This window comes from Lontra canadensis, unplaced genomic scaffold, assembly GCF_010015895.1.
Source record: "Lontra canadensis isolate GAN:19392208 unplaced genomic scaffold, GSC_riverotter_1.0 scaffold95, whole genome shotgun sequence".
NCBI lineage: Eukaryota > Metazoa > Chordata > Mammalia > Carnivora > Mustelidae > Lontra > Lontra canadensis.
This window is the reverse complement of record NW_022631089.1, coordinates 2,670,083-2,814,261: the sequence shown is the minus strand read 5'-3', so window position 1 is coordinate 2,814,261 and position 144,179 is coordinate 2,670,083. Positions and strand designations below refer to the sequence as shown.

The 144,179-nt window shown below is 34.4% G+C and overlaps 1 non-coding gene and 1 pseudogene across 1 annotated transcript; one reads left to right on the top strand and one right to left on the bottom strand.

Moving 5' to 3' along the window:
- Nucleotides 1-27,208: 27,208 nt before the first annotated feature.
- Nucleotides 27,209-78,479, bottom strand: LOC116854826 (annotated as a pseudogene).
- LOC116854839 lies at nt 72,700-72,806 on the top strand. The gene has a single exon (XR_004380228.1). It is a non-coding gene; the product is annotated as a U6 spliceosomal RNA (small nuclear RNA).
- Nucleotides 78,480-144,179: the final 65,700 nt, after the last annotated feature.

Below are 144,179 nucleotides of genomic sequence, written 5' to 3'. Positions count from 1 at the left end.
AAGGCGACAAGTGTGACTAGAGCAGGAGAGAGGTAGTGGAGAGTCAAGTTATGAAGGGTCCTATAAAATACTTAAGTGGTTGTAGCATTTAACATAACTGAGTTAATGGAAAGTAGGGAATCTAAGTTTTTAGTGAACTTTGGAAATCAGCGAAGTTTTTCTGTAAAAAACACAGTAGTAAATAATTTTTGACACAAGCTATACAGTCTCTATCATAACCTTCATTTCTGCAAATGTAGCATAAAGAGCCATAACCCAACAACTGCACTACAGGGTATTTATTCAAAGGATACAAAAAATAGTGATTTAGAGGTATACATGCACCCCAATGTTTATAGCAACAGTGTTCACAATAGCCAAAATATGGAAAGATCCCAGATGTCCATTGGCAGATGAATTGATAAAGAAGATGTGGGATATATATGCAATGGAATATTAGTTCTCTATCAAGAAGAATGAATTTGGGAACACTGAAAAGAAATAAAATAAAATAAAATGGGGAAAAAAAGAAGAAAGGCCCTTTTTCACTTCACAAAATTTAAAAAAAAATGAAATTTTGCCATTTGCAATGATGTGGCTGGAACTAGAGGGAACTAGGTGAAATGAGGTGGAGAAAGACAAATGCCATATGATTTCACTCATATGTGGAATTTAAGAAACAAAATAAATGAACATAGGGGCATGGAAGGAAAAAATAAAATAATAATATAAAAACAGAAGGGGAAGCAAATCATAAGAGACTCTTAACTATAAGAAACAAACTGACAGTTGCTGGAGGAGAGGTGGATGGGGGAGATGGGGTAACTGGGTGATGGGCATTAAACAGGGTGCTTGATGTAGTGAGCACTGGGTGTTACATGCAACTCATGAATCACTAAATCCTTCCCCTGAAACTAATAACACGCTACATGTTAACTAAATTGAATTAAAATTAAAAAATAAATAGAGGGTAGGTTTTCATCTGGGAAAAAAAAATGTCATGGACAATGCACTAAGTGAATTGTCATGTCTGTGCTCCAATAAATTTTATTTATAAAGCAAACTTTAAGGATGGTGAGACAGTTTGACCAACTCCTCACGAAATGAAGGAACACCATGGTCACACTTTTATGTTTAATAGTATGATGCTGAGAAGAGGTATGAGTGGAAACAGGGAGTCCAGTGTGAGCAGTCTGTGTCATCGAGGTAAAATGGTGTAGTAGCATACTGGTGGTAGGAAGCTCCTGGATATGCATATATTTTAAAGATAAAGTGCACAGAAATTCTTGATGTAGATTCTGGTGCACATGCATGCATGCCTGTTTGTATGTGTAATTGAGAGAGAGGGAGGGAGCAAGAGGTGTCAGTGAAGTTAAGATTAGTCCATGTCACTGGGAATTCAGAAATGCCATCAAATGAGGTGGGAATCAAACTATAGATAGAGAAATTGAGGAGTAAAATTTAAAAGTTAACGTTTGGATGTTTTAAGTTTCAGATAATTATTAGATATCCAAGTATGATGTTAAGTAAGCATTTGGATATAAGAATCTGGGGTACAGAACAAAATCTGTCCTGAAAGCAGGGAAATGAGAATCTTCCATTTACAGGTTATTTTTACAGCCACGGGTTGGAATATGATCACCTGAACAATGAAAGAACATAGAGGGGAAAAAAATGGAGCAATGAGTAATGATGGTGACATGCCAACCTAAATAAAGGGAAAAGAGGGGAACATAGAGACTTAGTAGGAGAAGTTGGTTATGTAAGAAGACCACAAAGAAGACAAGGTTTTAACAGTGCTAGGTGAAGAAAGTGATTAAATGAGTTGAATGTTGATGGTGTGTTAAATAACTGATACATCACCACTAGATTAACAAATGTGGAGATCATTGCTGACCTTGGATAAAAACAATTCTCTTCGAGTGATGGTTAGAAAGATTTGTTTGGAGTAGATTTAAGAAAGAAATGAATGAGTGGAATTGGGGACAAAATACAAAAAACTTTTTCAGAACTCTTGTGGCAAAGGAGAAATGTGGATTAGAGCTTTAACTAGCAGGGAAAGTTTGGTGAAACAAGATTGTTGGCTGTTCTTATTTAGGTGGGAGAAATAAAAACATGTTTTTGTGTCAGCGAAAATTGTCAGGAGAGAAAATGATGTTCTGAGAGAAGGAAGATTTACTGGAACTACATCTTCCAGAATACATGAGAATAGGTAAGATTTAGTGCAGATGAGGAGGGATCAACTTTAGGTAAGAAGGTAGATTGCTCATTTATAGAAATAGTGAGGAAGAATAAACAATGAGAAATAGGAAAAGGAAAAGTTACATAAGAAATAAGGCTTGAAAGCAGGAAGAACAAATAAGTTTTTCATAACTTAGTGTTTCTGAAAAGCATATGCACTCAAGGTGATAGTTTGCTATTTCCATCATCAACAAAACAATGTGCCACAAATGGGTTTAGAAAGCATGTAAAACAGATGTCGAGAAACCTTTCATCATACAGAGACCAATAAACATCAGGAATGACCCACCAAGCAAACTGTGGGTGTGGAATCATTGGAGCCCTCTAGGAAGTAATTTAAACACATTTTTAGTGATCAAAAGTTTTATGGAGAAAGAAGTTTGATGAGTTACATGGTATTTAGTTTTTTTAACCTACATTTTCTCTGTTTTATGTTTTTTTCCCCATGGTTTTGTAGGAAGATGCATTTCTTCCATCTGTTATTTACCATCTTAGGTACTGCATAGTAAACTACATAATTCAATCTGAAAATTCAAAAAAAAAATCTTCACTGACTAGCAGTGGAGAAATTTTAAATAAAACTGTTTGCAATTATGTGAATCCATAATCTGCAAATACTTCATTTAAAAATAATAATAATAAATTAAGGCATAATGATTTTTTCTAGGTTTAACTGGAAAATAATTATTCAGTTACTCTAAAGAAACTTTGATAGTGTCAGTAGATATATATAGAAATATTTTTAATTAAGTCTGATTCAGAAACCTGTGAATCTCAAAGCCTCACGTTTTTATTTCTGTTAATTTAGGAGAAAACATAACAGGGCAAAAATGTGGCGACTAAGAAATTGTTGATGCTGACAGCTTTTTCAGTTTGTGTTACTTCTTTTTTGTCATTTTTCCACAGATGCCATTTTTATTGTACTAAGTACTATTTATGTAGGTCACCACGAATAAATGGAAATGAGATTTATAAAATTGTAAAAGTTGTCAGGTGACTTTAAATATATTCAACAAAAGAGTAATGTTGTACATCATAATAACTAATGAAAGATATGTTCATGTATTTTGTTTATGTGCACTATTTGTCAGTTTTTCCTATGAAAATAAAAGAAAGTGTATTTGAGATGATTGTTGTTTAAATATAGGAAAAGTATGTTAGAAGGTAGCATAATTATTTTTATAAATATTTATATTAAGTATTAAATGAAAAGCAAAACTTTATATTGATTTGGCAGTTATCAGATACATGTAGTCAGTTCAAGAGCAATTTTATTTTTCCCATTATGAAGCCACAATCTGGCAGTCTCAGCAAAGCTTCACCTACAGGACTACCTGATTAAAAAATTGAATTGATCAACAAAATATATTAATTATGTGCTGCAGCAAATTATGGTGCCTTCATCAGTGCCCATATTTGATCCAATTGAATAAAAATGCATATTTTTTGATATACAAATTTAAAATCTTCTTTTAATACTTCCCAATTCCTGTGTCAAATATTGTGTGTATCGCTTATTACATTTGCATAATAAGATGACATTTGCCCTTCCTCTTTCTTCTTGCCATGAGTATTTAAGAGTGGTTATTATTTTGAACATTCATATTTTTAATTTAACATCACAAGCTGTAATGTACATATCTTTATTGTTTTTATTTATGTTTGTGGAGAAGTAGACTTGAAGATTTTATGTAATTTGTCCAGGGGCACACAACAACCAGTTTTAAAGGAAATATTTTAGTATAGCAGATTCAGGAAAATATTTCTTAAAATACACATACAAATATTGCCTATAATTCTATATTTTAGGAAATGTTTCTGCAGTTCACTTAGAATTATTTCCTGTAATTCCAACACCAGAGATTACTTAGTGTTCCATGAAGAAGGTTGGTCATTTTATTCAGTCTTTTATAACTAATCCTCTGCTCTTCTTCCTCTCTCCAGTGACAATGAGAATTCATTCTTTCTTGTATCCAAGGCAAGTCCTTTCATCACGAAAATAGTATCGTTTCTCCATCTTTTCAATGACTTGAAGAGAATTTACTTTCTTTTAAATCTTACCTGGGTTTTCTAAATCCGCCTTTCTACTGCAACATTTTACAATACATTCAGGATTCTTATCTCAGAATAAACCAATAACATGTCAACAACATTCCCTAGTTTCACTTCTGCTGGTATCTGATCTCTGTTCATTTATCTAAATGTAAGCTTCTAATGGGAATTTTCTACAAATGTTGTATCTATTTACATATTTCCCACTGACATTTTCTCCTTTGCTCATCTAGCTTCCCATCTGACCTACCCCTTCAAAATCACTCATGCTATGTTTATGATTAACCAGTTTTCTAATCAAATGAATACTCCTCATTTTTCAAGAGTTTTACCTCAGCCCATTAAACCACTGCTTCACTGTCATCTTTTGAAAACAACTTTATTGGAGTATAACTAACGTACAACAAAATATGTATTTTTAAATTACAAAATTTGGAAAGTTTTGGCATATGTAATGTATATGCATACAAAACATCACAGAAATCATAATGCATATATCCATCATGTCCTTATGTTTCCCTTTCTCCTTTTATACTCTTCCTCCCATTTTTCACTGTAGCAACACTCACACCTGCCTTCCATCCCCAAATAACAGTGATGTGCTATCACAGTAGATTAGTTATTATTTTCTAGAGTATGATACAAATAAAATTATGCAATGTTTCTTTTTTGTATGGCTTCTTTCATTCAGCATTGAGATTTTTTTCCATGTTGAAATATTTATCAGTATTTCAATTGATTTCATTCTGAGTATTGTTCCATTATATAGATAATACCACAGTTTGTTTATCAATTTGCATGTTAAGGTATATCTGAGTTACTTTCAGATTGGAGATGTTACAAATAGGAATGCTATAAGCAATCTTTTAAAGTCTTTCTATAGACATATACTTTTATTTCTCTTGCATAAATACCAAAAGTGAAATGGCTGCCTCATGTAGTAGTTGAATGTTTAATCCCTGCCAAACTGTTTTTCAAGGAAGCTGTAGTATTTTGCATTCCTACCAGCAGTGAAAGAGTTCCAGTTTCTTTACATCCTCACCACCACTAAGTGTGGATAGTCCTCTTAATTTTAGTCTTTTTTTATTGAATGTGTTACAGTATCTCATTGTAGCATTAATTTACATTTCCTGAATGAATAATGATGTGTGTTTTTACATCCATAAGCTTATTTTCCATCTATATGCATTCTTTGATGGAGTTTTGGTCAAATATTTGGACCACTTTAAAATTTTCTTCTTTCTTACTACTGAATTTTGAATATTTGTTACACATTCTTTATTAAATATATTAACTGCAAATACTTAACTCCCAGCCAGTAGCTTATCTTTTTATTACCTTTACACTGTCTTATGAAGAGAAGTTTTTTTCAAAATTTTATGAAGTACTGTTTTTCAATTTGATCTCTATGGATCATGCTTTTAATATTTTATCTATGGAATCTTGGTCTAATCAAGAGTCACAAAAATTTTCTCCAAACTGCAGAAAATATCATTGAAATTAAAACTACAGTAACAGAAACATCCAATTTCAATCACATAAAGAAAAATGAGTAAACAAAATAAACAGAAAATTAGTAATATTGGGATAGTATAACATATGTGTGACTGGAGGAGGAAGGAGACAGAAAGAAGGAAGAACAGAAAATAGTTTTTGAAGAAACAGTTGCCAGAAATTTTCACATTTTTTTGAAAGCATAACCCACAAATCCACAATCCACAAATCCACAAAGTCCAATGAATCACAACAACAGATGAATAAAAAAATTAATCCAAGCTACATCATACAGGGGAAAAAATGAAAAAAATCAGCCTGTGTGGGAGAAAAGAACCAGTTTAAGTACAGACAAACATGATAGGAATCATTATGGATTTCTTATAGGACTCTAACCAGTTAAAATAAAATGGAAGAAACTCCTGAAGTGTTTATTTATTTATTTAAGATTTTATTTATTTATTTGACAGGCAGAGATCACAAGTAGGCAGAGAGGCAGGCGGGGTGCGAGGATGAGGGGAAGCAGGCTCGATGGGGCTCGATCCCAGGAACCTGAGATCATGACCCGAGCTGAAGGCAGAGTCTTAACCCACTGAGCCACCCAGGCGCCCCTCCTGAAGTGTTTCAAGAGCAAAACTCTCAACCTAGTATTTCATAACTAGTAAAAATAACTTCTGAAACAAAGACAATACAATTTTTAAAAAAGATTTTATTTATTTGAGAAAGAGAGAGCACAGGAGCGGGGTGAGGGGTAGAGGGAGAAGCAGACTCTCCACTGAGCAGGGAACCTGATACAGGACTCGATCCTGGTTCTCCAGGCCTGAGCCAAAGTCTGGCGCTTAATTGACTGAGACACCCAGGGACCCCAAGACAATACATTTTAAACAACCAAAAGCTGAGAGCATGAATTGTCAGATGTGCTGTATTAGAAATATTAAACAATTCACACAGAAATAAATGTTACTAGATAAAAAACTTACCAGCTCCCAAAGAGGACTTTTTTAAAATGCTGGAGATGACAAATATGTGGGCCAAAATAAAGCATATTTTTTCCACGTCACTGTCCTTAAACAATAACTGATTATTTATAGAAAAAGCAATAAATGTATTAGGGGTTTGTAACATGAAGATACAATGTACAACAGTGTACAAAGAATTGGAGGAGAAAAATAAAACATATTACTTTATCACATTTGCATTATATATGAAGTGGTTTTATGTTATTTGAAAGTGGAATGCCATGTGTAATGTGTGTGTGTTTATAGCCACTTCAAAAAATAAAAAAAGATATAGCCAGTAAGACAATAGTGAGGATGAAAAAGAGATGCAGAAATGAGTATTTTTAATTTATTTAAATTCTGGAAGGAAAAGAAGAAAATGTTTTAAAAAGTAATGGAACAAAGTACAAATAAGTAAAATGATAGCTATCAACCCAACTACATCACAATGAATATGAATGATCTAAACACTCTAGATATATAAAGGTAAATATTTCCATAGTGTGTATACTCAAAAAAAAACTATTTTTTCTTTTGAAAACAGGAAAGTAATGTATGGAAAGAGATATGCCCTTTAATATCTAAGTCTAAGAATAAGGAATGTTACCAGATATATAAAGTGACATTTCTTACTGATACAGAGTTCATTTAGGAGTAAAATTTTAGCAATTTTAAATATGTATATACTTAATAACAGAGTATCAAAATGTATGGAATGTTAACTCACAGAACATTAAAAAGAGAAAAAGAAAATTAAAGTTTTCTTCACAAATCTCTCGGAACAAATAAAGCAGTAGTCATTAATAACTGTCCATCAACATGAGTAGATTAAGATTTACAGAAAATTAACTCAAACTATGAAGAATGCTCACTGTATTTTCAAATGTATATCATACTTTCACAAATCTAGACTGCATAAAAGAATTTCTAATTAATTAAAAATGATTGAAATCATTTTTGAGTGTTTCCTGACCACAAGGGACTCAAATTGAAAATATTAATGACCATAAAGTATATATTTGTCATTTAGATCATTGGGATTGATTTTATTTCTTGGATGATTCTAGATAAGTTGAAATTAAAATATTTAAAAAATACATGATTAAATTCTATTTCATTGAAAAGTCACTGATAGTGATAAAGTCTAAGACTTGAGAAGCTGTATTGAGTATTATTAGAATTCACAACAAATATATTCCATAATATTAGTTAATTAAATATAAAACTGTAAATTGTATGTAATATTATACATTTTTTAAATTTTCATGTTACCAGTGTAGTATACCAGGTAAGAACATAGAGACTTGAAGTCAGCTTTTCTGGTTCTTATTGTTATTATGAGCTAAATAAATTGCTCAATCTACCTGATCATCTGTTTTGTTTTCAGTTTGAAAAATGATATTTACAACTACTTTTATCCTGAGGTTCTTTCTAGAATTGAAATGAAATAATCTCTATGTTGTGCCTGCACATTGTTTGGAATATAGTTAATACCCAGTACAATTACATTCTATTAGTAGTCATAAAGTAGCAACAGTGTTAGCAGAAGTATTGTGGTACGGTAGCCATATTATTACCATTTATTTACAATGTGCTTATAGACTAGTAAATTTCTCTAATAATAGTACCTTCAAGTATGTGCTTTAGGTTCATATTTTTTATGACTGGAATTTTCTCTTGGCTTTAGCTTTCTATCAAATATCTTCTTTCATTCATTTTTCTCAAATCCCCATGATGTACAGACCATATATTTGATCCCAGAAATAGAAAACATTGGAGGGAGTAGAAAATAAATAATAAACAAATAGATGCATACTTATATACATTTAGATTGCCATATGTGCTTTGAAGGAAACAAAGAAAGTGCATTGTTTGAAAATGACTGGGAAAAGGGCATGACCTAATTTGGAATAGAATCATCAATGTAGACTTCTCATTGAAGATGTTCTTTATTTTTTAAATTTTTTTAAAGATTTTATTTATTTATTTGACATACAGAGATCACAAGTAGGTGGAGAGGTAGGCAGAGGTGGGGGGGGAAGCAGGCTCCCCACTGAGCAAATAGCCTGATGTGGGGCTTGATCCCAGGGCTCTGGGATCATGACCTGAGCCAAAGGCAGAGGCTTTAACCCACTGAGCCACCCAGGCACCCCTGAAGATGTTTTTTAATCTGAGACCCAAAAGTAGAAAATGGTCATGGGTGATTTTTCAGGTACATGGAAGTTGTAGCACTCCAGAACAGAGGTAAGTAGTCTAAGAGGTAAGTAATCTAACAGAGGTAAGTAGTCTAAGAGGATATTAATCCCACTGGAGAGAGAAAATTCAGGTCAGATAGCTTGGAAGTAGAAGGTGAGATTGGCATCTAATACATTGGGAGTCATAGTGTCACTAGATGGTATTTAAATACTTTGGAATGGGTTTTGGGAAAAGACATTTGAGTGGCAGAGGACAAGTTATGAACTCTCCCTTTATGAGGTCTGAAAGGAAACTAAAGAATTGAAAAAACAAACAAACAAACAAACAAGCCTGATTAAGGCAGAAAAAGCAAAAGAAAGGATAAATAGCTACTATTATGCAAAACAAAACAAAACAAAACAAACAAAAAATAAAAGGAAATTTTTCTGAGAAATACAAATTAGAATCTTTAATTTCCTGAAGTATTTATATATAGTACATTACAAAATGCTTTATGTATACATAAATCTAAGGTATTGGTATGAATAATTTACCTTTTGATATTTATTGATTCACTAATTAAAATAATTTTTCTTAAGTTCCTTGTTTTTTCTGCCTTGTCACTATAATCCTTATTTCTGTCTTTAGCAGTTGTCTCTATTGAAATAATGCTTTCTCTTTTCCTTTTTCCTGACTGCCAAATTGGAATTTCTAGCAGCCTACTTGGTGTCTCTGACAAATAAATATATTATTTAGATATATAGATATTTATATGGTTAGCCTAGAGTGATCAATTCTCTTTTGTATCTTCACATTGGATAATATATATGAATATTTTAGCATAAATTATTTCTAAAAATCCCCTTTCTCCAGGTTTCTTAGTATATGGCTTCTGTTGCCATTATGATGAGGATGTATCTATCTGCTCACTTTGTTCCCTCTGAATTATCACTGCTAGCTGGTTTGCTTTATACCTTGGCAGTTTTCCATAAAATACTGTTTCCATGACCAACATCACATCCAGTTGTTTCGTAACTTTTTCATTTCCATAATCACTTCTCAGCAGCTACTTTTCTTAAATTATCTTATAAATAAAATTTTATTGTCAAATTTGTTAAAAACTTGCATTCTGTAACTCAGTTGCAATCAAGTTTCTAAATAACACTCATTAGTACTCTGAAATTACCTTTAACACAATTGTTATTTGCCTATAAAAATCTGTATCCATTGATTTTTCAGATGATAATCTGAATATCTTTTTTGAATTTCAGATGAAATATATATAAAACAATACCACCCTTTGTTCACGTCCACTCCCACACAAAAACACTTAATTCTGTAAATCTTTATTTTTATTATTTTTGAACGGGATCTTTCTTATCCAAGAAAAATTATCTTTGTTTCTCCTCTTGCATTCGGTTTCTGATTCTAGAATGTTCTTTCCACAAAGCTGTCAAATAAATCATTCTAAAAACCAATTCCAATCATTCTCCTGCACAGAAAATTAAGAATGAGAATAAAAACTGAATAAGGAATTCATTTGACCTTTCTATTTTGTGCTTGTCGTACAGTTTTTGCAGTTCTCATACAGATTAACCTGCCTAATCCACAGTCCCTTTTCATTACTATAATGGTTGATAGATCCCTTCTTTGTAAAGGGAAGAGACCATATTACCATTTTCTTGCATGAACAGCAAATGGACATTCATAGCCTTGTTAGGGACTAGGAAGGTAATTCTATCATGAAAGGTAATCTAGCTAATTTTTCTACATGTAATTAGGGAAATTAAAAATGTTATGTGAGTACCAGTAAATTCTTTTTTCTTTTTCTAACAAAGTTAATTTATGTTACAAATATATGAGAGAGATATTTATTGTTTCATCTTGTAGCTACCTCATGAGGTTAGTGGTTGAGTTACAAATATTGGTTGATTCTCTGTGTTTTAGGGATGGGGCACAGAAGGAGTAAACCTTGAAGCGGGAGGAGCTCAGATTCAACAGGCACATAAAGACAACACTGGTGTATATAATCAAAAGGCAAAATAGAAGGCACCTGGGTGGCTCAGTGGGTTGAGCAACTGCCTTCAGCTCAGGTCATGATCCTGGAGTCCGAGGATCAAGTCCCGCATCGGGCTCCCTGCTGAGCAGGGAGTCTGCTTCTCCTGCTGACCTCTCTCCTGTCATGCTCTCTCTCATTTCTCTCTCTCTCTCTCTCTCTCTCTCTCAAATAAATAAATAAAATATTTTAAAAAAGAAAGGCAAAATAGAGTCTTGGCAAGAAAGAATTCATTTAGGAGTGAGCTCCCATGAATTCTAGTGGGTTTCTATTTTCAGCTTTCTATATGTATCTTTGGAAATAAGACCCCATGTTCTCAAGAAGACTCATAAGAATCTTCCCATTAGTCTCTGATGTATGGAGTCATCCAGTTGACCTTATTGATCATGTCTGCTCCATTGAAACTAATGGAGTTAATTCCCATAACATGTTTAACATTTTTCATTATCCTAGTTCTTTTTTTCTTTTTGGTTTATGATATTTCCTTCATACTACCATTCCTCCATTACTTGGTAAATATCCTTACTCTTCAAAATACATCTCAACTTTCACTTCCTTTATGAGTAGATGACCATATAATTTATCGGTGTATTTGGCAGTGAAAAAGGAACTATTAATAATACTGGGATGATAACCACTCTAGTGATGGTGTATATACCCTGATAAACTTACAGACCATCCCATTTTCATGTAATTGACATTTTTAAACTCTTTATTTTATTTTTTTTAAGATTTTATTTATTTATTTGGCAGACAGAGATCAGAAGTAGGCAGAGAAGCAGGCAGAGAGAGAAGAGGGAGCAGGCTCCCTGCTGAGCAGAGAGCCCGACGCGGGGCTTGATCCTAGGACCCTGGGATCATGAACTGAGCTGAAGGCAGAGGCTTTAACCCACTAAGCCACCCAGGCACCCCCATTTTTAAACTCTTTAAGCCCTCAAAATAGTCTGTTTGACTCAGATTTACAGTTGAAAGATAAAGTGATAATTGTATGACTAAAAATAAGCACTTGCATTTTTTTCCATATAGGTGCCAAAACAAATGCATTTTGATATAAATAGCATTGAATCCTGTAATATCTGATATCTTAGTTACTTGTTTCTGAACAGCACAACAGTAGAGACTCATTTTTTCAGATCAGTACCAAAAATAAAAAGGTGGCTATGTTCCACCTCTCACAAATTTTGCCTGGACATAATGACCTTTGGAAATGTTCTTGAAAATATCATGCCTTTCTCTTTTTCACTTAGAACTTTAGCAGAAGTGAGGTCTAATGGTGTGATTTTGTGTGTACCTTTTTGGGTTCTAAAATTTTCAAAAAGGTCTACATTCTTATGACTTTTTATTAATATATCAATAATAATTAACTGTTTTTAAATAATCTAAATATTCAGTATTTGGGGAGGATCTGTTTAATGGTTTTGACATAGGTATATATTTCGTTCAGGGTTAATATTTTAAAATCAACAGAGAAGAAACAGTTTGTAAAACACTTCATTATGGAAAGCATTTTTGCAAATCCATAAGTTATATTAATGCCTAAAAAAACAATAAATATAACCTTATGTTGTCTTTTAAGTACCTAAAATAGATTTGCTGGTGCCCTTAATGTAGAAGAGAAATGATTTTAAAATACAAAATGAAAGCAACATTTAAAAATATACAGAAACTTTTTTTTTAAATTTTTTATTTCTTTTCAGCGTAACAGTATTCATTGTTTTTGCACCACACCCAGTGCTCCATGCAATCCGTGCCCTCCCTAATACCCACCACCTGGTTCCCCCAACCTCCCACCCCCCCGCCCCTTCAAAACCCTCAGATTGTTTTTCAGAGTCCATAGTCTCTCATGGTTCACTTCCCCTTCCAATTTCCCTCAACTCCCTTCTCCTCTCCATCTCCCCTTGTCCTCCATGCTATTTGTTATGCTCCACAAATAAGTGAAACCATATGATAATTGACTTTCTCTGCTTGACTTATTTCACTCTTTTTAAAGTTTAGTAAGGAAGATAAGATGATCAAAATATTTCCAAAACTAGATATCCATTCACATATTATTGAATATTTTGGTTGTTTTTTTTTAATTAATGTAGACATATAAAAAGTACTACAGATTTTAAATTTTGCATGCAGCAAAAGTTGAAAAAGATTTTCATAGCACAGTTTAAGAATGAAGATGTGACTTTAGCCATAGGTGTAAGTATACATTAAGTGATGGATTGATTTAAATGATAAGATTTTGAAGATAGGACACAGTAATCATTGTTGCTGAGGTTCAGGGCTATGTTCTTTGTTAATCAATTTTATCCCCAACTAACATTTTCACATTTATAGCCAAAGAATATTTCCATCAAAATATGAAGCATTTTACAAAAAGTATTTTGTCCTAAAGAACACATGTTAAAAATTGTGTGACTATTATGTAAATAAGTATCCCATGCTCAAAAACCTATGTAAAATTCTAGGTTAACAAAGGTCCCTAAAAATTTCTCTTCTTGGGACACCTGGTGGCTTAGTCAGTTAAGTGTCCAACTCTTCATTTTGGCTCAGGTCATGATCCGGAAGTTCTGGGATTGAGTACCACTTAACAGGGACTCTCCTTGAAGATTCTCTCCTTCTTCCTCTATCCTTCCCCATGCTTACTCTCTCTATCTTTAAAAATAAATAAATATCTTTTAAAAAGTTTCTCTTCTATACATACTCCAAGCTTCTTTAATTTCTGTGAAGGTATATATTTTGCTGTTTTATCTTTTTTGACTCTCTTCCCCTGAAACATTTGCTGATAGCACACGGAACCCAATTTGAGAAATGTGGACATAAAATATTTCCAAAGAGTCATGACATTGGTTCATGGCCAATATAAAATAATGGAGTATTAAATAGTATTCTTGTAGTGTAAAATTATATCTCATGGTGAAATCCCATGCTAAAACCTTTCATATACTTATAAAAGAAACAAAACCATTCTGCTTGCTTATAAAGCATCCACTGGTTGATACAAAGTCATATACATAGAGTTTGGTTCTTCTCTGTTGGTAATAAAATTTTATAAACAGAATGCTTAAGTGAAATACAAAGTCTTTTTTTAAAGATATGTTTGATATTTTCTTATTTGTGGAATGATTTAAGACTGCATCAGGATGGCATCTCATCAAAAATACTGAAATATTTAAGCTGTTTGTTGCAACACTATGTTCAGCTCCTCACCTACGCTCTCTGTGACTGCTGTGGGTGTGACTAGGGAAAATCTCCATGATCTCTTGAAACTGGGCTCACTATAAGTCATCAACACAATATAAATGTATATAATAAGTCAATCTTGTTTTAACAGGTGAGTAGGTGACTTTTATTAGTTCTTATTTGTAATTGTATTAGTTTTAAATATCTGAGAAATACAATTCAATATTTGCCCATATTCTCACCTTAAAAATCCTTATTCACTATTATTTTTTCTCTAATCCTCAGATGGTGATGCTAGTGATAATAATGATGATGTTAATAATTATCAACACTTTTTTTGCCCTATATGCTGACACTTCTCTAGTTAGTATTTCTCTCTAGATCTACACTTTCAGAATATATGTATGACTTCAACTATTATCTGTATTCTGACAATGAAACAAAGTGCATTGTTACTCTTTATCTCTAACATGAACTCTAAAAGCACTTCCCAAACTGTCTTTAGTGTCTTCCATTCAGATTTCTACATGTGGTGTTTACATGATATGAGCACAGGAATTTCATTCAGAAGACATTTGAATGATCTTTTCATGTATATGCTGTCAATTGGCCATGGTAATCTTTCTGAGCCTCATTTTCTGTCTCATCTGTGAAATGTAACTACTTACATTACAGTGAGCTAGATCAAGTGAGATATCAGATAGATGTGCCTGACTGTTTTCTATACCTATTGTGCAATTTATAGAATGTCTAAATAAAGTTCATATTTTTTTCTCATATTTCTTTTCTCTATTCACAGCATCATTGAATTCATTCTGTCAGCAAAATTTTCTCTATCATTCATTAGTCTTTCCCCCCCTGCTTCCCATCTTTTCAATTTTACACTTGAAATTTAATTTTTCATCTGTTCCCTATTCAACTGGTATAATGTAGGTATCCATTATTTCTTTCTAACAAGTTTTTTCTTCCCTTAAATTTCCTATTTATGCTACTGGCAAATATATTTCTTCATCACCCAAATCAGAAGTTTCCTTTTGACTTATTTTTAAATCATATTTAAAAAAAATTAATTTAGTGGCTCTCATCCCATTCTGTACTTAAGAAGCTTAAAACAGAGAAACAAAAAGCACAAAGTGATACTAAATACTGTATGCTTCCACTTACATGAGGTACCTGAACTAGTCAAATTCATACTGACAGAAAGTAGAATTGTGGTTACTGGGGAGTAGGGAAGGGAGGAATTGGGAGTTACTGTGTAACAGGTACAGAGTTGTGATGTTGCAAAATAGAAAAGGTTCTAGAGATGGAAGGTGGTGATGATTGCACAACAATGTGAGTGTTACAGTGTGTGTTGCTCAACAATGTGAATCAACATTGCTGATCTGTACACTTCAAAATGATTTGCAAATATCTTCTCCCATTCCATGGGTTGCCTCTTTGTTTTCTTGATTGTTTCCTTTGCTGTGCAGAAGCTTTTGATTTTGATGAAGTCCCAAAAGTTTATTTTCACTTTTGTTTCCTTTACCTTTGGAGACATATCTTGAAAGAAGTTGTTGTCGCTGATATCTAAGAGATTACTGCCTATGTTCTCCTCTAGGATTCTGATGGATTCCTGTCTCACGTTGAGGTCTTTTATCCATTTTGAGTTTATCTTTGTGTATGGTGTAAGAGAATGGTCGAGTTTCATTCTTCTACATATAGTTCTCCAGTTTTCCCAGCACCATTAATTGAAGAGACTGTCCTTTTTCCACTGTATATTGTTTCCTGTTTTGTCGAAGATTATTTGACCATAGAGTTGAGGGTCCATATCTGGGCTCTCTACTCTGTTCCACTGGTCTATGTGTCTGTTTTTATGCCAGTACCATGCTATAAAGAACTCCTCAAACTCAACACACACAAAACAGATAACCATATCAAAAAATGGGCAGATGATATGAACAGACACTTCTCCAATGAAGACATACAAATGGCTATCAGACACATGAAAAAATGTTCATCATCACTAGCCATCAGGGAGGTTCAAATTAAAACCACATTGAGATACCACCTTACACCAGTTAGAATGGCCAAAATTGGCAAGACAGGAAACAACATGTGTTGGAGGGGATGTGGAGAAAGGGGAACCCTCTTACACTGTTGGTGGGAATGCAAGTTGGTGCAGCCACTTTGGAGAACAGTGTGGAGATTCCTCAAGAAATTAAAAATAGAGCTTCCCTATGACCCTGCAATTGCATTACTGGGTATTTACCCCAAAGATACAGATGTAGGGAAAAGAAGGGCCATCTGTACCCCAATGTTTATAGCAGCAATGGCCACGGTTGCCAAACTGTGGAAAGAACCAAGATGCCCTTCAATGGACGAATGGATAAGGAAGATGTGGTCCATGTACACTATGGAGTATTGTGCCTCCATCAGAAAGGATGAATGCCCAACTTTAGTAGCAACATGGACGGGACTGGAAGAGATTATGCTGAGTGAAATAAGTCAAGCAGAGAAAGTCAATTATCATATGGTTTCACTTATTTGTGGAACATAACAAATAGCATGGAGGACAAGGGGAGTTAGAGAGGAGAAGGCAGTTGGGGGAAATTGAAAGGGGAGGTGAACCATGAGAGACTATGGACTCTGAAAAACAATCCGAGGGGTTTGTAGCAGTGGGGGATGGGAGGTTGGGGGAACCAAGTGGTGGGTATTAGAGAGGGCATGGATTGCATGGAGCACTGGGTGTGGTACAAAAACAAGGAATACTGTTATGCTGAAAATAAAAAAAAAATTCATTCAAAATGATAAGATAGTATGCTATGTATTTTAACACAATTAAAAATGAAAATAATAATATATAAGATTAAATTATGGACTTTTTCCTGTACCCAAAAGGAAGCTCAATCAAATGGATTACTGATTTTGAAGGAATTATAGTAAAAATTACTTACAGGAGAAAAAACGCACACACATACAAAGCAAACCAAAAGAAATGAACAAAAATGTCAAAAATGAAAAAAAAGTCCTAGAACCCCACTCAAAACAATTAAGTCATATTCTGGGTGGTGTAAGTGAGTGTTAAACATCCCCAGGTATTTATTCTGCAATCAGGATTGGGAGATGGTGTTTCGCCTTTTTCGCTTCTCTATTTCCCCAGGTACACATCCAGATATAAGGTTCTATAAAACCAGTGTATTTGCCATTGGATTAAGAAATTCTAAAGTAACAATTTCTGAAATACAGATGTTGCTCTATTAATACTAAGTCATATTTATTTAATATGCAAGGTAACATCTTAAAGGTCAAAATGATGAGTTCTGTTGTGGGCGAATGAACTATGCGTGTGAAAATATTTGGGTTTCTGTTGGGGATTTTGATTTTATGCACAGAAAAAAAGATTAGTAACTAGAGGCATGAATTTGGGCCAAAATTATATGGGGAGGACATTTTAAGTGTTGAAACCTTGTGTGATATTATAAAGAGAAGAAAAGGAAGGAAAACTAAAACATCCAAATAAATTAAGGACTGCCATAATTTAAACTAGTAGTTGGACCTGGAGTCAAAAACCCTGCTGTCAAGTATTGTAATAATCCATTGAATATTGAGCAAAATACTCATTGTCTCTAAAGCAAAGTTAGTTTCACTTGTTAAATGCGATTATTAATATTTGTCAGAGCTTATATGAAAAATGTGCATATGATAAGTAAATGTTGATAATAAAAACTTTGAATATAGAATATTATTATTTTTTAGTTATTCTTGAGGTGAGGAGAAGACAGGATTATACACAGGGAAGTACAAATTTTATATATTTCCTATGATGCTCTCTCCATTATTACTCTTCAGGGTGGACTGAAGACATAGATTAGAAACAAAATATTTTTATAGAAAAAAACTTAGTAATTTCCCTGGGTTGAATCCATTTCCCAAAGAAAAAGTGAACTAGAAAATCAAAACCTATCTTTGTAAAATATGGATAGAAAGTCAGCAAGGCATACAAGCTGATACAGTACATTAAGTTTTTTGTTTTGTTTGTTTTGAGTATTGGAAGTTCAGAATCATTGTCAGTTAGGTAGGTAAAATGCAATAAACCATTAAAGATGGGAGAATGATAAACTTTTTCAATTATCAGATTGGGCAAGATTTCCAGTGATAGTAATGAAGGCAGTGGTATGATGAAATGAAGCCACTGGCTACATGTGGTTATTGAGCACTTGAAATGTGGCTACAGATTGAGATATACTGTGAGGATAAAATACCTACTGGTTGGAAGACTTAGTATGTAAAAAGAAGGTAAAAATTTCTCATTAGTTTTTATATTCATTACGTTTTGATATGATAGTATTTTAGACATAAAAGATATATTAAAATTGACTCCAGAGATGCCTGGGTGGCTTAGTGGGTTAAGCCTCAGCCTTTAGCTCAGGTCATGATCTTAGGGTCCTGGGATCGAGTCCCGCATCGGGCTCTCTGCTCATCGGGGAGCCTGCTTCTCTCTCTCTCTACCCGCCTGCCTCTCTGCCTACTTGTGATCTCTGTCTGTCAAATAAATAAATAAAATCTTTTAAAAAAACTAACTTCATTTTTTAAAACTGTAGCCGTTAGAAACTTTAAAATCTATGTGGCTCACATTGTATTTGTTTTAGGGAATGAAATATCTTCTACTTACTTTTTTTTTTGTAGATAAATATTGAATGTAATGATGTGTGCATCAAAACAGCTGATTCATCTTTCAAATTTTAAATATCTTCTACCTTCTTATCACCTGATAAGATTTAGTTGTAGGTCAAAGAGTAACAACTACCATGGTTTGCAACCACCATGGTGCATTGTTTCTTTCTTTTGAATACTAAGACATGGTTCTGCTTCTATCAGAGTTAAGTTTACTTTCAGAAGACTCTTCATTTAGTCAGGCAAAGAATATGGCAGTTGGAAGCCACTGCACCGCTTCTCCATATCAGCTCAAGGTAGAATTTTGTATTCCTGACTTTCCTGAATTTTCCATATGCATTTATGCATGTATGAGTTTTATAATAAGAACTTATGAATACTAAATTAAGACCAATTAATAATGAAAACTAAAGTACCCTTTTAATTCTTTTAGTGTATATTCAAGTACTCATATATATATATATATATACACACATATATATATACACATATATATGTAAATGTGAGTACATAATAAGTGTATATGTGTATATATATCTTTTAATTCCCTGTGATAAGATACAGGGCATATTACCAAATTATTTTATATGTTCTATTAGAGTAGCAAGAATATTAAACTATTTTAGTAGTCAATTTTTTAACTCAACTATATAAAAAGGGTTCAGTAGTTTACAAAAAAAAAAATAACAAATTGTTGAAGTTTAAGTATGAAAACTGGATCCTTGCCTGGTTTTACACCCCCAACCACTGTAGCACATTTGAAGAAACGTCTGCAGAATGAGAAATCACAGGGCTTCTGTTCTTACTTTATAGGAAAATATAATTACAAAGAAATTTAGCCAATACAAGTATAAAAAATAAATATTTTTATACTTAAAAATTTAAGTATATTTCTCAAATATAAGTTTAACTGTATCAAATTTTAATTTAAATGTGATTATATTTTATTTTTTAAAGTAATTACCTACTTATTTTCTCTAACTTCACTAAAGCAAAATTTATTATTTTGTATCAGTGCTGCTATGAATATTTCAGTATTTTTACTCTGATAATTAATACTATTACCTATGTTACTGGGACTACTACTACAACCACTTCTACTAATACTAATATTAATTTGATCAGAGCCAGTTTTGTTTTTGCTTTTTGGTCTGATCTGAAAGTTTATACTCTGTATTCAACTGTTGATATTATTCCTGAGATTTTTTTAAAAAAATCTTTTTCTCTCTCTCTCCACACGAAAAACATACAAAAATACAACCATTATCACATTGATAAAAGCATTCTGGACTTAAAAAAATAGCAGAATCATTTTACAGTCAGTAAGGAAAAAGATAACGTAGAAACATAAGAGTTGAAAGTTCACCAGAGACATTAACACCTCCATCTTTCAGTCTACAAGTATAATCATAACCAGAACTTTTAACTACCTCATTTAGTTAAGGGGGATATTAAAAGTTTTGTTTGGGAATATCAGTGCAGTAAACAAATGGTAATGTTATAATTATTCCAGAGAGTCAATTAACATCATTATTTAGGGACATTAGGATCCCGTGAAGTTGCATTCATTTAAGAGCTACTTTTTTTTCTCCCTTTGCCAGGAGATAGATAGATAGATATAGATATCTACCTATATCTATCTATCTATCTATCTATATCTATATTTGGTCTTCTTACATTAACTCTTGGTAATAAATATCTGTATTATTTTTTCATTTTCCATTTTATTTTCAGAATCTGTTTTCATATTTTCTTCTTTATTGCCAAGTGTAAGTGAATGTTTAATTTTAGTATTAAATTTATTCTGAGACACATGCCATTATATGAAATAGTTTTACACTGTATATGATTATGCCAGAGATCAATGTATAATCTTCAATTCTATCTTTATTTCTCTGGAAGTTAAAATTACAATGAGAGAATTCTGTTTTATGATATGAAGGAAGACACATGAATTCCTTGTCACTAAAGTCTGTCACCAAGACATCTTAAGAGAAGCCTTTGTATTGAATGTGCTGTCTAAATCAGCTTTCCCATCAGTTCTGAAGCTATTTGTAGTCAAATGTAATGAATGTCTCAGCAGCTACTTCTTAGGGTTCAAAGTAATATATTAAAAAATCAAAGTAAAAGTGCAATGAATAAAAACTCCACTGAGCTTCAGATAGCAATATTGCCAAGGCAATTACATCAAATAACAATTATGTTTTTGATGTTATTAGCAATTGTCAATTTAATTTCTTTAAAGGTTGTCCCATGTTGTTCAATAATGGATATTAATATATAGGTCAAAGACAAACATTTGTCATAGAATACGGATTTATTTGTTGGAAGATGTGAAATAGAGAAGATTTTAAAACTTGCTCTCCTATAGATGAATGCAATATTCATGCCACAGTTCTGTTAAAAGAAGTAGGTCACAATTTATTTCAACTTTATAAAAAAATAGAGTTACTGTCATTCAGAAATAAGGAACGGATTATTAGCCTTCAATATGAATAGTAGGTTCCCAGTTAAAGGCTTTTTTTAAAAGATTTTTATTTACTTATTTGATAGAGAGAGACACAGTGAGAGAGGGAACACAAGTAGGGGGAGTGGGAGAGGGAGAAGCAGACTTCTTACTGAGCAGAGAGCCTGATGCAGGGCTTGATTCCAGGACCCTGGGATCATATCCAGAGCCTAAGGCAGATGCTTAACGACTAAGCCACCCAGGCGCCCTTAAAGGCACACTTCTTATGAAAGATAAGGAGACAGATGTAAGGATATCACATAGATGCAAAACTTAGCTCCATTAAGAAATGATATGGAGGATAGAATTTCAGAAAGTTTCTCTATAAATTTAATCGTATTTATGAAGTGTTCTGAGATTACTTTACCACTTACCTAACCCCAAAATGTAGTTGAGACAAAAATTTATTTAAATTCATTTTTACTTATTGGTCAAAGACATCGAGGGTCATAAAGAAAACCTGATATTGATAGAATTTTGTTATATTACCTATTTAGTCCCAATGGAAAAATCAAGATTTTTGTCATGATTATCTAAATTGTTTTCAGCTAATTTTCAGGCCAGAATTTTGTTGAAGTTAACATGAAATTGTTCAAACCGCACAGATTAATAAATCAAATTGAAGATCTTCCTATGATTCTTAATTACTCTGGAATGAGGATGAATATGTTCCCTTTACTTATTATTAAGTAGCACATACTTTATTTTTGTTAGCTTACAGTTGCAGTAGAGACTACTTCAGAAATTCTGCTAAGAGGATGACTATTAAATATATACAAATTTTGGAGATGATTATTCATGTTATATCCCTTTGAAATATGTTAAAAATATCTGAAAATTCAAAAGGAATATGACTTGCAACTCTACCAAAAACAAGTCATATATTTTAAAGCAGTCCAAATAAAGTTTCCAAAATCTTCTTTAAATTATATATAAATCAAAAAAGTTGCTTCAACTGCCATTTTAATTATTCTAGAACTCCTTATATAAATAATACTAAAATAATACATAATTTTTCATATGATACTGGTTTTCTTATTTGCTGAACTAAAAATCTTATAAAAATAGCTGTTAAATTCAATTAAAATATGAGTTGTGGTTATAATTAGTGACACAACAAAATTTATATTATAAAATAGAATTTGAGGCTGATATGATTAAGTAAACATAACTTGAATTGTCAGTATTAATCTAAATATTAAAGTTTTCCTTATAAATAATATTCATTTCCAGAAATTCATATTTTAGGATATCTTTATGTTTTAATAGAAGTTATAAACATCAATGAATATGAACTAACTGATTGAGTCAATCCAGTTAACTATTTAAGGCATGTAAATAGATAGCAAAGGCACAAGAGTTGGCCCATGCACCACGTTTGATAAAATGAGAGAAAATATGAAAAGAAAATATGAACTAAAAATGTTAACATTCTGTGGGTTTCATTACTCTAAAGACATCAACTAGGTCAAATTTATAATAATACCAGTCTCCATTTGCTATATTCATGCAAAATCTATTAGGCTTTAACAGAGGATGATGCAGAGAATTCCCAAGACCCAAATACATTCCCTAGTATCTTTTCTGGTCACCATTACTACTTGAGTATATTCTAACTACCTTTTAAGAAAGACACAAAAGGGACACCTGGGTGGCTCAGTTGGTTAAGCAACTGCCTTCAGCTCAGGTCATGATCCTGGAGTCCTGGGATCGAGTCCCACATTGGGCTCTCTGCTCAGCGGGGAGTCTGCTTCTCCCTCTCCTACTCCCCTTCTCATGCTCTCTCTGTCTCTCTCATTCTCTGTCTCTCAAATAAATAAATCTTTAAAAAAAAAAAAAAAAGAAACAAAAATCATTCCCTCAGTTCCTTGCTGCTTAAGAAGTTTGTAATTAAGGATTAGTCTATCTAGACTTCCTTTTTATATTCCAACATTTGAAAAGTTTGCAAATCATAAGTTCTGCCTTCACAACAACAAAAGAAAGCTGAACAGTTGAAAGCCAATGATTTTTCTTAGATTCATTAGCATATTGAGGTTATAGGTGTCAAAACAAAAAATCTACTGTACAGAATTGAAAAAGCAAAGAAGACTCTCATCAAAATTATTGAAATATTGGAGAGAGACTAAATTCAACCCCACTGAAATAGAATTTTTAAATACTAGGGTGAACAAGTGAAAAACCTGGAGAATATTATTCATAAAGTAAAAATATGGAAGAGGCTAATCAGTGAGATACGGTGGTCACATTAAGTTATTCTGAGTTTGCCGATATTTTTCTGTTTAATTAGGCCTTCTGAGTTTGCTGTTTGGCACTCATCAAAGTTATACTCTATACCATCCTTCAGAAACTGAGAGATAGGGGTCCACCTCTTTTGATATTTATATTTTAAAGAGATGATTCCCTTCTTTAAGAAGGACATTACTGGGTTGTAAAATAAGCAAGAGTTTGGAAGAATATTTACATTAACTACGAAGGGGCAAAACAAGAAGTGGTAGTTGTAAGTATTCTAAAGTAAATCGTTCAAGGAAAGGGAGTTCAGGAATCTATAATCAGAAAGAAAACCTGTCTGAAATTTAGTCAAGCTTAGGGGGACATTAAGGCTGTTTTGGTCACCGAAGAAACTATCACTCTGAAAATGTAGGAAATAGGAGAATACAAAACGAGAAAGAGAGAGAGAGATCAGCTTTCCTGAAGAAGAAACTGCTGAATCCAATAACCTTGATAGACCGCTTACATAGTAACTGGTGAATTCTTAGAGGCAGACTCTGTGTGCTGGATGTCCTAACTAATGCTGAAAGATATGAAAATAAAATGAAAGGTACAAAGAGGCATAGGAGGGGAGAAAGAAAACTTTTGTTTATGGATAACATGATTAAGTAGAAAATCTCAATGAATGAACAATAACAACAACAACAAAAAACCTGTGGAATTAAGGATTAACTCTATTTAGTTCGCATAATACAATGTAATAACCTAAAGTCAGTAGTTTTTTTATAATGATCAATGAACAATTAAACAATTAGAATTTGAATTTAAAAACATAATACAATTTATATAAGCACCAAAATAAAGGAAATACGTAGGTATAAAACCAATAAAATATGTCTAAAATCTAAATGAGGGAAATAACAACTATGATGAGGGGGAGCAAAGAATATAAATAAATCAAGAGATGTTCATGGATGGGAAGACTCAATATTGTTAAGATATCAATTCTTCTCAACTTTATCTATAGATTCAATGAAATCCCAATCAAAATTCCAGAAAGTTATTTTGTGGATATTGCCTAATTCTCAAGTTTATTTTTATTTATTTATTCTTATTTCTCAAGTTTATATGGAGATGTAAGATACTCAGAAGCACTGAAACAATATTGATATGACTGAGAGGAGAATGTCCTTCCTGTATGAAATCAAACAGCAAAGAATATGAAAGTTCACTGATTATTCATAGCTGAAATGAAAGACATCACGTGTTTGTAGATTGAAATACTTAAAGTCTTAAAATGTCCACAGTGATCCAAGATTCTATGTAATCCCTAACAATCCCAATGGCAACTTTTGTTTTGTGGTAAAGGAATAAAACATCCTACAATTCATGTAGAATGTCAAGGGACTCTGAAACCATAACCTGAAAGAGAACAAAGCGGGAGGACTTACATTACCTGATTTCAAAACACATAATGAAGCAAAAGCAATTAAGACTGTATTTTATTGGCATAAAGGCAGAAATTTAGAACAAGTAAAACAGAAAAGAAAGTCCAGAAATGAACCTTTGCATATAAGAACTAATGATTTTTGAAAAGGGTTTCAAGACCATTCAATGGGGAAAGAAACAACTCTTCAACAAATGGTGCTGGAAAAACCAGTATTCCTATGCAAAAGGATGAATTAAGACCCTTAGCTAATACCACACAGAAAAATTAACTCAAAATGGATCAAAGATGTAATAACTAAACCTACAAAACTCCTATAAGAAACTCTAGGGAACAATTTCAGAACATTTGATTTGCCACTGATTTCTTGGATATGAAACCAAAAGCATAAGCAACAATTTTTTTTTTAAGTGGGTCTACAACAAACTGTAAAAATCCTATGTATTAAAGGAAACAACAGAATGAAAAAATAACCTATGGAATGGGAGAAAATAAATCCTAATCTTATATCTGATAGGGGATTAATATCCAGAATATATAAGGAACTTATATAACTCAACAACAACAAATTAACTCACTTAAAAAATAGGCATACAACTTGAGTACGTATTTCTACAAAAAAGATACACATGATCTTTAAGCACATGAAAAGAAGTTTAATATTACTAATATCACCAACATTACTGATAGTTACCTCACACCCACTGGGATGCTGTTATCAAAAGAACAGAAACTAGCAAGTGTCGGTGAGGATACAAAGACAAAGGAACCCTGCACACTGTTGGTGGGAAGGGAAAATGTTAAAGCCATTATGGAAAACAGCATGAAGTTTCCTCAACAATTTTTAAAAAATAATAGAATAACTATAATCCAGAAGTCCTACTTCTGGATATATACCCAAAAGAATTCAAAACAAGATCTTGAAGAATATCTGTATATTTATGTTCATTATAGTATTATCCATATATCCAAGAGGTAGAAGCGACCCAAATGTTCATGGACAGATGAATGGATAAAGAAACTATGAGGGGCACCTGAGTGGCTCAGTTAAGTGTCCGACTCTTGATTTTTGCTAGGTCAAGATCTCAGAGTCGTGAGATTGCGCCCTGTATCAGGCTCCGTGCTGGGCAGAGTCAGCTTGTCCTCCCTCTGCTTCTCTCTCTCTCTCTCTCTCTCTCCAATAACTAAATAAAATCTTTAAAAAAAGAAAGAAAATGTGTACACACACACACACACACACACACACACACACAATGGAATATTATGCAGCCTTTAAAAAGAAGGAAATCCTGTAACATAATACAACATTGATAGTTAAGCAAAATAAGTTAATCACAAAAGGACAGATAACCATATAATTTCTCTCATAGGAAATGTCTAAAATGGAAAAAAAAATCATAGAAAAATAAAATAGGGGATGCCTGGGTGGCTCAGTTGGTTAAATGTCTGTCTTGGGCTCAGATCGTGATCCTGGGGTCCTGGGATTGAGTCCCGTATCAGGCTCCCTGCTCTGTGGGGAATCTGCTTCTCCCTCTGCCTGCCACTTCCCCTGCTTGTGCTCTCTCTCTCTGACAGATAAATAAATAACATCATTTTAAAAAGAAAGAAACAAACAAACAAACAAACAGGTGTGCTTATGTGGCTCAGTGGGTTAAGCCTCTGCCTTCCACTCAGGTCATGATTTCAGAGTCCTGGAATTGAGTTCCACATCGGGCTCTGTGCTCAGCAGGGAACCTGCTTCCGCCTCCCCCTCTACCTGCCTCTCTGCCCACTTGTGATATCTCTCTCTCTCTCTGTGTCAAATAAATAAATAAGTAAATAAATAAAATTTTTTTTAAAAATGGTTAAAAAAAGAAACATAAAGTAGAAAACTGGTTGCCAAGGTATAGGGACACAGAAAAAGATAATTAGTATTTTGTGGTTATAAAGTTTTTGTGTTGTAAATGAAAAGGTTCTGGAAATCTGTTGTACAATAATGTGAATATACATTTTTTTAACTTTATTAAAATATTGAGTTTATTTCAAATACATATTTTTATCTCTACACTTCCATTTGTCTGGCCACCACTACTACATCTTATCATGACATTCCATACATACTTAAAACCAAGCAAAGGGTGGAGTTCCATCTTTAAAAACTAAACAGGCATTTTGGAAAACACATTCTTGGTAATGGAACCTAGACAACATTTATCAGACATGGGAGGGAAAGTTCTCACTCTGCATTATAAAAGGGATAGCCAGATATCAACTGTATCAATTATTACAGAATGAAAGAAGACTGAAATTTTAACAAACTGTTTAAACTGTTTTCTTTGAGAGACTTCCTCCACTGCCAGAGATCTTCAGTAGCCTCTCAATTAGTCACCTGGAAGTGATTATTCATATAATTGATCAACTTGCCTTCCACTATGGGAAGAAAACCACTTTTTTCTATACTTGCTTACCTTTTTGCCTTAATGTCTTCTACAGAACTAGGTCCATGGTGTTTTGGGAGCTTTTCCTGTTTTTTGAAATATTCTTGACCTGTCAGTCTTGGTGTTGATGATTTTGAGTTTTTCCATTCTGGTTTGGTTTTTGTATTTTTATCTGGATTTCCAACCCCCCCTGTATTTTTCTGGATTTTTTCTTTCTGGATATTGTATTTTTATCTGGATTATATTTTTATCTGGATTAACATGTATAGATTTCTTTGCTGGAGGCTTTTCTTTAGCTTCCTTCTCATCATCATCTTCAGGAGCAGCAAGTTTTACTTTTTTCTGTGGAAACTTGCTACCACTTCCAGGGACAGAGCACTTTCCAGATCTACTAATGAGTTTTACATCCTTTGTCTTCTGACTCCACATCTTCTTCCAGAGCTACTAAGCTCTGTCCACTAATATGAACAGGCCCTGAAACACATCTCAGCTATAAGACCACACATGGTGTTATTTCAAAGCCCCCAAGGGAAACTGCTGGCTGTACAGACATTTTTAGAGTTGTCAGTGTGACTTTAATTGGATTGACTTCATAATTCATTGCCTCTGCTTCAACAATGTGTAATTCATCCTTTGCACCAGCTCCTAATTTTCAACATTATCCACCTTAAAATGGTAATTTTTTGTCAGCCTTTCCTTCACAACCAAAAAGATAGTTCTAACACATGCTACACTATGGATAAACCTTGAAGACTTAAAATAAGTGAAATAACTCAGCCACAAAAAGAAACATTGTATGCTTTTCCTAAAAGGGGGTTCTGAGAGTGGTCAAATTCATAGATACAAAAAGTAGAATAGAAGTTACTATGGGGGCACCTCAGTGGCTCATTCGTTAAGCATCTGCCTTCAGCTCGGGTCATGGTCCCAGGGTCCTGGGATCAAACTCCACATCCGGCTGCCTGCTTGGTGGGAAGCCTGCTTCTCCCTCTCCCACTTCCCCTGCTTGCGGTCCCTCTCTCACTGTCCCTCTCTGTCAAATAAATAAATAAATAAAAGAAGTTACTATGGGCTAAATGGAAAGGGGAATAACAAGTTAATGTTTAAAGGATACAGAGTTTCTATTTGGGATGATAAAAGTTATTGAAAAAGATAATGGTAAAGGGCACACAACATTGTTCATGTGCTTAGTATACTAAATTTTATATTTATAGATGGTTAAAATGGTGTATATTATGTTATTTTACTGCAATTAAAAAATGGAAACTAGGGGTGCCTGGACTGCTCAGTTGGTTAAGCATCTGCATTTGGCTCAGGTCATGATCTCAAGGTCCTGGGATGGAGCCCCCCCCCCCATCGGGCTTTATGCTCAGTGGGGAGTCTGCTTCTCCCTCTCCCTTTGCCCCTCCCCCATGCTCTTGCTTTCTTTCTTGCTCTATTTTTCAAATAAAAAATAAAATCTTTTAGAAAATGGAAATGAATATGAGTTTATTATGGGAGCTCTTTATAACAGGAGGACTATAGAAGGTATTTATACTTAAGCTAAATGGGAAACATTTTAAAAGAGAGGAAAAGAATTAATAAGGAAATTTATGTGGGGAAGGAAATTGTGTAACAAAACAGTGATAAGTATGACTTGAAATATCTGAGGAGTGTCAGAATAAAGTATGGAATCAATTCTAGAGATAATGAGAGGAACCACATAGTTTTAATCATTGCATAGAATGTTTGCTCACAATAGTACATTTATTTGTTTGCTTGATATTGTCCTTTAGATTTTGCATAAATGTTTTCTACACTATATGCTTTAGTATATTTGATAATAAGGTATACCTTCAGTAAGTATTTAGAAACCATTTCCTTCCTTTGTTCCTTCCTTCCTTCCTTCCTTCCTTCCTTCCTTCCTTCCTTCTTAGTTTTGATAATATTTCTCCACTTCTCTGGCATCAGAATCAGTAATCAGCAATCATAGCAGAGATACTTGATATTCAGAGACAGGGTCTTTTTTTCCCACCCTAAATCCCCCAAGCTATGTAGCCAAGCTGCTTCTGGAACACTTGCTGAGCTGCTACTATGGCCACAGGGCTTCAGGATAGTAGGTGCTACTATGCTAAGAGCGGAAATTGACTGAAATTAACTTGTTTACCTTACAAGCTTTCTTCTTGAAATTGTAAGACTTCAGTAGACTTGGGTTCTAATATAGTTACCTTAGGCAGATTCAGCCATTGCAATTTTATCTCAGTAGGGAGACACATTCCTGGTGCTTCCTACTATGCCATTGTCACAGATAATGATATATACACACACAAACACACATATACACATATACATATATGTGTGTGCATGTATACATATATGTATCCATATATGGCATAATGTATACATTTTATGTATGTATATATAAGATGATATCTTTAAACTGTTAAATGTAATTTAGAGAGTGAGGGGAAATTTAGAGGAATATAATATAGATCCTAAAATTTCTTGAAATGTAAGTCAATCAAGTACATTCTATATGTGGGGTACATATTTTCTAACAACTAGAAGAAATGAGAAAATTTGGCAATATGTTGATGAATTTAGGTCATGAAAATCCAGGATTATTATTTATTAAATATTTGAATTTGTGTTTGTATGTGTGTATAACCCTCTGATTATGTATTGTTCTAATCAAGTTGATAAAAGAAGAGGCACCTAACTACAAGTGGAGATCGTTTTATGATGCATTTTTGTTTTTGTCTCTGGGGAGTGTGATGGTGTAATTCCACATACTGAATTTCCAACTTCCATATAAATTTCCTTATTATTGCTGGATAACTTTGTTGTTGCTTTCCCTCTTTTTTGAGTATTTATTTTATGCTAACATTTTTACTGCATATTAAATGACTATAAAAACATAGGTCAGTTAAAAGTGTCCATAGAGCACAGAATATGCTGCTAGAAAATATTTTGGAGATGTGCCTAGTCACTATTTACATTGGCACTTGCAGTCTGCAGTATAATCAAAATGAGTTAATGTAATGTTGCACTAAGTAAGCAGGTGGCTTAATTTTGCAGGAATTAAGCAGTCAGTAAAATAGGGAATTTGAATTTGGTCCATAAGCACAGGAGTTGCTTTAGTTAACAATGTTGCCAAACTTGGAAAGGACAGCAAGATGTGTTTGTGTGTGTGTGTGTGTGTGTGTGTGTGTGTGTGCGTGCGCGTAAATGAAAGGTAATAGAATATGAATATGAACTTGTTAGAAAATCAATATTGGAGGGGTGCCTGGGTGGCTCAGTGGGTTAAGCCTCTGCCTTCGGCTCAGGTTATGATCCCAGGGTCCTGGGATCGAGCCCCAATTCAGACTCTCTGCTCAGCAGGGAGCCTGCTTCCCCCTTTCTCTCTGCCTGTCTCTCTGCCTACTTGTGATCTCTCTCTCTGTCAAATAAAGAAAAAAAAAAAAGAAAGAAAATCAATATTGAAAAACAGATCACATCTTGATGATTGAAAGAAATGCTAATACTATGAAATTTATTTCTTCCAACAAATGAAACAAAGTGGAAAATTCAAAAATGTTTTAAGTACATTCATATATTTTATTTATAATTTTATATATAATAGAATATATAGTAAAGGTATATCTCAACAAGTTGACTTTATTATAAGACTAAATAATATACATTAAACTGATGTTTAAATGCATAATAGAATGTGTACTTTATATGCCTTATTTATATTTTTTCAACATCTTTATAAAATACTAACTTAAAAAAAATATTAACTTTTAATTTACTATGGGGAGAGTACAATGTATTTGGTCAAAGCAATGTAGCCAAAATTAAGCATCTAATAAGCTTCCAGCTAGGATTTCAAGACAGTCTTTCTTTCTGATATCAAGGTTCTGTGCTCAAAAAGTTGTTAATGTTCCTATTTACTTAAGGAATGAGCATCAAGGGGATGGATGAAGATTGAAGAGGGCAGTGCTTACTCCTGTCTTGATCTGAAAGAAATTGCTGAAGTAACTTTTATATTTAGAAGAAAAGGAACATTATATTTCTAAGCCAGATGGGAGGGAACAATAGAAAATATTGTGAACAGAGAAATTATTATGGGCAAAGATACACAGGTTGATAGTTTTTTAGGAGACATGCCACACAGTCCAAATACATTTTGTGATGTAATTTATAATCAGAATGTTAAGGGCTTTCATTGAGTTTGTAAGAAGAAAGTTGAATTATAAGATGAAATTACAAGGGATTTATCAAATGAAAATAGACTCCCTATCATAATTATATATGTGTGTATATGTCCATAGTATATATTTTATTTGTTTACCCCCACAAGATTTCAATTACATTAGATTCAAGCAATTGCATTAATTTGGATGTTGAGTTATTAAGGGCCGTGTTGAGACTTTTTTCAATCAAGTCCATTCACATATATGTTTTTTCTCCTCCACATCTTTAACAATGATGAGACCCATCTATCCTGTGGTTTATGGCAGTATGAGCCAAATTGTTCTTTTAATTCTACATCTTGGGGCACCTGGGTGGCTCAGTGGGTTAAAGCCTCTGCCTTCTACTCGGGTCCTGGTCCCAGGGTCCTGGGATCGAGCCCCACATTGGGCTCTCTGCTCGGCAGGGAGCCTGCTTCCATTCCTCTCTCTCTGCCTGCCTCTCTGCCTGTGATCTCTGTCTGTCAAATGAATAAATAAAATCTTTTTTAAAAATTCTACATCAATCATTTTTATGATTTATTATTTTCTAGAAGGAACTAAAATGAAAATCCAGCAAGTTAAAAAGATGAAAGTCTTTTGAGTCAGAATTTTTTAGATTCCTGCCTAAGCCCATACTTTGAACAAGATAGTTAACTCTCCAAATTACCAATTTTTAAAATCTGCCAAATAGTGAGGAACTTAGTTCTAATGATATTGCTTAGTTCTAATGATATTGCTATAAGAAAAATTTAAGGAGAACACACAGCAGTATGTGATCAAGGACTATTAGTTTGTGTGTTGTTTTTTTTTTAGGATTATTAGTTTCTGTCTTTTCACCATGTCTACTCCTGCTCATTACTTTGAACTAGGATCAATAGTCATTGATTTTTGTCTAGAACATACTGTACTACATGTAGCAGCTTAATTTGGGTTTGATATAGATAGTCGAGACCAAATATGAGGTTTTGTTAGATCAAGATCATGAACAGAGCTTGAATTATTATTTTAAGCCTCCCCCATCATTGGTAATATAGTGAATGCGGTTTCAGAAGGCATAGTGATCATCAACGTACAGTTTGATAGTAATATCAAAATGTTTTGGTCGTATTCTCAATTTTCAATTCCTTTCAGATTCTCCAAAACCAGTCTTTGAAAAGGAATAGGGCTTTAGCTTCTCAACCTATACTGAATACTGAAATCATGTAGAGAACTTCTAAAACAATAGATGACAAGGTAATCGCCCATATCAATAAAGTCTGTGTGTCTGTAGATAAAAGCAAAGAATAAATATCAATATATTTTTAAAGATTTTATTTATTTATTTGAGAGAGAGAGAGCACACAAGTGAGGGCAGGGCCAGAAGGAGAAGCAGACTGCTTATCAGGGGGCCTGACACAGGGCTAGATCCCAAGACCCTGAGATCATGAATTGAGCTGAAGGCAGATGCTTAACTCACTAAACCACCCAGGAGCCCCTCAGTATTTTAGAGACCACTCTATTCCTCTTCCCCCTGGTGAATCTACTGTACACCAAAGTTTAAGAATCACTGGCCTTGGGTTATGGTTTCTTTCAATCTGAGGTTCAAACTAAGATTTTTATATGTAGCCTGAAAACCAAATTAAATTAAATTTAGTCAAGCAATAAAATAAACAAAAATAATCTAGTTATTTACTTTTAATTATCAGCTGCTGATAAAGATTATAAATCATCTTTGGATATTTGCAAGTGTGATTATTCATTGTCTACTGTATGAAATGATATAAAACTGCATTTCTGTAATTATAAACACAAGTTTTTAGCTTTCAGGGTTTGGATTCAAAATGGGATGGGTCACAAATGGCAGAAATATAATGTTGGGCAGTCTATCTAAATGCAGATATCTAAGGATTCTCTCCCTGTCAGTTTTCTCATTGAAAATGCAGTGTTTCCTGTTTTTTTTTTTCCATAAAATTCAGCAGAAGGCATGATGACATAATCATCACTGTTCAGCTTAAATGGCTTTTAATTCTATTCAGGAGGACTTTCTATTAGAACTTTTGTAATAAACTCCATTATCAAGTAGATATTACCAGAAATTGTCACTAACTTAAGTTGTATTATTTTGTGAATTCTAGTATATTTCATTTTATGATACTTGATTCCACTTAGTTATTTTCTTTTCTCTTGAAACATTTCTCTAACACTACCATCACTTTGTTCATTACACATTTTATTGCAATTTGTCATTATTTAGGTGGCATTTATTGCTGAAGAATTACAAGTTTTGCCCATATCACTAAGTTTTATAAGCTATATGTATATAAGTCATATGTGCATATATATATGGGCTTCTTTGGTATGTCATGCAGTTTGTTTCAACTCAATGAGCTGTTGGCCATATGTAGACATTGTGTCAGGAAATAGATCTATCACACAAAATAACCCAATTGCCTGCTTAATGGTAAACAAGCTGAAAAGAAAATAGTGAAAGCATAGCTCAAGAAATCATGCCCAATCATGATCATTATGTAGGATGCCTTTTTGTAAGAGTGCTAAGTGGCTTTTTTTTCCTTCCTTTTTTTTCTTTTTACAGTATGATATCAGTATACATATGCTATTAGAAAAAAATTACCATACACATTACTCTAGCAATATGCTTTTATTAATTATTTGAGATAAGAACCATAACATGATGACATAATAATCTAAATATATTCTATATTTTATGTTATATAACTTATATTGTGTAAGAGTTTAAGCCTAGTCACAATGTTGCCATCAAACACTACTGGCAAAATATAAGCTCATAATACATTTTGGATAAATAATTAAAATTTACTATCGATTTAATTTTAAAAAGTACTTGCACAGTCAGATCATGCTGGTTTTATGAACTGTTTATGCAGCAGTGGGGGGACTTCATGAAATCTATGTACATTCTGAATAAAAAGCATTAAGTATTCATGAAGTTATTGTGTGGTGTGTCTGGCAATACAGTATGCATAAATTTATGTGAATATATAAATTGAACTCAGTGTTTTAAATATAAAACAAATATCGCTTACTACTTACAAAAGAACAGTTGATGAAAATACTAGAAAATTTAAGTTTTTAAAAGTAACTAGATGTAGAAAAAAATTGATGGCATATACTACACAATAATTTTAGGACGTTACTAATATCCCAATATTTTTATAAGACGAAATCCTTCAATTTAATTTATTCATGTGACTTTTTGGTACTCAGTGTAATCCAGTAACTCTGAAAAATATGCATGTAATTCTTAACTGATTGTGGGTGCAGAGCCAAAAGCGTATATTCACACAAAACAAATTCCTACATTTTAAAATCACGTCTTAACAAAATTATGTCCTACACATTATCCATAAACAACACTTTTGGAAAATTCAGACTTAATCTTTTCTGTTTAAATTAGATCCAAACTTCCTTCTGTATTTTCAGACGTAATTTATATTATATTTACTGTTTATACAAACATTGAAATTTTTGATGATTCTCTAAATACTTTGTCTTCATTACTCACACTTCCTAACGGAGCAACAATTTCAGAGATTCACATAATGTCTAAAACTTCTCTTTGTTCCTATATCACTTTGCATAGTGTGTGGTAGGATGAGGTATGCATTCTATATTGTTTTCTTTTTTTTAATTAGTTTTTTATCTTTTTATTAACATATAATGTATTATTAGCCCTAGGGGTACAGGTCTGTGAATCACCAGGTTTACACACTTCATCGACTTACCTTCCCCAATGTCCATTACCCCACAACCCTCTCCCTAGCCCCACTCCGCCTGGCAACTCTCAGTTTGTTTTGTGAGATTAAGAGTCTCTTATGGTTTGTCTCCCTCCCCGGTCCTATCTTGTTTCATTTTTTTTCCCTCCCTACCCCCCCACAACCCCCAGCCCTGCCTCTCAATTCCTCATATCAGAGATCATATGATAATTCTCTTTCTCTGATTGACATATTTCACTTAGCATGATACCCTCTAGTTTCATCCACATCATTGCAAATGGCAAGATTTTGTTTCTTTTAATGGCTACATAGTATTCCATTGTATGTATGTATATGTATATATACCACATCTTCGTTATCCATTCATCTGATGATGCACATCTAGGTTCTTTTCATAGTTTGGCTATTGTGGACATTGCTGTTATAAACATTCAGGTGCACGTGCCATTTCTGATCACTACATTTGTATCTTTGGGGTAAATACCCAGCAGTGCAATTGCTGGGTCATAGGGTAGTTCTATTTTCAACATTTTGAGGAACCTCCATGCTGTATTCCAGAGTGGTTGCACCAGCTTGCATTCCCACCAACAGTGTAGGAGGGTTCCCCTTTCTCCGCATCCTCGCCAGCATCTGTCATTTCCGGACTTGTTAATTTTAGCCATTCTGACTGGTGTGACGTGGTATCTCATTGTGGTTTTGATTTGTATTTCCCTGATGCCGAGTGATATGGAGCACTTTTTCATGTGTCTGTTGGCCATCTGGATGTCTTCTTTGCAGAAATGTCTGTTCATGTCTTCTGCCCATTTCTTGATTGGATTATTTGTTCTTTGGGTGTTGAGTTTGCTAAGTTCTTTATAGATTCTGGACACTAGCCCCTTATCTGATATGTCGTTTGCAAACATCTTCTCCCATTCTGTCAGTTGTCTTCTGGTTTTGTTAACTGTTTCCTTTGCTGTGCAAAAGCTTTTGATCTTGATAAAATCCCAATAGTTCATTTTTGCCCTTGCTTCCCTTGCCTTTGGCGATGTTCCTAGGAAGATGTTGCTGCGGCTGAGGTCGAAGAGGTTGCTGCCTGTGTTCTCCTCAAGGATTTTGATGGATTCCTTTCTCACATTGAGGTCCTTCATTCATTTTGAGTCTATTTTCATGTGTAGTGTAAGGAAATGATCCAATTTCATTTTTCTGCATGTGGCTGTCCAATTTTCCCAACACCATTTATTGAAGAGGCTGTCTTTTTTCCATTGGACATTCTTTCCTGCTTTGTCGAAGATTAGTTGACCATAGAGTTGAGGGTCTATTTCTGGGCTCTCTATTCTGTTCCATTGATCTATGTGTCCATTTTTGTGCCAGTACCAAACTGTCTTGATGATGACAGCTTTGTAATAGAGCTTGAAGTCTGGAATTGTGATGCAAACAATGTTGGCTTTCTTTTTCAATATTCTTCTGGCTAGTCGAGGTCTTTTCTGGTTCCCTATAAATTTTAGGATTATTTGTTCCATTTCTTTAAAAAATATGGATGGTATTTTGATAGGGATTACATTAAATGTGTAGATTGCTTTAGGTAGCATAAACATTTTCACAATATTTGTTCTTCCAATCCATGAGCATGAAATATTTTTCCATTTCTTTGTGTCTTCCTCAATTTCTTTCATGAGTACTTTATAGTTTTCTGGGTACAGATTCTTTGCCCCTTTGGTTAGGTTTATTCCTAGGTATCTTGTGGTTTTGGGTGCAATTGTAAATGGGATTGACTCCTTAATTTCTCTTTCTTCTGTCTTGTTGTTGGTGTAGAGAAATCCAACTGATTTCAGTGCATTGATTTTATAACCTGATACTTTGCTGAATTCCTGTACAAGTTCTAGCAGATTTGGAGTGGAGTCTTTTGGGTTTTCCACATATAGTATCATATCATCTGGAAAAGAGTGATAATTGACTTCTTTGCCAATTTGGATGCCTTTAATTTCTTTTTGTTGTTTGATTGCTGAGGCTAGGACTTCTAGTACTATGTTGAATATCAGTGGTGATAATGAACATCCCTGCAGTGTTCCTGACCTTAGCAGAAAAATTTCAGCTTTTTTCCATTGAGAATGATATTTGAGGTGGATTTTTCATAGGTGGCTTTGATAATATTGAGATATGTGCCCTCTATCACACACTTTGAAGAGTTTTGATCAGGAATGGATGCTGTACTTTGTCAAATGCTTTTTCAGCATCTATTGAGAGTATCATATGGTTCTCGTTCTTTCTTTTATTAATGTATTGTATCACATTGATTGATTTGCAGATATTGAACCAACCTTGCAGCCGTGGAATAAATCCCATTTGGTCATGGTGAATCATCCTTTTAATGTACTGTTGGACCCTTTGAGTATGATATAGTGGCCTTCCTCATCTCTTATTATGTCTTTGGCTTAAAATCTAATTGATCTGATATAAGGATTGCCACCCCAGCTTTCTTTTGATATCCATTAACATGGTAAATTCTTTTCCACCCCCTCACTTTAAATCTGGAGGTGTCTTTGGGTCTAAAATGAGTTTATTATAGACATCATATTGATGGGTTTTGGTTTTTTATTCATTCTGATACCCTGTGTCTTTTGATTGGGGCATTTAGCCCATTGACGTTCAGGGTAACTATGGAGAGATATTAATTTAGTGTCATTGTATTGCCTGTAAGTTTATTACTGTATATTCTCTCTGTTCCTTTCTAGTCTACTACTTTTAGGCTCTCTCTTTGCTTAGAGGACCCCTTTCAATATTTCCTGTAGAGCTGGTTTTGTGTTTACAAATTATTTTAGTTTTTGTTTGTCCTGGAAGATTTTTTATCTCTCCTTCTATTTTCAATGATAGCCTAGTTGGATATAGTATTCCTGGCTGCATGTTTTTCTCATTTAGTGCTCTGAATATGTCATGCCAGCTCTTTCTGGCCTGTCAGGTCTCTGTGGATAAGTCTGCTGCCAATCTAATATTTTTACCATTGTATGTTACAGACTTCTTTTCCCGGGCTGCTATTCTTACTGATTTTGAGGGGTGTTCTCTGCACCTCCTGGATTTTGATGCTTGTTCACTTTGCCATATTAGGGAAATTCTCTACAATAATTCTCTCCAATATACCTTCTGCTCCCCTCTTTCTTCTTCTGCTAGAATCCCAATTATTCTAGTTGTGTCATCTTATGGTGTCACTTATCTCTCCAATTCTCCCCTCATGGTCCAGTATTTGTTTGTCTCTCTTTTGTTCAGCTTCTTTATTCTCTGTCATTTGATCTTCCATATCACTAATTCTTTCTTCTGCCCCATTTATCCTAGCAGTAAGAGCCTCCATTTTTTATTGCACCTCATTAATAGCTTTTTTTAATTTCAACTTGTTTAGATTTTAGTTCTTTTATTTCTCCAGAAAGGGCTTTTATCTCTCCAGAGAGGGTTTCTCTAATATCTTCCATGCCTTTTTCAAGCCCGGCTAGAACCTTAAGAATTGTCATTCTGAACCCTATATCTGACATATTACCAATGTCCATATTGATTAGGTCCCTAGCCTTTGGTATTGCCTCTTGTTCTTTTTTTTTTTTTTTTTTTTTTTTTGGTGGTGAGTTTTTCTGTCTTGTCATTTTGTCCAGATAAGAATATATGAAGGAGCAAATAAAATACTAAAAGGGTGGCAAAGACCCCAGGAAAATGCACTTTAGTCAAATCAGAAGAGATCGCAAATCATGGGGGGAGAAGGGGATAAAAAGAAGTTCAGAAAAAAAAAATTTAAAAAAAAGAAAACAAATTTAAAAATATATATATATTAGACTGGTGACTAGAACAGGGTCACCCACCTAATTTTGGGAGTATTTTGGTCTCTTAGAAGAAACTACCTCCCAAAATGTTAAAGAATGAAAAACATATATAAGGGTAAACACAATGAAGGGATGAAATATATCTATAAAGATGAAAAAAACATTTTTTTAAAATTTCTAACAAAGGAGTTGATAAGGTAAGTTGGTTGGGAGAATAAAGAAAAAGAAAGTGGATAGATTTTGCTTGGGCTGGAGACTAGAACAAGCCCAGAGCTAGATTTAGGGCATATTTTGATCTATTAGAAGAAGTTGTACCCCAAATTTTTTAGAAGAAAAAACCCTATGTGTATACAAAAAATAAAGTTAGATACAATGAAGGATAAAACATGACTATAATAACGATGGTTCAAAAAAGATTATTATTGTTTTTTTAATGAAAGGTATTGTTAAGATAAACTAGTTTAAAAATGTTAAAAGAGGAGAGGGTAAAAGTTAAAAAAAATTAGAAGAAGAAAAAAAATTAAATTAAAAAAAATTAAATTAACTGCAAGACTAAGGAATCATGGGGAGAAAGCCATGAATTCCATGCTTTGCTTTCTCCTCCTCTGTAACTCCGCTCTTCTCCTTGGTAAGTGAACTTGGTCTTGGCTGGATTTTTTGCTGATCTTCTGGGGGAGGGGCCTCTTGTAGTGATTCTCAAGTGTCTTTGCTTGAGGTGGAATTGCACTGCCCTTACCAGTGGCCGGGCTAAGTAATCTGCTCGGGTTCGCTTTCGGGAGCTTTTGTTTCCTGAATGCTTTCCATAGAGCTCTGGAGGACAGGAATGAAAATATTGGCCTCCCAATCTCTGTTCTGGAGGAGTGGAGAGCTCGGGGCCCCACTCCTCAGTCCACCCTCAGAAAAAAACGCTCAATCACTCCCATCTCCTTGGCCTCCGGCTGTGCTCTGAGCTCACCCAGCCTGTGACCAAGCATCTCTGTCTCTGGCACACAGCCCTGTCTGGAGTCTCCAAACCCAGCAGATCCCCGTGCTCCCTGGATCTTGTGGGGTCTCTGCTCACACAGCACTGGCCTGACTCTGCCATAGATCACAGTTTAAGGTAACCCCGAGTTGAGAGCTCCCTCCTCAGCTCTGTCTCTGTAGCCCACTTCCCCACTCTAATACCTGCAAGCACTGTGACACTCAGACACCCTCAATCCTTCTGTAACCCCGCAGAACCTAAGACCACACTGTCCCTGCGTGGGTTTCACCCCAGCTTCACTCTGGAGCGATGTCCCTCAGTGCAGCAGGCTTAGAAGTTCTGATTTTGTGCTCCGTTGCTCCTCTGCTTGCCAGGAGCTGGCCCCTCCCCCTGTGGTCTGTCTTCCTGTCACTTTGGATTCACTTCTCCGCAGGTCCTACCTTTCAGAAAGTGGTTGATTTTCTGTTTCTAGAATTGTTGCTCTTCTCTTTGATCTCCTGTTGGAATTGTAGGTGTGTGGAATGGTTTGATAAACTATCTAGCTGATCTCATGTTACCTGATGTTGTCTCAGCCTGCTACTTCTCTGCCATCTTCGAAATTGCATTCTATATTGTTTTCAAACCAATACCAACCCCTAAACCCATCACCCATCTGTCTGAATTAAGTCACTATAATATCTCCTCTGGTCTCAATGGATTTTTAACCTATTACTAACACTACTACTGTAAGGTTTGAAGTCAGAAAAATTTTATGCCAAAATTTCTTTATATTCTACTTCTTTAGTACTCCACTAGAATCACTCTCAGTGGAGAAGTGCTTCTTGTAGCATCTAGAGAAGTTGAGTCCATCACCTTAATTTTATTAGCATGAAGTATGATCCACTCAGATAATAAGGCAATAATATAATGTGTGCTATAACAGAAAATATGCTGTGCAGAAAACATATTACCTCAGTGGCTACTACTGGCCACTTACCAGTTTGTTCCAGCTGCTGTACATAGTATTCACTTCAGTTTTCTATATCATTGAGACACTTAATTTGTTAAAGTTATCTTTCTTTATCCTTATGCTAATAGAGAAGCTCAGGCATTTCTGCTAAATAACTACGAGGTCCATTTTTGTTTTTATTGTTTGTTTTTGAGAGAACAATCTCCTTTCAGACTTGTTAAAAATGATATGAAAAGGTTTATCAGAAGAAAATACAACACTCAATTACTATCAACTTTATTTAGTCAATCCTTCTGGGTACATTTAAATCCTTGTATGAAATTTGTAATGAAAGGTTATGACTGATAAATTTGATAACCCTGTAAATGAGAATTCTAGTAAAACTTTTTATAATTGAAGAAGACATTTAATTGAATAATTTGTAAACTTTTTTGAAAATTCAAAAACAAAACTAGTATAAGGAAATTCAATATGTTGTTAACAAGTTATCATCATCACAAGGACCCTGATAAGAAGGAGACAGGAGAGTCAGAGATGAAGAGGGGGCAGGATGGTAAAAGCAGGGGTGAGAGAGATTTGAAGTTATTGCACGGTTGTCTTGAAAATGGAGGTAGGGATTTATGAGTGAAGGATGCAGGAGGCCTCTAAAGTCTGGAAAAGGCAAGAAAAAGAAACTCTCCTAGGGTTTCCACAACATAGCCTGACAATACATGGATTTTGGATGTTTTGACCTCCGTAATTGGAAGATACTAACTCTGTGTTGTTTTAAGTCATCAAGCTTATAGTTTATTATAGCAACAATAGAAAATAAATACCCTGAAAAAGGACTTTGCCACTGTTTATAAGGTGAGGAATAAATTTAAGAGTCTTATTTATAATTCTAGCTTTTACTTAGGATTTTCTATGAACCATCTCCGAGAGAATCCCATATCTTAGTACTCCAGAAGCAAAAAGATAAAACTTATCCAGGTTTCCTTTTTGTAGCAGTTTTTCTTATACCAATTAATAGAACTGAAATACAGATTGTTATTTAAATATGTTTATTATATTTACATTTTATAATTGAAATAGGAGTTAAAATGTCTCTTTATTAGGCAGATGTTTAGTTGTTTTAATTACTCTTGGATCTTACTTAGAAGACTTAATCCTAACCCTAATCATAAATATTCTTGGTTGTGTGGTGAGCTTTTATCGGTGACTTTTGAACATTCCTCAAATTCTGCCATTCTCAGATTTTTACAAAATAAACAATTATTTTCAGTCTGAATTTAGTGTATTGAAATGTGATCTCAGGAACTATTAAGAGTATTCACTAATGCTCTTTACCTTATAAGCCCTGCTATGTTCCTTCTGGGAATATAATGGGATTGTATTTCCCCAGCTCTTTCAAAGATAAGCATGGCCATTCCATTGGCCAATAAAAAGTGAGAATAAGAAATAGCTGTCAGTATACTATTGAAACTGTAAGTGCCAGTGCACATCTCCTTATATAGACACAGGTGAATAATTGCATGGACATGGGGCCTTCATTAGCCTCCATTCCTTTGACACCTGCCTGTCCCTTTTTAGGCATGTAATGTAAACAAGAAATAAACTTTGGTGTTTTGGGGCCAACAAGATATTGGGTTATATTTTATACAATACAACATTGCAATCTAACCTGATTGATATATTTATTTCGATGATATAAAAAACTACAACATACTTAATCACTACATTTTTTAAATTTTTACCCTCATTGGTTTTGTCCACCATTATTAAGAGATCTATATTCAATATTGGTGATAAATATCTGTATCCTGATTATCTACAAATACATATTCTGTAGAAAGGAATACATTTTAAATATTCAATAAAATCAACTGACTTTCTGTTCATAAATTGAATTTCCTACCTAAAAATTATATCCCCAGGACATAATAAGTTTGGTTTAGCCAGTGTGCCACACAGGTTTGCTCTTGGATTTGACATAAGAAACCTGCAAGAAGAGAATAGCTGCTTGATCCCCAAATGCAAAAGTGTAAATTTTAAAGTTATTTAAAAGGAGAAAATTTGAAGGATTTTATTCGATTGTGAATCTGATCTTTCTCCTTGTTTACAGCCTTACTCTATTCTTAAATTTTTGTCAAGCTATGGAACCCCAACAATATTAAATTCTTTCTGTCATATTCAGTGATTTAATGTTTTTCCCTTGAATACTTCATTTCTATAACAGGTGAGTAATGTGTGAGCCTGAAGCAAAGCTCTAGCTTCCTTCTTCCCAAACTACTTTGCCATTTCCCACTCTCCAAATACACTGAAACACACACTCTCTCTTTCTCACTCACACACACACACACACACACACAAACACACACATATACATGGAGAAATTTATAACTATACACACAGAAATTTATGATTAATGTCCATTTGTCATTAAGAATTTCATATACTACAAAAGAAGCTCCCGTTGAATACTATATAGATAATAATACTTAACTGAAATGATTGGTTTATGCTTTTCTATTTTAATATAGATATAAATAAAATTTATGATATTGTTCTAAGATTACCTAAATTCTAAGATTACCTAAGACAAGCTACATTTTTTAACCATTCTTTGGGTCTTACATTATAACATACACTTATCTACATAGGGAAAAAAAAATCATGTCAGTTTATGACATAACTTGTTTTCCTACTCCATTCTAACTAATTTGCACAGTTCCAAATCTTCATTTCCCCACACTAAATGTTTCTTGCCAGATCATATTTTTCATATTGCACTGGTCTACCTACTCCCCATGTCATGTGTCCATCTACTTCCCATCATCACTGAGTACTGATTTCAGAATCCAATGTGGATTTATTTTATAACAGTTTTATTGTGATATAACTCACATGCCAAACTATACACTTTTTAAAAAGTGTGTAATCCAGGGGGCCCTACGTGGCTCAGTTGGTAAAGTGTCAGGCTCTCTTTTTTTTTATTTTTTAATTTAATTTAATTTAATTTTTTTCAGTGATCCAGAATTCATTGTTTATACATCAGGCTCTTGATTTCAGCTCAGGTCCTGAGATGGAGCCCTGAAGCTGGGCTTCCGGCTGGGTGTGGAGTCTGTGTAAGACTCTATCTCCTCCTCAGACCCTCCCTCTATTCCGGTACACTCTCTTCTGCTCTCTTTCTTCCCCTAAAAAAAAAAAAAAAGCATACAACTTTGTGTGATCATCATTACTATCTAACTTTAGAACATTTTATCATTGTCCCTAAAATCCCGATATACGTTAGTACCCATTTCCCATTACAGTAGTCCCTAACCCTTCACAGCTTGATTTTGTGGTTTTGGTTACCTGAGATCAACAGTGATTCTCAAGTAGATGACTCTGACACATGGTAGCCTAACAGTCTATCACAATGCCTCATTCACCTCACTTCATCCCATCACATAGGCACTTTATCATCTCACATCACCATAAGAAGGCTGAATACAGTAAAATGTGATTATTTTGAGGAAGATTACAGTCACATAACTTTTAATATAGTATATTGCTATAAATGTTATATTTTATAATGATTGTTGTTAATCTCTTGCTGTGCTTCCCTTGTTAACAAAACTTTATAATTGGTATGTATGTACATGAAATAACAGTATATATAGAGCTCAGTACTATCTATGGTTTCAGGCATCCACTGGGGGTCTTGGAAATATCCCCCATGGATAAGGGCACAGTACTGTACTCTCTTGCAAACCAGCCTTGGCAAACACTAATCTACTCTCTCTATGATTTGTCTCTCCTGGACATTTCACATAAAAGGACTCATGGGCAACTGTAAAATTGGAAATACACTTTAAAATACAGTAGGTATTTAAAAGCAACTTCATACTATAGTAAAAAATAAAAGGTTTAAAAATTAAACAAAAAATTGGTGTTCCACTAATAGTAGACTTTACTAACATAAACAGTCGATCCCATTTATATTTTCTGTTCTGCAACCTGAAGTGTTTAAAATAAGAAATAATTCCAGACACTAAAATCAATCAATGAGAAGAATAGATTCTGTTTGAATAGACAAGAACACAGATTTTACTAAACTTTAAAGTCTACAATAATTAACCTATCAGTTATTGTGATAGACTTTAATGGAACAATTAATAGAACTAAATAATTCCATGGGACAACTAATGGGAGATGGATCTTTTGATATCCCTTATAACAAACTTTATACAATAGTCAAATACTGTGATGTGATTTTTCCTATGATAGATAGGAAGCTGTTTAGGCTTAGCAAAATTTCATTGTGTCTTTTCCAGTTTATTCACATATATTAAAAAAAAATAAGTGATAGCTTTCTAGGAATGTTTAAAAGGAAAAATATTGAAATTTTAACCCAAGGATTAATTTATATTTTTAAATGATTAGAGTTAGTTATTTGGAAATCTGGCACATAGAATCATTCTTTACAGTGTTCTGCATAATAATGCAACAAACAATAAAAATCACCTATGAGGGATGCCTGGGTGGCTCAGTGGGTTAAGCCTCTGCCTTCAGCTCAGGTCATGATCTGAAGGTCCTGAGATCGAGTTCCATCTGCCTGCAGTTCTCCCTGCTTGTACTCTCTCCCACCTTACCCCGTCTCTCTCTCTCTGACAAATAAATAAAATCTTCCAAAAAAAATCAAATATGTAGTAAAATATTATATTACTCAGTTTATTCTCAGCTATCCATCTAAGTTTGAATATTTTGTAAGAAGGAAAAACTTTCAGAGAATTCTGTTTCACAAAAATAGTTAAGAAGAAAGTTATGCTTTTCTGATAATTTGAGTAATGTGAATAAGTTATTTGCCCTTAAAGTAGCAGAAAGAATTAATTTTTGAGCACAATGAAATTAAAGGGTTTTAGCTTGCCTGATCTGAACAAAGTAAGATAAATTTTTAATACAGTGAATTAATTAGGCACGTAATGAGAAATAGAACATATAATATTTCTAATTCAGATAAATAGCAAAATAGCCCAGATCCTAAAAGAAATAAATATCATTCATCATAGACATACCTTAAATTATGTTTATTGGAAAATATTAATGGCAACAGATATAACAGAATGTTAGATGAATTCTATTGCTGATTTAGTTTCGCGAAATTACATTTCATTTTGACCCTCATCTGTAACTTTCTGTGGAGTTAATCTTGGGACATTACTCATTTTTGAAGGTGTTAATGTACCATAAAGGATTTGTATTATCGTTAGACGTACTATCTATGCCAGGTGTTGCATGTTCTCTGCATCTGCCCTGAAGTTCATTTAACAGCTTATAAATCTTTATGACCATATGATGTGTTTCTGTGATCACTTGCATCCTTAAAGAGATTCTGAATCATATAAAATTATTTTAAAACTTTTTTATATAACACTGTAATACCTATGGATTAATTTTAATACTTCGGTTTTCATTAATATTTAGTTTCATTGTTTGAGCAACTTTCAGTATATATGTGTGTGTGTGTGTATATATATATATGTATATATATATACACATCCATGTATATAGTTAGATATATACATATATGAAGAATATAATATGTTAACATGCAATATGATACAAGGATTTAATCCTTGGAATTAAAAACAGTACATCTCGCAGACTCAGTGTCCTAATCTACAAACTATTTTATTTGAGCTGGATGATTTATAAGCAGTAGCATTTTGGGGGGGAATTTTTGGTTTTGTTATCATTACTAAATTGCAAGCTATTAAGTTGCATAAAATGATGAATGATGTCTTATTTCATATATTAAATAGATTCTTTAGCCAGTCACAGGTACATTGTACAAAATATATTTATTTTATTTAGATTTATTTTACATTCATATCTTATGACAAATATACTTAAATATACATCTTTTAGTTCCAATTGAATAGAATTTGTATTAACTAGTTAAAGAAATAGAGTCAAAAGAAATTTTCATATAATTTAATCAATTAATGAGCAAGAAGATAAGGAAAATATTTAATTAAAGCTTTTTTCTAAATAAAATTATGTCAAAGATAAGCTAACATCTATATGTAAAGATACAAAACAACAGTTTGACAAATCCTATTTTTTGACAAATCCTACTTTAAAATAAAAGGCAGATACTAAGTTTTAGTCCTTATAATTTATTAATTTATTAATAATCCTTTAAAATCTGTTTCATAATCCATTGTAAGAGTTAAGCCATTTTCTCATAATATAGTAATTTTTGTAGTTGCCTGGCATGTTTGTTGAGAAAACATGTTTCTGGATATCACAGCATACTCACTAAATCAGAATTATTAAGGACATTTGACAATTTTTTTCCCTATCTCCCTTCTTCTTTCCCTTTTTCCTTCCCTCCCCCTCTGTCTCTCTCTTAATCTCTATTTTTTCTTTCTCTCCTTTTTCTTTCATTCTACAAAATAACTTTGTGGTTCTTACCAACATCAATATTTAGGAAAACTGCAGATTTAACATTGGAATGTTTAGAGTTTAGACAATAACATCTGGCTTTATGTAGAACATTTAATTAGTTACAAAAAGTTGTATACATTATTAGGCCAAGGCCCATAACACTTTAAAAAAATTTTTGTCCTTTGTCGGGCCCAAAAGTTATCTATCTTTATCCTGTATTGATGATTACAATAGACTTATTGTAAGACTATAGCTCGACTTTTTTACAAGTATAGCAAGCATTCAGAAACTTGTTTTTCACTGACTGTACTTTTCCATCAGTTTTTTAAAATTACAAATAAGAAGCAGAGCCTCAATATGGTAATATATTGTTTTAACAGACATCTAGATAAAATTAATATGCAGTTTCTGCCCTTACTTTGCTAGTTATTGTTTTTTTTACAGTATCACAAGGTGAAAGTCAGGCATAATATCCCTCAGAAAACATTTAAGGGAAGGTAAGTTTCAGTATAGATTTAAACTAGGATGAGTGACAGCATGAGTTTCTAGTGCTTTATGTATGTTTACTCATTTAATTCCTGCAGTAACTCTATGAGATAGGTAGAAATTTATGTCTGTTTTAAAGATGAGGGAACTGGGGTGCCTGGGTGGCTTAGTTGGTTAAGTGCCTGCCTTCAGCTCAGGTCATGATCCCAGAGTCCCAGGATTGAGCCCTATGTATGGCTCCCTGCTCCGCAGGGGAGTCTGCTTCTCTCTCTGCCCCTCACCCTGCTCCTTAGCCCGTACTCTCTCTCTCCCCACCTTGGGATCATGGATGACTTATTTAAAAATAAATAAATGTTTTAAAATTTAAAAGATAAAATAAAGATGAGGGAACTCAGAGGCACAGAGACATCTAGAAACATATTAAAGGCTGTGAAGTTCCAGGGTCCATGTGTATAATCAATACACTCCACAGGCTTAGAGTGTTTTAGTAATGACCACACACATGTATTATAGGTTAATAGATTTAATTTGCAACCCAGTCTAAATTTATGCTCTTCTCTTTCTCCATTTTTTAAAAATTATTTCAAATCATTTGCTTTTTGTCATTAAGAAAGAAATATATATTACAACCCTAGATTTTTTATAATATAAGGAAAGTAACTGAATTAAAAATACAAATATAAAATAATTATTGTTAAATGTTCATTCTTTTTTATAATTTTTATTTATTTTTTAATTTATTTTCAATGTTCCAGAATTCATTGTTTATACACCACACCCAGTGCTCCATGCAATACGTGCCCTCCATAATACCCACCACCAGGCTCACCCAACCTCCTACCACCCCAACTCCAAAACCCTCAGTTAGTTCCTCAGAGTCCACAGTCTTTCATGGTTTGTCTCCCCCTCCAATTTCCCCCAACTCACTTCTTCTCTCCATCTCCCCATGTCCTCCATCTTATTCCTTATGCTCCACAAATAAGTGAAACCATATGATTATTGACTCTCTCTGCTTGACTTATTTCACTCAGCATAATCTCTTCCAGTCCTGTCCATGTTGATACAAAATTTGGGTATTCATCCTTTCTGATGGAGGCATAATACTCCATAGTGTATATGGACCACATCTTCCTTATCTATTCATCCATTGAAGGGCATCTTGGTTCTTTCCATAGTTTGGTGACTGTGGCCATTGCTGCTGTGAACACTGGGGTACAGATGGACCTTCTTTTCACTACATCTGTATCTTTGGTGTAAATACCCAGTAGTGCAATTGCAGGATCATAGGGAAGCTCTATTTTTAACTTCTTAAGGAATCTTTAAATGTTCATTCTAAATGTTGGAGCAAAACATTTGGCAAGGTATGTCACAGTTATGTGACTGTGATGTGATGTGACCAGTTACGTGATGAGAAAGGAGATTTTCAGTTGCTTCATCTTCCTGAAATCCTTGGTCTCCAAATAAGCTCTCCTAAGTCCCACTGCTTTTTAATTCCTTGGCATTACTCTGCTCTCTCATTTCTCATCTGATGTAATAAGACCCAGATTAAGAACTATGTAGTTAATGTTATCTCGTTATGAAAAATACAAAAATCAAATACATATCCTTAGATACAGTAAGGCTTTTCTTCATACAGTGAGCACTTTTGACATTACAGGTTATATATGTATTGATGTCGTTGGCTGGTAGATTTGCTGTCACACTTTTTAACAAGTACATACACTATATTGCTATTTATATATAACCAGACACAGAGAATCTCTTAAAGACATAGCATGGATTTCTAAACATCAATTATTACTGGTCTGGAGGTATTGTCCCCAAGAAGAGGCTTTTACAAGTTTTCATATGCTAAAAAAAATTTACAATTTTCAAAAATGTTAAATCTTATCAAATTTCATAATAGAATATGTAGACTTAAGTCAGAAAGAAAAGAGTGATAGTTCTATTCATCACATTATAGCTTATTCTAAAATAATAGAATGAAGAACATTTGGTTGATTATATTCAATCTATTCATAATATTTCTTATTTCATTCAACAGTTTGTTTTCAAAGTGAGGCATTTGTGACACAGCGGTAAACAACATTGTCAAGAGATGAATCCCAGGTAGATCGTTATTCAATCTGTGAAGACTAACAATAAATTGGTGGGGTTAGTGTAGAGCATGAACTCAGCCATAATGCCTGGCTTGCTAAAATGTAATACAGAGGCTGCTGGGGGTGAGGGAAGGTTTCAGAGAGGGGCATAAGCCTTTGGAAAGCAGAGGCCTGCATGACCATTCTGCTGTAGGAATGCCACAGGGAGTTGCCTTCCCTGAACATTTCTTAGCCCAAACAGCCACCCTGTGATCTAGAGGTGTATGCATTGTCCCCCAGGCTTTGTTTACCAGACCTCGTAGACCACGCATATATCCTATCTTTCCCATAAACAGATCCTCCCAGTTTCGGTAAGACCCTTTGTCACATATCATATGCTTGAGAAACAGTGATAAAGATTTGTGATTATCCTGAAGGACCAATAAAAGCAGGATCAAAGAAGAGCAAAGGGTCTTCGCCTGTGAGTGCTGAACCCCTTGTCTTCTCCTCTCTTTCCTAACAAAGTTTGGAGTAATCTTTCATCATCCGTACAGAAATTGCTGGCCATTCCTGGCAATAAATAATAAGATAATTCAAATTTTAATAAAAGCTGGTGGAAATTAAGTGATGAAACCTCAAAGAAGTGATGTTGCTATTATATATAAAGCAATCTGGAAGCCTCTTTGAGAAGGTGTGGTATAACCTGAGCCTAATGGATGAGAATGGTTCAGCTATAGAAGCTAGAGTACTAATCTGAGGTGGTGCATTATGATTAAGATAAAGAAGAGGGACCAGCTGATCTGGCTGGAACAAAGGAAGTAAAAGAAAAGGGTTGAATAAATTGGAGATTTAGTTGACACTGAGGTTATAAAACTAAAGAGTTTATTTCCAGCCCCAAGTGGTGACTTGGGCATATATATATAGGGTAATTATATGACTTCTCTGGGTGCTATGGGAATAATAGGACTCTGTGGTTGTTGTCCCAGAAGTATATATATATATATATACACATATACATATATATATGTGTGTATATATATATATATATATACACACACACACACACACACACACTTACTTTTTCTTTTTGGAATGAGAATCTGGTTGATTGTGGTTTTATTTACTGAGATGAGAAAGCTGGGAGCACAAGCCTTGAAAGGGTGGGTTGAGTGTGAAAAAAACAAGAGTTTTTGTTTTGTTTCGGTATGTTTTATTTATTTGTTTATTTGTTTGATTTGCTTTGTTTTGGTACATTTGTTTTCTTTCTTTTAAAGATTTTATTTGTTTATTTGAGAAAGAGAGACGGAGATACCAAGAGAGAGCAAGAGCAGGGGGAAGAGGGATAAACAGGCTCCCCGCTGAGCAAGGATTCTAGATGCAGGACTCTATCCCTGGGATCATGACCTGAGCCAAAGGCAGACACCTAACTGACCAAGCCACACAGGCACCCTTCGTTTTGGTATGTTTTAAATTTGAGAGGCTTATTATATATCTAAGTGGAAAGGTCAAATAAATATTAGAATATCGGTTGTAGAACTTATTAAAGATTTTGTAGATTTCGATAGTTTTTAAAAAATTTGTCATAAGGCTGTTTTTAGTTAAAATGGTTGCATAACCAATATCTTGAAGGGAATGTAGAAAGAATAGGTTGGGCGCTAAATCAGGCTGGAAGATAGGGGAGAATCCAATATGAGAATGGAGAGAGCAGTGAGTGAGGAAAGAGAAACACCAGGACTCTGAACCTATGTTGTCAGTGTAGCTTCAGGGATCATGGATGATTTTAAGTCTCATGTAAAGACTCTTATGCCCCTAGATTTGTAGTTTTTCATACACTCTAAATGTATTTTGGAAATACATTTCCCACAAATGCTTAATTGTCTTCTAATTTTAATGAGTTTTATATTCTATAGTTCTCAATTCTGCTTTATTCTTAGTTTTCTTGCTTCATAACCTCTCTCTTTGTCTAATGTTGTCTGCATTGAAGGTATTAGTAAAAATAGGTGTAAAGTCTTCAGCCTTAATCTATTTATCCCTGAGTCCTTTGATGATTTTGTTCAAAGCTTTTGTTAATCCCTTTTTTACCTATTTGGGATCTAGGAGCAGTAGTTTTGTCCTGTTCTTTAAGACTCCTGTCTGTATTCTTAACTATTGAATCTGCCGATTACTTTTTAAGTCCAACTCTTTCTTGTAATATCTTGGTCAACATACTCAGTAGCAACGGGGGTACATTTTTACCTTCTGTTTTCCAACTTTTTCCCTTAAAGCTCTTGACGGAGTAAGGAAATAATCTTTTTTCCCTCTTAGAACACACAGCAGTATTACTAAATATTTTTATCATTACCTAATACAGATAATCATCTTTTCAACATTCAAGAATAAGTTCGTCACAGATGTCCTCTCAGATATTAGGCCAAGTGTTACTGTTTTTGAGAGCTGCACCCCTTCTTTTGGTACTAATTTCTATATTGCTTTTACTCATATTTTACATGACAGAACAGGCCTTATGACTCTAACCCAAATTCACTAGAAGCTAGGAAATTGAGGAGAATGGATGGGAATATTCTGAGCATTAATAGTATTGTCCACACCTCATTATCATGCTTTGTTTTTTTAACTTCGTTCTTTTTCCTTCCTCAATAACCAGAGAAAAGAAGAAAGAGCAGGACAGAAGAGAGAATCAAGTCTGCATAAGAATAAAAGACTAGACTCCCAAGGAAATGTTTTTAAGTTCGGGTTACTTACAGGAAGTTGTGCAGAAGCGACAGAAGGTAAGCTCTGCCTTGAAAGATGAACATTTTCTCGGGATGGAAAGGCTGGATAAAGTAATGATTTCCAAAACTGGCTCATCAAAATCTCGAGTTTCTTTTTTTATAAGTATAAGCACAAGTTTCCATCCTAGACCCATGAAATGAGACTTGCCAAATATAGTACCCTGCATTTTATGTTTGCTGCAAATATAGTATCTCCATTTTATGTAGCTCTTTATATGGTGAAAAGAATGTTCTACTTCCCCTGGTTCACAAAGAGTTCTTTTTATAATATAGGGAGCTCAAGTGAACTTTTAGTATAAAAACTCACCAGTTTGATCACTACAATAGAATTCCAAATTTCATGAATCTATGTCATGATCTTTAATTGCTCTCTTTCATATTGTGACTTTGTAAGGTTTCAAATAATTTCTCAGTATCAGGGAAGGTCTGTCTACAAGGCTCATTACAGAAATCTGACTCATACTTTGTGATTACTGAGATTAGTAATTCTAAGCTGGCACATAGATAATTTGGGGAAAATCAGTTTAAATAAATGTTTTCGTGATGTTTTAATTTGACTACATTAGCATCATATTACTAACATAACTTACATAAGTTTCTTCAAAATTGAAAGTATCTCTTTGGAAGTTAGATCTCTGTTTCAGGCAGGGTATCAGCATGAAACAGATGGCACAGTCAAATTGGAATACTTCTGGGAGTTTTTAATAAAGAGAATATTTATAAAAGTGTGAGCAGAGTATGGCATATCAGAAAGGGTGGTATGATTCCAAGGAGTTTATTATGGCTGTTACCACTTCTAGGACTAAAAGAAGGAAGGTAGGGAACCATTACCAAAACCTAGAAGAAAAGCAGCAACTACCAGTCATGGAATGCAACCAAACTAGGGTAACATTGTAGGGAAAGAGCCAGAGGAATGAATGCCCTCTCTTTACTGTTCTACTTCTGGTTGACCACCTTTAGGGATCTCACTGGCTGATGTAAAGCAGTAGCTATAAAACAAGAAATCCAGTGATGGAGTACGTATAGGCCAGCATTTTAGGGCAAGGAGTTAGGAGAAGGATGAGGAATAAAGCTGAAGGAGCAAATGGGAGATAGCACAGTTTGAAATTAGATGAAAGGGAAAAATTAAGTTGGCTATTAAAAAAAAAGGAAAATAGAATAACTAGAAATATTGACCACTTATTTTATGAGTATTTTTATGACAACTCTTCTAGTTGATACAATTTGATGATTATCATTAAACGACAAATATGGCAAAGCTTTCTCTATAATGATCTGATTGAAGTTGACTAAAATGACAGTGAATTTGGATTAATATGCTGGAACCACAGTTTCAATAAAATATCTATGCTTCATCAAGCCTATTTGATATCTGGCTCAAATATAATAGAATTTCTTAATTGATAAAAACAGGATGCTTTAGAGAAAAGATTAAATGTCATTAATAAAATTACTGAATTTGCTAAAATAAACTAGATTTTTATGTTTAGTACTAAAAAAAACTGAACTGAAATTCTTATAAAAATTCCGTGCAACAGAGTTGACTTCAATATATATAAACAGATATGTGATTTTTCTGCAAATGTTCTTTTCCTGTATATTGTATCAATAAAATCTGATGTTGGGCTCAACCTATGAATATCAGTGGTGAATTAGTCTGCTTATACTCCCATAATAAAATACCACAGACTTCTTAAATGATGGAAATTTATTTTTTGTTTTACAATGCTGGAGGCTAGAAGTCCAAGATAAGTTGTCACTAGGGTTGGTTTCTGATAGACTCTCACCTTCCAGACTGCTGCCTTTTCACTGTGTCCTCACATGGTCTTTCCTTTGTGTGCAAATGCAGAGAGATTTCTGGTGTCTCTTCCTCTTCTTATAAAGACACCAGACTACTAGACTAGGGTCTAGTAGTATAATCTCATTTAATTTTAATTATCTCCTTAAAGGCCCTGTCTCCAAATATAGTCACACTGGGGGTTAGGGCATCAGCATATCAATTTTGAGTGAATACAATTCAGTCCATAATATACGGCATGTTGTTAAGATGAGTGTATTGATTAGTTCGAAATCATGAGTACTTCAGCTCATGAAGCCAATTAATAATGGTAATTAGTCTATTTTCATACACATAAATTTTGAAATATGTGATAAGAAGTAAGTGTTATAGTTACATATCAATCTAATCTTCCAATATATTTATTGATGTTATATATTTTATATATTGATAAAATACATTTTTTAATGAAGAAGGAGCTATAAATAAAAAGGTTTTTGTTTAAGGATGTCTTTCAGTTTTAGGAACTTCAAAAATTACGTAGCTGAAATCCAAAACAGAATCATAGAATGATTTTTCTCCTCTTTTGAAAGAGTAACTGTGTAAGTACTCGTATATTTTGTTATTGACAAATGATTACTTTTGAGTCAATCAGTGAGAGGTATTTTTTTAATCCTTGTTATTTGACAAAATTTTTTTAATTTCTTATAACATTATAATTTACACATTCCTATTAAAATTTCAGCCAGTAATATGCCCACCTGTGTTGGGTATTCACATAGAATATCAAGAATTAAAAAAACTAATTTTCTTTGGTTTTGCATTATGAGTCCAAACTGTTAAGCTGTCATTTATCACTGATATTTTTTCTAAAGGCGATGACATTCTGTGAATGTACATTGTGTTTCAGTTGTTAAAATTATCACTGAGATTCTAGAGGTATTCAGTAATGAAAAGGTTTTTTTTTTTTCTATCCATATTAAGACATTTTGTTTCTTAGATATGGTCCCAAAAAAGTAAGTGACAAAAGAAAAAATATATAAATTAGACTTCATCAACATTAAAAACTAGTGTGCTTTAAAGGGCACCATCAAGTGAAAAAGAAAATTCATAGAATGAGAGAAAATACTTGTAAATCATATATCTGACAAGCAACTTGTGTCCAGAAAGTATTTTAAAAAACTCTTACAACTTAAAAAAAAAAAAAAAAGATAAATAGTCTTAATTAAAATTGCTTAAGTGGTTTGAATAGACATTTCTTCAAAAATACATATAAAGTACCATGGAAGGATGCTGTAATTCATTAGCCATCTGAGAAACGCAAACTGATATCACTTCACAATCTATAGAATGACTGTGACCAAAAAGACATATAATAACAAATGTTGGCTAAGAATTGGAGAAATTAGAACTCTCATATGTTGCTGATGAAAATGTTAAATGTTGCAGCTCTTTGAAAAACAACCTGGATGTTTATCAAAATGTTAAACAATGTTTCTATATGACTAATTAATTCAATTTTTAGTTATATAGCCAATACAAAATATACGTCCAAACAAAAACTTGTAATGAAAGCTAATAGCATTTGTCATACCAGCCAGAGTGTAAAGAGCCTGCGTGTCCCTCAAATAATAATGCATAACCAAATGTGTGTGGTCTAGCTATGCATTAGAATATTACTAGGCAGTTAAAAATGAAGTACTGGTGCACAAAATACATGGGTGAACCTTTAAAACATGCTAAGTGAAAGCTAGTCACAAAAGACTATATATTGCATGATTCTATTCACATAAAAAGTCCAGAACAGACATATCCAAAGTGACAGCAAATAGAACAGTGGTTGCTAGAAACTAGGGTTACGGGAATGGAAAATGACTGCTAACAAGTATGGGATTCTTCCAGGGTGAAGCAATATTTTCTAAAATTAGATAGTTGTGATGGCTGTGCAGTTCCTGTGAGTATATTAGAAATTGAATTCTACACTTTAAATAGTGAATTCATGGCATGTGAATTTTATCTCAACAAAGCTGTTTTAAAATAATGACATTTTAAGTGTTTAAATATCTCACCTGTTTTTTGATGATGTCCTCATTAAATTATTGAAAACTAAATTCTGTTTTAGAGAGATACCAATAGTATAAACTTTTGATTAGAAGAAGAGCTTTGTGGGGCCCCACTGGTGGCACAGCTGGTTAAACATCTGCTTTCAGTTCAGGTCATGATCCCAGAGTCCTTGGATTGAGTCCCACATCGGGCTCCCTGCTCTGCAGGGAGTCTGCTTTCCCCTCTAGCCCTCCCCCCTGCTTGTGATCTCTCTCTCAAGCTCTCTCTCTCTCTCTCTCAAGTAAATAAATAAAATCTTTTTTTAAATTAAAAAAAAAGAGTTTATTCAAGAACATAATCCAAATCACTGTATCTTAAAAATTTTATTAAATCACATAACTTGAGGGATGCCTGGGTGGCTCAGTGTGTTAATCCACTGCCTTTGGCTCAGGTCATGATCTTAAGGTCCTGGGATCAAGTCCCTCATCGGGCTCCTTGCTCAGCGGGGAGACTGCTTCTCTCTCTGCCTCTGTCTGCCTCTCTGCCTACTAGTGCAATCTCTCTCTCTCTCTCTCTCTCTGACAAATAAATAAAATCTAAAAATAAATAAATAAATAAAAATAAAAAATAAATAAATCACATAACCTGAAAAGTCCAGCCTGTAGAGATGGTATAAATGGAGAAATAAGTTCTCTCTTATTCAATCTTTTTTTGTTATATTAGGTTCTAAACATAATTATTTTGGATTTGTAGGAACTACAATAAGTATTTTAAGTTTCATATTATTTCCTTAAAAAAATTATTGTAGATCAGTGTGTTCAGATGTGTGGTCTCTGGGTCCAATCCAAACACCATCACAACTTTATAACTTTATAAGATAATACCCAATTTATCTCTCAAATGCTTTTATTAAGTCATATTTCTAAAAACAGATAGTGAGAATTCCCATTTTACTACACCACCACAACAGTGTTGAGCATTAACATGCCTGGGCAACTATTTCTCAGCTCCATTACCTTTAAAATGAGAGTTAACAGCTGTAAGACATCTTCTCTCCAGTAATGTCTGGAACATGGGAAGCAGTGTTCTTAGTAAATCAATTAGTTGTTATTAGATTCCAACTTAGCTTTAGTAGTAGTAGTATTTTTAGTAGTCTAGCAGTATTTTTTATTTTTTTAAGATTCTATTTATTGGGGCCCATGGGTGGCTCACTTGGTTAAGCAACTGCCTTCAGCTCAGGTCATGATTCTGGAGTCCCAGGATTGATCCCACATCGGGATCCCTGCTCCACGGGAGTCTGCTTCTTCCTCTGACCTCTCCCCTCTCACTCTCTCATGTTCTCTCTCTCTCTCAAATAAATAAATGAATACAATCTTTAAAAAAAATATTTTATTTATTTGAGAGAGAGCATGACCCAGGGGAGGGACAAAGGAAGAAGGAGAAGCAGACTCTCAGCTGAGCAGGGAGCCAGAGGCAGGGGCTTGGATGGTGAGATCATGACCTAAGCAGAAGGCAGATGCTTAATCGACTGAGCCACCCAGGCACCCCTAGTAGTATTTTTATTATTATTACTATTAGTAGGATTAGTAAATATGATTCTTTTTATGATTCAAGAAATTAATATTGATTTCAGTTTAACAGCATAGTAGGTTTTGAATATAGCCAATTCACCCAACAAGAGTTAATCTCCAAATTAAAGAGTCAACTCACCAAAAGCACATATGTAAAACAACAGTATAGTAAACAAACAGTAAAAGCATACTCTTTAGCAAGATTGTGGGAATTTGTTATAATCTGAACTGGGTGATTTCGTCTACTATACTACTCATCATTCCATAACCATTCCCAGGTTGGCAAACAAACAAACAAAAAATAGAAATCAATGTGTAACTTTCCAAAAGATTAAAAATTTCAAACATCGACTATTAACATGCCAAATTTTAATAAGCTTAGTAGTACACAAGGATTAAAAGATTTATAAATGCTTTCAAACCAACCTTGTAGAAAATACAACATAACCTTCAAATAACCCTGGCTTGCTGCGATGTGGAGTGGAATAACATTTTTTCAGTTTTTTGTTGGATGGAAACTATAATGAGAACACATCATTACTGGATTCGAAGAATTTCCTATTGAACATGTTAATAGTCTATCATGAACCATCTCCACATGCAACTGTCAATCAAAATTGCTATTAATCAAGAATAAAAAAAAGAAAAGTATCAATAAATGGTGCTTTCTTAGGGCATAACTTAGTTTACTTAGGTACTTGGAATTATTGACAACAAACCAAATTTTAATTGCTCAATTACAAAAACTGGGAATGTCTTATGAATTACAAAAATATTTTCCTAAGATTATTTTAGAAAAAAGCATAACTAAAACTCAGTGCAAATTCCCCCCTTAACATCAAGGCCTTTCCTGAAGAATAAAAGGTCATATTCCCACTTCCCAAGGGAGTATTCTTTACTCCCTTCCCCACTGACTTTTTTTTTCCACAGAACTTGTCATATCTGATATGCTATATATTTTGTCTTTTTATTCCAACAGCATATGAAATCCTTGAGGGAAGAGATTTCATTCACTGATAAATCCTTCACACTTGTGATATGCATACATGTATGCATATGCATACAGCTTTTTGGAAGGAAAGAAAGAAGGAAAAAAGGAAGAAAAATAAATATAAACATATTTAGGATGTAATTTTCATGCTGACATACATATATATATTTAATCCAGGCATAATGTATCCTTTGTTCCTTTACTAATTCCCATTCCTCTTCTTTTCTCCAATTAGAAATAAGAATTTTAAAAACAACTTCAATCTACATATGTAAGTACATTTTAAGATATGTATGCAATCATGTATACATTTAAAAATTAAACACCTGATGAATACTTATAAGGCTTACATTTTTTACTCCACCTTTTGTTTCAGAGAAAAACTTGGCTTTTGTGTTGTTTTTGAATCACATAACCTACTTCATTTATTTTATTCCTAAATTTGAGTAATATTACAAGAATACATCATATTGATTTACTCATTTCCCTACTGATAACTATTTAGGTTAGTTCCAAGTTTGCTGTTAGAAAAAAAAAATTAATGCTGCAGTGTACTTCTTTGAACACTTCCCCTAGTGTACCTAAACAAGAATTTCTAGTAAGTACATATATATGCACTGATTCAAGATGTGTATTTTTAACTTTATAAGTTTATAAGATAGTACCAATTAATCTCCCAAAGTTACATTTCCCAAAACAGATTATGATAGTTTCCATTTTACTATACTACCACCAACATTGATCATTAGCATGCTTTAACTTGTTTGTTTTTTTTTTCCCCAATCTGATAATTGTTACATGGTTTAATTTCAATTTCATGATGACCAGTGTTGAATGCTTTACTTGTTCATATCTATTCATGGGTGAATTCCTGTCTATTAACTTTTTCCAATTTTGTTGAAACAATTTTCTTCTTATTACGTCAGAAGACTTTCTTATACATTGTGGAGACATACTTCTTTTCTGTTTATGATCTTGACTATTATGCCTGTTTAATGCGATTTGTTAAATGTAGCAAAATTCACCAGTTTATTATTTTATGATTTCTGCTGCTTGTACTTTTTAAAGACCTTTTCTATACTAATTCTTAAAGATATATCTTAAAGATATTTCTATTATGTTAAAATTTTTAACATATTTAGGGATGCCTGGGTGGCTCAGTTGGTTAAGCAGCTAACTTCAGCTCGGGTCATGATCCCAGGGTTCTGGGTTTGAGTCCTGCATCAGGCTCCTTGCTCAGCAGGGAGCCTGCTTCTCCCTATGCCTCTGCTGCCACTCTGCCTGCTTGTGCTCTCTCTCTCTGAGACAAATAAATAAATAAAATCTTAAAAAAAAAATTAACATATTTAATATGTCTGTAGATCACTGATTTATAATTGTCCGACTTATGACTTTTTAACTTTATGATGATTCAAAAGCGATACACATTCAATAGAAACCGTTCTTCAAATTTTGAATTCCAATGTTTTCCTGGACTAATGATACCGTGTATGATACTCTCTCATGATGCTGGGTAGCCAGCCACAACTATCAATCAGCCACACAATCACAAGGGTCAACAACTGATAATGTTTACAACCATTCTGTACAGCCATTCTGCTTTTTGCTTCCAGTGCAGTATTCTATATATTATGTAAAGTATTCAACACTTTATTTTAAAATAGGCTTTGTGTTATATCATTACGTCCACTGTAGGCCAATGTAAGTGTTCTGAGAATGTTTAAGTTACAATGTTTGATAGGTCAGGTGTGTTACATACATTTTGATTTATAATATTTTCAACTTATGATGGATTTATCAAGACATAACCCTATTGTAAGTTGAGGAAGATCTGTATTTGTTTGGGGACATATTCTGAGGTAGTGCTTTAGTTTCATTTTATTCTTTATGGATAGTGTATTATCTGAAGTCACATATTAAATTCTTATTTTTATACAGGTGTGTAATGCTAAATCTGTCAAGGATCAGCTTATTTGTGGAGTTAGTTCTGTGCTTTCTGTTTTGTTCTGTTGATATCATTTTTAAATCATGTGACCTTAGCCATATTATTTATTTAATAATTTTTATTTTAAACAATATAGTTTAAAATTTTTTCCAGCTTTACTGAGATATAACTTGTAGTACATAATATAGATTTGTTAACTATAATTACCATGAGCTACAGATCCATAATCTATTCATTGAATAACTGGAAATTTATACTGTTTAACCAGTATCTCCCCATTTTCTCCATTCCCCAGCCCCTGGCAACCATCATTCTACTCTGTTTCTGCTTTTTAGATTCTATGTACAAGTAAGATCATACATCTTTTAATAGATCTGTTGATGACCCTTTGGATGTCTTCTCTGGAAAAATAGATGTTCAGTTCCTCTGCCCATTTTTAATCAGATTTTTTTGTATTTGCATTCTCTGAGTTCCTTTCATATTCTGGATATTAACTCTTTATCTGACATAGTGGTTTTCAAATATTTTCTCCCATTCCGTAAGTTATCTTTTCATTTTGTTTATTATTTCTTTTGCTGAATAAATTTTGTTTAATGTAGTCCTGTTTATTTATTTTTGCTTTTGTTGTTTATGCTTTTGGTATCATAGCCAAAAAAGTCATTGCCATGACTAATGTCAAAGGGCTTTTTCCCTATGTTTTGCTCTGTGAATTTTATGGTTCCAGGTCTTTTATTTAAGTATTTAATCCATTTTGAGTTAGTTTTTGTGAGTGATGTTAAGATACTAGGTCCAATTTAATTTCTCTACACATAATTATCCAATTTTCCCAACATCATTTATTGAAGAGACTTATCTTTTCCCCATTGAGTATTCTCGGCTCCTTTGTCAAATATTAGTTGAACATATATGTGAGAGTTTGAAAGTTTAGTAGCAAGGCAGATAAGAGCAAATCATATTACAATACTCTGAGGAATTACTAAGAATTTGTATAATATTACAGGAATGGCACTTGATTCAGTTTATTTACTTCTTATAAAATACTATTCTTCCTCTTTCCTAAGTCTGTTTATTTTAAACAGGGTCATAGACAATGTAAATCTTTGTTGTGAATTATAGCTATTTTTTTTTTTTCACTTGAAAGGTCTTTGCATGCCTCTTTCAGAAAGAATAAGGGTTATTTTAAGTCCCATATGTAAATATTGGACCCATTTTGTGGACAAAGATTATATTTTACATATAAACTATAATTTAGCTATGTAATCAGTAATCAAAGAATATGGCAATTAGATGTTAATATAGCCACACAGATTTTGTGAAAGATTTCTAACCACTTTATTCTTTATCTTTAGCAGCATAAAGCCCTTGCTTTTACTCTAATATATGTAATTGTACCCTTCTGTGTCATGTATCCTCTTGGAATAGAAATAGGTATTTTTATGTGGTCAAAAGTTTTGCCCAAAACTTCTAGATATTTTTCTGATATGAATAGATATAAGTAAGCCTTAATTTTGCATTTATATTAGGCAAAAAAGATTGTTATTGATTAAGAATGAAGCCTATGTTTAGAATATGAGAAGTACATTTGTGGTTTGTATTTGTATCTTCAGAAAGAAAAAAACACAAAGTATTTCTCTTTATTTATTTTCTCTTTCCTTCTTCTCATTTATCCCATAGATTGAATAAGATATCCTTTAAAATAATGTATAAATTAATTACATTATAAAATTTTTCTCTTCGTATAACATGCAAAATCAGACATATAACTCAGGACTTATTTATTTTTACACCAGGAATGGCATTTTGCTGTTAGTATTATACTAATTCTTAATAATGAATTTGATATTCCCAAATTGATGAGGAAATTGCTGATTATATGAAGTTTCCATATTTAGTAAAAATGAATATTAATATTGTAAAATGATGAATTGCTAATATGGGACATTGAGCTTGCAATCAACTATAAAATATCCCTCCTATAAAGGACAAGAATTTATAGTGATAATTTTAGAACTTAATTCCATTTCTAATGCCGTGTATAACAAAGGAATAGGTAATTCTGTAGCCCTTCATAGGAGGAAATAATTATTTTTCTTTAAAAATGCTTATTTTGACTATTTTGGGGAAATAACATAATTGTGTGATCATTATCAGCATTTTATTTTAAAATGTGCTAAAGAAAGGAAAATAAGAAAAAAATATACCTGCATGGTGGTAGAAGAAAAATGCCTAGCAAAAAATGTTAGTTAATTAATTAAACTTACAAAAGTCATTTTTAATTCCTAACTACAAGTAGTCAGGAAGTGTTATGTTAAATTTAGCTCCATTTCAGTTAAGAGGTATTGCTGTATTGGTTTTCTTTAACAGCAACACAGTATCACTGTTGGGATATAATTCTGTTTAAACAGGTTAGAAATAGGGGTGGCTCAGTGGGTGAAGCCTCTGCCTTCGGCTTGGGTCGTGATCTCAGGGTCCTGGGATGGAACCTCACATCAGGCTCTCTGCTCGGCGGGGAGCCTGCTTCTCCCCTCTCTCTCTGCCTGCTTCTCTTCCTACCTGTGATCTCTCTCTCTCTGTCAAATAAATAAAATCTTAAAAAAAAAAAAAGATTCTCTTCTAAATAGGTTAGAAATATAAGCTTAACAGACAGAAAGAATAATCTCTTTTCATTGACATTAAAGTAAAGTGATAAAATTATGCTAATGAACCAAGTACCATATATATAACTAGATACGATATAAATTCAACCCAGTTGAGGGAAATTGGAGGGGAAGGTGAACCATGAGAGACTATGGACTCTGAAAAACAATCTGAGGGTTTTGAAGGGGCAGGGGGTGCGAGGTTGAGGGAACCAGGTGGTGGGTATTGGAGAGGGCATGGATTACATGGAGCACTGGGTGCGGTGCAAAAACAATGAATACTATTATGCTGAAAAGAAAAAAAAAATTCAACCCAGTGAAGACTCTTTTAAACAGAGACATCAGATCATATACGTTTAAATATTTCTATACCCTAAACTGTTAAAAAAAAAAAAAAAAGAAACAGAACAAGTACATCTACAACAAAGGAGTAACATCTGAATATATGTCTGAAGCACCTTGTAACTGCTACCTCAGATCCTGCCTTGTCTCCCCAGTCATGGCAGGTGCCCCAGCTCAGAGATTGCTATAGCAACTGCAACTGATTTCATGTGGATAGACCCTTACCAACACCTAGTGCATATACTTTTTTGCCTCCAAATCTAGGGCTTCCCTATTGACCTTGAGGCATGAAATGTCTCAACCCATTGCATAAGCAACTTAAATTTTGGGGTCAGTTAAGATCTAGGAGGGCAAATCTTTGACTATTGAGATTTAAGAGCCAGTTACATAAGTTCTTACCCTTTCCTCTCTTACATAGCCCTTGCTGAGATGCACTCATTATTGCTACTTAGAGTACTGTCATGAGATCAAGTAGTCTGTACATTTTGTAACAAATGATAAGCATCCCTGCACTGTCTCTCCTTCTTGGCCTTCTTAGTCCCTTGTCTTTCACTTCTACTTCTCTGATTTACACTTCCTCAAAGAAATAACATCATATAAACTTTGTCTTAAGCTCTGCTTCCTGAGAGTTCACACTAAAATAACATGTGAAAAAAAATGTTATAAATAAAAAATACCAGAGATCAATTCTATAACATAGTAATAAGGAAATGTGAAATATAATGAAATATAACTTGAAATAACTTGAAATATAATTTCACAAACCAGTAAATACGGTCAGAAAATGAAAAAAGACCACCCCTGTTGCTTATGAAGTTCAAAGTCAAATGTGATCTCCACAAATTTAACTGTTTTTTAGTTTAGTAAAAACATCAAATATTGCTAATTTTGAGAGAAGAATCATAATTGTTGAATAAAATGCAAATACGAACATTCTATCTTTAAAAAATAATAAGTATTTAGTGAGATATTATGATAGGACAGATATTTTCTTCAGTGTACTGCATATATTGAATAATGTAATCTTTAACCCAACTCTGCTATGGGTATTAATGCTACCATTTCTCAGATGAAGAATAGAGAATGAGAGTGGAAGTTAGAATTCAAACTCAGCACTCTCACTCTAGAAGACTTATTCAGTCTGATGCCTGCTGTGGATTGCAGGTACTATGGAAGCCTGCAGATATTTGTCTTTCCTGCTTCAGCTTCACGTATCCTCCTAGTGCTTACCCCAGGGCCCAGGCTTCACATAACCAAGGCAACCATCTTGAACTCAAAGTTCCAAAACACGTGGCTTATGAATGGGGTGTTTAATCTTTTTTATGCTGTGGACCCCTTTGGCAGTCTGGTAAAACCAGTTGATCCCTTCTGAGAATAGTATTTTGAAGTTAAAATAAATAATACAGAGAATTATTATAGAAGTAATTTTATTTAAATATAATTTATAAAATGCTGAAAAAATAAATTCATAATGTAGTAATATATATGCTTCTTTAACAAGATTTTGTGTTATTTCTAAAAACTAATTTCAAAATAAGAATGTCTCACAATAACTCTAAATTATATTTCAAGCCTTACAAGACTTCATGAAATCCGAATTAGAACCTTTACCAAAGGTTTCATAAAACTCAGCTTTGGAGACAGTATTGGCCAGAGTGGACTAGAGTTGGGTATTTCCTTTCACCAGGTCATTTAGGCTCAGATAATATCCCAGAAGGTTAGGCTTAGGTTAACTAGGTCCTTCTGAGGGTAGGCCTTGTTGAGGGAAAAAAAAAAAAAAAAAAAAGTGTTCTAGCTATTTTAAGATGCATCCTTTCCCCCCAACTCCCTCCTTGAAGCAAGAGGGGAATTTTATTCAATATTTATTGTGAAAATCTACATAAGCTCCTGGAGATAAAACTCAGAAAAGTGTGGGGGGCCTCCCTATGACTTTGTCCCCCTGGAAATTTTTACTTACAGAACTGTGCACACTGAGAGTCTGGCAATCTGTCAATTGCAGTCCAGATTTTTCTATCCCAGCACTGGTTCCACAGCATTTTTTGCTCCAAGTTTCTTTTCTGGTAAGCCATGACCTCTAAATTCACCATCTCTCCACTTTTAGAGGCAGCAGTTTTCCCAATGTCCTCCCTTATAGATTCAAGAAGAGTTGTTGAATTTTCGGTCTGTTCAATTTTTGAGTGTTGGCGGGACAGTGGACAATGGCAACATCCAAGTTCCTTACATGTAGAAATGGAAACTAGAAGTCCTATTTTTTTGTTTTTGGAAGAACAGAAAGACTGAAAGAAGGAAGGGAGGAAGGGAACAGACATTTTTAATAGGCAGGATAATCCAAAGGTTTAGAGATTATCTCCCAGAAACTAGACAAAGGCCAAAACTTTCTTCAGAATGTACAGTATTGGACAGCCAAGACCTGCTGAGTTAATCTTCTACGGCACAATCACCAACTGTTTGTACCTTTGTGTCTTTGCTTAGACAGATGCTTTTTTGCTTGTCCTCTCCTTCAAAAACTTAAGGGTACCACTCGGTGTAAATTTGTTTTAGCATGGGCATTCTCTTAATCATCTTTGTATCCCTAGTGTATACATAGTGCCCAAAATATAGTATAGTAGTAGCTCAACAACTGTTAAAAAATATTTGAACAGAAATAAATCAAAGTCTTTTCTTGTTTTTTTTTTTTTTTTAATTATGGTTATTCAGGAAATGTATAGTGGAATGCATCACTGCATAATGTAGAGATATCTTCTCACTATAGTCAACAATTGTACAATTGTGCATCTTACTAAATTAGTATATCTACATATTTTACATATTAGAAACAGGTGAAACATGGGAAAGAGTAATCTAATAATTAAGTATGAAAAGTAAAGCAGGTAATATGAACTATGACTAAGAAGAGATTAAATTTTATTTTGGGTAATTTTCAAGCATTTTTTCCTATAAGTTTTATAATGGTTCTAACAGATCAGAAATCCATACCAATGGAATTTCAAGCAGCAGTCAGAAGGATAAAGCTCAGGTTGCTTAGCTGTTACTTTCAAAGACATGTAGCGAGAGGATTAGGAAAGATCCCAGTGGACACCTAGAGTACAGCTTCAGAAACAGTCTGGCCACAAATGTGAGGGACAGACAGTTATAGGACACAGATGTTTGACAAATTTAAAAAAAAATAAGGTTGTATTATAATTAATAACAATTTAATTAAGAATTAAGTGTCAATTTTGGGAAATTGGGCTTTGACCCAGGTAAGTTCTTGCAAACAAGTACCAAGGAACCTAGATACAAGAAATGAGGGACAGGTAAGGAGTTAACCACAAGTGATTTACCCACTTCCTGGTACTATGCTACAGGGTCACAGTGGGAGCAATCAAAGTAGATGTAATGAATAATCTAGTTCTTTGTTATAACTTTTTTTTTAAGCAGAAATCTAAATCTTGGAAAGATGAAAGCATAAAGTGGCGTTAAATGCTCCAAAATTCAAGATTAAAATGACACAGGGTCATGGATTCAGGAAAACTGTTACAAGTTATGATTTATCCTCATTTTTAGAAAGATTATTTAAATTCTCTCTCATTGGGAGTCAAGAAACACTTACAAAATGTTCTTTATTTCTGTGCAACATATGTATGTAATGTTGACCAGTTTCTCTCTTGATTACATTCTAATTATTGTTTTCCCTTTTCTATCTAGAATCTAGAAGGAATCTTATTATCTTTCTAACTTTGATTTCTCTTTCTACCCAATATGTACCAAATAAGAGAAGTATAGTATCATGAATTTACCAGAAAATAAAGTTAGAACTATGCAGCCAAAATTAATGAAGTGAAAAATACTGTGACAACAGAAAAGGAGATTAGATGGGGGAAGACCGTGAGAGTAAACACTAGTGTTTTGCTTTCTTTCATCACTTGCATCTGTTCTTATTCAGTGAAACAAATGCAGAAATAAGCTACAGTCAGCATTATTAGAAACATAGACTTTATCAGAGTGAAATACCATCCATCATAATATTAATTTTTCAGGGAATTATTGCACATTTTTTATGGAGTATTCTTGTTTTAAGAGATATACGAGGAATAGATTTTTTAATTCGGATAGGCTGGGTTGAATCTTGGAGCTGCCACTTAATAAACTCACCCAATCACTCTGTTCCTTGGGGTCATCTCCTCTGAAAGTGGTGGGAGAATAGAAGCATCTCCTTATTATTTTGTAAAAATTAAGTAGGTTAGTTTAGTTACTGTTCACACTTGTGCCTGACATAAAACAATTGTTCAAATCAACACCAACTATTACCTTACACCACAAAAACTAGAAAAAATAGATATACATAAAATCTAAAATCTATTTTGGTAAGAAAGTCATGTTGGAAGGTTAGTCTGATTGCTTTGGAAACTAAGTTGTTAACTTAAAACAGGGATGTTGAACGTTTACGTATCGAGAGCCATCATGGCTCTTGCTATCGGCTGCAAGTAATAGGAACTGTAAATCAAACTTTAAAAATGTAAACAATAACCAAAATATAGTGTATTATTTTTTGACATAGCATTAGGTAGGAAAGCAACCCAATTTTTTTTTCTTTCTTTCTCTCCGGCTATTTAATCAACACATGCCTTTCCCCTAAGATAATTCCCTCATTGCCATATGATGTCAAGCAGAGAAACCGAAACATGCTGCGTCCTGGATCCCATCCAGAGAAAGTGAAAACCCTCTCTTCTCAAGTGTTGGATAGGAGTCTTTCCCTTCAAAGTGGTCACTTCTTGGTCACGTGCTCCATGCACCAAATGGCTTAATGAACCACATTTACTCCTTAAGGGCAGGATCAGGGTATTGGAGAAGTTTTGCCAGATATGTGCAGTTCAGTGGCATTGGAAGATGCTGACATAAAATGAGTATTTGGTAGGAACAAAGTAGGGAGGAGCAAATGCCAGAGAGGCCAAAACAATGTGCACTACAATGGTAGACACTGATTTTGGCTCACTGATTTTATTTGGGTAGACTATCAGGTTACCGGAAATTGTGCACTGATAGATTAAGTTGTTGCTAAAGTAAAGAAACTTCTACACAGAAATGTCTCTCTCTCACCTGTGTGACTGGATTTTTATCTTTTTGAGCAGAGTGACAGGCTGTTACATGTAACCTTGACACACTGTATATTTATGCATAAAGGACTGATAAAAATATAATTTCCTCTAAATATATTTTGATTAGCAAAAGAGGAAAAAAGAAGAAAAGGTGAGGCTCGAAACATTTCCCAGGGTAGTGTATTATAGAAAGAGAGAAGGATGAATGTGTGGAATAGGAATATCCCTCATTGCTGGTTCTTTCCAGTGCTGACATTCATATGAAATATATTTATTGTTGAATTAAATACTCTTTAGCCATCAGTCCTTTCTGATTCCTTTTTTTTTAAAGATTTTATTCATTTATTTGACAGAGAGAGATCACAAGTTGGCAAAGAGGCAGGCAGAGAGAGGGGGAAGCAGGATCCCCGCTGAGCAGAGAGCCCGATGCGGGGCTCGATCTCAGGACCCTGAGATCATGACCTGAGCCGAAGGCAGAGGCTTAACCCACTGAGCCACCCAGGTGCCCTCTGATTCTTCTTTTAAAGGAATAAATCCATAGAGAAAAGAGTAAGAAGAAATTAAGTGGGCAAAGAATACAGAAATGTACATACAAACAGAGCCATGTGATTTAAGTATAATTAGATTTTATGAGTTAACTATTATAATTTTCTCTGTTTTGCATTTAAATTTGCAAAAATATGTGATCTCAACTCAAATATATTTTATTGGACAAAATGGTGTTTAATTATATGACGCTGGTCTTCTTGAGAATAGATTTAATATATATCTGGGATTTGATCAAAACATATTAAACTCATTAGAAATTATCTCCCGATTTCTTGACTTTACAATTGAAATCATTTTTGTTCTTTGTTAAGTTCAAATATCTATAGCTATAAAATTAAAAGAGGGAAAATCACAGTGGTGCCATATAGAAAGGATATTTAAGAGTCTTTATTTTAAAGTTTAATTGAGCACAAGGAGTAGAAATTTCAAAGTGCTAAATTACTTGAAGTATTTATTCATAAAATAACATATATTTTAAAATAACAAAGATAACAATAATGAATTCAAATAACATCTTGCACCTGGACACAATTTTTAAATATGATTATATATTTAATTCTATTTTTCCAATCATGTACCTATTAGATTGAGAGTGAATTTATATTCAGTTTCCAGATTAATTCCTTCACTGAATATTAGAGAAATAGATTGTATTTTGTGGGGGGGTGCTGCTATGAACTGTTGTCAGCTTACTAATCATGGGACTTGTGTATCCTCTATTTCATCCTTCTTTGAGTTTATTGATTACTCCATCGACTTTTCTATTTCCAGCCTGTCTGTTCATTCAGACTAGTTTGCACCATTAGCAAAATATACAGTTTGTTTTATTTCTCCTCTCAATACACACTTTGAAATTAGGCTTTGAAATATAGCAAATGCTTGGCATTAAAACAAGTATTTTAAACTTTGCAATGAGGTAAATTCCAATTTTTCCTAAATTGAATGGAATATTAAAATAAGTATTTTAAACTTTGCAATGAGGTAAATTCCAATTTTTCCTAAATTGAATGGAATATTAGCTGTTTTTGAAGTAAATAATGAAAATATTTACTAGAAATACTAGAAAATAGCTTATCGCTTATAGGAAATAAATATATAATAGTATTTAGATAGAAAAACATTTTTTGTAAAAGTGAAAGATATGTTTCAAGTCTGTTTAGATAAGAATATTTTTACTAGTAAGATTTAATCTTTAAATCTTTGAATCTTTATTGGTATTCACTATGATTCAAAAATTTAAGAAGATAAGACATTTATAATTTAATATACAATTTATATTTCTAGATGACATAGAATCATATAATTTATGCTTTCTCCACCATTTTTTCTTAGACATAACCACTTTCATAACAATGAAGGTAACATAATACAATAAGTAGTTATTTTTTTTCTTATGACAGTATTTTATTCATGATTGAAAAACATGAGGATTCTAAATTATCTAAATTCTCCCATAACATTGTTAATAGATATAGTTAATAGATTTTCAAACACTGGACTATATGTAGTCCCTATTATAAATCAAAAGATACATATAAATTACATTCACAGATTGTATTGTGGCGTATCTGTACAATCTTATCAAAGAGTTAAGACTAACCAAGGCCTGGTTTTCCAATTGAAATATGTATTTCTACACGGAGAAAACTAATAAAGCAATGACTAAAACAAATCTGCCTCCTTTAAGTATGCTCAAAAACATGTTTTAAAGACCTTTAGAAGTTAAGAGTGATGACTGCCCAGTGACACAAAGAGGCAACGTTCTTTAATTCAGATTAAGTTGAAAGCTACATATGGACAATGATTCTTATTTATTTTAATTTTTTTAAAGATTTTATTTATTTATTTGACAGACGGAGATCACAAGTAGGCAGAGAAGCAGGCATAGAGAGAGAGAGAGGAGGAAACAGGCTCCCGGCCGAGCATAGAGCCCGATGCAGGGCTCCATTCCAGGACCCTTGGATCATGACCTGAGCCGAAGGCAGAGGCTTTAACCCACTGAGCCACCCAGGCACCCCACTTGTTTTAATTTTTGTTCAGTGTTAATTTTGTTCATTGTTCTAGTTTCCAAAACCAGTACTTAAAGATGGTCTCTTCAATTCAATATGTGTTGTGTTAAATAATTAAATAAATAAATGTATTGTTGCTTATTTTCTGCTCTTCAACCAGAGTTGCTTCTGCAACCACCTTTAAAGATTTTAACAGTTTTCAGGCATTTTCTTCACAACAGTCCTTGATGCTAGTTAAGTCCATGGCATTCATTGTCTCAAAGGTTGGATGAACACCCTTAGAATAAAAAAGTCAATGGATTTTCTTTATACATTATTTTTGAAATCCAATGTGGAGAAAATAGTTTTACAGGCAATGTTTAATATTGTAAAATCTAACCATTTAATTTATGTACTTATTAGATAACATGGGTTCTATATCAAAAAAAAGCTGAGGGGTACCTGGGTGGCTCAGTCGAAGTGTCTGCCTTTAGCTCAGGTCATGATCTCAGTGTTCTGGGATCCAGCCCCATGTAGCACCTCCAGCTCCCTGCTCAGCTAGAGACAGCTTCTCCCTTTTCCTCTGCCCCTCCCCAAATCCCTGCTTCATCTCTCTCTCTCTCTCTCTCTCTCTCTCTCACACACACACACACAAAATGAATGAATAAAATCTTTTTTTAAAAAAGCTGCAATTGGGGTGCCTGGGTGGCTCAGCGGGTTAAAGCTTCTGCCTTCAGCTCAGGTCATGATCCCAGGATCCTGGGATCAAGCCCCACATCGGGCTCTCTGCTCACCAGGGAGCCTGCTTCCTCCTCTCTCACTCTGCCTGCTTCTCTGCCTACTTGTGATCTCTGTCTGTCAAATAAATAAATAAAATCCTTAAAAAAATAATAAAAATTTAAAAAGCTGCAATTGTTAAGTCTAAAAAACTTCAAAGATAAGGCTAGGGTACATCGAAGGCAGTTCCAAAAGCTTAGGTACACCTGTTAAATATTATAAGTTGAAGGATCAGGTGTAGTGCTCCCTTCAGTAGCACATATACTAAAATTGGAAGGGTACAGAGAAGATTAGCATGGCCCTTGTACAAGGTTGGCACACAAATTTGTTAAGGATCAGGTACTCAGAGGTTATGCTGTAGACAAAGGACAGGGGAATTACACAAATTGATTTTGGAGTTAATCCCTTCCCTAGTCTAGGAGCTGGCAGGAGGAAGACCTGAAGAATCTATGTGAGGTATATTCTTGAGAAGGGACCCAATGGTTTAGCCCTTGAGCTAATTCCCTCCTAACCAAAAGGAAGCAATAAAAAAACAGTCAATTTTTAGAGGCTAGGGTTGCCTAGCCTACTAGTACTACCAAGAATAGTGCTTCATTCTGCACATTGTCAGAGAGGAAGAATAACAGAATTGCTCAGACAAATCTCACCCCTTTGGACAACCTGCAGAGTCCAGCACACCACAGTGCAGTAAAGAAGCCTCTCTAAATCTTCCATCTCCTCTGAGGGATAAAAATGTGGGTTAGATTAAAAAGAGCCCCTTAAGTACTCTGGAAGAAAGATAAGGTCGAGGTAGAGTATGTGGAGCTGGCAATCTGAGAACACAGCAAGTCCAAGGTATCAATAATGATTGACGTACACAGCTTTGAAGATCCCCCCACTCAGGGGTCAGTATAGACAGAGAATAGCTATGAGGCTTCTCTGTCCTTTCATCCTTGAATTAAAGAACATATGTAAGCCCACAAACTCTAAGGAGAAATAAAATATAAAGATGAAGGGAGAGAAATTTGAGGGGCTTGATTGAATAAGGAGTTATGACAAAAGTAACTCAGTTCCAAATGGAATAACATGAGGTTTATCTTTCTTTAATGGAGAATAGTAACTGTCCTGCAATCAATTAAAACTTAGTCCTATCATCTGTACCTAAAGAGATGTGAAGATAGGTCTTTCTATGCACACCTGATTCAAAGAAGTATAAATTTCATGCACATTATATTTGTAATATGTTGTGAAAATGTCTGTAGGTGGCTCCATAGTCAAGTCAAAACTTCCCTTCCTACATTTAATCAGTATCACCTGAAGGGCTTTTTAGTAAAACACAAATTGCTGGACCCCCAGGGTGGAGACTAAGAATTGCATTTTTAACGAATTTCCAGGTGATGCTGATGTTGCCAGTCTGAACCCTACACTTGAGCAACCATCACCTTACTACACATAACTGTACTGTATGGCTTTTGCTTTAGTCAAAACCTCCAGTGTTTTTGTCATGTCCACTGTTTTCTCTATCCTGCTTAATAATCAAACACAAGAGAAATAAACCAATGTCACTTTTATTTTTGCAGTTGTACTGTTGAGTGGCAGTTAAATTAAATCATAATGTATGGGATATACCCAGAAAAATCTTGGCCTTCTTTTATGGAACTGTGTTTTCCTAAATTTGACCTGGTCATTGCTACTTACCTTCTTAGGTGGAAGGGTTTATGCAAGATTAGTATTAATGAAAAGTACAACCTGGGTGATTATGCCAAATTTTCTACTAATGCATTTGTTATAGCAAATAAATAATAACTTGTTGAAACAGTGCACAACGTAGTTGCGTATGGGATAGAGAAGAGGGTATGTTTGGGTATAGGATAAATTCACTCTCGTGTTAGGTAACAAGGTATAATTGATACCCCCCAAAAGAGCAGATGTCTCAAAACTACTTGATGGATGGATGGAGGTGACATGCTCTTTGAGCTATGAATGAGCATTAAAAAAAAAAGGCTTACTTATTCCCTTTACCTTCATATCATAGAAAAGTCAACCATTTTTCCAATAGGCTGTATTATACCATTGTGATATACGCATGATTCGTTTTCAGAGATGGGGACAGAGGTTTCCTTGAGATACTATTGAAGTAAGAGCATAGGAACTCCTTGGACTCCTGGGGATTAAAAATCTTGTTTTGTTACATCCAAACTCCTACTCTGACAGGGTGGGTCCAAGAAGTGAATACAACTGCCTGAACTAAAAATCTTCTAAAATATATTAATTTAACAAGCACAAGATTTTCCAGGCATTGTTTGAAGCATGTATGACATATGTTAATGTTCATAACAAGCCAATGAGGGATGAGAGCACATTGCACAGACATTAAAGTATTTTGCCCAATATCATATAGCTGGTAAGAGGAGTAATTGAGAATAGAATCTGGCATTTATAATTCTATAAAATTAAGATTTTCTCTCTTTCAAGAATCTATTACCATACCTACCATGAGGCTATTATCAGATGTCTGATCTCCTTAATTAAATAATCATGATAGTTTTCTCCTCCTAAATACCTCTGCATAATTGTTTACTCTTAGTGGCCTCTCTCATTTTCCATTTCATTAAATTTCCGAATTTTCTTCCTAACTTATTCACTTTTCTTATGTCTGACTCATGAGTTCCCCTTTTCTTGCTATCTGATAAATGAATGCATTTTCAAAATTAAGACATCAGCCTTCTATTTTTCCTAGTTTACTTTGGCAATCTCACATATTTCCAGGTTAACAGATTGTATTTTCAAGAGATACCAACATCTCCCATCCCAGTGTTCTTTTTTCAGTATGAATCTGTCATTTATTTCACCATCGGGAGGTAGAATTTAATTTCCTCCTCTTTCAATCTAGACAAGCTTATAACTGTTTTGACCAACAGAGTATGTGGGAAGAAAGCTATATATCTTCCAAGGCTAGGTCAAAAGAGGCTATCAGTTTTAACTTTGTTCTGTTGAAACATCACTCTGAGCAAATCTAGTTGACATGTAAGAAGTCCAACTATCCTGAAACTACCACTGGGTTTAATATTTCCAGGTATGATATTTTCAACCTTTTAGTCATCTCTGCTTATGCATGAAACAGGTCAGCAAACCCATGTTACACCATTCAAATTAACCCAACCACCAATGGAATACCAATGACCAACCTCAGATAATGAAATGAGAAGCAAAATCTTCTGCGTTTATTTTAAATAAATTGCTTTCATGTCAAACCCTGCCCATACTTCTGATCCATAAAATCTTTAAAAATAATGATTTAAGTGTAACCCATTAAATTTGAAGTGGTTTATTATGCAACAATATTAACTATTAACTTCTAATAATTTTCTATTCTCATCTCATCCTCCTCCTGATGTGTTGTTTTTACTTTCAAACCTTGTATTCTAAATAATTACGTTAGGCAGTGGACACATTAACATCAGTAAGATACAATCTCTTCCTTCATGTCTTATTTGGAAAATAAATGTTTTATTTGGGGAAAAAAAAGCAAATATAACAAAAAAATGGATTAAGTAAATTTTAAAATACCTTTTTTAAAAGGTATTTGGGAGAAAATACAAATCACAATTAATACTCTATAGAGTCATGATAGGGCTATAAGAACAAGTGTCACTGCCCACATATTGAGTTGGAGAAAGTAAACCAATTGAATTAGTGATGGGATAGGCATTTTGGAGAAAGGACATTCAAATAACAGAGCTAGCATAAGTAACATAAATGTAGAGGTTTATAGTGGAAATTCTAAGTGGCCTGGTGTTAGAGTTATGAGTTATGTCACTCTAATTCCTAAAGATGTCATAATATAAAGTATTATAACATCAAAATGTCATAATATAAAAATAGGGAGAGACAGACAAGAGCATGGACATAATGGACTATTGGGCTTCCTTTTAGAAATAACTGAGTCTCAGATAAGAGCACAAGAATCATTGAGTATAAGGTTGGTGCTTCTGAAGCTATTGTAATGAAGAATCAGTGTTTTTCCCCCAATTTGTCATGGACCAATACTTGTATAAAATACAATAGAAGTGAAGTTACTAGAAAAGTGAAATTGAAGTGATAATAAACTATAAGCCCTTAATTTTTATTATTAGAGTCAATGGACATAGGATCATTCTATCAGATTACTATAAAATTTCAAATTTTATATCTTCAATTTAAGTAATTATCTAATGTAGACACATAACAAAATATTTCTGGACTGGAAATTTAACTTTATTCTAAATTAACAATTTAAATTAGTCCGTGGCCCACACTTTTGAGTAACACTGCAATAGGGGATCCAGCCATGTGGCTGGTAAGTGACTACACTGTTTTTGCAATTGTCCAGTTGAGAAAGACTAATGTGTTTTATTATAACTAGAAGTGTAAAGGGTAGAAATAATATTAATTATAATTAATAATAATAAAAGAGTTAAAATGCTTATATTTTGGATATTCTCAAACTAAAATCAGGGATGATCTTTAGCTTTGTGTCTTACGCAGCAAAATAAAATTTATCCATCTAGCTGATCTTTCAGATAGGGAATATTCAAAGACTTTATGGGGAAAACGTTAAGTTTTAGAGTTAGGATAGGTTTAATACATGACTCACTGGTCATGTGACCTTAGGCATAAAATATAGGCTCTTCATACTCAGCATTCTGTTCTAGTAATAATAGTAATAATTACAATACTATACAATATGCAGTACTATACAATATATACAATTTATATTGTGTATATATACACACAATGTTATTGGATATAATATATACACATATATAGTATATAATGTATATAATATATATACACACAATACTGTACAATATATACAATATACAATATATACATACAATACTATACTATACAATAACAATAATAGTAACAATTACAAATACTTAATTTTCTACTTGACTGCTTGATAGGTTCACCTGAGTTCTGTTAGGTCAAAATCAAAATAATAAAATTATTCACACACCTACAAATTAGGTCTACCTTCTGACAATTATTTTTGGTAATAGACCCACAATAAACTAAGGAAAAGACTATTCTCAAAATTTAGTTTAATTTTACTATTTGATACATTTATAAATGACTAATTCTGTTGATTCTACTACTCAAATAAAATTACACTTTCTATTTCTATTCCTCGAGTCATGGCTCTAATACATGTACTCTCACTTGTGTGTGTAAGGTTTCCTGATATATAGGCAATATATTCTGTTTCAATCTATGGACAAAAATAAGCCACCAACCCCACAGCTTTCATAGTGGAGGACCCATAGTGTTTATGATGGATCCCTGCAGCCTGCTCCACAGAGGACACAGGCAGTTTTTGCCACGGAGGTAACCAGCAACCTTTGCTGCTATAGACACGTGAAGAGGGAAAGCTGCTGTGGCCCCCTCGGAAGGAGTGCTATTGCACTATCCGGGATCACTGCAGCCAGTCTTTCTCCAAACCATGCACACACCCCACACCTCAGAACCATGGCTCTATCACTCTGCTATACAGCTGCTCGGACACCTGAGCCACTACATGGGGAGCAAGCCAGTGTCCTGGACCCTGGAGCTGCTTTCCTTTTGTGAGCCCCTGTGCTCCAGCTGCCAGGACGGCGGCTGCCTAACAGGCACCATGTATCAGACACAGTGTTCCTACCGCTGCTCGTGAGCCCGCACGCCAGAACCCGCTGCCATGGGGGCTCCGTCAGCCACAATATCCCTGTGGGATAAAAGAGATCAACAGGCCCCCTCCAGTCTTTGAAAGAGAAGACTCTGTCTTCTCAGCCATCATCGCTGATACCGGCAGTCTTGACCACTGAGAATCCCCGCATTCCTCGCTCCTGCTGACTTTGGTAATGGAGCTGCATGACAGCTACACCCTGGGCCTTCACTGCCACCGGAATTCCCACATCCACACTGCTGGCGCTCCCCGCCCCCCACGAGTGAAGATTCTTTCCCCACCAAAACCAGTATGTAAAGTCCAGAAGAGGTAACTGCTCCATCAAATGTGGCGCCATCTACACAAGACTGTAGGAAACACAAATAATCAGGGAGACAGGGCACCACCAAATGAGTACAATAATTATCTCTAGTGATCCCCATAGGTAAAACCTATGTGGATTATAGGATATCATCAACCAAACAATTTTTGCATTATGAGAATGCCAAAAGGAGGAAAAAGAAAGAGACAGAAAGCCTATTTAAAGAAATAATGGCTGAAAACTATCTAAACCTGGAGATAGATATTGACATACAGGTACATGAAGCTTACAGGTTTCCATGCAAATTCAGTCCCAAAATGACTAACCAAACACATAATAGAACTCAAAAATCAAAGACAAGGGATTTTGATAGCAAAAAGAGAAAAGAAACTCATACAAAGAAGCCCATGAAGGCTGTCAGCCGATTTCTCAGCAGCCGCCTTGCAGGCCAGGAAAAAGTGGGCTGATAGGTTCAAAGCACTGAAAGAAAAAACTATCAAACAAGAACAGTTTAACCACTAAAGCTGTCCTGCAGAAATACCGGACAGATAAAAACTTCACCAAACAAAAGCTGAGGGAGTTCATCACCCCTAGATCTGCCTTAAAAGAAATGCTAAAGGAAGTCATTTATGCTAAAGTAAAGATTCTGATTCATGAAAACAGACTGAGTTTTATCTCACACCAAAACCTATGTTGTTAAAAATAATGACATATTTTTAATATCATATTCTTTGGAATCTAGGACAATTTTTGGTACACTTTTTATGATTCTATTGTGACCATGGGACTCTTAGGAAAAGCAAGATGATATTAAATAGTGTTCAAATAAACACTTAATAAAGTGTTCACTTTATCAACTTTTATAGATTATATATTTATATAAAACCTAGTAACTTAGAAAATAAGGTGCTTAACTCTATGGTATAGCTGTTATTTTATCTTCAGTGATTTTATTTCAAAGTACATGCATACACAATAAGGGGTACTGAGTAGCACAAAATATACTGCTGTATTATTTTTCAAATGCCAGCTATGTTATATGTGAGAAGTCACTTGTTTCTGTGGTGTTTCCTTTCATCCATGACCTTCCTCTTTTTTTTTTTTTTAACCTGCCATACATATAGCATTCAGGTAATAGTTGGGTGAGACAGAACCATTCAAACTGCATTTCATCATAATGGGCATCAGGTAAGAGTTACTAACCCTCAGAGGTTTTAAAACCATTTTCACAAAATTGTGTCAGTCATTGTCAAAACAAATATATTGATATAACAAGTGAGAAGCTTACTATAGTGTATTCAAGAAATTTCAGTAGTGTTTCTCTTTGGTTTCAGAGTATTATAGTCCAAAGTTTATCTTAAATTATTTGAAAAATCTTTTTTCAAAATACATTGACATTGTCTAACCTGCATGCATAAAATTAAATTAGGACAAAACACAAAACAAAGTTATTTCTTTAATTACCAAACAGATTCACTATTTCATAATCTAAGTCAGATACTCCAGGGTACGAATTGCACAGTGTTAATTCACGCTTAGGTGCATTGATGGCTCAGAGCCTTCATTCAGCCTCATGCTTAGCAACACACTAGGTGTGAAATATTACAACACAATTCACAACCTGTCATGTCTTATGGCTTAATTAGGAATGTTTATGATCTTGTTATTCATACTCTATCAGTAATAGACAACTAAAAAAAGAGACAAGGGACCATTATATGCAGAATAGTGTCATCATCATCGCATAAACTGAAAGCTCAAACTGTGGCTTAATTCAGTCTGGAATGGTAGCTAAAGAAATAATGAAAATAAGTATCATAGGAGAGTAGCACAGCCTCAGATACTGTGCCCAGGAAAAGAACTGTGAAGCGACATATGCATGCATTATTTGATCTCATTATTGGACACTTGAATATTTGGGTATATTTATTTAGGCTAGAAAGACATAAAGTCTAATCATCCAAGAAAACTATATATATATATAGTTTATATAAATATGTATATATATATATATAGTCTGAATATATATATATATTCTCCATATTTCCATATCCATATCCATATATATGGAATATATATTCATATATATTCCATATATTTTCCATGTCTATTACTGATAGAGTATATATTCCTCCATATATATATATATATTTGGAGGAAATTGAATTAAACCATCAACACAACAGAGGGTTTTTGACTCTCAATGCCTAAACTTTAAAAAGATGATCTTTTATTCTCTGATGATAAAACTTCCAGTATTTTCAATATTTCTTATACCTAAATGACTACTTAGTGATTCCACAACTGTTGGATTCTATGTTTTTATTTGCATATCTATGTGGTAGTAGATAAATACTAAATAATTCACATCAGTTAAGAAATATATTAGAGGAAAGTTCATTTTAAAACTGTTAGTGTAAAAAGCACTTACAGAATGATCTGAGAATTATAATCAAAAAAGATCTTGGGCGTGAGGGCTAGTAAAATAGGATTAAACAATAAATATAAAGGAATCAGACCCAATTACATATAAATATCTTCATTTTAGCTATAATATCTACTGTAGATTTAACTTTTTTTTTTAATGTACTCAGGGCAAATCGATCTTTATATTTGTGTGTTTGTACTGGTCAAATGTCAGTATCTACTACAGGTTGCAGTGCAGAGTAGTAGAAATGGCTACTCAAAAAAGTTTCTTGTGATTGTGTATAAACACCTGTTTCATCCATTAGCTCAAGAGTTCAATTGTTTTCCCTGGCCAAGAAGGGTCAAATATTATTTATTATTGTAGCTGGACATGATTTAAAACTAGATTGCTCTGAAATCTTTTGTGAAAGTAGGAAAAGCACCATTTGCTTGGCACTTTCTACTCAATCTGCATTGAATTGCCTTAAAATATTAAGAAAATGATTGCATTGATTTTAACAACAACAAGGAAACTGCTAGCAAGAAACTGATTGTTTCATAAATATATTCAAGTAAACTAGTATTCACTGAAACATAGATCTAAAGCTGACTGACTTGATTTAGCTGTTAACCGTTACTCATCCATCCATTCATTCAACAAATATTTAGTGAGCACATTGTAAGAGGCAGCACCATAATACACTCCATACATAGTGGTGAATAAAACCACCATCCACCCTTATATGGAACAAAATTTCACTCTCTTAGGTTTTTATCCCACTTCTTTCCAATATTAAAAATGAGGGTCTTCTCATTTTTTTAATACTGGAACTATTTCGTATCATCTGTGGAATGATATAGGTACACTTGATATAGGTACAATGAATTCAATTTCCAATCTCATTTCATCAGAAGCCATGTGGGTGAACCATTTTCACATAGAAAAATTAGAATGGTGGACATATTTTCTTTAAACTTTGTAATTATTGGTATTTTCTTTTGTTAGGTTAAATAATGTTAAAGCAATTAACCAGGAAATTTGGGCAAGGAAAAAAAAACATAACCATCCTTCCATATGTGAGAAATTGAGAATAGTCAAAACATTAAAACATTTTTGACTGAATCGATGAAAATGTTCCTCTCTATTGATAAAACATACTGGGCAATTTTTCAACCTTTTATATTACTGCACTGATAAATTGATATCATATGTTAATAAATGTGTTGGATAAAACAAAGGACATATGCAATTATTGACAAACATTCAGCACGAGAGGGAATTGCATTTTTGCCTTCAGTAATTCAATTATATTTAAACTTCAAGGAGAACTAATGGTAAAGTACAGATGAATTTGGTTATCTTAAGATAAAGATATATATGTATATTATATGTAATATATATATAATTATAATAATATAACATATATATAATTGTTTTAAGGTAAAGACAAAGATATTAATTACAATTAGTGTCAAAGGGGAAAAAAGAGTACTACCCCCAACTCTTCATTGCATCATCAGTATCTATAGGCATCAATAAGATCATCCAAAAATTGGTCTCTCAAATTAATAATATACAAGACATGCCTCTTAACAACCTCTAGTCACATTAAACTCAATGAGTCAATTACAGCATAATGTGATCTGATTATAGTCAGTTCCTTATTGATTTAAAAATGCATTTAAATGGATTTGAAATAAGATTAAAATGACTTCATAGTTGCAACATCATGTTTTGTTTTTGTTTCTTTTCCATAATCATACTTTCTTCTTTGCATTTATAAATTCTCTCATTTCATTATGAAAATAATATAAATTTTCATGATTTAATGTTTGTGAGAGAAATAAAATAGAGGATCCAAATTATTATTTTATGAATTTATTTAAGACTGTCAATCAATCCTGAAATAATTTATATTACTTGAACATTCTCCCTAATATGGGTTTATTTTAATATTTTTTTAAAAGTTTAATCTCAATCCTTAATTTTACTTTATTTATTTGTAAGTTCCACTATACTATACTCTTATAAGTGCCTTTTAAAACTGCTAGTTTGTATAAGGAGAATTGATGCAATCATCCTTCCAACACATACCCTTAAATATTAATTTGTTAGTCTCATATGAAAGGAAAAATAATTCACATATCAATATAAAAAGATCCATGATTATTTTATAAGAAATATTTTATATTACAAAGTTTATTTCAATAACATTATTACTGTACCACAATTTTTTTACCTTCATATTTAGAGGCCAATTGAAACAACAGACACTGGGATTTTTAGCACAGTATGAAGAGAATTAATTATGCATCTCCAATTAAGGCCAATTAGAGTTGTACTTCCACTCCCTTGCACACCATGCAAAAACTCTACCCAAAGTGTCTAATAAACATAGAAAGTTCATTAACATTAAGTTTGGCTTCCATGTCTATTATCATCTCCTGTGGTGTTGTGTAGATTACTAAAATGTAGTGGAAAATTTCTATTAGAGATGTATAGAAATGTATCTATTAGGGACTTTACATATGAAACTTCATGAACACCTTAGCGTTAGTAATATTTCTAGGATTTTGCAAATTTCAGGAAGTTTTGGACTGAATGGTTTGAGAAAAGACAATTTTAAAAATCCATTACCCATTAAAGGTTTAATTCAGGAAGTAATTACTATGCTGTACTAAAATGAGTCTTAAAAGCTCTCTGTAGTTCTTTGAAGAATTATAAATTGTGTTTCTTTTGGCAAATATATATACAGAAATAGAAAATCTTAATACTTCACATTTTCAATGGTTTCTTATATCACATGTATATAAAAATATGTTTTATATTGAAGAGCCCTGTGAACCTGTGAAAATTTGACTAAAAATAAGAGATATGAGAATTAGTAAGCCAATAAGTATGAGTCTTAATGTTAATTTCTTATATGGGCTAAAAAAATAGTCTATAAATCATAAACACCTTTTTGAAGCTGTCTATATGCAGCTTTTGTAAAATATTCATTATATTTTGAGGCAGTCAAGATACTAATCTGAACATGACATGTTAGACCAAAACTGAAATTTTCATTTGGAAAACTTTTTTCTTTCTTTCTTTTTTTTTTTTTAATTGAGTTATGTTAGTCACCATACAGTACATCATTGGTTTTTGATATAGTGTTCCATGGCTCATTGTTTGTGTATAACCCAGTGCTTCATGCAATCTTTGCCCTCTTTAATACCCATCATCAACTTGCTTATTTCATGCAGAAATAGCTTTTGGATTGATATATATATAGATACTATATTCAGATACAGACAAAATTTTAACTAAATTCTTAATTAAAATCACAAACACCAAATAAATGTCAACAGATCTGGGAAATACTGCTGAGTTCAATTTTGGGATATCACAGACCTGTAATATGTTAAGATACACACATATATAGACAGTTGAATTGCACCAATGCAATTCAATGGAGAATGGCAAGTCTTCAAAAAATGTGTTAGAACAACTGGGTATCTTTTAAGAAAAACAGTATATGTAAAGAAAAACAATGTACTTTAACTCATACATCAAACCCTAAAAAAAAAAAAAATTAGTTTGGAATGGATTAAACACCTATAGTGTCCTTATCAAAAAATTTTAAAAAGATAAATAGAGGGGCGCCTGGGTGGCTCAGAGGGTTAAGTCTCTGCCTTCAGCTCAGGTCATGACCTCAGAACTCTGGGATTGAGCCCCACATGGGGCTCTCTGCTCAGCAGGGAGCCTGCTTCCCCCTCTTTCTCTGCCTGCCTCTCTGCCAACTTGTGATCTCTCTCTCTGTCAAATAAATAAAAAAAATCTTTGAAAAAAAATTTAAAAAGAAGATAAATAGAACTTTATAAAAAATTAAACCCATTTATCAGAACTTACCATTAGATAGAAGTATTTAATACACATATATATACATATAATATATGCATACAAAAGTATTTAACATCTGTAAATTTACATTTATACATTATACATAAAATTTACATCTATATATTTATGTATAACATATATGTATATGTGTATATGCATGTGGATCTGAAGAATGGAATATAAAAGATTTCTACAAATCAATAATAAGATAAATAGCACAGTTTTTTTTTTTTAACAGGCAAAATTCAGTCAGACACTTCATAAAAGAGTATATACCAATAATTAGTAGGCACATGAAAAGTTACTCAACATTGTTTCTTATCAGGGAAATGTAAAATAAAACCACAATGAGGTACCACTTAACACCCACTAAGATGGCTATAATTGAAAAGCCAAAATGTTGGAGACAATGAAGAGTAACTAGAACTTTCATATTTTGCTGGTAGGAGAAAAAATAGCAGAGCCACTTTGGCAATCTAGTTGACGATTTCTTTAAAATCTAAATGTATGCCATATACCTATTTTATAACACTCCATGTGATCTATCATTACACTTTTAGATATTTACCCAACATATGTTCATAAAGAAACTTATGCATGAATATTTGGTGTAGTTTTATTCATAAGAACTAAAAACTGGAAAAAATACAGGTATCTATCAACAGATAAGAATGGGTAAGAAATTGTACAAATAAATGTAATGAAATTCTACTTACCGATTAATAGCAAAATATAATTTACACAACAATATGGATGACTTTGGGGACCATTATTTTGAGAAGTAGCAGTAGACCGCAAAGAACCCACACGAAATGTTTTAACACAAATGAACTTTAAGAACAGGCAAAACAAGGGACTCCTGGGTGCCTCAGTCTGTTAAGCATCTCACTCTTCAGCTCAGGTCATAACCTCAGTGTCCTGAGACCAAGTCTCATGTCAGGCTCCATGCTCTGTGGATCTCAGCTTGAGATTCTCTCTCCCCCCTCCTTCCTGCTTGTGCTCACACTCTTTCTCTCAAATAAGTAAATCTTTAAAAAAAGAGAGAGAGAGTGAGAGAGAATGGGCAAAACTAATTTATGGGGAAAGAAGAACAATTATTGATAATGTCTACAGTAGGGTTGGTTGAAAAAGATAGGAGAGAAATTGCCGAAGTGATAGAACTCATCTGTATTTTGTGGAGGATGTGGTAGGTATACATTAGTGAAGGCTCACAAATTACTACATTCCAGAACTGTGCAGTTTACTCAAGTCGTCATATATCAACAATAGAAAGATATGTAAGATATGTGTCATTTTATATTATATGCTTGTGGAGTTTTATGTAGTAAGGTCTTTTTTTATTTTATTTATTTTTTATTTTATTTTATTATTTTTTTAAAGATTTTATTTATTTATTTGACAGAGAGAGATCACAAGTAGATGGAGAGGCAGGCAGAGAGAGAGAGAGAGAGAGGGAAGCAGGCTCCCTGCCGAGCAGAGAGCCCGATGCGGGACTCGATCCCAGGAACCTGAGATCATGACCTGAGCCGAAGGCAGCGGCCCAACCCACTGAGCCACCCAGGCGCCCTGTAGTAAGGTCTTAAGAACTATAAAAATTTTGAGATTTCAGCCTATTTGTAACTGGACAAGTTTGCTTCCCAGTTTTACTGATGGCGGCAGAAGAATCAAGATTTCTAGGTTTGGGTCAAATTCCCATATTACTTATGGTATAAGAGGCAGGATGACCTGTATGTGTGCATCAGTTCCCTTTGCTCCCCAAGTCCCATAGAAGGGATGTGGAGGGGCCCAGGTAGATGCTGCAAATATGCCATGGGTTTGTATCAGAGCTAAAGAAACAGAAGCCTAGGAAACCCTCAAGTTTCTAAGCAGGCTGCTAGCAAACTTGCCCCCATATTACCTGCAAAGAGGCAGTGTATTATTTTGTTAAGGAAATGCATCTATTCTCTACCCTGAGGAGAGACAGGATATCTATCTTCCAAGGCTGTTCTCTTTACAAACATCCTTGAAATGACACCTGGAAAATGGTGATTTTCGTTATGAAGAAAGTCCATGGAGAATCGTCTCCCAACATTTGGATATTTTTATTAGGATTATTTGAGAAAATACTAAATCTGTTAAAAGGTTTTTGTTTTATTTTAACATGTATGCATGTGTGTGTGTGTAAATATGTTATATTATGCCAATTTATCTATCCATACACATTTCTACAGGAAATAATGTAGAACATCAGTACTGTCTGTTTTTAGGGATTAAAAAAGAACAAGCTTTTAAAAAAGACTTTATTTATTTATTTAAGAGAGAACGAGAGCATGAGCAGGGGGAGGGGCAGAGGGAGAGAGAGAATCAGACTCTCTGCTGAGCTGGAATCCCAAGGTCAGGGGGTGGGTTAGGGCTGTCTCCACACAGGGCTTGATCCCAGAATCCTGAGATCATTAACCTGAGCTGAAGTCAGATGCTTAACCAACTGAACCACCCTGGCACCCTTCCTTTTGATTTCATAGACATTTAAAGATGTTAAGGTCAACTATCATAAATTTTATTCTGGAAAAATCAACTTTGTTAAATATTGGATATTTAACTTTGTTAAATGTTGGATATTAAATATTTTGATCATTGTTTTTATGGTTTAATGTTTTTTCTTTACCTTTCTGCATTCTCAGAAATCAAAGAGGATGTAGTTTTGGGGAGTTTTTTATTTTCTCATTCTAAGAATGATGGATGTATTTTGAACTTCCTGGTACTCTCCTGTTTACCATGGGAATGCTAGCACACAGTCTTTAGAGGTAAAACATATATGATAGAGTAAATTCTTGTTGAAAAAGAAAAGTTTCAGGGGCACCTGGGTGGCTCAGTGGGTTAAGCCTCTGCCTTCAGCTCAGGTCATGATCTCAGGGTCCTGGGATCCAGTCCCGCATTGGGTTCTCTGCTCAGCAGGGAGCCTTGCTTCCTCCTCTCTCTCTCCCTGCCTCTCTGCCTACTTCTGATCTCTCTCTGTCAAAATAAATTTTTAAAAAATTAGAAAAAAAACTATAAAATAATAAAAAAATAATAAAAAAAAGAAAAAGAAAAAGAAAAGTTTCAGTCAAGAAAACATTTATCTCTTTTTTGAGAAATGAAATTAAAGCATCTTGATTATAGCAATGGGTATGAAAGTTCAACACTAAAATAACACTTGATTTTTGGGTTCTTATCCTTTATTATTCTCACAATAGCAACCTACAGAACAAAAGAGGAAGTTTATAAGAAAGAAGGAAAAAAATAACAAAGTATTTCCATTCTAGGTGAGAATTTATGAAACTATTTCTCTATAAAAGAATTATCAAACAGTAAAAAACTCAACATCCTAAGAGTCACTGAAATTGATGTACATTTTATAATTTTTACATTCTTTTGTCAATCATGATGTTTAAAAATTGCCTTCCTAAAAAATACACTTTAATATTTTATACCTTGCTTTTTAAGAGTGCCTCATTCTAAACAACTGAGAAAAATTTACAGATGGAGAAACAAGAACAAAGGCACCTTATTTTGACGAGAGAAATAGATTATAAAATAGGTGCTATTTATCTGTAAATTAAATGACTCCTTATCAATTCACTAGCACCAAAATGAAAACTGAAGCTATTTAATAAAAAAAGAAAAACAGGAAACAACAAATAATGCAATACATGCTGTGATGCACACACCTATATGGCATGGAATATATTTCAGGTTTTTTATAGATAAATATAAAAAGAAATATCTTTTCAGGTAACACATATAAAGCTTCATCAAAATTTTTGAAATTTTAGGTATCTAAAATAGGGTTTTCTGCTTAAGAACACATTTTCTTTGGTGCACTTTTGCCCCAAAAGAAATAAAGCAGCATTTAATGTCTATAATGAACTCAAACATTGTCCCCAAATCTACATTCGGATTCGATTCTGAGGGAGCTTTTCAGCATTCAGGTAACCGTGGATCTAGGTTTCTTGTCTAACCTTAGCTTCTGGGTCCTGCAGTGTCAACTCTATTCTGGTTGGGGATCTTCTCCATCAGCACCTCCATTTTTCTTCAGAAAATGTGGAAGGTCGAAAATTTGAACAGGAAACTGCCTTGCATTTTTCACCTGCCCACAGCCCCTCCAGACATTTATGATGTGAGGAGGAGCATTCCACCAAGCAAAAGGCTTTTGGGGTCTTACTGTTACTGTCAAAAGAAAAGATAGCAAACAATCAAAAAAACTATCTACTTAGAGGTTCAGGGAAGGATACCTTGTTATGGAGAACTTTTCACTGAGAATAAAGGCAGAGCTTCTGGAGGATACAGCCTCTGGGGTGACAGTGACAATGACTTCTGTAAAGGACACAATAGTCTCACCCTGGAATATGCCTCAGGCGTTCGCTGTCTCCTGAGCTATGAAAAGGAGTTGTTGGGCGGAGGGCTCCATGGAGAGAATGCCACTTCACATTTAAAAACTTTTCAATTTCACACTATTGCCCTCAGGAAAAATCTAAACTAGAGCTGACCTCCAGGTATCAGCCACCCTTAGCTCACATTTCTTTGCTTTCCCTCCCTGCTTATGCTCCAAATCCGCTGAATACCTTGTAATTCTTGAAAGAATTATGCTTTCAGAATCTCAAGGTTTCAGTCTGTGTATTCATGTCATTATACACTGTGTAATAATTCCTTGTCTATTTCTTTCCACAGCTTATGAGCTCTTTCAGAAAAAGAGACTATTTCTTTTCTGCTTTCCAATCTTCAGCCAAACAGTAGCAGGCAAGAATATTAAGTGATTTAATGAATTAATTCCCAAATGAATAAAAATTAGAATTTTAAATTAGGAACTTTGTTCAGAGAATTGTACTCTCTACCTAAAGATTGTAACAACTGGCCAGATAATAAGAATGCGGAGGCATCCATTATGATAAAGGTGCCCTCCTACTCATGGCTCTAATTATCCTTAAAGGACTATTACATGTGTTTGGTGTTGAACTATTACTGAGAACTAATTTTCTTTTCAGTTTAGAAAGCTGACATAAATATCAGTTTTACAAACAAAGGTAAATGAACTATTATTGTATTATTTGAATAAAATAAACAATTTTCAGATTATTTGAATAAATACTGATGTTTTCTTCATCCCCTAGTACCACTCTAGCAAGTGGGATAATACACTAAAAGCTTGTCTACAGATAAAAATATTTGATATCAAAAAGGAAAAAAAAAGCCATACAAATTGTCAGTATAAAGCTAGCAGATGACCTCCCATCCCCACCACCTCCATTATTAGGCATTTTGAGAAGCACCTACAGTCAAGTATTTACTCATGTTTTAATTGGGTCAGGTGACAGAGTTCTTCATTAAGCACTTGGCTGCTGAGCTTATCAAGTTTTATATTTCATTGATGCAAAGATGGTAATTCCTATGTAATCATTTTTGCTAAACACATTTTTTTAATATTATCCATTTCTCCAGGAAAATTATTTCTAGCATCCCTATGATCAAATTAAAAAAACAAATATAACAAAACAAGCAAAAAACCTCCCAGTGCAAATTTAGATAATGGTTAATCATAGCTATTTCTGTAGTGTACACTTATTAATAGAGACCTTCAAATGCTAATTATCCACTTCCAAAGTTGCGAACCAATAACCTAGATATGCATATGTGTATATTTTAGAGTAAATTTCAGATTTTTCTTTTTGTAAATATCCAGTGATAGAATTACTGGAACATATGGTAATTGTATTTTTAATTTTTTTGAGGAACCTCCATACTGCTTTCCACAGTGGATACACTGGTTTGCATTCCCTCCAATAGCGTATGAGGGTTCTTTTTCTCCATGTCTTCACCAACACTTGTTATTTCTTCTGTTTTGTTTGTTTTTAAGTTATTTTCGACATTCTGACAAATGTGAGATGTTATCTCATTGTTCCTTTGAATTTCGGTTTCTGGTGATGAATGATGTTGAACATCTTTTCATGTGTTTATTGGGCATTTGTGTGACTTCTCTAAAAAAAATGTCTATCAAGTGCGCTGCCCATTTTTTAAATGGATTATGTTTTTTTCAGCTAATAAGTTGTATGTTTTCTATTAATTTTTTCTACTAACCCTTTATTTGAGATATCATTTACAAATATCTTCTCCCATTCAGTAGGTGGCCTTTTGGTTTTGTGATGGTTTCCTTCACCAAGAATTTTTTTTTTTTTAGTTTAATTATTTTAAATTTAAATTCAATTAATTAACATATAATGTTTTATTTGTCTCAGAGGTACAGATCTGTGATTCATCAGTCTTATATAATACCAAGTGCTCATTACAACACATACCCTCCCCAGTGTCCATTACCCAGGTACCCCATCTTCCCAGCAACCTCACATCCAGCAACCCTGTTTTGTTTTGTTTTTCCCTAGGATTAAGAGTCTCTTATGGTTTGTCTCCCTCTCTGGTTTTGTCTTGTTTTACTTTTTTCCTCTTTTCCCCTATGATCCTCTCCCTTATTTCCTAAATTCTACATATCAGTGAGATCCTATGATAATTGTCTTTCTCTGATTGTGTTGCAGAGAATCTGAAGTAAACGAGGAAACTCAAGCGGCACATGGGAAATCAGGGAAAACTTAGCTTTATTATCACCAGCGGGCCTAGCGGGATCACTCCCAAAGTCTGAGCACCCAGCCTTTGTTGGGACAGGTATTTATAGGCAAACTAGGGATTTTTGCAGTTTCTCACAGCTGGTTGGCTTGGGGGTCACATGGCAGTTATTAAAGCTCTGCGGCAGTGACTTGGTAGAGAAGTTCCAAGTCATCCTTGGTGATTCCTCATGTCAGTGAGGTGGCCATTTTGGGCTTTTCCGCCTCATGTCCCCACTCTTGATGATCTGTAGGGTTAACCTAAAGATCACCATTTATGTCTAGGGGCCGATATCCTCAGAGGGCGAGGATGTGGACAGTCGTGGGTTGGGAGACAGTTTCCCTGATAAAGCGAATGAGGTCGGTGAGGATGCAGGGGCCTAGGGTTATCAAGAGGAACAAGGATGGGGGAGGCCTGTGAGGGGAAGTAACCATGATGTCCACTTCTGGGGATTAAATCCCCAGGTGAAAAGTTCTTCTCAGTGTTGTTGAATGCAGTCTTGAAGCTCTTGAAACTTGGAGGTGACGATCCCAGACTGGTTGATGTAGCAGAAGCATTCCTTCTGCAGAATGAGACAGGTTCCTCCCTTTTCAGCAGTGAGGAGGTCTAGGGCTCGTGGATTCTGGAGGACTATTGCTGCCAGACTGGAGAGTTGTGTCTGGAGAGATGTTAATGAATCTGTGATATGCTCCATATCATCGCTGAGTCCCTGTGAAATCTTGAAGTAAAAGTTAAAGGAAGTCCTGAGGCCCGATGTGCCAGTAGCTACACTGGTAAAGACTCCATCATCCACTGGTGGCCTTTTTTTTTTTTTTTTTTTTTTAAAGATACTTTGGACCTGACGTTAAGTTATTTTAGTCAGGGGCTGTCCCATAATGAGCTTTGAGGCTCCTTTTACCAGGAGTACTGTTGTATGCTTAGAAAGCCTTTGTTTACAGTTGTACCTCAATAGAGGTGGTTTCTAGGATAAATATAACTTAAGAATACCATTAAGCTCTTTGTTTGAGGTATTAACATTCATTCTAATTACAAGGGATCACTGGCTAGTGGGAGAAAACTTGTCTCAGGAGATAAGGCTATCCCCAAGTGCATTACCCAACTAATCATAAAGAAAGTGGGGTCATCTATTATCATCTATTATCTCCACAAGTCCACAGTTAAGTTAAAAAACTTAAGTAAAATTTTTCTTAGTGTGGAAGAGAAAACATTAGAGAACCAGTAATGTTTCAAAGAAGAGTCACAACACTAAGAGACACAACACTATAATCTTTCAGTTCATTTAGTACCATGCTACTAATTCTGGTTTAGTTTGAACACAGCTTTAGTTAGTTCTGGAAATTCTTTCCCATTTCAGTTTTAGGATTTTTGATATATTGAATACCTGTATTTGTCCTGAAAGTCCTTTATATGAATCTCCTTTAAGGTGAAACTCATTTTACAAGATAATTAAAATAATTATAAGTGACAAAAACTTAGACATTTGGAGAAAATTAAAGAAAGCGGAGGAGGACCCTCAAACTCCCATTTCCGATCTGATGAAAATGGCATTTAAAGTCTTTAACTCCCGAGAGAAGGCAGCAGAACTTAAGTGCCAAATCAGACACCAACAGAAGGTTCAACTGCAGACACAAGCAAGTGCTGGTAGCAGCCCTGAGGCCAGCAGGTTCCAGGGGAAAACAGAGGGAACTATATCCCTCTGGGGGCCTGCTTCAAATGTGGAGCCAAAGGATACTGAGCCCGTCAATGCCCCAATCCCAAAACGCCTACTAGACCATGCCCTCAATGCTGCATGATGGGTCACTGGAAATTGGACTGCCCCAGCCTCGGGGGATTCCCGGCACCTCCACACAGGGGAAGACCCTGAGACGGTAAGTTCTGCCTTATAACTTCTCGGATTGGAGAATGATTGATGGGCCCTGGACTCAGACACCCTTCTCACCATGGCGAGCCCAGGGTCACACTCCAGATAGAGGGTAAGTCCATCTCCTTTCTGTTGGACCCGGGGGCTACCTATTCAGTCCTGCCTTCCTACTTGGGTCCTACTCATCCCTCCCAAGTCACAGTCATGGGAATTGACTGTACTTCCTCCACTCCAAAAGCCACCCCACCCCCCTTCATGAAACCTGGATGGGTTCCCCTTCTCATACTCCTTCCTTATCATCCCTTCCTGCCCCGTCCCTCTATTAGGCAGGGACATCCTCCACAAGCTTCAGGCCACCATACATCTCTCTCCCTCTCCCTCAACTTCTCACCTCCTCCTCCCTCTACTCCCCTCTGAATCACTCACTATCCCGGACTGTCTCCCCTCTGTAGACCCGCAGGTATTGGATATTTCCAGACCTGTAGTAGCAACCCACCACACCCCAGTCAAGATACAACTCAAGGACGAGTCTACATTTCCATCCCACCCACAGTTCCCTATCTCAATGACTCAACTGCCAAGGACTTAAGCCTATCATCAACCACCTTTGGCAGCAGGGTCTCCTTATCCCCATTAACTCTCCATGCAACACTCCTATCCTTCCCCTTAAAAAACTCTCAGGAACATATCACCTGGTACAGGACCTAAGACTCATCAACAAGGCAGTAGTCCCATCCATCCGGTGGTTCCCAACCCCTACACCCTCCTTTCCAACGTCCCCCCACACACTACCCACTTCTCAGTCCTGGATCTCAAAGACGCATTCTTTACTATCCCCCTCCATCCAGACTCCTATTTTCTCTTCACCTTCACCTGGGAGAACCCCCCCCAAAATATCTCTGGTTGGTCCTGCTCCAGGGCTTCTGAGATAGCCCCCATATCTTTGGTCAGGCCCTGGCCACAGACCTCCAACAGTGCACCCTCGAGGCCAGCACTCTCCTCCAATATATAGATGATCTCTGCAGCCCTTCCCTCCCTCCCTTCCTCTCAGGAGAATACTGCCACTCTGCTTAATTTCCTGGGCACCAAGGGATACCAAGTGATGCCTTCCAAGGGCCAACTCTATAACCCCTCAGTCACCTACTTGGGAATATTACTAACTCCCATTTCCAAATCCCTCACAGGAGATCATATCCACCTCCTATAATACCTACAACCTCCTCAGAATGCGGAAGACATACTGTCATTCCTAGGACTGGTGGGCTTTTTTAGATATTGGATTCCCAATTTTGCCATTCTGGCCCAGCCCTTATACTGGGCTGCCAAAGACACACCACAGGGACCTCTAACCGACCCAGGCTCCATCAGACATCTGTTCTACCAGCTCAGGAGCCACCTCATTTTGGGACCAAGTCTGGCCTTGCCCGACCCTTCAAAGACTTTTCATCTTTTCACTGACAAACAGTCTGGGCTGGTCACCAGCCTCCTGGCCCAACTGACTGGTTCCACCTACCGGGTGGTGGCCTATCTCTACAAGCAACTAGATGTCACCGCCCAGGGATGGCAGCCCTGCCTCAGGCCCTAGCAGAAGCGACTTCTCTTACAAAGGAGGCCCTCAAACTTACCTTAGGACAGCCGCTCATAGTCTTCTTCCCCCATCGAATGGGAGACTCAGTCAGCCACAAGTCCTTGGCACAACTCACTCCTTCCCATCTTCAGCTCTACCGCCTGCTGTTCATAGAAAACCCCCAGGTCACACTTTCTGTCTCCCCTTGCCTAAATTCCACCACCCTCTTGCCAACACCCTCGTCTACCCCCACTCCTTCCTACTTCTGCTCTCAACTCCTGGAAGAACTTACTCCCTCCCATCCAGGACTTTTGGATCAGCCACTGCCTGACCCCAATCTCACTCTGTTCCTGGATGGGAGCTCCCTTATAGTGCTGGATGGACAGCAACACACTGCCTATGCAGTAGTCACCCTAGACATGGTCATAGAGGTGGCCCCTCTTCCCATCGGGACTACTCAAAAGTCAGGAATCATAGCTCTCACCAGGGCTTTTCACTTATCTAAGGGCCAATGGGTCCAAATATGCTTTCCTCATTCCCCACACCCACTCTGTCCTTTGGCAAGAAAGGGGAGTCCTCACAACCAAGGGAACTGCCATAGTCAATGGGCCCCTCATTGCCAAACATCTTGAGGCCCTCAATCACCCTTCCGCGGTGGCTATTGTCCACTGTCATGGCCATCAGACCTCCAAGTACCCCATCTCTTTAGGGAACAATGAGGCCTACTCTATTGCCCAACAAATGGCCTTAAACTCCTCACGAGCCCCCCTCCTATTCCTCAACACTCCCTATAGTCCCTCGTACACTGATGAGGAGATTCGGGCCCTTGAGACATTAGGTGGCAGGTTAGGCAACAAGGGATAGTATTATGTCCAGGACAAGATTGCCCTCCCGAATGGTCTAATCCACACCCTCATTACTGACATCCACCAGTCTCTCCACATGTTCAAAGGCCCTATACCAATTTCTCCAACCTCTCCTTCACCACCCCCTCCTCCAAAAGACCATTAAGGATGTATACCAGGCATGCAGAACCTGTTCTGTGGTCAATGCCCAGGGCGGCCTCCACAGACCAGGACCCACCCATCAGATCAGCAGGCATCAGCCAGGTGAGGACTGGCAACTTGACTTCACTCACATGCCTCGACACAAAACCTTCTGATACCTACTAACTCTTGTGGACACCTTCACAGGTTGGATCAAGGCATTCCCCACCACTAGGGACACAGCAGATATGGTCACCACAATTCTCATTGAGCACATCATCCCAAGATTTGGACTCCCTCGAACCCTACAATCGGACAACGGACTGACCTTCATCTCCAGCATCACGCAAGTCTCCGAGAGCCTCAACATTACCTGGAAACTTCATATCCCCTACCATCCCCAGTCCTTAGGTAAGGTCGAGAGGGCCAATGGTCCTCAAGGAGCAGCTCGCTAAACTCACTCTCAAAATTCACCTCTCTTGGCCAACCCTTCCCCAACTAGCACTCACCCGACTCAGGGCCTCTCCTCGCAGACCTTCAGGACTCAGCCCCTTTGAACTCTTGTACCGCCCGCCCTTCCTGCTCAATCACAACCTCCCCGCTTCTCCTCCACCCCTCCTATCTTATTTGCCCTATGTGACTCTCCTACAAGCCCTTTTAGGGTCTCATGCAGATGCGACCATCCTCGCCTCCAACAGCCCGAGCAGAGACTTCCCCCAGGTTCTCCTACAAGAATTTCACCCAAAGTCCTTACAGCCCAGGTGGGTCTGCCCCAATACTGTTATTCTTATGACTCCCACCGTGGCAAAACTTCTGGGGCACTACCCGTGGGTACACATCTCCAGCCTGGACTTCCCAGACCCTGGGGCCCACATGGTTAGGGATTTCTGGCACCACTTCTCCTCACCCTCCTCCTTCTACTCCCGACCCCCCCGTAGCTGCCCATCCAGTGACCCTGGGTTCAGGTGGCACTTCTTCCTAGTGGAAACTTGGACCCATGGGGATACCACACAGTCCAGTCAGCTGGTCACGACAGATTGCCAGCCTGGAGGGTGCCAGCCCTAATGGAAATGGTCATCCTCAGTACTCCCCTCCCCCAACAGAAAAGGGCTATATTTCTTCCCCTGGTCATCGGAGTCTCCTTAGCCTCTTCCTTAGTGGCCACTGGACTGGGTACCGGGGCCCTAGCCCACTCCATAGATGCTACCTGAGATTTATCCAAACAGCTCCAGACAGCCATCGAAGCCTCAGCTGAGTCCTTGGCATCCCTACAGCGGCAGATTTCTTCAGTGGCCCAGGCTTGCATATGTGAGGTTTCCAGAGTCACTGTCAACCAGCTCCTTCTGCATCCCTTCTCCTGCCTGTCCACATCTTAGGAACCCTATGAGGACGCCCCCTGCCAGCAGGAAGTAGCCAGATTTGAGTCGCCGCCCCTATTACACCAAAAAGGTCAGAATTTTAGGTCAGCGGCCCTGGGAATGCAGGAAGAAAAATAAAATGGCTGCCAGACCACCATCTTCCCCCTACCCAGGACTTTCCCGCCAGAAGGACATCTGTCAAGGACACGTCACCTTGAGTAAACTGAAACTTATGTGAGAAACAGAAATCAGCCACTTTGGGACTTTCCAACGCCCAACCTCTAACCTTACCAAATATGGTTATGAAACCCCGCCCTGCCTTGACCCAATAAAAACTATCTCAACCCCTTCCCGCGCATGACTTCCCTGATTCTCCTCTCCTGAGTCACAGAAACTCACCTGAGGACGCCTTTAATAAACCCTGCCTTGAGCCTATCTTGCCTGGTGTCATGTGTATTTCGCCTGTAAAACCTTATAGAAATGTGTAAAACCTCTAGTATAGTTATAGCATTTACCCAAATGTAACCCAACATTTATCATTTGTTTAGCAGTACTTCCTGAGTAACTTATCATACCAAGGAAAAGCCTAATGAGTTAAAGAGATTTCATTTACAATTTAAATCTTGTCAACATTTGCTAAAATCTTAGACAGCTTTAAAACACATGCCTAAATATAATTAGGGATGTTAAAGACCTGATATAGGCAAAATGTGGAAAATGGTTTTTCTGAATAGGCAAAGAGGAAACAACTGTTTACATTTTGTTCTTAGCAGCAGATCAGTTAACCTAAGAAAACTTTGTCCTTTTAAACAGAGCGAAAATCAGCTTTCTATATCAGTGTCTGTTTTTTTGTTTTGTTTTGTTTTTTTAATTTCAATCTTAGTCCGTTGTGACCACACTTAAAATTCTTTTTCTGAATATTTCCCTTCACAAACCTTCTACAACTTTCCTTTGCATTTAGGTTTTGTCCCAAGCCATTTCCTTCCAAATAACCATCTCATTTAAGACAAAATTACCTTCTTTTCCTTTGACAAAATGCATTCCCATTCCTTATATCCTTCTTATATATCTCCTACTTTTCTACATACAGAGTTGTTTCCCTTATTTTCATCAGTCATAGTTACAGTTAGCATAATTTTGTACTCTTAGAAACACCTCAGTCTCTAGTGATTGCTAAGTATTAACCAATTGTGAATGGTTACAACAGAATTCTTTAGATGGCAAAGTTATGAATCAGTTAAGCACAAAACATGTTTACCAGCAGATTTATATATTCTTAGTTTCTTTGCAGTAATAAGTCAAAAGCAATGTATGGAGCTATGTTTCTCTGGCCTCTAGGAGGCAATGGGGCACCATATAGTCTTTCTAATATACACTTCCCCTGCCCTTGGCACTTAAAAAACTACCCCGCATACACAAGGAAGAAGATAGCCTTTTACTTCCGAGGGTGTAGGCAAGCTGTTGGGGAGAATCCAGCCTTGGGTCCGCTGAAATCAGCGGGGCGTGCCTAAACCCTAGGGTTGGTACTCTGTTTGCCCTGCATGGTCTGGCTTCTGTCCCACACCGGTGGCACAATGGGCCAGTGGGGTTTTTGGCTTCCCAGTCAGGGAACCAAATGCGGAAAATCTGAAGTGGCTGAGAAAACTAAGGTGGCACACAGGAAATCAGGGAAAACTTGGCTTTATTATCACCAGCGGACACAGTGGAATCACTCCCAAAGTCTGAGCACCCGGCCTTTGTTGGGACAGATATTTATAGGCAAACCAGGGATTTCTCCTCGTTTCTCACAGCTGATTCGCTTAGGGGTCACGTGGCAGTTCTTAAAGCTATGGGGAAGTGACTTGGTGGAGAAGTGCCAAGTCATCCTTGGTGATTCCTCATCTCAGTGAGGTCACCATTTGGGGCTTTTCTGCCTCAATTGACTTATTCCACTTAGCATAATACACCACAGTTCCATCTATGCCTTTGAAAACCCAATAGTTTAATTTTGCTTCTGTTTCCTTTGCCTGAGGAGTCATATCTGAAAAAATGTTTTTACAGCTAATGTCAGAGGAATTAGGGCCTGTGTTATATCCTAGGAATTTTATGGTTTCGGGTCTCAAATATAGATTTTAGTTTATTTTTAGTTTATTTTTGGTGTATGGTATAAAAAGTGGTCCAGTTTCACTCCTTTGCAAGTAGCTGTCCAGTTTTCCCAAGACCATTTGTTAAAGAGACTTTTTCCCATTCTTTACCCCTTTGTCATAGATTAATTGGCCACAAAAGTTTGGATATTTTTCTGAGCTCTCTATTATGTTCTCTTGAGCTGTGTGTCTATTTTTGTTTCAATACCATACTGTTTTGATTACTATATTTTTTTGGTATATCTTAAAATCTGGGATTATAATACCTTCAGTTTTCTTTCTCCTTGTCAAGATTGTTTTGGCTATTTGGGGTCTTTTGTTGTTCTTTGCAAATTTTAAATTATTTTTTTCTAGTTCTGTGAAAAATGCTATTGGTATTTTGATAGGGATTGCATTATATCTTTAGATTGCTTTGGATATTACTGATATTTTACAATATTAGTTCTACCAATCCATGAGCTTGTGATATCTTCCCATTTGTTTGTATAATCTTCAGTTTCTTTCATCAATGTTTTATAGTTTTTGAAGTGCAGTTCTTTCACTTCTTTGGTTAGGTATTTTATTCTTTTAGGTGCAGTGGTAAATGGGATTGTTTTACTACTTTCTTTTTCTGTTGTTTCATTATTAGTGGATAGAAATACAACAGATTTGTGTACATTGATTTTGTATCCTGAAACTTTACTGAATTCATTTATCAGTTCTAGTAGATTATGGTGGAGTCTTTGGGATTTTCTAAATATAGGATCATTCCATCTGTGAATAGTGAATTTGTATGTTATTTATTCCTTTTTATAGTTTGATTGCTGTGACTTAGACGTCCAGTATTGTTGAATAAAAGCCAGCAGAGTGGATATCCTTGTCTTGTTTCTGATCTTAGAAGAAAAGTTCTTGGTTTTTTACCATTGATGTTATGTCTATGATTTACCATATGATGTTAGGGTTTTCATATATGGTCTTTATTATACTGAAGTATATTGAGGTCTATATTATATTGAGGTATGTTCTTTCTAAATGTTTCTAAACATACCTCTAAATGAGGTATGTTGTTTCTAAACCTACTTTGTTGAGATTTTTTAACATGGATGTATGTCATACTTTATCAAATATTTTTTCTTCATTTATTGAGATGGTCACAAGCTTTTTATTATTTTTCTTGTTAATGTAATGTATCATGTTGATTGATTCGTGATAATTGAACCCTCTTGCATTCCTGAGATAAATACCTATTGATCATTGTAAATGATTTTTTTTAACATATTGTTGGTTTCAGTTTGCTAATATTTTATTGAGGATTTTTACATTTGTCCATCAGAGATGTTTGCCTATGGTTTTCATTTTTGTTGGGTTTTATAATATCTCTATCTGGTTTTGCTATCAGGGTAGGCCTGGCCTCATAGATCAGTTTAGAATCTTTCCTTCCTCTTCTGTTTTTTGGAATAGTTTGGGAAGAATAGACAATATCTCTCCTTTAAAGGTTCATTAGATTTCACCCATGAAGCCATCTGGTCCTGGAGTTTTCTGGAAGTTTTTTCTTTACTGATTTCATGTCATCACTAGCAATCAGTCTGTTCAGGGTTTCTATTTCTTCCTGATTCAGTTTTGGAAGGTTATATGTTTCTAGGAATTTAACCATTTTTTCTAGATTTCCAATTTGCTGGTATATCATTTTTCATAATCACTTAGTGTCCTTTTTATTTCTGTGATTTGGGTTGTTATTTCTCCTTTCTCACTTCTGGCTTATTTATTTGAGTCCTTCCTTTTTTTTTTTTTTTTTTTTTCCTTTTGTTTTGAAGTGTCTGGGTAAAGGCTTATCAATTTTGTTGATCTTTTCAAAGAACTAACTCTTTGTTCCATTGATCTATTCTTTGTTTTTGTTTTTGTTTGGTCCCTATTTCATTATTTTCCTCTAATCTGTATTATTTCATTCTTTATACTAGCTCTGAGGTTTTTTTGTTCTTCTTTTTTTTAGCTCCTTCAGCTATAAGATTAAGTTATTTGAGATTTTTTTGTTTCTTGAGGTAAGCCTGTATCGCTATAATCATCCCTCATAGAAGAGCTTTTTGTCACATCCCAAAGATTTTGGACCAATGTGTTTTCATTTTCATTTATCTTCCTGTAGTTTGTATTTCTTCTTTGATTTTTTTTTCATTAATTTCATTAATTTATACTGTTTCATTAATTTATACTGTTGTGGTCACAAAAGATGCATGATATGATTTCAGTCTTTTTGAATTTGTTGAGACTTGTTTTGTGGCATAATATGTAATCTATTCTAGAGAATGTCCATGTGCACTTGAAAAGAATGTGTATTCCTTTGTTTTTGGATAGAATGTTCTGAATATGTCTGTTAGATCTATCGTGTCTAACTAGTCATTCCATGCCACTGTTGCCTTATTGATTATCTCTCTGGTTGATACAGCCATTGATGTAATTAGGCTCTACTATTTTTGTATTACTATGATTTCTTCTTTTATGTCTGTTCATATGTTTCTTTATGTATTTGAGTGCTCCCATGTTGGGGGCATAAATATTTATTTGTAGATTTTCATGTTTGGGATATTCCCTTATTTACGTTGTGCTCTTTGCTTTCAATATGCATGGTGTCTTTAGGTCTGAAGTGTCTCTTATATGTAGCCTATAGGTGGGTCTTGCTTTTTTATCCATTCAGTTACCATTTAGTCCATTTACATTTAAAGCAATTATTGATAGGTATGTACTTACTGCCATTTTGTTACTTATTAACAGTTGTTTTTATAGTTCTTATCTGTTCCTTTCTTTTCTTGCTCTTTTCCTTTGTAGTTTGATGGATTTTTAGTGGTATAGTTGTATACCTTTCCCTTTATCTTTTGCATATCTATTACAGGTTTTTGATTTGTACCATTAGGTTGATATGTAACATTTGCATATAGCAGTCTATATTATGTTGATGATTGCTTAAATTTAAACCATTCTAATAACACTAAATTTTTGACACCCTCTCACATTTTATACATATTATGCCATACTTTACATCCTTTTATTTTGTGAATCCCTTGACTGTTTTTTATAGATACAATTGATTTTACTATTTTACTGCTTTTGTGCTTTAACCTCCACACTGGTTTTTTTTTTTTTCTTTTCACCTCCCTAATGGTTTTATAAGTGATTAATTTACCTTTATTTGTTTGCATTTACTTATGAAATTTTTTCCTTTCCTAATTTTCTTACTCTTGGTTATAGACTTTTATTTCTCCAATCTGGATTTAAATCTTAGATGTACAACTTTTTTAGCACGTAATGCAATGACCCAAAATTTAATCCTCAGAATTCTCATATTCTATAAAGGAAAACAATAGCTGTTTCAGAATAAAGCAGGTGTCTAGAAATGAGTTAATGAAGGCAGTCAACTAAACTGACAAAAATGTGTAGTGCAACATAATTTATACTAGCAAATATTTTTAAACAGCCCATTTTCATAATAACACAATAATGAACTGGGTCTTAAAGTGTATTTCTCAGTCCAGGAGTATCAGAACACTTGGGAATAAAGATTTTAAAAAGCCACTCTAGAACTTACAGAACCAAAAACTGAGCAGGGGGCCTAGCAGTCTGTGTTTTAGCAAACCCTTCAGAAGGGTCTGATACATGCTAAAGTTTGAGAACCCCTGGTTTATTGAAGCATGAGGCACAAATACATTTTTTTGCATTGTTAAAATGAATATTTTATAAACTAGGCAGAAGCCAGTTATGATATCCTACTAAATATAAATGCAAGTAAAGCACTTAATATCAGAATTATATAAAATTTGGATGTGATCAAGGAAATTAGTATACAATTACCAAAATAAGCATGGTTTAAATTGGAGGTCTGGTAGAAGAATTAATCTCTGTATAGTTGTTAGAACAGATTTTTAGAGTTCTCAATTTTTCTCCATTTATAGAACATAGTAAATATTCTCATAATTTAAGAAGTGAACCTAACTGCTCATATACAGGTACAGAAAGCTGATAGCTTAATTTGTATTTTTATATAGAGATACTCTTTTTTTATGATTTGAGTGAACAAATTCCTGTTCCTTTAACAGAATTTTTTAAATTAAATGTTTGAGCCATTATAATTTACATGCCTGCTAGTCAATTACATAACCCAGAAAATATTTCATTTGTTTTATTTTTATTAACTGTAATAAACACATAGAAAGACTTGTAACCAAGACAGCAGGAAGGGAGAAGGTGCACTTAAATATTAAGTAAGAATAGTATGATACTTGTCTTGTCCTCAAAAAGGTGATTTTTGATGCCTTTTTTAATAGTAATATTTTAGCCACTGAAATTTAAATTTTTCCAACATTTTCTTATTTTAAATAACTTTAATATTAATTAAATTCTAAGATATAAATTTAATTATAATATAGATTTCTGTAACTAAGACAAGTGGAAAACACTAAAATCATAGTTTTTGCTCATCTTGTATTACCTTATCTCTGTCTATTCATAAACTAAATTTTTTATTCATAAATCAAAGTTATGAATATTATAAAAGATAAACTGGAACATATAAGGTAAACTTTGCTAAAATCTCATTATTTTCAACACAATAAAAATTCTATTTAAATAACTTCTCTATATCAACTCCCAACAAAATCTTAGGAATAAAATAAGTAATAAAACAATACAAATTAATAATATGTCATCATTCTACTCCCTTTAGCTTGCTTATAATTTAATGGGGAACAGGAAAAATTTATGTGTCAAGTTAGAAAAATATAAGTTTTTTGGAAAAGAGATATAAACATAGTATTAGAGGGTTAAAATCAAGAAAGATAGTTTCCACTGTTTTAGTCAGAGAATTCTTCTCAGAACCTTGATCTCTAAGACTAAAAAGTAATCAAATAACTGAGAGAAGTTCATACAATTCTGCTTCTGATTTTTACTTGAATTTATTTATAAACATTTTAGCAATCAAAGAAATTAGTGGTTAGATGCAGTGAAAGAGAAGAGAAATGGAATCATTACTAGGCTTAAAAATTTGGTATTGTTCCTTTTTCAACACTAATCTCATGACTATCTGTCAATGACTAAAAAGTATACTTAAGACTTAAAAAAATGGATTCTTTTACAATAGGATGATTTCTATTCTGAATTGAAAACTTGGATCATTACCTTAAGATTATAGTTTGTGCCTAGTATAAATAGAACATGATGAGCCTCTGCCATCTTTTGGATTCAGGAGAAACATTGCACGTTTGGTAACTGTGGTAAGCAGCATAAAAACTTGCTATTATAACAGCTCAGTTTTACAAAGAACTTTTTAAAAATCACTAACAGATAAAGCTATTCACTTGTGAATAGGACATTATCATCTACTGAATAACTGAATGCAAGATCATTTATCATTGTCAGGCTCTGACATCTTTTGCACAATGAAAATGGTATGTGATTACAGAATAATTTGGAATAATATAAAAATACAACCTTACAAGTCGCTTAAGAATACCATTATATTTATGTTAATAATGCAAAGCACTATTTAGATTTCTAACTGACTTTTGGCATGTTTTATACTATTTTTCCAATTTTTAACAAGGTGAAAGCAATTGCAAAATTTGAATTATGAGAGAATCATTGTTTCTTGTAGAAACTGAGCTTATATCTACACATTAATGTAATTTCAAATAAGGTTTTCCTAAATTCTGTGAGAACAATTATTCTTTTTACTGAAGTATCAGTTACCATTCACAGTAGAAAACAGTTCTGTTCTCTGGAACTAAATCAGACTTTTACCCTTCATCACAGCAGATAAGCTACCTTTTGAGTTGGCTTTTTTTTTTTTTTTTTTAATCATTGCACTCAATTCTAGCGTTTTAGTCTTCTGAATTATACATGAACTTTTACCAGTTAACTTGGTAAATGACCATGATGGCCTTAGCATTCCCCTCAGCTTAACTAAAAGTTTCTTCCTGACTATTGGTCTATGACCTTCCTTTTCTTAGAGCATTTGCTTTAGAAATCTTGCAGTTATAAATTCTTTCTCTACCCCTTTGAGAGTTAAATCTTCTTCCAGCCTCTTTCTAAGTTTAAAACCCTGGAATGCCTTTTTCAAGGACCTAGGAAACATCTGTTTGAAATGTAAATATAATCAAGAAAGATAGAACCCCTGTCTCCCAGTCTCTATGGGAGAATAGGATCCTAACTTTGATAAGTATAACTAGTAAGCACAAGTGGTCTAATCACACTGACCAACATCCCTCCTAACATCTAGTACTTTTCCACTAACTCACCCCAGTGCTTAAAAACTCTCCTGCCTTTTGTTTCAATAAAGTTGAGATCAGTCTCTCTCCCTGCTGCAGTAGACTTGAGTAAAGTCTTCCTTTCTCCTTTAATTTTTCTGGTGTGATTATCACTTCATGCTATGTAGCATGACATTATATTACTTTCATAGGGCCTTAGAACTTTTGTTTTACATGCTTTGTTTAATGAATTAAGAAATACACTTTAGGATTATGAATTTAAAAGATTGTTACTGAAAATGAAAAACAAGCAAAATCAAAGTTTATATTTTAGAAAAGAACAAACACTATTATTTGAATTTTCACATGTTCTCACCAACCTTCCCCACCTCATACTGAAACCCTACTCTGTTAATGATCCTGCAGTTTTTCTAGCTATCTTGATTGAAACACTGAGCATATTATATTTAGCATTTTATCTCAATCTTTTTTTTTTAATTTAATTTATTTGTTTGACAGAGGGAGAGAGACAGCAAGAGAGGGAACACAAGCAGGGAGAGTGGGAGAAGGAGAAGCAGACTCCCCACTGACAGGGAGCCCAATGTGAGACTCGATCCCAGGACCCTTGATCATGACCTGAGCCAAAGGTGGATGCCTAACAACTGAGCTACCCAGGTGCCCCTATCTCAGTCTGTTTTAAGTAAAGATCTGGGAAAAGATCTTTCCTTCTTAGCCATTTAGAGATGGAGAGTATCTAATTATTCTTATATTCCCAGTAACACCTATTATTGTACCTTGGATAATAGGCATTTAGTGCTTTTATTTTTTTAAAGATGTATTTATTTATTTTGAGAGAGAGAAAGTGTGCATGTGTGGAGAGGTGGAGGGAAGTGAGAGAGATAATCTCAGGCAGACTCCTCTCTTGGGCATGGAGACTGACACAGTAATTGATCTCACCACCTTGAGATCATAACTGGAGCTGAAATCAAGAATTAGATGCACAACTGACTGAACCAACCAAGTGTCCTGTTTAATACTTCTAGATGGAAGCATAGAATTCATTCATTTCAGTTTCAAAGTCAATTTCTTTTAGAAATAGAATGTATTATTTGATAATTTGTTACTTTTAAAATTGTGTAATATGTATTACATAAAATTCTATAAAATGTGTCTATTGATTCTTATACATGACGTTGTAATCTAAGATATAAATAAATATAACCCATGTACCTTCTAACACACAAGCATAGATTTCTTTATATAAAAACATAACCAAAATTTCAAGTTTTAATAAGTAAGTTATCTAATAAGAAGTGTTCTAATATATTAGGCTTTTTAGGTAGTCACTGGATTTGAGGGGGACAAGAGGGATCATAATCAAAAGCAGTATTTTAGATAATCTGCTTAAAATATAGAAGATGAAATTTAAGCAAGCAAGTCTAAAATACAGAAATGAATTCCAAGAATCATCTAGATGACAAGAAGGATCTAAACTTGGAAAGCAGCAGTAAGAATGATATAAAAGGACATACAAGAAGTAAATAATGACAGTGATCGTTCATATTTGTTAGGACTGTGGAAAAGGAAAGCGTTAAATACAACTCTAAGATTTCCAGTTTGTGTGACCAGGGGTATGAACAGAAAGAGAGTGGACAGAAAGAGAGTGATGAGGAAAGGGACTGGGTAGAAATGAAGATGAGGGGTGCCTGGGTGGCTCACTGGGTTAAAGCCTCTGCCTTTGGCTCGGGTCATGATCCCAAGGTCCTGGGATCAAGCCCCACATCGGGATCTCTGCTCAGCAGGGAGCCTGCTTCCTCCTCTATCTCTCTGCCTGCCTCTCTGCCTACTTGTAATCTCTGCCTGTCAAATGAATAAATAAAATCTTAAAAAAAAAAAAAAAAGAAATGAAGATGAATAAATGGTTTGGACAAGTAGTGGTTCATCAAGATAGGAGTATGTTGGATAGAATTAGACAAGAAACCCCAGACTCTATAACTAGCCATGGAGGAAAGAGATCTTCAGATCTTGAGCAATGACACCTAAAATGACCTAACAGAGAAAAAAGCAATAGGGAAAGAAGAGAATCAGGCAGGATTACTGTTTTTAATCTGCCATTAGTCTCTTTCCCCCAACACAGTTTTTTCCCTGTTTTCACATTGTACATCCTTAATTATTTATTTATTTTTTTATTCAATAATATTTTTTAACATTTCTTATTAACATGTCATGTATTATTTGCTTCAGGGGTACAGGTCTGTGAATCATCAGTCTTACACAATTCACAGCACCCACCACAGCACAGACCCTCTCCAATGTCCATAACCCAACCACCCAATCCCAACCCCCCAACCTTCCCACAACCCTCAGTTTGTTTCATGAGATTAAGAGTCTTTTATGGTTTGTCTCCCTCTCTGGTCCCATCTTGTTTTATTTTTTCCCTCCCTACCCCCCACGACTTCCCACCCTGCCTCTCAAATTCCTCACATCAGAGAGATCATATGATAATTCTCTTTCTCTGATGGAACTAGAGAGTATTATGCTAAGCGAAATAAGTCATAATATATTTTTAAAAAACCTTGTAGTGCACAAGTGTGCCCTCTCTCCTGTTCCCTGATTTACTTTGTTTCTAAAAACTACCACCACAGTTAACTCTTTTTCCCTCACATATATATTCTTCCAGAGTTTCTTTAGGTAAGCAGAAACATATTAATCTACGTTCCTGCCCGCCTCCATCTTTTTTATGCAAAATTATTCTATACAGACTGTGTTTTGTTCCTTGCTTTTTCATCCAACTATAAGTCTTGGAGCATGTGTCAGAGTAGTGTTTAGTGTCCTTGGTCATTCCTGATTGTAGGTACATATCAGTGCCTTGCATCACTGCATCATTTATTCAAACATTCCCTTTTTGAAGGATACTAAGGAAGTTTCCTGTCTTTCCACTTTCAAACTTCTTCTAATCAGTTTTTCTTCCTATTTATTACCTCTTCTGTCACTTTCTTTCAGAAAGAAAATCTAAAGGAAAAATTCTTCAGTAGAAAAATCATATGGAAGAAATAAACCACCATGAAAAATTAGAATCATGAAATATTAGCCAGTAGCACAAGATTAATGCCAAAAAACACTAGTATAATGCAAAATCAAAAATGTCACTATTCTTAATTTTTTAAATCACCTTTTCTTATAAAAGTCTTACAAATGTTGCTTAGTAATTGATTGCTTACTTTCATTAATATTTTATCCTGGCGATTAATCAGGTTTAGGGTTTAAAAGCTACCCATCTAATTGTTTTGTTCATACTGATTATTTTGCTTATAGATTATTTAAATAAAAGTCTTAGGAGTTCCTAATATATGCTTTTTTTAGGTGAAAGAAATAGGGTGATAGTAAAGCCCATATTATTAGGTGCTAAAAGATGATAACCTCCCAAACACTGAAAACTCTCCGGCTCTGTCTACCACATTTTCACCAATTAAATACAGAAAGGAGGAATACAACCACAAAATAACTTTATGTGGTTCTTGAATTAGTAAAAGTTTACAATTTATTAGTTTTATGACAATACTTTAGTTATCTGCCTAGACTTCTAGTCTCCTGTTGGGAATCTCAGATGAAAAGAACACAAAGTGGAGATGGTCAACTTTCTGATCAACTTCTGTGGTGTAACCTTGTCCCTGAGAACTGGCTGGCCAGCCTGGAAATACATTTCCCTGTTTCCCTTCATGTAGGCATGCAGGTGATTAGCTCTCCCCTGCCAAATGGGATATTTTGTATTGTGCTACTTATTTGTAATGACATTTATGGAACAGGTTTGTTGATAAGCCTTTTCTCATTCATCAGCTGGATATAGACAAAGACCAGCTACTAGGAGGTGGTGGCGTTTCAGATTGGAAAAGTACACTGTCCTTGATTCAGAATATAGAGGAAGCTGCCTACTTCCTTGGGATACCCCACTTGGAACAGTTATATGAGCAAAGCATAAGTTTATATTATGATAACCCACTGTAATTTAGTAATACATATTTTTCAGCATTTGTGTAACAATATTTAATACAATACAGATCAGCACATGAATGCATGCAAAATTTACAGTGGGTCTTCTGAATTTTTCCTTCCTTTCCTTCCCTCTTTTCTCCTTTTTTTTTTTTTTAAGATTTTATTTATTTATTTGACAGACAGAAATCACAAGTAGGCAGAGAGGCAGGCAGAGAGAGGGGGCAAGCAGGCTCCCTGCTGAGCAGAGAGCCCAATGCGGGGCTCCATCCCAGGACCCTAGGATCATGACCTGAGCCGAAGGCAGAAGGCTTTAACTCACTAAGCCACCCAGGCGTCCCTCTCCTTTTTTTTTTCCCTTGTGTTTTTTCTTTTCCTTCCTGCCTATTTAGTTGAATCAGTTTATGTGATTATTTGATGGAAGTGAATTTGAGATATGTTCAAAACAATCAGGCTTCTAGAACTCATGCATGAAGAAGACTGATAACACACACCAGTTAGGCTGCTGTGGGCATCTGCACAACTGCAGAAATTCCTTAACAAGAACATCAAAAGAGAAATAAGGACATTCGATGGAGGTAAAGGCCCTGCTTCTTGCTTTCACTTCAGCTTTAATAAGCAACTTCTCAGGACTAGTTAGATGCATGTTCCCCAAAGTGTTCTGGCCTTGACTGATAAAAAATGGATGGTGCCAGTAAATCTATGAAGAAAATCTCAACACTTGTTTCTATATCATCTAGGGATATAGAACTTTTTATTATAATGAAAATCATATTTCACAAAAAAAATTAAGGATGCATTGTATAATAGTAATTAGAGTTTTAAAAGGCAAAGTGAATTGGCAAAATATGAGGAATAAGATTAAAAAAACAAAAAGTTTTTGTATATTTGATGTATATTCCAACCACTGACCACACATGTTCTCCCCTATGTTATTTGTTCAATTTCATTCCCTCCCTTAGCTGAAACAGTTAAGAGGAAAGTCTTACTCTCAGCCATTATTTAATATTTTCTTTGATGACTCACATTAGGTTTTGCTTAACTTCTGAAGCTTGGATTCCCTGAGTGATTATTTCAAGCTTCTTACTATAATCTATGAATTGAGTTCACATGAACAATAATTACTTTTTATAAAAGATATCTTCAAACAAATCTATATATTCCTATCAGTTACATATCTCAAAAAAATGATTATCTGGAGATGGGTCACCATTCTGGGGGTATAAGAGGGAGGATGCAGTTTAAATAAAAATCTCCCATCATATAATTCCGGTATGCCTTGAAACAGGCATGCCCTACTGTTATGAGTGCTACTTTGTGAATAAACAGAGACCCAGAGAGATTTGGAAATCAAATTGCCAATAAATGCAGTATTCAAAGTATATGCAGTTTTGTAATTGAGCTTCAGATCTATTAAAAAGCAGATTGTTCCTTTATATTTATAATCAGTTCATAAAAGATAGAACAGAAGAGAATTTGTTCCTTATGTGCTAACTTACTCTATACAGGAGCAATCCTTACATATCTGACTTTTCACCTTCCAGAGAGACATTTTGTTAATGGAAGAATGCAGTTTCCTATAGAAGTAGAAAACCTTGTCCATGTGTCTCAGTTCAGGTTAGTGTCCAATTTAAATTTTGGGAAACAGGAGTTTGTTCCTGTAGAATAAGGTAGCACACCAAGAACATATTCCCTTCTGTTCTCTTATGCTCTGATTATAAATTTAAATGAGGACTGCTTACTTTTAAATAGATTTTTAAGTCCTATTATAAATTTGACATACATTTGAAATCTCTCATTCAAGGCTTATTCAAACACCAAACACTCCGGGTTTCAGTTTCTTTTTATAATCTTACACCCATGACTGTGGAACATGTCATTAGTAAGACATGATAGAATTATATAGTAATAGAATTATGCAATGAGAGATTCACTCTTTAATAGTGCATGCCCCTCCCTACCCTTCAAAGTGGGTGGTCTCTTTCCACATAATCATTTTCTTTAACAAGATGTTACTAATAATGCAAATTTGCACATGCAAATTATGTTAAAGCAGAAACATTTTTGAAATTCTGGATTAATGTCACAGTTTGTCAAATAAACTTTGTTAATGATAAAAATCTGGATTAGTATTAAATACAGTTTATCAAATGAATTTTGTTAATGGTAATTTCCTTCATAGGTCTAGCACTACTGCAGTTATACTCATGAATTTCCTTCTCTTGACTGGCTGACCACCACTCCTTGCATGTTCTCTCCTTAGGTGCTAAGGAAATTTTCACGAATCTCAAGGCTGACTGATATTCCATTATTATATTTTCTTTGAAGAACTTTATCCTTTTCTTCATATCACATATCTTAATTATTTGATGTTTTTGTTTTGTTTTTTTTTTTTCTTTCTTTGATTCTGTCTTTTAAATTAATTGAAAATTCTTAAAACATTCAATTAAATGATTAGGTCTGTTTGGATCCCTTTGTACTCTCTTATAGAGCTCAGTGCCTTTCTGGGAGCTCAACATTTTACAATTCTATCCTCGGTTACATTCAAATATAAGATTATATAAACAGAATAGAAGGAGCTGCCATGAAAGAATTCAAGATTTGATGTACTTCTGAGGATACTATAAAGACAAATTTATAACCTGTGCTTTTCACCAGGTATTTTACAGCTGGCCTGCTTCAGTTCTTTTCCTTTCTTAGTTCTTTATTTCTGTGTGGATTTTTTTTTTTTTTTAAATACCCCTTAAGTGAAAATTTCAAATGGAAAGAAACAAACTTTCAAGGAGTGAAAAATAGAGACGGAGGACATTGCCACCAATTTAACTTTGGTGATGGTCAGAAATAAACTCAGAAGATCAGAGTGGAAGCTGATTGGCCAGCCTGTTAGCCAAAGGCCCTTTCCCTAACTATTGCTTTTTGGAGGATCTTTCTCTTCCATTCCAGTAATATACCACATTGTCCTCCACCAAGCATAAGATCTGAGAAAAATCATCCCATTTCATATGTTTTGTAACACATATTTCACTATAGGACATGATCTGTAATGTGTTCCGGAATGCTGACTTTACATTATTTTGCTACTGATACAAAAGACCCATCACACCCTCTTTACAAATGTGCTCTGAGAGGAAATGTTTGAGCACTATATATGGCTGTTCTATTGATGCATTCTAGGTTCGCCGTTGTGTCATTATTGCCTTAATTAGAGTTGTTTTTTTTTTTTAAGATTTTTTATTTATTTATTTGACAGAGAGATATCACAGTAGATAGAGGCAGGCAGAGAGAGAGAGAGGGAAGCAGGCTCCCTGCTGAGCAGAGAGCCCGATGCGGGACTCGATCCCAGAACCCTGAGATCATGACCTAAGCCGAAGGCAGCAGCTTAACCCACTGAGCCACCCAGGTGCCCCGCTTTAATTAGAGTTTTATGTGAGAAAAAGAATGCCCTAAATTAAACCATTTTTATATAACACATAACATATAAGGTAAGTTAAATATGTATCTGATCACTGTAAAATAAGAACCAGATCATGTAAAATCATATAGGTTGCTTGTTTTAGGCTGAAGGGTTACAGACAAAAATATGTCCCCAAATATTTTATAACACCATTAGTGTTATACTCAGCAGTCTTTATATCTTATCATCTATGGTCTCTCATAACAATGCAGATAATTGATCAGACATTAAATGCTCAATTACTTTTCAGAAAGATGTATGTGATAAGCATAAGTTTCATCTCATTCCCTTCAGAGAGAAGTGGCATTTGAAAGCCAAATTCTGTATATAATGTAACTGGAGACAATATAAAATAATTTGGCCTTCATTATCTGTTGGAAGGAAAACTTTTTATTTTATAAAATCTCCTCTTGTATCAGTCTCCGAATGATTCTAATCAAACCCTAATTGACATGGAAGGACACCTTCTAATTAATGAAGACAGTAAAAAACAATCTGAATCAGGGTAAATGAAAGCCTTAAAAAATTATGAGATTATCGCTGAGTGAATGTGCCATAAATCTGTCAAGGTTTTACACAATAAGCATACTAAAAGAGTCTGCTGAGATCAAAAGTAGAGATGAACAAAGAAACACCTCATGTAGGGTAAGGGATTCTGAGATTTAAACACCTTTTTGATTTATACCTCTTGACTAGTCATAAATAGATACTTCACCTGTCTACCCATGTGAGGTAGGTCTTATTTGAACACATTGATTTGAACTTCAGCTAAACATTTTTTTTTTGCAATTATAATGCAGCAGTTGCTGAACTATCCATGCAAATGGAAAAGAGTTTCAGTAGATAAGGTAAAACTAGAGTTCATTCAAACCACAAATCAAATTTTGTTTCAAACAGAGTAGTAAAAGATTATTTACCACTCCATGGAAAATACCTAAGTACAGTCTATTTGTCTTGCACCAGAAAATGGATTTCTGCTATAGTCCTCTTCATTTGGCTATCAACTATATATATTGCCTCAATACCAAAAACTTGAAAGTAGTTTTACAGGCAAGGCACGTACATGGTTTATTTCATTTAAAAAGAAAAAAAAATTAAGTAATTTTCTACTGTGTGTAAAATGTGTCTTGTGTCATTTTGACAATATGATAAACCAACCCAATGAGTAATAATATTATTTCTCTAAAACACTAAGGCTCCTCTCTTTTAGATACAAATAATTAATTGTATTCCATTTAGATTATAAACAATGTGATTTAAGATTTGGGCCTTTAGATTCACATTATTAATGTCTTGTTTGTAATATATAATATTTTCCATCAGATTGGTGATTAAAAATTTATGTGGGTAGATAGATGGATAGAAAGATAAGCATACAATAGGGTTTCTGGTCCCATTTCTAACATGGGAATATATCATAACAAGCCTGGACTTGTGGGTGTTTGGACCTCAAAGTTTCACATAGATAAACAGTGTTTTTTTAAGAGTAAATGAAGCCTGCATGGAGGAGATCAGTCAACAAGCACCTGGAGACAGGAATCAACATGATACCTCTTCCATATAGAATAGTTCTGAGTACTTTTAAGAAAGGGGTTATAGGAACAAAATCTAAAGATGATGTTTAACCAGGAAAGGAAGGAAGGAAGGGAGGAAGGAAGGAAGGAAGAAATTTGTGTGTTTGTGTCATGAGAATATGCAGTAGGGAAATTGAGAAGTATGAAAGGCATAAGGATATTTCCAAAATTTTTGCATAGAATGGAAAGAACAGGCTATGCCATTTAGGTTCCTCCAGGCTTCAGTCTTCATTAACAAGGACAGAAGCAGCAGTGGAAGTGGCAAGGCCAGGTGTCAAATGTTTTTGTCAGTAGCAGACATCATACAGGGGGCCCAAAGGGAAGACAGATAAGAAAAATGAAAACAGTATTTGTAATTATGCATGAAACTCCTCAAAGAACCATAAAAATGATTGGCAAGAGAAGCCCTTTGAATGGGAATTCAGTTTCTAGGTTAAATAGGTAGAAGTCAAGATACAGTTAAATCGGATCTATTATTGATAATTTAATTTCATATCTAAACGTAGCTTTGTGAGGCCTATGCAAACACACAGATATACATGTATAACACTAAATGAATAGAATTATACATCTAAATGAATATATACACACATAAATACACACACTCACACTCACACTCCATTACTATGTGTGTATGAAAAATGCATTTGGATGTGTTAATCCATTCATTTCATGACAATTATAACAATGATGGCAATGAAGAATACTAAAAACTATGAACGAACACAAATTTATCTGCTAATTCAAGGGTACATTTCTTTAGAGTGGATCTATTAGTTTTCTAGGGCTGTTGTATTAAAGTACCACAGACTGGGTCACTTGGATAACAAAAAATTACTTTCTCATCATTCCGGAAACTAGAAATCTGACATCCAGTTTTGTCAGGGTGAGTTACTAAGGAAAAGATCTATTACTTGCTTATCTTTTGCTTATATTTTCTTTGGCCATCATTGCTTTGTGCCTTTGCTTATCTTTTGTTTGGCCATTTCTTCTTTGTGTCTTCAGGTAATATTTTTTTTCCTGTATGTGTCAAAGTTCAAATTTCCTCTTCTTATAAGGACAGACAAGGACTGGCGTATGGAATAAGGGGGCCTCCCTAATCACCTTGTTTTTAAATTAGCTACTTCTGTAAAGATCCTATCTCCAAAATACAGGTAATGAGGTACTGAGGGTTAGGACTTGAATATATGAATTTTGCTGGGGGGGAGGGGGCACAATTCAGCCCATAGCAGTGAATTACTATTTCTATCCTCTAAATGAGAACAATAAACCCATTTTATTAAAAAAAAAAAAAAAATTCTGATGTCTTTTTTGCCAGTGTTGATCCTTTATTTCAGAATGTATTGATTTTATTTGTTTGGTTATTTGATTTTATTTGGGAGAAAGTTAGGAAAATCACTTGTGAGAGTGCTTTTTTTACCACGTCTTCTTAAATAAGGGATTTGTTCTTTTCCTGTTTGTTGAATTTATAAATCTGTATCTTCATTCAGTCTTTTATGGTGTGATAAATAAATGTGACCTGTGGATGTTCTCTTAATGTTATTCATATTTTCACATATTTTTCTTTTTATGTTCAGAGAAGAAACACCTTGCATAAACAGAATCTTAGAAAAATGTATTTCAGGGAAACCTGGGTGACTTAATCGGTTAGGCATCTGACTCTTGATTTCGGCTTGGGTCTTGATCTCGGCTTGGGTCTTGATCTCAGGGTCTTGATCTTGAAATCTTGAGTTCAGGCCCCGTGTGAGGCTCTGTGCTGATTGTGGAGGTTATTTAAAAAAAAAAAAAGAAGAAGAAGAAGAGGAAGAAGAAAAGAAAAAGAAAAATGCCTTTCAAGACAGCAGACTGGTTGTTTTTGCTTGTCTTGCTCAAAGTCTCATGTAGTTCACAGCAATAGAGCTGGCTTTTTATAAGCAGTTTAAATATGAAACAAGGCAACTGTCAGTGGCTCAAAGAGCATGTAATCTGTTTTTAACTACAAATGAGATGCCCAGAAAAAACCTATCTATGCACTCAGGCTGCCTTGTATGGTGGCTGGTTCATGACTTTACCACCAGAAGCCTTGTATTTGGGAAATTGGCTTCCCAGAATACTGATGAGAGCAATATTGAAGAAAGTTTGAGTATGTTTTTTTATGCAATGGGATATAAATTTTCTTTGATATTTTGAGGATAAAAACTTGAAAAGACAGCAACTATATAGAAGAATATTTTACATAAGCTTTCATTATTTTCAAACTAGTTTTCTTATCTGCTGCTGATTAAAAATGAGTTAAATCTTAAAAAGCCATATATAAAATAGTTTAATTTGGGATTAAAGAAAAATGCTGAATGTCTTAATTAAATTCAGGCTCTACCATTTACTCATTTCATGAAACTGATGGCTTACTTTTCCTCTGTGTCCAAGATTTATTTTTATTTTTATTTTCCAAACATAAATGGGGCTAAATGATTTGAAGTTCTTTTACAGTCTAATAAAATGTTCTTATTCAGGATTTCTAATATCTCTATTAGGAATGATACACTAAACAAAGACAACTATAAAATATAAATAAACTGATTAAAGCTCATAAATTACTCTATTGATTCAGTGATCCTAAGAGTTAACTCCTTTCCTGTGCAAGGTAGATATAGAAGGCTATCAACACTGAGAGTTCATCTGAAAATTTGTAGTCATAAAACATTTTTCAATTTGTGAACTATAGCCCAGCATCAATATTCAAAAGGCTGTAGAGAAAAAGACAAAAACAAACAAACCAAAAAAACTTCATTACTGCTCTCACTTTGTAGAAAAGGAAATCATTATTATGTTCTGCAATGGCTCAGCAAGAACACATTACTCCATTTCACCCACTTCTAGGATCTGGGAATTCTGAGGTGTTTTTCTTGTATTGCAATAAGAGAAGAGTGAACATTTGAATACACTCTTGACCATAAATTTTTGGGGTGTCCTATTATTTATAGCAACCAAATATGATCCTTAAAAGGTGGTAATGTTTGAGACCACTATTATCATAAGGTTGATGTGTTATAGGATGATTATCATTTTCTCCAAAAATATACTACTCTTATAATCATTAGAGATCATGTACTGAATAATGGTGACATAACCATTATTGAGATAAAAGCAAAGTGTAAAAGTTTTAAATGTTCATACTTCAAAATAGAAAAATAAACCATTAAATTTTTGATCTCATGACAATTCTCTGGCTCTTTCTCTGTCGCTCTCTGTCTCTGTCATCCTGTTATTTTTATTTAATCCAGAATTAAAGTCATAAGAAGTCATCTTTCCAAACTATCACATTTCTAAGCAGAATGGTTAGTAGTTAAAAATAGATTCACCTCACCAACTGTGTGACCTTGGCAAGTTTTAGAATTTTAAAATAACACTTCCCTAATAATATGGTTGCAAAAACTGAAAGAGTTAATATGTGTGAAATGTTTAAAATAGATTTTAACACTGTTTTTATTCACAATAATTAGTGATGTGACAAAAATAATGATTATGATGATTTTTTTTAAAGATTTTCTTTGTTTCAGAGAAAGAGAGAATGAGCAGTGGGGAGGGACAAAGGGGAAGAGAGAGAGAGAGAAGCAGATTGACTCTCTGCTGAGCAGAAAACCCAATGCAGGACTCAGTCCCAGGATCTGGAGATCATGACCTGAGTAAAGGCAGACCCTTAACCTACTGAGCCACCCCGACACCCTGATGATTCATTTTTTGACATAAATCAGATACCTTATATTTACATAATATTTTTCAGTATTAAGTTTCTTATTATAGTTTTTTTTTCTTCTTTCCTAAACAATGCTTCAGGCAAAAAGAATAAATCCCCTGTAGAAAGTCCTGATATATTCCTGATATAGAAGAGCCCCTAATAGCCTCTTTGCCTTGATCACCAGCACATCACTTTCTTCAAGCGGTGGGGAGGTAAAATCCCCATTTACTGGGGAGTCGTGGGGTGGGGAGCATTTACTTTTTAACAAATTAGTAATATGAGCTATTACACTTGAAGTTACTGCTTTGGGGTCTGAAATTATTTTTAAAATTGAGGAATTTTTCTGACATTGCATTTGGTTGTAAATAGGCTTCATCTCCTGGTGACTTACTCCAGGACATTCACTTCAATGTTCCTGAAACAAACTTTCTGCCTCAGAATTCATCTCTACTGTTTTCCTTGGGAAACCCTGTTTACTGAAGGGACTATAAGCCTAGCAGGGCAGGCAATGTCTTTGAAAGAATAGTTAAATAAGGGGTGCCTGGGTGGCTAAGTGGGTTAAAGCCTCTGCCTTTGGCTCGGATCCTGGTCTCAGGGTCCTGGGAATAGAGCCCCTCATTGGGCTCTCTGCTCAGCGGGGAGCCTGCTTCCTCCTCTCTCTCTGCCTGACTCTGCCTACTTGTGATCTCTCTGTGTCAAATAAATAAATAAAATCTTAAAAAAAAAAAAAAAGGTAAATAAGAAGTAGTCAAATAGTTTATATTCCAAAACCTTGTTAGTATAACCTTGTTAGTATATGTTTTTAAAGCATAAATTAATGAAACATAAATATTGCTTTTTTTGGAAGCATAAATATTGTAGTGACAGATGATACTTATTTTGCGATATTTCTCATCATCCTATGATATACCATTGTACATTTTACAATTGCTGGCATTTTTTTCCTCTATATGTATATGATGAATAGAGGAGGTTGTTTGAACCTTGAAGACAATGAATATTTTTCTTGTAAGGACTTGTAAAAACTAAATATCTTATTGTAAAATATTTTTAAAACTGCTCAGTGAATAGTAGGAACTTAGCAAATAGTAAAGATTCAATTAATGTTAGTTGTCAAATAATCATTATTGTTACTATATTATTATTAAAATTCTGTGTCTATTATACCTGAACTTACACTTGACTTTATGTTTCAGCTTCAACTGAGCAACAAAAGATGACTGTTTCATTACAGGACATTTTATTGTTTTCTACATACCTTCCATGATGATCTCTTAGAAATAAAAAAGTGTGAGAAGTGATACTATTTGAGCTTTTTAGTTGTTGAAGTGAAGTTACTGGATGTTTCTACTTCAACTGCTATAACAAAGATATAACTTCACAAAAGAGTACACCCTTACCAGTACAAAGAGTCTGTTAGATAAAGGAGCATAAAACATTTTAAGGGAGGAGATTGGAGCAAAGTGGTTCAGTGTTTTTTTATTCTTCTGAGTTCCTGCCGTTGAATGCTGCAGTAATTTAAGGTGAGGCCAACCAAAGAAGTTTTACAGTACAGAAATGTCATCTTGTTTGTGTCCAGCCCATCACTCATCCACTTTACTACTTGCCAGCAAAGCTAGCATACGACTTCCTGACTGCTCGGTTATAAATTGCTAGCGTGTACCATTGTGCATCTCGCAATTGCTGGCATGGTGGCTGTAGTTTTAAAGAGGTAGCTCTCCTCTTGAATACTCAATACTCCAAACGGCCTTTTTGTTTCCATTTTTGACTTTTTCCATCCATTCTTCATATAACTGCCAGCATCTTTTCAAACATAAATCAGATTTTGTCACTTTAGTTAAAGCACTCCAGTGGTTTTCCGTTGTACAGGGAAGGAATTCAAAACTCCTTACCGTGGCTTACAAGGACCTCGTGTCCTCGTGGCGGATCTGTGTGACCTCATCTCAGTGCTGTCTCGGCATCCATCACGGACTGCTGCACCAGCCTGCTTTTCTCTGTTCCTCCAGCCACTGTGGCTCACCTGCCTCAGAGGTGTTGAACCAGCCTCTGCCCCTCCCTGCAACACTCTTCCACATGATTTTCTTATGTGTGGCACCTTATCGTCATTAAATGGTCTGTTCAAATGCGACTTTCATAAACATGTCTTCTCTAGACTAGAAAAATCTGAAGTAGCTTGTACATCCCTGTAATTTTCTACCACAGTTCTAAATTGTTCCTACAAAGTAGCATTGCCTGGGTAATTTAAAAAACAACAACAACAAAAAGCCTATCCCTGGGCCCACGTCCCAGACACATTAAATTTAAAAATGCGAGGATGAAGTCAGGGCCTCATTATTTAAAAAAAAAAAAAAAAAAAAAAAAAATTTCCTCACGTGATTTTAATATGCAGCTAGAATGGGCAACCACTGCTTTAGTATATCATTTGTTTAATTTTTTTTTTCTATCAGGAATTACCTTTTCGATTTGCTTGCATATGGTCACTTTTTTCCCATTAAAGTATAAGATCCATGAGTGCAGGCACATATTTATCTTATTTTTGTATCCCTAGTATGTAGAGAAATGATTCTTACCATTACCATTTATTGAATGAATTCATCATATTTGTAATCACCATTCATCAATATTGTAATCACCATTAAAACTCATGATTAAATTTCTATTCATTTTAAAGTATACTGTTTATCAATATTTTATCAAACTGCATGAAAACACAGTAGGTTGTTCATTTTCCTGCTTTGACATTTACATATGATGAAAATTAAAATAGCTGAAAACAGAGTGTAACTGATAAATTTTTGACTTTCTGACAATTTCTTCTCTTTGGAGAAATAGAAATTGTTGAGAGAAAGTGAAAAATTTTTTTTTTTCTTTTCCAAAGAGAAGTGTGAAATAGATGAAAATTTTGATAAAAATCTCACATCAGGTTTGGGACCGACTAAAATGGAAAGGAGAATCTCATATTAATCAGACATTTTACATTTTTGGAAAATAGATATCAAAATATTCATCGATGCCTGGGTAGCTCAGTTGGTTAAGCATCCGACTCTTGATTTTGGCTCAGGTCCTTAGCTCAGGGCGTGGGATCGAGCCCCATATCAGCCTGTCCTCAGTGGGGAGTTTACTTGAGATTCTTTATTTCCCTCTCTTTCTGCCCCTCCCCCATCTCAAATAAATAAATAGATCTTTAAAAAATTTCAGAGAACCAGTATCCACAAAATTCCTACAAATAACAAATAGACAACATAGCAGGTGGAATACGACACAAAAAATAAATTTACACTGTATTTTTGCTAATAAATTCAACAAGAAAAGCAGGAGGGACATATAATTATTTGGTTTATTTTTAGTAATTTGCATGCAATATCATGACCAGAGGAGTAACCTAGACATTGATTACTTCCAAAATACACAGCAGAATCCAAATATGTACACCTTCAAATGTGATTTGAGAAAGTAGAAGTACTAACTCAGTGGTTGGGGAAGGATGTGTTACATTATAGACTACTCAAAATGTTCTTTACACGTAATTCACCTATTGCTTTTATCTTCTTTACCATATAAGATGAAAGAATGGGAATATGGACCAAGGCATTTTAAATATATGGTAAGCTAGTATAAGTGATTGCATATTTTTGTGTCCTAATGAATGAAAATTTGATTTTGGTAGTTTAAGGAAGGGACTCTTAATGTCATTGAGAAAGTATAACAAATTAAGGTTTCCAGAAATCTGGGGATTGGAAATCAGATCTGATTCTGATTATCTAAAATGTTTTATAAACTTAAGAAATATTACTGATTTCCATCCAAATTTGAAAATAACTATGAAGCAGATTGTTACTATTTGAAAAAGAAATATTATGATCTAATTTTCCAACTCAACAACTCTGTTAGATTTTGCATGCTACTATGCAAGGATTAAAAATCATTAAATAGTATTTATTAAGGAAAAATGTATATGGACTTTAATAGAAAGCTGAAGAAGGACTTCGGAAAGCAATAATCCATAGTTCCACCTAGAAATTTATAAAAGAAATTTGCCAATCTTTAAATGTCTAATTGGGTTATGTCTAAATTTGGGTTCCTCTGAAACAAACCCTTAGGTGAAGATTTGAGTGAAAGTTTTAGGAACACAGCAAAATGAGACCAGGAAAGGGACTATGTCAAGCACAACTCCATAGAGGGACTTATGGATAAGATTCCTGAAGTTTTATACTCTGGGACCCATTAACAATGGTTCAGAATTTGTGCATGGAGGAATATAAATTCCCAGGTTTTTTTCTGCACCAGAAAAAGAGGATTCTGGCTACTAAAGTGAGGCCTCCAGAAAGACACAAGTGCTGCTCTGATGTAGGAAATCACATGAACAACCTGAGTGTAGGAAAATAATAAAGGGATCCTAGTGGATATTGGGAGAACTCTCAGAGCATTTTCTATACTCTACTGTGTGGACAAAGCCAAAATACATGCACCCAAATTTTTCTTAAAAGACAAATTCATTAAAGATAAAATATTTAGCATTTTATTCTGTTAAATGATATTCTACTTGAGTATAAGAATGGAGAAATATAGAAAATACACATTTGGGCAATATCACTACTTTAATGAAATATTATTCATTATGTTTTAAATTAGCATATTTGACTGTTGCAGTATATAGACCTAGACAAGAGCCTATTTAAATATGTACTTTTAAGTAATTATGAAAGTTTTTAAATAATCCTGCCTGATCAATCTTCAAAGATCGTTGAAATTTTTCTGACAGAGATGCCAAATAGGTGCTGGATGAATAAAGTACAGAAATTGTAATTTTGCAGGGTGTAAAGAGCCAAATTATTTGAGATTTGCTTTTTTTTTTTTTTTTTTGCTGGATTCCAGACCTAGCTAAAGCATTTTTCCCTGACCAACCGACAAAATAGAATTTAAATGCAGATTGTTTTGTTGACAACATAACTCTAATTCAGTGTGACATTGATGTAAGAAAAAATGAGCCAAAATGACACTTAAAATGTTTTAAAATATCTCCATTAAAGTTGAGTCCTATTTTGAAAAATGTTCCTTGTGCATTGTTCAATTACGGATTATCTTGGAATTGCACTAGTTTGGATCTACTTGGAGGGCAGTCATTATATATAGTGGAAGATCATACCTCTGTTTCAACCAAATTGTATTTTTTTAGAAAGATTTTATTTATTTGTTTGACAGACAGAGATCACACGTAGGCAGAGAGGCAGGTGGGGGAGGGAGGCAGGCTCCCTCCTGAGCAGAGAGCCTGATGTGGGGCTCCATCCCAGGACCCTGGGATCATGACCCAAGCCAAAGGCAGAGGCTTTAACCAACTGAGCCACCCAGGTGCCCCACAACCAAATTGTATTTTATTTTTCTTTGCACCTTGAAAAATACCGCTGACATAAAATCATTGTTTTACCATCATTTGCAATTGTGACTTTAACTATAGCACTAACCCTTCAAATTTTATTATTATGGTTCCTAAAAAGGAATTGGACTACAATAACTGGAAGTTCAGAAGTTGCTATTTTGAAAATCAATTCCATATTATGTATTTTAAGAAAAATAAAGAAAATAAATTTATCTGAAGTTCAAATTATCAATTAAAATGTATTTAAAAATCTTTAAAAAAATGTGATGATCCCACCAATTGACACTTGAGAGATACACATTTATTACTACAGCAGATATGTAGTTTATAATACAGACGTCTTCATCTTTCTCATTTATAGTGTGTGTGTGCATGTGTGTAGAAGTACATACATGAACATGTGTGTGCCTCTTTCATATACATAAAAATTATGGATTGGGGAATAGGCATTTTATTAATTTCTATACTATTTATCAACCCTGAATTAATGCATTGCTTTTAGTGGGACTGAAGATGCACTTATTTTCAAAAAATCTCAAATATTTTTAATTTAATTGAAGGATCATTGGCTGAGCTACCACAATTGGCCTAATCCTGTGTTTGTTGGCACTGTTACAGATATAAGGGAGAAGAGAAATCAATGTCTGTATAACACGTAACTGAAGGCATCTTTCAGGGATCTGAGTTGCAAACATGGACCAATACATGATATTTGTGAATGCAAACAGAAAGCAGGAAAGTATTTCCCGATTCTCCTCCCATAATGTTTCTGGACTTATCTCTTATGTGTTCAGCTCTTTCTTCTCTGTAGAACCTGGTCATATTTTGCTTTATATATTTTATGATGATTTGATTAATGCAATCTGCTTCTTTAAAAATTAAACTTTTCCATCTCAAGAATGACTATTTTATTTGCTATTTCTTAACTCAAACAAATGGATATTAAATAAATTTTTTCTATAGATGATAAATATTGGTACCACTTTTGACAATGAGAATATTCAGAAGTATTTTGTTGAGTAAATCCTTATGAATTTTTTTAATATGAAAATTTTAAGGTAAAATATATATGCATAAATCTATATATTTTATATGTATATCTTACTATACACACACACACATGCATTTGACACGCCAAAATCAGATGCAGAACAATGAATATATAACATGTTCTAATTAACTTCTAATTTGAATTAAATATATATATATTAATAATAGATATTCTTAGTGTTACAGACATGAAAAATTAATGCAATCAATATGATCAATATAGTTTCTGTGAACATCAGATGAATTAATGCATATAAAGAGCTTAGAACAACATCATTATAATCATAATGATATTTTTCTATGAAAACATGCAATTCCATGATAATTACAATCTTATAAAGTAAATTCAATCTTTTCCATTCCTTTGGGCTTCACAGAAATGTAACTTTGACTAATGTGATAAAATAGCTTTGTGGCTTTGTGTAGCTTGACCACCTGGAGAGCAGAATATTGATTCTATAATTAACTGTGACCTGCAAACTGCAGCCACCAAAATTACTTTTTTTTAAAATAATTTCCCCCTTCTGAGAGTTTACATGGAATACAGTTGTAAAAAGAAGATTTTTAAAGTGCAATATACATTAAAGTTTAAATCATTATGATTGTGATTTTCTATAACTCATTGCTGATATATTTACATAAAAAACCACAATGGTACAGAACAAGTTGGATGAAAGAATCCTGTTAAAATATTTGTGACGTGAGATTCCAAGCCCTGTAGATCTCTAGCTTTCACATCTTTAAATTTATAAGGACCATTAATATATTTTAAATACCATAGTCAACCCATATTGAAATTTAGAAAAATAAGGTGAAATACCAATTTTCAATTTAAAATATGTACTTGTAAGTTAGAAAATTGCAAGTGAGAAAATGGGCTTGTTTTGTCATCATCATTAATAAAGGATATGTTTACTGTAGCTTGCCAAGGCTCTGCTTACATTTTATATTTGTTAATAATAATCACATCTCCAATTTTTAAGGATACACATGTACTTATTACTATATATATAGTATATATGTGTGTGTGTGTATACACATATGCTTGTAACTGCAAATCTATTTAGACATCACTAGTTTTTAAAAAATATATATTTTAGGGGCCCCAGGTGACTCAGTAGGTTGAGTGTCCAGCTTCTGGTTTCACCTCAGGTCATGATCTCAGGGTCAAAAGATAGGACTCCACCCTCAGCACAGGGTCAGCTTAAGTTTCTCTCCTGCTCTCCCTCTGCCCCTCCCTCCTGCATTAGTGTTCTCTCTCTCTCTCTAAAATAAATAAATCTTTTAAAAAAACTTAAAAATAAAAAATACTTTAAAAATCATGTTCATTATACCAAGTAATTCATGTTGTCATTTAAATTAACTTCATACAGTTCAAAATATAATTATATTTACATTATAAAATTTCTAAACTGTAAAAAATGGTAAAAACAAATGTTCATATTGAAGGGAAGTTTTCTGTTTCTGCAGGCACTAGCCCCATAGACAACCATTATAAACAGTTTCTTAGGCACCCATACACAAATAACATATTAATATGTATGCATACATACTATTTTTTTCCAAAAATGAGACTTTGCTATACAGCTTTCAATTTCACTTAATATTCTTAATGACTGATCATTAATAATAAAATAAGACTTTCTTTTCTTCTTTTAATGGTGTGTCTTGGGTCAGGGACCCCTAAAAATAGTTCCTGAGATAAGGATTCTTATTCGAGAGCATTATTAGAAGAATGCTATCAGGAGAAAACTTTAAGAAAATAAAGGAACCAGGATAAGTCTGAGAAGAAGCAAGCCCAGATATACTTCAGCTGAAGTCTATGCTCAGCCTGATTTCATGGGGAGTTCTGTGGTATGAACAGTGTCACAGTATTGTTTCATCTAGAAGCAAGGGGGCCTGATTTTGTACTGCTGTATCAGTAACTAATTGCCAACAAGTGTCCTTGTAACTCCCAGATGGAACTATAATCTCCCAGATGAGGTGATTAGAGCTACTGAAGTCATTTCCCTGGAAACAGTGTAAACTGTTGTGAACTGTAAACTTCTAGCTGCCCAAACTCATAGACCTGGAAGATGAGTTAATCTGGTTGTGAAGGGATCTGGGCAAGGCACCAAAAGAACATGCTACTGGTGGTGTGATATCGATCACAAGATACAGAATTATGCTTTAACTATTTTTTATTGAGATTTCTTTTTGGTTGTTTCCCTTCTTAGTAACTACAGTGTTGTTACTAATATTTTTGTGCAGTGATTCCCTGCATGTTGTATTTTGATAGATATTGCCAGATTATCCCCAAAAGGAGTTCATATTCTTCATGTCTTCACTAACTATGTGAATTGAGTTTTTCATCCTTAATTATCTTGATAGGAAAAGTAGTATCTCAGTTTAGTTTTATTTTGAATTTTTTTAAAATTATACAGAATGTTTAGCATATTTTCATATGTGAAAGCAATTTGTATATTGTTTTGTGAATAAATTATTCCTCTCTTTATTTATTTAGTTCTCTTTTAAGAACTATACATATATGTTAAGAAAATTATTTTAGGATGTTTATTCATATGTCATTCCAATTTTATCTTTTGAAATTTTTAAAATTTTTACTGTACAGACATATTTAATTTTATGAAGTTAAATTTATTTACCTTTTGTAGCACCTGAACTTTCTATCTTATTTAGAAAGTTTCCCTTACTTCACAAATAAATGCTTTTAAAATCCACATATTTTCTTCCATATCCATTAAAATGTCTCCTTTTTTTGAGGTAAAAATTTCTTTCCTTTAATTTCAGACAAAATTAAATTTGGTATATTTAAAAATTCAATTTTAAAATATTTTGTTGTTAAGTCTATTGTTTAATTGATATTTTATGACTATGGTTTTTGTAATACATAAATAATGGCTTAACTACCTAAGACCATACAAGGCACATGGGATTTAAGATGCATAAATAAAGACCATTTTCACAAGTAGATGAATTTGTTGAGGCAGGTTATAAATAAAAATCAGTGTTAAAAATAAAGTATTATGAAGAAAAACAACTCTATTTAAAACATAGAAATTGTCTTGGGGTGCCTGGGTGGCTCAGTGGGTTAAAGCCTCTGCTTTCGGCTCAGGTCATGATCCCAGGGTCCTGGTGATGAGGGAACAGGAGGCTGGTTGAGGACAAAGCAAAAGCTGGCACCTTGCACCCCCTCCCCACCCACTCCCCTCAGTAATATGTTTGACATTCCTCAGGCACCTCTGGCTGCCCTAAAAGAAAAACAAATAGTTAACTTGCAGAGATCACAGTCCTGCAAGACAGGAGTCTCCCTTGGTTTACCACTGTCCTAGAGATTTACAACAAAGAAGCTATCTAACAATAGCACAATTTCCAGAGGCAAATAACTCAGTTCCTCAAGCCCTAATAAAGTTAAATTTCTTCTAAACCCAAATCTCACTAACAAGGACACTTGATAGGAGAAATGTGAAACTTTATCTCTAAATCTCCAAGATAGTGTCGAGAATCAGTCCCAAGCATATGGCCCACTGATAGACATCTAAAGGGTCTCACAAAAAGATTTTTACTACTAGTAATGAATAACCTTTCTCCCAACAATAGCTAGCCCCTCAAGGTCCTAGAGACCTTGCTTCCAAAATTCCTTAGAGACTAACATCACCCTCTTTGTCCTCACCTACCCAACTCCTGTGTATATAATCAGCCACTCCTCAGGATAATGGCGCAGCATCTCCGTCTGCCCACGGGTCCTGTCCCCGTGCTCTAGTAAACCACCTTTTTGCACCAAAGACGTCTTGAGAATTCTTTCTTAGCCGTGGGCTCCGAACCTCACCCCACCGAACCTCACCTAGGTTCAAGAACTTCATCACTGGGATGGAGCCCCACAACGCCCTTTCTGCTCAGCAGGGAGCCTGCTTCCCCCTCTCTCTCTGCCTGCCTCTCTGCCTACTAGTGATCTCTCTCTGTCAAACAAATAAATAAAAAATCTTAAAAAAAAAAAAAAACATAGAAATTGTCTTAAATGCATTGAGGTGCTTTGATGGCTCAGTTGGTTAAGCACCAGCTTTCAGGTTTGGTCATGATCCCAGGGTCCTGGGATCAAGCCCCATGTCAGGCTTCCTGATCAGTGGGAAGTCTTTTTCTCCCTCTCCCACCTCCCCTGCTTGTGTTCTCCCTCTGTGTCAAATAAATAAATAAAATCTTAAAAAAAAAAAAAAAAGCGAACTCATTGATTGTTTTGGTATTAAAAGCTGAAATACCTTGAATAATAAAGTTCTTTCACATAAGAGTAATTTTTAGCTTATAAAACTTTATCATAGCTAATACAAAGTTTATGGCATACCAGAAATTCTTTAAACTATTTAATTTGCTTTGTTGTTCATAATTTGTTTAGTTTTGTCTATAGGGTAATTTCTAATTCTATTAAGAGCTTATAATGTAATCTTAGGATAATTCATTTACTTACAATGCTATTGACTGGATCAATTCCAATAATATTTCCTCTGTTTATATGTATAGCCATTAGATTCAGTAATTGTTTAGACTTTGTAAAATGTCTTATACATGAAAACAAAATGAGAGGCCACTAGTAGTAATAGAACTTGATTTTTTTAAACAAATTTCAGACATTTTAAAAACATTTTAAGTATTTATAGGGGCCTATAACTATATGTTTAAGGAATTAAATAATGATCATAGCGGTAAAATAATGCCAGTGTTTTAAAAAGAGGATAATTTTCAGAATGGATATCTAGACTAACTTCTTAGCTTAACTTTTTTCATAAATCACTTTAACCAATTCATAACTAATGTTAAAATATAAATATTGCAAATAAATTTTAATCATCATATAGATCTTTGTGATAATTGAATAATGTGGTTAGTATTTTTTATTCTATTACTTCCAAATTCTTCCTACGAATATATGTGAAAGGCTTAAATTTTTTAAAAGAACAAAATCCAAAAAGGGTTTTAATGATTTAGATTTGTGAATAAATTTGGATTCTGTTGATTTTTAAAATAAAAGAGGAACACAGATAATGTCCATATTATTTTGAAAATGAATCATTATTTTTCATGTTTTGGTCACAGAGATAATTCCTTTCTGAGCATTGACTCCTTGACAAAGTTAAGCATTTCTGCTTATAAGCTGTTTATTTCTTAGTAAATTTTCTAAGTGGGTACAGTTCTCAGGAGAGTTTATGGTCAGAATGGGACAAGGTTAATGTGCCCTGGAGCCAGGCCTGTGGAAGTGGCAACAATGTTTGCAAAAACAGGCAGATTTTGAGTCAGGTCAACTCAAGATCTCTGAAAGAACAGATATAGTGAGGGCAGCACCTAATAGACAGGGGTTTTACATCAACATCAATGTTGAGGAATCAGATAAATAGTTGAATTTGGAATGATTCAGAAAGGGTTTCATATGCCAGTATATCTCATAGAATGTGTAGCACTGGTAAGAAAGAAGAAAAAATGACGAGATGTTTCAGTGATTAAATCATGAGGTTGACAGCGATGGATATGAAGAAATGGAACTTAGGAAAATATGACTTTAGATAATCTGAGTACTTAAAGAATCTAGGTAGCTGCTTTTAGAACAGATAATAAGAAAATATTATAAACAGAATTAAATTTTTTATTTATCCTATGTGTTTTTTATACCTTTTAAGAAGAAAGAAGTCATTATATTATCCACACTTGGTTTACCTAAATATTGCAGATGTAGATAAAGGAAAACATCTAGAGAAAGGTTATCAACGTTCTAAAAATTTTACCCACAGGTAGAGATTTTAACCATAGTTGCTGAGCTTAGTTTATAATATGTATATGAAGACTGCTACTATTATAAAATGTGAAATGTTGTAATTGTTTCCATTCTGAAGCCTATACCAAATTTAAATCAGTGCTACTTATTCTGGTAAATAAAAATGGTACCCTGTTTTAAAGTGTTAATCTTTTATAGCATTTTCTGAAGTAAAAGTCATGGTTATTTCTTACTAAAAATGGCCATTAAAATCCTTTTCCCATGTATTTTCTTATTAGCTAAATAATAAAAAAAAATAATGGGTGTCTCTTGATTTTTCTTCATACAGTTTGGTACTATAGAGTGAAGAAATTTAATAGCAATTTTACTTGTGCCCTCATTATTGGTATGCTGTAGTCATTTTCTACTTTTCAATGACTTTGAAAATGATCTTGTACAGTAGTGGCTTCTTATTATCCAGAAAGGTACTAGGAATAGGTGTAATCTCATTATACCCACAACCACTCAGTAGAAAAATATGTAATATTCATGTGAATATCTGTGAGGTAGTAGGGTATAGCTGAATAGCTTCATTTTCTCTGCTATACGATGGTACAATTACATTTATTTTTTTAAATGACAAACTCATAAAATTATACAGTGACAATCAGCACAAATGCAGAGTTGCCATTTACGTAGGAGAAATGGGTTACAGGATAAACCTCTAATTTAGCTAATGGAATTTTGAAATAGGGCTTATAACCAAAGTGAAATCAGACACAATGGTCTTAGTTGACTCTATTTTATAATCACTTACATTTTTATTGCTAATTCACCTAATTGAAGTCAGGAGTAAATACACCATTAGCTCTGGATAACTTAGGTTAGGGTTGAATTTTACTGTTACAAAGGATATGTAAATGTCCAAAGGAAAGATGCACAAATATGCTGAATATTGTTAGCAAAACAAGAAAACAAAGAATTTAAATTATAAGTCTGTTTCTTAAGTATAACTACAAGGTCTTTTGAGATCACTTGTGACCTTTTTAAATCTATGTTCTAAATAATTTATTTTCTATTGAAGTAATCAACTTGTTTACATAAGAAAATGGATATACAATAAATAATATATTTTTTCTATGATTTGTTAACCAAGCAAATGTTTGGATGTTGCAGTATTCTAAGTGAGGATTATGATTTAAAAGATTAAAATAAATGTTTCAAAATGAAAAGAAATAGCAGAATGAAATCATCCATTAATTTTGGACAAAAATAATATTGACAATTTAAATAAAACAACAAAAATTTCAGTTACATTAAATATCAATTAAAATAATGAATTTGTGGGCATCTTCGTGGTCAGTTAAGCAGACAGGTCTTGGTTTTGGCTCAAATCATGATCTCAGGGTCCTGGGATGGAACACTGCATAGGGCTCCATGCTCAGTGGGAAGTCAGCTTGAGGATTCTCTCTCTCCCTCTGCCCCTCCCCAACTCACGCTCTCTCTATCTCTCTCAAATAAATAAATCTGTAAAATAAATAATGAAATTTGTCCATTATTACCAGATCTTGCTGCCTATTTGTCTCTTATTTGCAAAATATTAATTACATAACAGCCACCAAGAACATGCTAAAAGCCTACAAATACCTTTACAAATCAGAAGCACACATTCTTTAATTAAATTGTCAAAAACTTCAAATAATTTTATTGATTAACAATAACCAGCAAATAGGATGCCTGGGGGGCTCAATCGGTTAACTCTCTGCCTTCAGCTCAGGTCATGATCCCAGGGTTCTGGATCGAGTCCTGCATTCTTCTTCCTCTGCCTGCGTGGCTCCCCCTACTTGCTCTCTCTGTCTCTCTCTGACAAATAAATAAATAAAATCTTAGGGAAAAAAAAAAAAAAAAAAAGCAAAAACAGTAACCTTACTAAGGTTATTATTCCAGGAAGTATATAAAGCTCATTTTATAAATTTTCTCATTTCTCATAAACTACTAAAGGAGATGGAGAAATAACTAATATTTCCATTATGCAGATGAAGAAGCCATTGCCTACAGAGGTTCAATAGTCTGCCGGTGCTAGAGATTATCTAAGGGGTGGCAGTGGTGTTTACACCTACAGGATTAACCACTTTCCTCCTATATATTATAATGTGGGCGAGGTCAGGTAAACCTGTCAGTCTTAAGCAAGAGAAAAATGCATTAGGATCACCTTAAAAATGTACATACCTCATTCCTTGTTATTATGCCATTTTTAAATAGGTTATAGGCACAAATGTAAACAGATGTGTTTTGAGTATTCTTTAAAGATGAGGATTGAAATAATTTTGTCATCAAACAAAATTCATTGATTATCTCAGTTATTAACCAGTTTTCCAGCCTCAGAAATGAATTGCTGCATCTATGTAACTTTTTATTTATTGCTGGGCCAGTTTTGTTTCTTACTGTATCTGATACCTGCTAGGAAAATATGACTATTTATAATAAAGATTTCCTCTAAAAATAACATCACTAATTTCCATCATTATTTTTAGTGTTACTTTTTTATTAGGCCAGGTTCCCATTGCTTAAGGTTAATAGCTAATACTATACATAGATATATATCTAATAATACATATTATGTACAATATAGTTTATATATAATATAAAACACACATATATTAAGGTAATATGTTTAATTTATGATATAATTATATCAACACATATTACATAAATGAGGATTATTATAGAAGACGAGGCAAAAAGAACATAATGAACTAGTTCCTTTGAAGTTTAAATATTTACTTAACTACATTCTCCTAACTATTAAATTTTAAAATCTATGTTTGAAAGAGGCAAATAGGCATTGTTTGTGTGGTCCCTGAAATATGAACCAAAAATTATTTCAGAGCATGTTTTTATGTAATAGATTTTATTGATCATCTATTTGCTAGACTATTATAACCCAAACTACATGACAAGCAACTGGAACAATAACCGCAGTACCTGGAAGATAGTATCTTTATCCTAACTCTGCATCAAAAGAACTTGACTCTGCTTCTAGACGATGTTTTCATGATGAAACCCTGCTTCTGGATGATTTCATTTTTCTTCCTTCCATAGAACTGAACCAAAGTTCCCATTTGATTACATTGGTAACATCAAAAAGGCAGCTGAAATTATATCAAATCTGCCTCAATTAAAACATGACTTTCAGGGGCGCCTGGGTGGCTCAATGGGTTAAGCCTCTACCTTTGGCTCAGGTCATGATCACAGGGTCCTGGGATCAAGCCTGGCATCAGGCTCTCTGCTCAGCAAGCAGCCTGCTTTCCTTCCTCTCTCTCTGCCTGCCTCTCTGCCTACTTGTGATCTCTCTCTGTTGAATCAATAAATAAAATCTGTCAAAAAAAAAAATGACCTTCATAAATATCAGGCAAATGACTATAATAAATTTTCTGTTTTACGCTATATTCACAGAATGATATTCTGAATGATGAAATAGTATACATGAACAGATAAATGTGGACAAAAGTAATATGAAGGGACAAACACCATTTTATACATCTTAAAGCACTTCCCTTCTAATTTTCAAAGAACAGAAAAACAATGCTTTGTAAAATAACATGCAAAATATTAGTTAGAATCTCAGAATTTTACATCTGTGAGAAATTCAGTTTTGTGGTTTTATCATTGTATTCTCAGAAACTACCATTTTCATATATTCTAACAGCCAATATTGCTGTTTTTAGCATTTAAAGCAAATAATTGCAGATAAAACATACTGCTTTTGGCAACAGGAAAGGGTAATTATATAAAATAATTCAGTCATGAATGCAAGAAAATGCTCTTTCTTTAATTTTGCAACTCCTGGTTAAATATTAAAACTATGAAATAGGCATTATCTAAATCTCATTTTTTAAAATCTTGGTTTTAAATAATTCATTCATTTTTGTGTATTTCTTCTCCAATTAATTTTGACTATTTTTATCAGCTTTGTTATTTTCTTATTAAGTAGTCAACAAGCAACATTTGAGTCACACCCCTTTATTTTGTGAAAATTTCAGCTTTCCAACACTATTCCATTCTTTTTTTAAAAAATATTTTATTTATTTATTTGACAGAGATAGCAAGAGAGCGCAAGCAGCAGAGCAGCAGGGGGAGAGGGAGAAGTCGGCAGCCTGAAGTGGAGCTCCATCCCAGGACCCTGGGATCATGACCTGAGGTGAAGACAGTCACTTAAGCAACTGAGCCACTCAGGTGTCCCAGCACTATTCCATTCTTGATCAGTCTCTGGAATCTCTCTCATTTAATGATCTTGTTCTCTACGAAATAGCAACTACCTGGTATACTTGACAATGTTGAATAAACCTGAAACCCTGTGCTTCTGAAAAACAATGAAAGTTAAAGGAACACCCTCCTTTTCCCCAACACACACACACACACACACAACTTTTTGTGCTCTGGAAAATGACTCAAAGGATTACCCTTCCCTATTTGACTCAGAGAAGACTGGGGATGTCCCCTTTATTTACTTAAAACAGGGCCAGACACAGATTCTTATTCTTTGCTTCATAACTAGTTAGTTTGAACTGCTTTATCTTCACTGATCAATAAAAATAGAATGCTTGTTATCCATACTGTGGTTAAAATTGTCTCCTTCCCTGAACTTTGACCTACCTTTAAATTGGGCCAGCAAACAACCCTTCCTTAAGGGAGGATCTCCCCCACCTCCTCACCCCTGGTGAAACTTACACTCCTCTGTATAAAAGAAAATCTCTTTCTGCCTAACCCTGAAATGCCTGCAAATCTTGTCACAGCTTCTCTCTAGTCTGGTAGTCCCTATATTGAGTATTTCCCTGCCCAACAGTCCCTCTCCAGTGTCTAGCAGTAATTCTTTCAAATAAAGTCTCTCCTTATTAGATCTGCATTTTTTATTTGACATACCCTACAATTTTTATTATTAATGAAATTAAGCATCCACAGCATGTTTCAAGAATCCCAGTCTGTTTTTGTATCTCCTCCCTTTCCAACTCATCTGATTGTCAAGCAGTCCTTGGGCCTCACTAGATTTTAATCGCAGTAATCTTGCCTTTTGCGCCTCATTCTTCTCCTGCGTTCTTGTTTCTCCTTAAATACAGTGATAGATTATTATAACACTTTTTTTAAAAAAAACATACCTTCAGTTTACCTGCTGCTCTTTTGTTTATTCATATTCATTTTGCAGTGGTTTAAGTCCATCTCTATTTAACTGACAGGAGAAAAAAATTCTCTGTCACGCTGACTGTCCTGGCTTTTATTTCTTGATCATTAATTTCAAGTGGGCTTTCAACGTTGCCAAGCAATTGTACCTGTATTTTTGTCAAACATCCACTCTAGCACTTTTAAATTACTACTTTATGTTTCTAGTCTTTCCTCAAACTAAGAGTACCACTTCCATATCTGTGCACTCAGATAATAACCTTGCTTCTCATTTCACGAAGAAAATTATCACACTCATAAGATAACTTCCAGAAAAGCTCACAACACAACATGATACACCTACTAGCATCTGGCCCTGCATTTTGTGCCTTCCTTTCTAACATAAGAAATAAGCTGTTTGCAGGCATCTTAAGACCAACTCCCTCAGATGTGCAATACTCTATCTTATCTATCTTCCTTTCTCAAAGACGTTGCCAGGGCGATTTATTTTCTTTCTTGCAATATCAATATCCACCTCTGCAATCCCCACCAGCGTGCAAGCATGCTGTTATTTTTCCCACATTGGAAAAATCTTTAATACAATAAAATATAAAATCTCTCTCTTTACTACTTTAGACTGCATGTTCATTCTCTGCCTTTTTTAATAACAACTTTCTTCCAGCTGTAAGTGTATTCTTACTCTGATTGTTTTCCCATTTCCTTTTTGAAGTCACCCAATCAGAATTTAAGGCTGTAACTTTACCAACATTACTTTTGTTAAGGTTATCAATAACTTTCACCTTTATAAATCTGTTTGTCAGTTCTTGACCTTTCTTTTATTTGACTTAACAGTATTTCTTGTTATCATTCACTCCCCTTTGGAACACTTTTTTCTTTATTTGGTTTCTAAAATTATACACTTTCCTCTTAAAACCATTGAAGTTTATTGGTTTCTGCTTATTTAACACTTCATTCTTGGACTTTTCCCCTTCTGTATCTTCATTTACTAACATTTAGTCCAATGGCTTTAAATAAGTATTTTTATACTGATAACTTCCAAGTATGTGTCTATATCCTAGCCTTTTCTGTGAACTCCAAACATTTAATCCCACCACTTACTCAGCATCTTCACTTGGATATATTTCAGATATCTGAATGTTAATATTTCCATAACTCTTAATTTTATCCTCCAAATGCTCTCAACCTTCCTTATTTGCCATTTTTGTTAATGATAATTATATCTTTCCATTTGTTCAAGCTAAAATACTGCAAAAGTCTTTGAGTTTGTTGTTTCTCCCACAATTAACATGTTACCCACCAAAAATTATGTTGGTTCTAGCTTTAACATGTAGCTGAATTTTTTAGAATGTAAATTTTAGAACTCCATGAAGATAGATGGTCTCATAAGATAATAGGAGCTTTGTGTTGAGATTCCAGGAATTATGCTGAGCTAGAAATACACCTGCTCTGCCTTATCAGCTTTCATTGATTGAATGGACCAGCAAACATTAAGTCCTAAAACCTGAATAATGAGAAACAAGAATGAGAGTGCCCCTGGTGTCTTTCAGAAGCAAATGAAAATATGATAACTAGGAAATAATAGAAGTTAAAGATAATTTTTACAAGTAAATTTTTCAAATGTCCACAATCCAATCCAAGATAAATAAGTACATGAGAAGACCCAACACACACACACACACACACACACACACCCCACACACACATGCACACAAAAATAAAACCAGCAGTAATACTCCTATTAGCACTGTAGATGTTGGGTGATTCAGCATAGACTGTAATACCATGTCACTTGCTATAATCAAGAAAATAACCATAAACATGGATTTCAGCATGGAACTAGAAAATGTAAAAGAGGACATGGATTTTTAAAATAAACAAATAGAAATTCTAGAGTGCAAGTTAAAAGCTGCTTAATATGAAAATCAGTTAGAATGAGATGGGTACCAAAAGGATAGAAAATCAAGAAAAGATGATAAGAGATACAGAAAGTTTAGTGTGAAGATCTATTGTTTGATTCTTTAGAGAGACTGAAGATGAACAAAAAAAATAATGAAATAATATCTGATAATTTACCACATATCAAAAGACTACAATCCATAAAAGGAAACTCCAGTATTTCAAACAAGGTAGATCAGAAAGAATCCACAAAGTGGTGGGTATAATAGAGGAAATTGGTAAAAACTCAAAAAGGGAGGACCATTTACTTTGAAAGTATCAAGTTGCTTTTGGTTAACTATTAGATTGCCCTTTTGCTAACAAAATAATGGAATGGTATTTTCTTTATGCTATAAAACAATCATCCAATATGAATTCCAATTAAATTTTTAAAAATGCTCTATAGTATTAAAAATAAAATGAAGATACTTTTAGACCAAAAAAAAAAAAAAAAAAAAGATGTTTGGAAATTTTTGTAATCAGTACCTCACAAGTAAAGGAACATTAAAGGAATAATAAAAAAAACTTTCTTGAGGCAGAATAAATATCCCAAATGGAAGATGAGAAGAGCAGGAAGAAATGAAGAATTATAAAAAGTAAATATGTGGTTAAATCCAGACATTACTTTCATTTTATCAGATATTAATGGCGTGTGTATTTGAATATACAAAGCCATATACACATATATAATCTAAATAAAGCACAATGTCACATAAACATCACATAATTTGAAAGGAAAATAACAGAGTGTCTGATGTTCTATGTGTCCTATAGTTCTTGCATTTTGTGTAATGTCTAAGTACCAATAAAACTTACCTTTGCTAAATCAAGTACCAATAAAACTTATCTTTGCTAAATCAAGGATGCTAATACATACAAAACTACACCAAAAAAGTGAGATTAAGTCCCAAATAACTTCAAAGGAAGGTTAATAATCACAATTATTTAATATTTCAAAGAATGCAGGAAAACTAATAAATTTTAAGAGATGTGGTGCCATGAAAATTAGGGCAGGATTCAAATTTAGGAAGGATAGCAGGGTCAGATTAGAGGGTGCTCCTGAGGTTCTCTGCGGGCCCAGAAAAGTTGGTATTATTTAGATCTGACCAGGTTGTTGTTACAAAGGTGTTTAGTTTGTAATTTATTAAGTAGTGCATAGGTATTTTATACAACTTTTAAAGTTATATTTTACAATTTAGAGCATAAAGATATTAAAGAAAGATTTTTCATACTTTATGACAATATTTCTAGAAGTTTTATATTAGTACCTCTATTATTTTTTTACTATTTTGTCTATTTCTTATTTGAATTTGCTGAAATATAGAGGAACTTATCAACAAGTTACCTGTTGAATTTCCTCATGTTGTTTTATATCGTTTTTTTCTGATGATGGTATGGATCTATAACATGCCTGAAATATTAGCAATGCCTAGTAAGTTATTCTATTCAAATTGACTTTCTAGGTACAAGTATACTCTAAATTAAACACAGACAATTCTCATTATTCACAGTAGTTGGGTTCTGTAAAATCACTCCAAACAATAAATTAGTGAATGATAAATGATTGCACTTAGGGGAAATACAGAGTTAGGTTCATGCAAATCTCTGGTCCCATTTTCATCAATTGATCAGTATATAACTTTGTTTTATGTGTGTTTCTGCTCACCTTATTTAAAATATATTGTTGATTCATTAACAGTGAACTCATAGTACTAGTATATAACTCATGCTTGAATGAAGCTTATCGAACACATATATATTCTCTGTAAGGCACATCATAGCATTCTAGTGCTTAGGGAGAGCACGTTAGTACTATAGTTAAGAACAATTTTAGGGACACCTGAGTGGCCCAGTTGGTTATGTCTGCCTTCAGCTCAGGTCATGATCCTGGAGTCCTAGGATGGAGCCCCATGTAGGGCTCCCAGCAGGGAGTCGGCTCTCCCTCTGTCCCTCACCCCACTCCTGCTCTCTCTCTCTCTCTCTCAAATAAATAAATAAAATCTTAAAAAGAAGGATGAGTTTTAAATAATGAAATCACCAACCAAAAACATGAAAATGCAAAAACGTGGCACTAAGTATACCACATACACACCCACCCACCCACACACACACAAATACATGTTTATAGCATGAGGGCTGAAACAAGAAGGCAAAACATCACCTTCCCCAACCTCACCTGGAAAGGCATATATGTGATTCACTTTTTTTTTTTTTTTTCCAATCCTTTTTTATATTGTTAGAGAGGTAGAATTTCCTTTGTCTTTCAAGGTCCTGCTAGCTGGACTAATCAAATTAACAGGAGACAGATTAACAGGAGAAAATAAAATTCAATTTTGTATATACAAGAAGTCCACAGACATGAAATTCCAAAGACAGCCAGTCAACATGAGCACTATATGTCATTATGAACTAATGAAAATGGGGTAGGTGTCTGGGACTTCAAAGGGAAGGAATACAGTTTACAGAAAGATGAAAAAGAGTAAATGTTTGGTAACCAGATGTTTGCTAGGCCATTCAGAAGCAATGGGACACAGAGGACTTTGGTCAAAAGTCCTTGCTAGCTTCTTCCCTATCTTATGTGCTTCATGTTGTAATGTAGTTATTTATGGTGACAGCTTTCTTTATAGAGGAGATCCTCTATCTAAATTCTTTTTAGATAGTTGAGGGGGGAGGAAAAAAGCTTTTCCTAAATCTGCTGGGGTTTGATTGTTTAACTCAAAATAATTTTTACACTAAACTGGCCCATCTTAGGGCAGCCGGCTTTTGGTCCCTACATTATGCATAAAAAGGTACTGAATTATCTTAAAATTTCAGAATGCCTCTCAATTCAATTTGAATAATTAAAATTGGTTTCTTTTTTTTTTCTTTGATATTAGGACTTGAATTAATCTGTTAAAAAAATATAAAATTAGTGTTACTCTTGGGTCTCCCAATAATGGGTCCATGATTAAAGGAGCAAGACTAATACAAAGCGAAGGTCAAGCAAAGCTTTATTCCGCGCCAAGCATCAAGAATCAAACCGACAGTCAAACCGACCGGTTGGGGCCGCCCCTTACAGAGAGGGCAACCCCTCCCTGCCTTACAAACTAATTTTTATAGAGCAAAGGCCATGTGGTTGGGATGGCCACACACAGGTGGCGAATGAGATTGCAACACACAGAGAAAGCTGCACAGTCAGGCTAGGTCACACATAGGTGGCCAACTGAATTACAATTTACCCTATAGTAGCTATTTGAACTAGCCTATCACCTTGGTCACAATTGGCACCCAAAAGGAGGGGCCCACACTCCTTGGTAGCTAGGGAGACAGTATGCTGCGCTCTACTGATTGGACGGCTGATCCAACTCATTCCTGCTTTCGGGCTGTTATCTCCACCTGACCTGACCCACTCTTGTATTTGGGCTTTGTTACCTGGGACTAGTTTCCCGGACTTGCTTTTAAGTAAATTCCCCGGTGGGGTCAGGGTCAGTTTAAGTTTTCCTGCATAAACAACAAAATGGCTGTTCAAACGAGGTGGGGCGGCTCTAGCTGAACAGACCCTTACATTACAAACAGAACATTGTAATACTACTGAAATGAAAGATTACAGAGCTAAATATTTTTTTCCAGGATATAAATAGCTAGATTACCAGGGAAACATTTTGTGACCACTGACATTTTATTGTTTGATTCCCTCACATGATCACTGTAGGTTAAAGAGCACATTTTGAAAATGAATAGGCTAATTAGAAAGCATTTAAATTTTAGTTGCTCTGAAATATGCAACAGATATGTTCATTGCCTCTTCCTGTTTTATAATACAATGAGATACTCATTCATCTTCTTAACATAAAGTTTGACAAATTGGAGATGTAATGTTAATCTACACATTGAGTAGAAACAGTGATATCTTGTATCTTCATTCTGTATTGCAATATTTTAAATAAGTTACTACCGTGTCAGGATGCTTAGATAGGTGCAAGGCTGTATAATTAGGTATGGCTAATGAATTGTTATTTAGGCAGAATGAATTGTTATTTAGAACAGGTAGACAGGTAGAATGATAGAAAGAATAGGTAGAATGAATTGTTATTTAGAACACGGATTTGAGGGATAATTGAGGTGCCTACAAATATCTCCTGGAAGAACTTTCCTCTGTGTCCCACTGATAGACTTGAAGGAGAGCAGAATTTGTTACTCCAAAATATGCCATTTTGTCATGAGGATTGTTTTGAAATAAAGGCAATCAAAACCCAGCAGATTCAGGAATAGCTCTCTTCCTCTAGTTCATCTGCTAAATTGGAAAAGGACCTTCTACCAGGAAGGGAGCTATTATCAGAAAGAATGTTTTTACGTAAGAAACTTATCTGCATAATAGGGCAATCTTTGTTTTCCAAACATCTCTTCTACTTCCCTGTGAAAGACCTTCCTTCCCTTTTATTTCCCTACTCTTAACCCTTCCCGTAGTGCAAGGTGTTATGTAAGTCTGCATTTTTGAGTCTTCATAAATACTTATGAGGCTCCTATAGGTACATAATTAAATTTGTTGGTCTTCTATTAATTTGTCTTATTTCATGTTAATTGTTTGACCAGCCAGAGAATTTAGAAGTGCAAAGGGAAAATTTTCCTCCCTGAGAGAGTCATTCCTTTGATTTACCTCTGAATGTCACTGAAAAAATCCTCTAATAAAACGACTGTCTGGGGAGGTTAACAAACCCGTCCTCAGTAGCTACTTTTAAATCTTTTTAAATATTAGTTTACCATATCAATTACTAGACATCTGCCAAGACTCTAAGAAAAGTGGTATAAAGAGCTTATAGAAAGGTCCAATTGAGCTTTTAAAAGAGCAAAGGTGTTGGAGCCAATGAAATCTTTACTTAGATCCAAAAGCATTCTATAAAAAAGTGTTAATAAGTGAATTTTAAAAAATCACTAACTCCAATATAAATACAAAACTGTACTATTTTATATGCTAAAACAAAAAAAATTAAAAAGCAATAGAAATGTATTGTTCTAAAGCATGAAAGTCATCAGATATACAAGAAAAAAATCTTCAAAAAAGATTTAGACCACTAAACAGAAAACTATAAAGTGTTACTGAGAAAAAGCTTAAGGAATAACTGAATAAATGCAGGAATATACTATAATTTTAAATTGGAAGAGACACTGAAATGACATAAATTCTCCCCAGACTGATCTCCCCCATCTCAACTCAGTGCACTCATGCTAAGGAGTATGCATATGGTTGTATGTGTGTATGTGTCCATGTCCAGTCATTTTGTGTAAATTTACAAGATAATTCTAAAACTGGTATGAAAATACATATGAAAAACAAAATTGGAGAATTCACTCTTATATGTAGAGCCTTAATAAAACTACACTAGTAAAGACTCAATTATTGCTATAAAAGGAGACAAAACAGTGGAACTTAATAGGAAATCCAGAGATCAACTTACACATAGAGAGTAATCTGATTAAGACAGAGAAACCATGGAATTTAGAGAAAGAAGGAACATGGGGTCTTTTTCAGTAAGTGTTGTTGCCCCCTCCCCCCCGTTGGATAAAAATGGAAAATGATTGAAACATTACACCTATTTTCAGCAATATACATTACATATTTAACTCTAAAAAGTAAAACAATAAAGCTACTAGAAGATTATATAGACCAATATCATTATTATCTTGGAGGAGATACTTTCTGAAAAAAGATATAAAAGAACAAACCATTAAAGGAAGAGAGATAAACTAAGCTTAATTAGAATGGAAAACTTCAGTTCATAAAAAGACAGCTCTTTAGACAGTAAAAAGACAAGGGCGCCTGGGTGGCTCAGTGGGTTAAAGCCTCTGCCTTTGGCTCAGGTCATGATCTCAGGATCCTGGGATAGAGCTCCACATCAGGCTCTCTGCTCAGTGGGGAGCCTGCTTCCCCCTCTCGCTGCCTGCCTCTCTGCCTACTTGTGATCTCTCTCCCTCTGTCAAATAAATAAATTAAAAAAAAAATCTTTAAGATAGTAAAAAGACAAGCCATAGAGAGAGAAGCAAGATATTTATCAAAAGTATATTTCATATAGGATTTATAAACAGAAAACATATTTTTTACACTTTAATTAAAAAAAGGCAAACCAATTAAAAAAAAACAGACAAAATGTTTGAGTAGATACTTTTAAAAAGAGGGTTCTAATGCTGAATAAGGAGAAGTAAATGTGTTCAACATCACTTATTACCAGGATAATGCAAATTAAAACAAGGATGAGATCCATTCGCACACTAGAATGACTTTTTTTTTTTTTTTTAACTTAAAAAAACCTTCAGGGATGACTGGGTGGCTCAGTTGGTTGAGCAGCTGACTTCGGCTCGGGTCATGATCCCAGCATCCTGGGATGGAGTCCCACATCGGGCTCCTTGCTCAGTGGGGAGCCTGCTTCTCCCTCTGCCACTCTGTCTGCTTGTGCTTGCTCTCTCTCTCTCTCTCTGACAAACAAATAAATAAAATCTTAAAAAAAAAAAATTTCAGTGTAGTTAATAAACAGTATTCTATTTGTTTTAGGTGAACAATATAATGATTTAATAATTCTATGTATTACTTAGTGCTCATCAAGATAAATCTACTCTTAATCCCCTTCACCTATTTCACCCATCCTACCCACCTTCCCTCTGGTAACCATTTGTTTGTTCTCCATAGTTAAGAGTCTGCTTTTTTTTTTTTTTTCTATATATATCTTCTTTTTCTTTGTTTTGT